This window comes from Primulina tabacum, chromosome 13, assembly GCF_025594145.1.
Source record: "Primulina tabacum isolate GXHZ01 chromosome 13, ASM2559414v2, whole genome shotgun sequence".
NCBI lineage: Eukaryota > Viridiplantae > Streptophyta > Magnoliopsida > Lamiales > Gesneriaceae > Primulina > Primulina tabacum.
Genome location: NC_134562.1, coordinates 35,207,556 through 35,351,232, shown reverse-complemented (window position 1 = coordinate 35,351,232; position 143,677 = coordinate 35,207,556). Strand labels below are relative to the sequence as shown.

The 143,677-nt window shown below is 34.5% G+C and overlaps 15 protein-coding genes, 1 long non-coding RNA gene and 3 pseudogenes across 26 annotated transcripts in view; 10 read left to right on the top strand and 9 right to left on the bottom strand.

The window, feature by feature from the left end:
• The window catches only part of LOC142521713 (protein NARROW LEAF 1-like), a 3,732-nt gene extending 6 nt beyond the window's left edge, over positions 1-3,726 (top strand). The window contains exons 1-7 of one of the 4 annotated variants that reach the window (XM_075624860.1): positions 1-272; positions 371-439; positions 1,029-1,526; positions 1,672-1,815; positions 2,047-2,287; positions 2,480-2,980; positions 3,100-3,726. The exon at positions 1-272 is cut by the window's left edge and continues 6 nt beyond it. In XM_075624860.1, coding sequence (XP_075480975.1) covers positions 1,041-1,526; positions 1,672-1,815; positions 2,047-2,287; positions 2,480-2,980; positions 3,100-3,527 — 1,800 coding nt within the window. In that variant the 5' untranslated portion in view covers positions 1-272; positions 371-439; positions 1,029-1,040 and the 3' untranslated portion in view covers positions 3,528-3,726. Of the gene's footprint in view, positions 440-735; positions 1,527-1,671; positions 1,816-2,046; positions 2,288-2,479; positions 2,981-3,099 lie in introns of all 4 variants that reach the window. The other 3 variants (XM_075624859.1, XM_075624857.1, XM_075624858.1) reach the window with 3 other exon arrangements.
• A 427-nt stretch (positions 3,727-4,153) lies between these two features.
• On the bottom strand, positions 4,154-9,348 carry LOC142522217 (lecithin-cholesterol acyltransferase-like 4). The gene is made up of 11 exons (XM_075625410.1): positions 8,885-9,348; positions 8,021-8,112; positions 7,676-7,794; positions 7,003-7,138; positions 6,800-6,851; positions 6,334-6,434; positions 5,888-6,070; positions 5,451-5,608; positions 5,298-5,352; positions 5,050-5,103; positions 4,154-4,738 (listed from the first exon to the last, which is right to left on the bottom strand). The coding sequence occupies exons 1-11, from the start codon at positions 9,132-9,134 to the stop codon at positions 4,319-4,321; spliced, it is 1,620 nt and encodes a 539-aa protein (XP_075481525.1). The 5' UTR covers positions 9,135-9,348; the 3' UTR covers positions 4,154-4,318.
• A 3,152-nt stretch (positions 9,349-12,500) lies between these two features.
• LOC142522951 (uncharacterized) lies at positions 12,501-13,547 on the top strand. 2 transcript variants are annotated; one of them, XR_012814553.1, is made up of 4 exons: positions 12,501-12,527; positions 12,634-12,763; positions 12,853-13,147; positions 13,251-13,547. It is a non-coding gene; the product is annotated as an uncharacterized LOC142522951 (long non-coding RNA). The 2 variants fall into 2 exon arrangements; XR_012814552.1 differs by lacking the exon at positions 12,501-12,527 and having other exon boundaries at positions 12,566-12,763.
• Positions 13,548-37,705: 24,158 nt separating this feature from the next.
• Positions 37,706-39,119, top strand: LOC142523267 (BOI-related E3 ubiquitin-protein ligase 1-like). The gene is made up of 3 exons (XM_075627001.1): positions 37,706-37,832; positions 37,918-38,287; positions 38,413-39,119. Exons 1-3 carry the CDS (start codon positions 37,777-37,779, stop codon positions 38,962-38,964), a joined length of 978 nt encoding a protein of 325 aa, XP_075483116.1. The 5' UTR covers positions 37,706-37,776; the 3' UTR covers positions 38,965-39,119.
• Positions 39,120-47,505: 8,386 nt separating this feature from the next.
• On the top strand, positions 47,506-48,246 carry LOC142522072 (protein argonaute 2-like). The gene has a single exon (XM_075625235.1). The coding sequence runs from the start codon at positions 47,506-47,508 to the stop codon at positions 48,244-48,246; it is 741 nt and encodes a 246-aa protein (XP_075481350.1).
• A 1,943-nt stretch (positions 48,247-50,189) lies between these two features.
• On the bottom strand, positions 50,190-54,494 carry LOC142521727 (putative E3 ubiquitin-protein ligase LIN). The gene is made up of 7 exons (XM_075624882.1): positions 52,898-54,494; positions 52,691-52,811; positions 51,625-52,601; positions 51,391-51,538; positions 51,064-51,315; positions 50,662-50,971; positions 50,190-50,548 (listed from the first exon to the last, which is right to left on the bottom strand). Exons 1-7 carry the CDS (start codon positions 53,950-53,952, stop codon positions 50,421-50,423), a joined length of 2,991 nt encoding a protein of 996 aa, XP_075480997.1. The 5' UTR covers positions 53,953-54,494; the 3' UTR covers positions 50,190-50,420.
• A 2,532-nt stretch (positions 54,495-57,026) lies between these two features.
• LOC142522474 (BTB/POZ domain and ankyrin repeat-containing protein NPR1-like) lies at positions 57,027-60,408 on the top strand. 4 transcript variants are annotated; one of them, XM_075625897.1, is made up of 6 exons: positions 57,027-57,144; positions 57,275-57,491; positions 57,715-58,323; positions 58,551-59,304; positions 59,410-59,604; positions 59,934-60,408. In XM_075625897.1, exons 3-6 carry the CDS (start codon positions 57,796-57,798, stop codon positions 60,176-60,178), a joined length of 1,722 nt encoding a protein of 573 aa, XP_075482012.1. In that variant the 5' UTR covers positions 57,027-57,144; positions 57,275-57,491; positions 57,715-57,795; the 3' UTR covers positions 60,179-60,408. The 4 variants fall into 4 exon arrangements, with proteins under 4 accessions (XP_075482012.1, XP_075482014.1, XP_075482013.1 ...); XM_075625899.1 differs by having other exon boundaries at positions 57,065-57,491; positions 57,670-58,323; XM_075625898.1 differs by having other exon boundaries at positions 57,065-57,648.
• Positions 60,409-60,507: 99 nt separating this feature from the next.
• LOC142522071 (transcription termination factor MTEF18, mitochondrial-like) lies at positions 60,508-61,770 on the bottom strand (annotated as a pseudogene).
• Positions 61,771-63,296: 1,526 nt separating this feature from the next.
• On the top strand, positions 63,297-74,991 carry LOC142522975 (uncharacterized). Of its 4 annotated transcripts, none has more exons than XM_075626593.1 (9): positions 63,311-63,853; positions 64,532-64,721; positions 64,937-65,082; positions 65,162-65,300; positions 65,876-65,950; positions 66,236-66,357; positions 66,449-66,524; positions 66,625-66,684; positions 74,559-74,991. In XM_075626593.1, the coding sequence occupies exons 2-9, from the start codon at positions 64,584-64,586 to the stop codon at positions 74,685-74,687; spliced, it is 885 nt and encodes a 294-aa protein (XP_075482708.1). In that variant the 5' UTR covers positions 63,311-63,853; positions 64,532-64,583; the 3' UTR covers positions 74,688-74,991. The 4 variants fall into 4 exon arrangements, with proteins under 4 accessions (XP_075482711.1, XP_075482708.1, XP_075482710.1 ...); XM_075626595.1 differs by having other exon boundaries at positions 63,313-64,721; positions 64,994-65,082; positions 65,162-65,191; positions 65,261-65,300; XM_075626596.1 differs by having other exon boundaries at positions 63,297-64,721; positions 66,236-66,328.
• Positions 74,992-75,061: 70 nt separating this feature from the next.
• LOC142522977 (ras-related protein RABF2a) lies at positions 75,062-78,580 on the bottom strand. Its single transcript, XM_075626597.1, has 8 exons — positions 78,493-78,580; positions 78,335-78,406; positions 77,272-77,349; positions 77,006-77,173; positions 76,504-76,552; positions 76,288-76,361; positions 75,860-75,953; positions 75,062-75,349 (listed from the first exon to the last, which is right to left on the bottom strand). Exons 2-8 carry the CDS (start codon positions 78,371-78,373, stop codon positions 75,249-75,251), a joined length of 603 nt encoding a protein of 200 aa, XP_075482712.1. The 5' UTR covers positions 78,374-78,406; positions 78,493-78,580; the 3' UTR covers positions 75,062-75,248.
• A 1,918-nt stretch (positions 78,581-80,498) lies between these two features.
• LOC142522657 (uncharacterized) lies at positions 80,499-82,516 on the bottom strand (annotated as a pseudogene).
• Positions 82,517-86,660: 4,144 nt separating this feature from the next.
• On the top strand, positions 86,661-88,965 carry LOC142522974 (U-box domain-containing protein 30-like). Its single transcript, XM_075626592.1, has one exon. It carries the CDS (start codon positions 87,320-87,322, stop codon positions 88,667-88,669), a length of 1,350 nt encoding a protein of 449 aa, XP_075482707.1. The 5' UTR covers positions 86,661-87,319; the 3' UTR covers positions 88,670-88,965.
• A 348-nt stretch (positions 88,966-89,313) lies between these two features.
• On the top strand, positions 89,314-89,871 carry LOC142522070 (pectinesterase inhibitor-like). The gene has a single exon (XM_075625234.1). The coding sequence runs from the start codon at positions 89,314-89,316 to the stop codon at positions 89,869-89,871; it is 558 nt and encodes a 185-aa protein (XP_075481349.1).
• Positions 89,872-91,838: 1,967 nt separating this feature from the next.
• Positions 91,839-94,632, top strand: LOC142522860 (pentatricopeptide repeat-containing protein At4g21300). Its single transcript, XM_075626436.1, has one exon. It carries the CDS (start codon positions 91,926-91,928, stop codon positions 94,458-94,460), a length of 2,535 nt encoding a protein of 844 aa, XP_075482551.1. The 5' UTR covers positions 91,839-91,925; the 3' UTR covers positions 94,461-94,632.
• Positions 94,633-95,291: 659 nt separating this feature from the next.
• LOC142522524 (protein LIGHT-DEPENDENT SHORT HYPOCOTYLS 5-like) lies at positions 95,292-96,336 on the bottom strand. Its single transcript, XM_075625965.1, has one exon. It carries the CDS (start codon positions 96,093-96,095, stop codon positions 95,466-95,468), a length of 630 nt encoding a protein of 209 aa, XP_075482080.1. The 5' UTR covers positions 96,096-96,336; the 3' UTR covers positions 95,292-95,465.
• A 10,259-nt stretch (positions 96,337-106,595) lies between these two features.
• LOC142523156 (protein CHUP1, chloroplastic-like) lies at positions 106,596-110,859 on the bottom strand. Its single transcript, XM_075626805.1, has 7 exons — positions 109,424-110,859; positions 108,002-108,940; positions 107,673-107,804; positions 107,376-107,557; positions 107,166-107,277; positions 106,925-107,068; positions 106,596-106,837 (listed from the first exon to the last, which is right to left on the bottom strand). Exons 1-7 carry the CDS (start codon positions 110,198-110,200, stop codon positions 106,754-106,756), a joined length of 2,370 nt encoding a protein of 789 aa, XP_075482920.1. The 5' UTR covers positions 110,201-110,859; the 3' UTR covers positions 106,596-106,753.
• Positions 110,860-112,701: 1,842 nt separating this feature from the next.
• Positions 112,702-115,914, bottom strand: LOC142523015 (coatomer subunit epsilon-1-like). Its single transcript, XM_075626652.1, has 7 exons — positions 115,635-115,914; positions 115,442-115,531; positions 114,759-114,919; positions 113,873-114,008; positions 113,637-113,792; positions 113,236-113,315; positions 112,702-113,142 (listed from the first exon to the last, which is right to left on the bottom strand). The coding sequence occupies exons 1-7, from the start codon at positions 115,806-115,808 to the stop codon at positions 113,049-113,051; spliced, it is 891 nt and encodes a 296-aa protein (XP_075482767.1). The 5' UTR covers positions 115,809-115,914; the 3' UTR covers positions 112,702-113,048.
• A 7,219-nt stretch (positions 115,915-123,133) lies between these two features.
• LOC142523168 (subtilisin-like protease SBT2.2) lies at positions 123,134-128,069 on the top strand (annotated as a pseudogene).
• A 1,528-nt stretch (positions 128,070-129,597) lies between these two features.
• Positions 129,598-141,956, bottom strand: LOC142523304 (vacuolar protein sorting-associated protein 54, chloroplastic-like). The gene is given in 20 exon segments (XM_075627052.1): positions 129,598-129,879; positions 130,471-130,712; positions 130,794-130,874; positions 131,337-131,404; positions 132,143-132,304; positions 133,307-133,386; positions 133,641-133,722; positions 134,039-134,192; positions 134,694-134,884; positions 134,886-135,107; positions 135,187-135,270; positions 135,359-135,530; positions 136,179-136,429; positions 136,952-137,040; positions 137,253-137,388; positions 138,169-138,243; positions 139,225-139,324; positions 139,758-139,837; positions 139,914-139,976; positions 140,891-141,956. Coding segments are annotated over 19 exon segments (3,033 nt in total). The 5' UTR covers positions 141,695-141,956; the 3' UTR covers positions 129,598-129,879; positions 130,471-130,573.
• Between the last annotated feature and the right edge of the window lie 1,721 nt (positions 141,957-143,677).

Sequence of the window (143,677 nt, the reverse complement as noted above, 5' to 3'; positions counted from 1 at the left end):
TCACTGATTCTAGTTTACTAAAATACCGTATAAATATTTTCAAATATCAGCCTGCTTTTACAAATAGAGAAGCAATATTTCCCTGCCATCTCTTTCACCGCAGAACATTGAAAACGAACTCTCTGGCGGAGATATTAGCTTCCTCATGATTGCCTAGAAGGATGTCCGTATTAATTTTCTGATGAGTGCTCGCTCATTCATTCTTTTAATAAATTGATTATTTTTGGCGGATTGTGCTTGTGAAGAAAATCTATGTTAAGAGTTTCTGACAGGTTAGCGTTGATCCACTTTCAGTAATGACACGGCCTTTTTTATTGGTCGAATTTCAGTTCGAGTATCGATTAACTTCAGATATACGTGTGGCTTTCAGGAGTCTAATGATGTTTCTGTGAGCGCGAAAATCCTCATTCTATGGAATATTTTCTCCTGCTGTTTTAAAGTAGGTTCTGATTCTACAGTTCTCAACGGAAAAGTTGCCCTTTTTTTTTCGTAATTTCTTTTACTGTTTCAATCTTTGCTGTTATATTTATGTTCATTGGAATTATGGGGTTTGTGAAATAACAGTTGGTTCGTGGTTTCATGAACATACCCTTTGCTTATTAGCTTCCAGTTGTTATTTCAGTCACAAAAACGAGTTCTTTAAACTGGAAGAAGTGGGAAATTGTCTGTGTGTGACTCTTAAAGTGAATCTGCTAACCCTTTTCCCGGCTTTACCGATCATCAGTTACCTTGCAGGAGGTTCTATTTGATTTCTTGAAGTGACGGGGTTGTGTAGTTCCCTCTTGGAGGAAATGGGAAACACATTTAATTGTAGCACACCACCTTCATGAACTATCAAGATCTGGGCTTGGCCAAGGGTTTTGCTATTTCTAAATTCTTGTTTTTGAAATTCTGATCATCCTGTATTCCTGTTGTTTTTCTCATTTATGGTTGGCTTCTATACTTTCTGGCATTTTTTCTGATTGATTTTTTTTTTATTTTTATTTTTTGAAAAGTTTCTGATTGAGTTTTCTGTATACCGCCGATAGGAAAGCTGAGGCATGGATCGGGCTAGAATGGTTTTGAGAGCTCATCATTCTGGTTCTGCAAAATCTGAGGAATCAGCTTTCGATTTGGAAAGGAATTACTGCAACAATCTCAATCTTACTGAAGCGAGTCCAGCTCGGTCGCAAGCCTTTGCAACAGGTTGTCAGCTATCTGAGAACAATGCTGCTTACTTTTCATGGCCGGCTCCCAATAGGTTAACCGACGCTGCTGAAGTCAGATTGCTCTACTTTGGGAATCTTCAGAAGGGAGTTCTACCTGGTCGATGGCCAACTGGCTTGCGGGCTACCACCTTGCTTGAACTGATGACAATCAGGGCATTTCATAGCAAATTTTTACGGTGCTTTAGTCTTGGAACAGCAATTGGTTTTCGGATTAGAAGGGGTGCGCTGACTGATATACCGGCTATACTTGTCTTTGTTGCCAGAAAAGTTCACAGGCAGTGGCTCAGCCCTGCCCATTGTCTACCTGCTGCTCTCGAGGTTTTACATCAACTGCTTCTTATGTTGTCAATCTTTGGTATTTCTGGATATTACATTTTCGTGAATTCGTTTGGTTGAGCACCTTGTTTAAAAACATATCCTGTTTTCATCTGTAAAAATTGTATCCGGTGAATTGAATTTGCAGGGACCTGGAGGTGTTTGGTGTGATGTTGATGTTGTTGAATTCTCTTACTATGGAGCACCAGCAGCCCCTCCAAAGGAACAACTGTACACAGAACTTGTAGATGGCTTCGGTGGAAGTGATCCATGGATTGGATCTGGTTCCCAGGCAATGAATTTTACTATCTTATTATTCTTTGTTTCTCAGATTTATTGTCAAATCTCGCATATGCCGCTGGGTTCAAATATGGTACTTTTTTGGTTCAATATCATCACATATGTGAAATTCAAAATATGTTGTATCATATTGGGTGGGCAGTCCTCTTCCTCATTAGAATTCTTGGTTTTCTTTCTCCATCTTATTTCTAGTTCTTCACAATCTATCTTGTGTGCATTTTAGGTTGCAAGCCAAGAAACTTACGGAACATTAGGTGCTATTGTCAAAAGTCGGACAGGAAATAGGGAGGTTGGTTTTCTCACTAATCGGCATGTGGCTGTTGATCTTGATTACCCAAGCCAGAAAATGTTTCATCCATTGCCACCAAGTCTTGGTCCTGGGGTGTATTTAGGTGCTGTGGAAAGGGCTACGTCATTTGTATCTGATGATCTTTGGTACGGCACTTTTGCTGGAACAAATCTAGGTATACTTATCCCAGCCTAGGATTGTAATTTCCATTTACCAATGACCCGTAATAATACCAAAGGAGCTAGTTTCTTGTTTTTCTATACCATTCTTCTGAACGGACCTCTATTCAAATAATCATGGTATTGGGGATTTCTAATCATATTCTGATCCTTGTACATCCTGAACACAACCTTGTGACCCCGTGCAGAAACATTTGTTCGAGCAGATGGGGCTTTTATTCCTTTTGCCGAGGATTTTAACATGGCAAACATTACGACACTGGTTAAAGGTGCAGGTGAAATTGCTGATGTCCACATAATAGATTTGCAGTCCCCTATAGAGAGTGTAGTTGGGAGGCAGGTGGTGAAAGTTGGAAGAAGCTCTGGCTTGACAACTGGGACTATAGTGGCTTATGCTTTAGAATACAATGATGAAAAAGAAATGTGTTTTTTCACAGATTTTCTCATTGTAGGCGAGAATCAACAGTCTTTTGACCTTGAAGGCGACAGTGGAAGCCTTATCTTATTGATAGGTCAGAATGGGGAGAAACACCAGCCTGTAGGGATCATTTGGGGCGGGACAGCCAATAGAGGCCGGTTGAAATTGAAGGCTGGCCAACCTCCGGAGAATTGGACCAGTGGAGTTGATTTAGGACGTCTTCTTGATCTTCTTGAACTTGATCTGATCACAAGCCCAGAAGGGCTTCAAGGTTCGTGTTTTGAATTGAAGTAAAATTCAATCCACTGTCATCAAAATATCTTTTATTCTGTTTCTAAAATCTTCACTGTGCTTCTTTGATATTTTGCTCCTTTTTTTCCCTTTAAATAGCTGCATTACGGAAGCAGAGAAATGCTTCTGCAACAGGATTTCATTCTGCTCTCAGAGAATCTGCATCGCTCGAGTGGATTACTGCTACCTCAAAAGATAAATCAGAAGAGAACTTTGTTCCAAGTATTGTGCAACGAGCCTCTGCCAATGTCTGTTCTGGTCTGGAGTTGCTGCCACCTTGCAGCCATGATGAGTTTCGTATCGAGGGTGGTTGTGATGTAGTTCCTCCCAGTATAGAGCACCAGTTCATGCCGAGCTTTTCATGTAAATCTTTGGCATATCCAAATCTTGGAAGTGGAAACGTGGTTGGACTGGGGAACCTTTCTGTCTTGAAAAACAAGTCCGAAGGTAAAATTTCTGCTTCTCTGAAGTTAGATGAACCAGAACCAAAGCGAAGGAAGCAATCAAATTCTGTGGGTGGGCACTAAAATTTCAAGTTAAAAACGCTTCATTCCATCTTGATATTATCCAAGTCTTTCTTTATTTCATGACGTTTTTGGAACCATGCCTCATGTTGGAAATAATGTTATTCTTTTACCCATATTTTGTTTCAAGGTTGTTACCTTACCAAGTATTATTTCTAAAAAAGATGCGGTTTGTATGAATGACAATAATGAATTTTGAACATGTTATGCATTTGTTAATCGTTTTGGTCCATATAAATATTTATCTACAATCAGTTCTAATTTTTTTTCTCTGTTTTCAGCATAAAAAATAAGCTAATAATAAGGATTATTCTGTTAGTTTATACTTTATATGAGTATTGATTATTACAGATATAATTATTTTTTGAAAAATAATAATTATTACTAGGTGTTAGAATGCATATTTAGATGCTAAAATAGATAAATGGCTACACTTAATTATAACTAATAATTATCTTAAAACTCAATTTAAATAGATAAAAAAAAGCATAATTAATTCGTAGTAAAAAATTTGCACGATTAATTTTGACTTGGGTCTGATTTCTCCCTATACAGCGACTACAACAGAACGCACATTGTTTTTTCTCGACAGTTATTGCAAAGGCCGAACAGCGATGGTAACTGAAGAGTAAATGAAAAGCCAGAGAACTATTACTGTTTCGTATTTACAATATATATACCATTCTTGTACACCATGTTATGTATGATAGCAAACAATATTAGTTTAATATACAGACAATTGGCACATGGACTGCATAAACATATTTACAGAAGCATCGATTTACACAAGGTTTTTATGCAGCATTCGTGGAGATAGAAACAGCGTTGAGCTCCACGTGCTTTTTACCACCCTCTTGATTTTGAACTATAATGGTGGCACAAGCCTCTTCCTGCAAAGATTCACCACCTCCCATTCGCGAGACGCAGACCGAACCCACCAAAGGCTTTCTCTCCGCCGACTCTTCTTTAAGATATTGGTCGTCGCCGATAATTTCCCATTCCTCTTTGAGAGAAGTGACTTGTAACCCTTTTATTTTGTGGCATTCCATGTCCAAAGCAGTTGGTAGAATTACATAATCGTTAATTGGATTGTAGAAAGGATCGTGATCTGCTTTCAGCCAATGTTTGACAATTCTGAACACATGACGGTCACAAATGATTCCTCGGTGGTCTCCATGGACTCCAATTCTTGCTTCTGCCCGAAGCCCATCTGCCTGTAAGAAGGGGAGTCACGGGCAACACCCAAGTTATCGTGACGTCGGATTTATATAGTTGAAGAAACAACAGTTAATGTCGAGCATAATCAATGGACTAATAAACCACCAAGGAAAAAGCAGAAATAAATCTCTACAGGAGGAATAACATGCATTGTTTCCTGATTATGGGCTGTCAAAATTTTGAAGTCTATGAATGACCAAATTCTGCACGCAGTTTTGCAGCAGTTCTTTGCTCAATATCGCTGATTGCGAATTTACACCATTAAGCAGTGGTTTTGAAATCAAATCTTGCATGCAAAAACTTTTACCTTCGCAGATTCCATTGGAACAGTTCCATCACCATCAACATTGATATACTTTGCCTGCAAGTTTGCAAAAATATTATTTGAATCTCTAAGAATCGGTATCTTCACAAGGGTGTTCCACACCATACATCACACGCATAGATATATATAGCTGATTTTAAATCAAGGATACTGAAGACTGAATAAATAAAATAAAAGATATCCAAGTGCTCTTCATGCTTGGTATGTCACAAGACTCGTAAGAATTTTACTTGGAGAGTAGGTAATTGCCGCAGATCAGAGACGGGGGCATCTTCACTTCCATAACTGCAACATAATGAACTATGTGAGCATAAGGTAAAATATTACATCCTATCGTGTTCAAGATAAAAAATTAGAATGAAAAAGGAAAAAGTTTCAAGTACCAAACGCTATGAGGTGTCTCATAATTTGTGCCATAAATATTGTAGAACTTAATGTGATCAGGAACCTCAGCGCAACTCAACAGTTCGCGTGTCTTATTAGCCCATTTTAGAATCTCGATGTTAAAAGTTAAAGAAATATCAGCACCATCGTAATTTATCTGCACAGAAAAATAATCAATTACGTAAAAAAATTACATAAAAAATAATGCAGTGTGAAAAAAAATGCCAAAGTAGCAGTTAGATATACTTCATCAACGATGGTAAAAGTAATCACACACAAACTATCAAGCAATTGAAGCTCTAGATTAATTCCCTAAGTCATCGATCAAATACTCATTGCATGATATATTACACACAGAAATTCACTACTTATGACTGAAGACACATTCACTATTCCTCCAGTCCCTCGTATATATAAAATAAGATTTATAGCTCACCTTGTTGCCAGAAAGAGCTTCCATAAAGACAGATGCGGCTTCTACAGGAGGAAAAGACTCCAGCTTCACAGTATAATTTCCATCACTATCACATTTCTCTCTCCATATTTGAAGAAGTGGAACGTGTTCCCATTTAAAATCTAAACAGGCCATCAATTCATATATTGATGGGCATTCAAGCAGCTGAAACAAATCAAAAGTAGTTAATCATCTGAAGAGGAAAGAATAGAAGAAAAACCTTAATAATTATGATAACAAATTCAGGCAGTCCTTTCAGTATTTCAAGCAGTGGGACCAACTTAAACATACTGAAATTATTTCTCACGTCAGATTTTAAGGGTTAGATATGGCAAGGAGGTTTCCTAACTGTCACCGAAGGGGTTGAAAGTTGGATGAGAGGAAACACGACAAACAGAAATTGATGGAGTTAGCATTGAAGAGTATACCAGTTGCTGCATACTCCATTTTGAAATAAAAAAATTCTGTTCCCATCCTTGAACAAATGAAGTTCCATTCAATAATGCGGAGCCTATGTATCCAGGCGCACCTGTTAAAATATTAAAAAGGGCATTTTATCAGAGAACTTTTATTGGGAGGTCCAATATCGAGATCAGTATCTAAAACGATCAAGTATTCTTGCTTCAAGAGTTCATATGTAGACCAAACTGGTAGAAAAATTAGACAATGCACACTATGATCTCTTTAAAACAATATAGAAATTCAATGGCTATCATCACCTTTGCCACATAAATGACATATATAGGCAACAAATAGTCGCGCATTTCTGAACTTGTTGAAAATTAAAAAGTATTCCCTTCCACAACAAAGGTTTACTTAGCATACAAGTGATAATTGCAGAAAACAAAGTTATCCCAGTGATTCACCAAAGCCATGGTTAGAGGGGAAACATACCTCGAAATGGTGCAGCTATTGCAATCCAATTTTTCACATACTTCTCAAATATCTACAACGCAGAGAACTTAGTCAGAGATTGTGTCGCAAAGAAGATAACATACAAAAAAGAACAAATACAGGTGTGCTAACTATTTGAGGTCAAGAAAATGGAAAGCAGAATGGAATAACAGATCAAGAGTTTGGGGGGGTGGGGGCATTACATCAACATGCAGGCTCATAAAACACTTTATCAAAAGACCACCCATTGAATGAGTTATTATGTTTATTTTTCTTCCACCAGATGCTGTATAAACTGACTCAAGTTTAGCTGCCAGCCGCCCCAGAGTTCCCTGAAACCTGGAACATGGAAATAGAATGAAGAAAGTTATGTCAAAGTATATAATAGGGAATTGAGATTAAATTTACATGGTTTTCGTGAGAAGGAAGTAAAAAATAAAGCTTCTCCACAAAAAATGGGGAACAGGCCAGGTAGGTTCTTAAATCGGTAGTGAGAGAAACAACATCACCCACCCATTCGCAACCAACCAACTAAATAGGTCTAAAAGGTTAAGGTCGATCAGCCAACTGGTATATGAACATCATCGCAAATTAAGAGTCTCGGACTTATCTTTCACTTATGTCCTTAGTAAATTGACTATTTCAGTGAACATTTGAGCAACAGTTACATCAAAAACAGGAAATTGGAGGTTGGAGCAGCACTTACCTCTAGCGAATTGCATGTCTACGGCTAAATGGATCTTAACTAGTGAGAAACCAAGGATTTCAGTTTGTAACACCAACAATGACTGTAAGATAGATGAAAATCTACATTTTCTTGAATACAAGAAATCCACTATCAGTCCAAAAATTTTAGCCAAAAAATCAGGTAGTTACCGATTGCTTTGGCGGAAATCATATCCAAACCCAAAAAGCGTTGTTCCCTCTTGGTAGCCCCATTTGAGCATTTCAACAATCATGTCATGAAAATAATATACACAATCACCACCAATGACCTGCAAAAGAAATGCAGAAACCAAATAGAGGTCCAACGTAACTGAATGATTGCAGAAACTTGGTACCATATTTAAATAGGAGAATCTCTGTAAATATGAATCTACCAGATAAACAAAGTTAAGGAATGACTCACTGAATGATGGCAGAAACTTGGTACAATATTCAAAAAGGAGAATTCATGTAAATATGAATCTACCGGATGAACAAAGTCAAGGCAGGACTCACCATATCGGGGTCTAACGTGTCAATTGCATAAAGCCCATATCTGTCTTCGGGAACCTCAATATGGGTGTCAGGATCCAATGTTACAGCTCTACCTGTATCGAGTATTACCTTAGCACTAAAAAATATTCCAAGGATTAAATAAAGAGCACATCTTTATTAGGCTGTGAAAAAGTATACATATATATAGAGTGGAAAATATGTTTTAGAAAAATCCATCAAGCATTCCACACAAGATTAACAGATACATGGCAGGCAAGAAATCATCTGAGTTAGCAAACAACAAATTAGAATAGTGAACAGCATAACCGATGGCTAATCTATTGTTAATTAACTTCCAATCTAAATTACCGTTTTAGCATGTCAGTAATCACTATCCAGACTCTAGTTAAATGGTCCAACGAGCTCGAGTACCAAGCCCAAAATGTTTTTTCCAGGAATTTTAAACAATTGCGTCTCAGAAGGATGAGTTCCGTATTGTTTTGGCATTTTTTAGTACAGTAAGAAGAGATCAAATACAGGCAATTAAATACAAAGACAGTTTACAACGCGCACAAGTAAGTTTTTGCTCGCAGTTGGATATTCAGGTCGTAAATGTTATTAAAAAAATAATAAACTGGGTGAAATAAAAACATACGGGACAAATGTTTCGTCCATAGAAATTATTTATCAAGCAATAGCAATAATACCAACAAATACCAAGCACTCACAGCAAGTTGAAGGAAAAACAATTAAAATCAAAACAAGCAAAGCATAGGGGAAAAAACCATAGATAACGAAAAGATAACAATCAAGTGGATATATTTCATTAAACGCGATGAATATTCAAGGGCTGCTGCAAAAGGAGCAAGTTATTGAAAAGTGGACCTGTGGCAGGATCAAATTTAGACCAGAGCTTCTCCCGAAACTCGTGATCGGCCGCCAGAATCCGAACCCAGATCCGCTCTTTTTTGCCGGTCTTATCATTGACGGAGTTGAGAATCGAACCGGCTATACCGGGAACAAGGAGAACAGGGTCGAGATTGGGGTCTACGTAGGACTGTTCCTGGCTCTTTTTACTGATCAGCTTCAAAAAATGCTCCACAGACTTCACTATGTCCTCCAACAACACCGCCATCGCCGGTCAAAATAAATCGTGATACTCCCCCCTCCCTAATTTATTCAGAACAAACCAACCTTGACTCGATTGATCATGAGATCTCGAACAGATTTTGAAGAATTACTAAAATTTAGGGAGTTTTTCCTTTAAGGTGGTTAGGTCAAGCCGCGATCGGAGAGGGATTTTGTGGCGGAGGCGAGTGGTGATTGGGGAAGCGAATTGAAGCTAAGACCAGCTGACCAATGTTTCATAATTGGTGGCATCTTCAATTACGATTTTACCCTTATTTCTGTTCGGTTACACCATTACACTTGGGCTGCATGTACCCAGTTTTCTTGGACCTAAAAGCCCAAAATCTAAATCAAAATCCCCATTTGAATATTCAAGAAATATACGCAGTCTAGCCTTAAAAACACCCATCCTGTTGATGGGCCATTTCCGGCCTGTTTTCTTTTGGGCTTCAAAATACATCTCTAACTTTAAAAAAACAAAAACAAAATCAAGGAACATAGCATACTATCAACTTATCACACGTGCATTTAAAAGTTAATTTCAACTCTTTAAGTTAATAAAAAATAGAAGCACGTGATTCATTCATCAAATTATATTATAAAAAGAAAATAAAAATAATAATTAAAAAAAAAGCTCAGCCACTGTATATAGTGGTCCTTGGTCACTACAAAAAAACAGTTGTGTTAGCGACGCCAATAGGAAAAACCGTCGTTATTATAGCGACGGTTGGTAAAAGTACCGTCGTCGAATAAATTAAGCGACGGTTTATAAAAACCATCATTGACGGTTGAAGAATAACCGTCGCCAGTTTTTGCGACAGGTTTTTTGACTGTCGCCTTTGGCGACGTTTATATTGAAGCCCGTCGCCATATTAGGCGACGGATTTTTTACCTGTCGCCAAGTTCGACAGTAAAATAGAAGGCCGTCGCAATATCGGCGACGGTTTATGTACAACCGTCGCTAAACCGTCGTTCGTGGCGACGGTTGTACATAAACCGTCGTCGATCCGCATCGGCGACAGTTTGGGAAAAACCGTCGCTATGGGCGACGGTTTTTTTTTTAAACCGTCGCTATGTTTCTATATATACCGAGGTTCGCGAAAATTTTTTTCAGCAATTTCCGGCCTTTCTTCTATGGTAGTAGCGAAACTCTATCATTATTTTCGCAGTTTCGGTTTTTTTACCTTGTACTAACACTTTTTTCGTATTAATTTAGTAGATTTGCTCTTCGGTTTGATCGTCCAGCAGCTCTCTTCCTCGGTCTTGGTTATCTTACAGGGTCGGCTAAGATCTTCGCGCACGTCGGGTTATTATGCGTTTTCTTTACAGAAAATTTAATATTTAATTTGTGCGTAGTAGTTTATTTATGAATTTTAGCGTAATATTTTCTTTAAAAATGTTAGCGTAGTGTCAGGGCCCGTGCACTTAGTTAATATTTAATTACCACACAACAAGGATTAATGGTGTAAACAGCGAAAACGAGTTTAAAACGTTCATTAGGGCCTACAGAAAATTTCGGCATGACCTCCCCGTAAGTAGGACATCCCAAAAATTTCAAAACACAACAATAACAATATACGCTCGGAAATAACATCAGTTTCACAACCAACCCAACAAACATCCTACAGCTGCATTGGCCAGGACTAGACACAATAACCACAAATAAAATCCAAAACAACATAAAAACATCATCATACAGTTACACAGAGCATCTCCCTGGGAAATGTATCAAACCAGAATAATATATATAAATATCTGGGAACTCTGACACCAACCGACTGACTACTGGGTACCACTCGCTGACGCTCCACCAGACGCGTCAAAACCCTTGGAATGACCTGCTATGGCATCAAAAACAACCACAACATCAAAAGAAAACAGGGGTCGGACCCCAGTACGACAAACCAGTAAAATCACGACGTATATAAAAGACATGTAATAATATCAAGTAAATGCAATGACATGCGATGCATGAATGGTAACAATAGAATAACGGATACCAAATGGAGTCCAAACGAATAGCATCATCAACAGTAACAGTGGCCACCCGTGCCAGGAATGCAGCATCAAATCGCTGCTCGTCCATGCACGTAGCATCGGGAATGCGAGTAGCTAAGTCGCTCGTCCCTAGCTGTCATCTGGGAATGTGGCTACTCCTAACCCACTCGTCCCTCTGATGACTCAATATATCTCAACAGAATCAACATAAATAGCCGTCAAAGGAGTCAAGGCTCAATATGTTATGCCAATACAATTTATGCATGAATGCATCAGATTAAACATTCAAAGCACATAATAGCAAACAACATTCACCGAATATTCTTACACGCCAATATAAGCGTCATAATGATATAGGTTTGAACGTACCTCAACTATAGCTTACAATACCACGGTAAATTCTTAAGGACTATCGAATGAAACTCGTCCAACGATAAAACCTACAATATAAATTCGCTATACACTTCAATACAATGCATACCAAACGACTAAAACAATTTAAATCGGCTCGGTTAAAAATCGAATTCCGGACAGCCTATTAAACCCATACAAATTCTGAAATTCCAAGCTTAATACCTCAAGAAACGAAGCTTAAACACACAATGGTGATCTCGCGAAAATGGCTCGTCGGAAAAAGTCGCCGAAAAATACTATTCACGCCGGAAACCTAGCTGGAAATTAGGGGAAAAAGCTCAATTCTTCACTTGTATAAACTAATACACCAAGAACAACCAAAATTCGAAGCCAAAAGCTTACCTAAAACCAAATCGAAGCTCATGCACAGTGCCGGAAAACAGGGCCGATCGAACTCGATAACTTCTAATTCATGGCAAGAAAGTAGCTAATATACCTGAGGAATAAGATTGCTAACCTACTACGCCAACATTCCGGCCGCTGGCGGCGTTATGCGAAGACGGCAGAAAACCGAAGAAGGCGACGAGCAAGGCTGGGGAAAAGTTCTGGATTTTTGAGCGATCTGTTATTCTGATTTCTCAAATGGGTTTGGGTATTTAATTAAATGGAAATGGGCTGGGCCTAGAATAAGTTATTGGGCCTCACACGTAGTATATAATTATTGTACAGTTTTTGATAATAGATTTTAAATAAGGCTTCAATGGCTAACACAGATAGAATTTGGATGTATCGTAGGTTGGAGAATGGGTTCTTAAGTAGTGAATTTTGTGTTGGTGTTGAGACATTTGTGTCATTTGCACTAAGTCATCCAGAATGTTTATTGGATGGGAAATTACGATGTCCATGCAACCATAAGAAGTGTCAAAACAAATGTTTTGAGGATGCCGAGACTGTAAAGTTTCATTTAGGTAGATATGGTTTCATACCGAACTATTATTGTTGGCAGTTTCATGGTGATCAGGATTGAGCTCACGATCAAGGATGGGATGTAAGTAATTTGTTTCTTAAAACATCGCGATGTTTGAAAATATTTCGTTATAATTATTGAATACTTTTAGAAAAAAGATTACAACGACATGTTTTCCTGGTTATAGATTTTTCCCACATAATAACCGTGTCTCGAGATACATATCGGCTCAGTTCTCACTGCAGACATGTGATCCCGGCTGGTCGTGGAGGTATGTGACACCTGAGCAGCGGCAGTGGTACTGGGAGCTGTTATGTGTAAGTCTTTATTAAAACAATTAATTTTTACAATAAAATGTTTAAATTTTTATGAAACGATTAACTTACTTAAATAAATAATATTGCAGACGAGGTATACATGGGCTGCTGCTATTGATGCTCAGGTACGGGACTTGTGGTTCCGTACCACTGCCACCCTATACCGTCGGACCATTCACGGTTGGAGAACCAGTGACCAACATCCAGAGACGGTCACGCCTGAGAGATGGGCTTCTTGGACTGCTGCCTGGCAGAAAGCAGGATTGGCTGGACAGAGCCGCGAAGAACAAGGCCAACAGGAGCAGCGAGCCTGTAGGTGAAGGTACAGGGACAACGAAGCACATTGCAGGTGCGAAGACGTACAGCGCTCACGGACAGGATCTGGTATTTAAGCCAATTTAATACTTTTCAGTTGTACGTTAACATATATATATGTCTCTCATTAATTATAAATGTTAATGTTTTACAAGCAATGAATTTATTTTAGCGAGCACGACATGGCAGAGATCCGACGTCATGGGAGCTATACGTTCACACACATCGACATGACGATGGATCGTTCGTTGACACGCGATCCAGCCTGATCCACGTAAGTTTATGAAATTTCGTTATTCACATTAACGTTACATTAAGAAAAATCGATTTGATTATTTTTATCAAAATCACATGAGGAAATGGAGCGATACATGGCTGAGTCGATGACTCCCACAGATGATGGATCAGATCCTGCTGTCCCCAGCCCACAGTCGGTGAACATCATGTTCAAGACTGTTGTTGGGGGGAAGAAGAAGAAGGGGAGGATGTACGGTTGTAGGGTCGATGGCCAGCACCTTATATCCAGATGAGATGGCTCCGGGTCGACGTGGTGGGTCATCGGGTGTCAGTCAGTCGTCTCAGTCCCAGCAGATGGCAGACATGCGACAGACTCTAGACTCATCGTTACGACGTAACGATGAGCTTTGCGAGAGGATGCAGGCTATAGAGACGGAGAACGCCATGCTGAGAGATCGCATGGCGTCACTAGAGGATCAGGTCCGAGTCCTTGTTGCAGGCATGTCACAGGGAGCTACTGGGCATACATCAGGTCGCACGCTGCTTGGATCAGGCACTTCTCACAGGGGTCGATCCAATGGCGCATCAGTTGCTTCTTCATCTCGTATCCACAGATTATCACAGAGTTATGTTCCTCCGACGCAGGGGTATGGGGACGACGACGATGACGACGATGACGAGACCCAGTCACCGTAGCCACATTTTTTCTGATTTTTTTATAACATTTGTACCAAACACTTGTATTATTATTTGTAGATTAATAAAATGATTACATTTCTCAAATTATTTTGTTAAGTTTTTATCAATTTTACGGGACACTATTTTTAAATATCTAAAGAAATTTTTAAAAAAAAATCTAACATAGCGACGGTTATTTCAGAAACCGTCGGTAACTAGCGACGGTTTAAGAAACCGTCACTTAATATAACGACGGATTTCACATTAACCGTCGCTCAATAAAGCGACGGTCCTATTTGTTAGAATATATATATTATTGTTAGCTCTCAAGGGTAGATTAGTCATTTATTCTTTTTATATTTACCCTAGGTATATAAACATATTCTCTTTGTATTCTTTATTCAGTTTTACAATACTACCACTTGAGCTTTCCGCTCACTCTCTATTTCTTCATGGTATCAGAGCCTCCATCTCATGGATCTGTCAATCGTAGAGAAGAACTGTTAATCTCATCCACAGCTTTCGCGGATCGAACTTTTCGTTCGTCTAGTTTCTCTTTGGTAATCGACTTCTTCTCTGCATCGTGTTTTGTTTTATTCGTTCGGTTTTGTTTGGTTTTGGCATCATGGCTACTCGTAAAGACGATTCTCTTCAGTCAATTAGTGTTCAATTGGATGGAAAAAATTATTCGTATTGGGGTTATGTTATGAAGAATTTCTTGCGGGGGAAATCGACGTGGGGCTATGTCACAGGTGTACGAGACAAGCCTACAGACCAGACGAACCCTGATTATGCTGTGTCATTGGATGTTTGGGAGGCAGATAATTCGAAGATTATTACGTGGATTAATAATTCTGTTGCGCACTCAATAGGTGCTCAATTGGCAAAATACGAGACTGCTAAGGAGGTTTGGGATCATCTGGCACGCTTGTATACACAGTCTAATTTTGCCAAACAATATCAATTGGAGACAGATAATCGTGCCCTTCAGCAGAAAGATATGAGCATCCAAGAATTTTATTCTGCCATGTCGTCACTCTGGGACCAATTGGCATTAACAGAATCTGCAGAATTGCGAGCATTCTCACCTTATATTGCTCGGAGAGAAGAACAGCGCTTGGTACAGTTTTTGATGGCACTTCGGAATGATTTTGAGGGTCTGCGTGGGACGATTCTTCATCGTAACCCTCTTCCTTCTGTTGACTCGGTTGTAAGTGAATTGTTAGCTGAAGAGATTCGTCTTAAGTCTCACGTTGACAAAGGGACAATCCCGATTACACCATCTGTCTTTGCAGCTCCTCAACGACCTCAAGCTAATCACCAAAACAGGTCAAATACGTAGGTTTCTCAAGATGAATGTGCTTTTTGTAAAGAGAAGGAGCACTGGAAAGCTCAATGCCCACTATTGTTGAGTAAAGGAAAAGTGCAGCCGCAACAGCAACAACAACGACCACACAACACTCCGTGGAAACCACAGCAGCAACATCAGCCATCTCAGAACACTCCATGGAAACCACAGCAGCAGCAGCAGCAGCCATCTCAGAACACTCCATGGAAACCTGGTAATCCATCAAACCAGTGGACATATCGACCACCTCAGTCTAACAATGCAGTTGTTGCACCGTCTTTGGATCCTTATTTGTTTGAGCAGTTTCAACAGTTCCTCGCTTCACAGCCTCATGCTATGTCAGCTTCTTCACATATAGGTTTGTCATCCTCTGGCACTTCAGGTATATCTTCGTCCATCTGGGTCTTGGATTCATGAGCATCTCATCATATGTCTCCTGATTTGTCATCTTTTGCTTCTTTGTCTCACAATTCTTCCATTGAAATTGTGACTGCTGATGGTACACCTATGCCATTAGTAGGCGTTGGTTCTCTTGTTACGTGTTGTTTATCTCTTTCCGATGTATACTATATTCCCAATCTTACACTTAATCTTGTTTCGGTCAGTCAATTATGTGAGTCTGGATACTTAGTCTACTTCTCTTCTTCAAATTGTTATGTGCAGGACCCGCGATCCTAGAGGCTGATTGGGACAGGCCGTAGACAGGGGGGACTTTATGTTTTGGATTATCTCAGAGTACCAGATGTTGCAGCATCTAGTGTGGATCTCTCTTCTTTTCGTTTGAGTCAGTCGTCTTCTGTTTTTTATTTATGGCATAATCGTCTAGGACACGTTTCCGCGTCTCGTTTGAATTTTTTAGCGTCTACAGGAGCACTAGGAACTTTGAAAAGTCATGATATTTCTGATTGTAGTGGTTGTAAACTGGCAAAATTTTCGGCATTACCTTTTTATAAAAGTCTATTTTTTTCTCCTACTCCTTTTGATCTTGTTCATTCAGATGTGTGGGGACCATCTCCTGTTCCCACGAAAGGGGGGTCGAGATATTATGTTTATTTTATTGATGATTGCACTCATTATTGTTGGATTTATCTGATGAAACATAGATCTGATTATTTTGCTATTTTCAATGATTTTAAAGCTCTTGTGAAAAATCAACATTCAGCTGTCATCAAGTGTTTTCGTTGTGATTTGGGGGGTGAATACACTTCTAATGATTTTTCGCGTTTGCTTGCTTCTGATGGTACCATACGTCAAACCTCGTGTAGAGAAACCCCTGAACAAAATGGTGTTGCCGAAAGAAAACATAGACATATTGTTGAAACATCTCGCTCTTTCTTACTGTGTTCTAATGTTCCTAGTGCATTTTGGGGTGAAGCAATTCGTACTGCTGTTCACGTGATCAATAGAATCCCAACTTCACACAATTCAGGTTTGTCACCCTTTGAAAAAATGTATGGTCATGCTCCTGATTATTCTTCATTGCGTGTTTTTGGTTGTGCCTGTTTTGTTCTCCGACCGCAGATCGAGCGCAATAAGTTGTCTCCGCGCTCTGCTCTGTGTGTTTTCCTGGGTTATGGTATTGGTCAAAAAGGGTATCGTTGCTTTGATCCAATTAGTCAAAAACTTTATGTCTCTCGTCATGTTGTGTTTCTTGAACATGTTCCATTCTTTTCTATACCTGTTAGTTCGCATAATATGACACATGCAGATCTTATTCGTATTGACCCTTTCACCTCCGACACCGACGAGACTTTGCCCACGACCACACTAGAGACTCCTGCTCCTCTAAATCCCCCTACAACAACCCAATCATCTTCTGGCATCGCGGATAATCCTCCACTCCGTCAGTCCACTCGGGTTCGTAAGTCTACTCGACTACCTGATTTTGCTTATTCGTGTTATTCTAGCTCTTTCGCTTCATTTGTTGCCTCTGTTCATCGTCTCTCTGAGCCTTTATCCTATAGCGAAGCTGTTGGTAATCCACTTTGGCAGAATGCTATGGCTGAGGAACTGACTGCTCTTCATCATACTCATACATGGGATTTGGTTATGTTGCCACCCGGAAAGCACACCATTGGCTCTCGTTGGGTCTACAAGATCAAGACCAAATCTGATGGATCTATTGAACGCTACAAAGCTCGTCTTATTGCTAAAGGTTACTCTCAGAAGCATGGCATGGATTATGAGGAAACATTTGCCCCCGTTGCTAAAATGACGACAGTTCGTACTCTAATTGTTGTTGCTTCTGTTCGTCGATGGAAAATCTCTCAGATGGATGTCAAGAATGCTTTCTTGAATGGTGATCTTCATGAAGAAGTTTTTATGGCTCCTCCTCCTGGTGTTGCTCACCAACTTGGTGAAGTTTGTAGACTTCGTAAGGCTCTTTATGGTCTCAAACAAGCTCCTCGTGCTTGGTTTGAGAAATTTTCTATAGTGATTACTTCGCTTGGGTTTATTCCTAGTCATCATGATTCCGCATTATTTGTCAAGAGTACTCCTGCAGGTCGTATACTTCTGTCTTTATATGTTGATGACATGATAATCACCGGTGATGATATTGATGGTATTGAGGCTTTGAAGTCTGAGTTAGCTCGCTGCTTTGCTATGAAGGATTTAGGTTTGCTACGTTACTTTTTAGGAATTGAGGTTGCCTATTCTCCAAAAGGTTATCTTTTATCTCAGTCAAAGTACATAGAAGATCTGTTTGAGCGTGCACGTCTAATTGATAACAGAATAGTTGATACTCCTCTTGAGACCAATGCTCGGTACTCTCTGTCAGATGGACCTCCTTTGCCAGATCCTACCTTATACCGTACTATTGTTGGCAGCTTGGTTTATCTCACTGTGACTCGTCCAGATATTGCGCATGCTGTTCATGTAGTAAGTCAGTTTGTCACTGCACCAACTACAGTTCATTGGGCTGCTGTTCTTCGCATTCTCAGGTATCTTCGGGGAACTCAGTTTCAGAGTCTTTTGTTTCCCTCTACTTCCTCCTTAGAGCTGCGTGCATACTCTGATGCTGATTGGGCTGGCGATCCCACGGATCGTAAGTCAACCACTGGCTTCTGTATTTTTCTTGGAGATTCTCTTATCTCTTGGAAAAGTAAGAAACAAGCTGTTATCTCTAGATCTTCTACCGAAGCCGAGTATCGTGCTATGGCTTCAACTACTTGCGAGATTGTTTGGTTACGTTGGTTGCTTGCGGATTTCGGTATTCTTCTTTGTCATCCTACTCCGTTATATTGTGATAATCAGAGTGCAATTCAGATTGCACGCAATTCAGTTTTTCATGAGAGGACAAAGCACATTGAGATCGATTGTCACGTCACTCGTCATCATCTCCAGCTTGGCACCATCACGTTACCTTTCGTTCCTTCTTATCTGCAGATGGCTGATATGTTTACCAAGGCACATTCCGCTCCGCGCTTCCGTTTTTTGTCTGACAAACTCTCCATGCTTTTAGCTGTAGCATCGTGAGTTTGAGGGGGATGTTAGAATATAATATATTATTGTTAGCTCTCAAGGGTAGATTAGTCATTTATTCTTTTTATGTTTACCCTAGGTATATAAACATATTCTCTTTGTATTCTTTATTCAGTTTTACAATACTACGACTTGAGCTTTCCGCTCACTCTCTATTTCTTCACTTTTATCAACCGTCGCTTAATATAGCGATGGTTATTTTTAATCACGTCGCTTTTATTCAGCGACGGTTAAGATCAACCGTTGCTTAATATAGCGATGGTTCTTTTGTTAAACACTGTCGCTTAACCTAGCGACGACAATCATGTAACCTTCGCTAAAGTAGCGACGGTGTTTATCAATAAAACCGTCGCTATGTTGTTACGGTTATTGAGAAACCGTCGTTAATACAAGGCGATGCGACCTCCGGTTACAGACCACTAAACCGTCGCTATAACCGTCGCCTGACCATTTAGGCGACGGTTTTAGCGACGGTTTAAACCTTCGCTAGCCTCTGTTTTTTTTTTTTTTTTTTTGTATTGGGTGTTAACTATGCCAGCCTGCGTTGTTTTGTCAAACATACACACAAGAACAAAATGACAAACCTAAAGCTAAAGACAGAATTATTCTCCCCCAATTTCACCAATCTTCTGTTTTCAAATATGTTTCGTTTTTCTATAAATTGTTAGTCGGCCAGTTAGATGAAGTGTAGTTACTATTATGGTCTCAGTTTTGGATCATCACCCAACGAATAAATCCGACAATTAGCAAGATTAAGGATAATCTTTGAGTGGACTAACTACAAAATACTATATATTATATATTATGCTTCTGAAATGATCAACTTTATGCACAAACAGTATTGAAAACTACATATTAGAAGGCAATATGTTTGATCAGCTCATATAAAAGGTCCCTGCAATTTGTCTTGACCAAAGACATAGCCCATGTGACGCATAGTTCCAAATACTGAGTGAGCATACGTATTTTAAGAAGAGAAGATTGTCGTATTTGTGAATTCGCTATTTTGGTCTCTATGTTTTCTTATTTAAATTTTAGTATATGATATTTTTTTAGTCATTTTTCTACGTTGATGTGTCAAATTTCATGAATGCATATTCATATAAAAATGACGAAAAAAGCAAAAAATTAAATATATAAGACTAAAACTTAATTCTAATAACACAACGAACCAAAAATAGCAAAGGGCCGTATACAGAAGACATAAAAAAAACAATTTTCTCTTTCAATTAAGTATCAATATATGACAATTGTAGTTTATACATTGATCTGGCAGAAACTTACAAGTGGGACATATAATACAATGTTTTCATAGTTTGAGCAGAGCCATACAAATTATATGTGGTTTCGAGTTCAAAAGGCGTATAAATTGGTTTGCTGGCCACTTTTTTAGGTTTAAACTTGTGGGTAGAAGATATATAGATTATTTCTCAGTTGATATTTATATAGAGCCGCAAAAAGCGCATTCTTAGTTTAATTTATGTTTTTAACTGTAGAATACATGAGCCAATGATTATCCTTAAACAAACAAAATATGACAGATAACAAAGATACTTGACGTTATGATATTGTCGGTGGTTCTATACGTAACTGATCCACACATTTCTTGCCATGAAATTAAAGGGGAAATACTAGGATTTGCGTAGACAACCAGTCAGTTTTAAAAGTAGACCAATTCCAGCATATCAGCCATTAATATTTAACTCTCAGCGAGCGCGCACAAACACACACATGCATAGAACAGCCGACAGCGTGCGTGCATGCGCGTATTATATAAACCATGACAATATATGCAAGTTCTACTAGCTACTCCATGTATGTTGTTAGTATGAGAGGCTGAAGCTGCAAGCATGATCTGGTTAGCAAAAAGAGGTCCCATTTTTTCAGTTCATGTCATTCCCACAACCCTACGACCATGCATGTTATCAACTAGCTAGCCCCGGCCCTTGATTATTTTTGTGATGCGGCATTTTCATGTTTTGACCTGGTTTTCGAGTCATGGCCTAATGTTCTCCGATTTAGCTTCGTCAAAAACATCTCACTCACACACATATATATAGATAGATCCGTTGATTATAAGTTTTAAGAATATTAGGGACTTTTTTTTATGGAGATCAGGTCATCTGGCAGCTTCTGCCATTCACCAACGGTACCCGTATGTAGGCTGAAATTATGGATATTTCGATCTCTACCGGCTGTGAGTTCTCTAATTATAATATCCCTTCAGTCATTACTCCATAACTATTCTTCAAAGTCCTTTTTTCCGCCCCGTTGATATTGTATTTGCCTGCTGATCATCTGAGTTACTTCGTTGATCTTTAAATTAACTACTATATATATATAGTTAATTTGCATTCATTTTAATATGTATAAGTACGCAAGGTTAGGGGTGGGACGGTACGGTATACCGTACCAAACTACGATACCGTATACTATATCGTAAATATCGGTATGAAATTTTTCCATACCGATACCGATACCGAAAATTCGGTATACCGCATTTCGGTATACCGAACTTTCGATATGAAAAAGTTCATACCTGATACCGTACCGACACCGAAAATTTGTCGGTATACCGACATTTTTCCGGCATACCGAAAACATTTTCGGTATACCGAAATTTTATCGGTATATCGAACTTAAATTTTAAAAAAAATAACAAAAAAAAATTATTTTCGGTATTTCGGTATTTACCGAAATACCGAAAAAAATATAATTTCGTACCGATACCGAAAATTTCGGTACAGTATCATACCGTACCGAAATTTTCGGTATCTTGATTTTTTCGGTAATTTCGGTATTTTTTCGGTACGGTATTTCGATATATTTCCCCCTACGCAAGGTGCATGTGCCCTAGCTCTGTACGTAACAAGCTCGGTGCAAGAACCAGGCATAGAGGAGAACACATCTCAATTTGTAGGAGATAGAGAGTCGTCCTCAGATGCATTTCATTATTTATGTCATGTGATTTTGACTCTGACTAAATGGCAAAAATCCTTTTTACGAAGTTGGGAAAATATTTTATAATAAATATAAAAAATACGACTTCTGAAGTATAAGCTCTATATTTTGTTGAAGAAAATTCAAATTATTTTTGGTAATCTTATTCGAGCATGGAACTGATTTTCTATTATTTTCTCTTTTTAAATTTTTTTTTTATAAGACTTTGAACATCCTAGCATCGTGCACAACTATTGCACTGCAACAATGTTCTTCTCAATCATCTCATTTCTTGCGGTTCTGATAGTAATTGTAGGATTGAGCGTTTACCGTTTAAAAGTTATAACTGATAGTAACTGTGCAATTCAAATCTTTTAAACAGTACAATGACACAAATATCACGTTTCAATTATCTACTTAGAAAAAACAAATTATTGCATCCAACACCTGTATCTAAATTGCTCTTACCCAAATTTCTTCCAACCAAATCATGGTTAGAAGCTTGGGACGTATTGAATACATTTGCATACAAAAAAAGCTTTATATATATATATCTATACTATATTATTAAGGGTGAGGACATGATAATAACTACCTAGAAAGGACACCAACTTTTCCTTCCAATTTTACCCTTATATGATACTAATATTACACTTTTGTTTTTTTCTTTTTTTTTTCAATTTCAACACACAATCTTCCAATTTTACCCTTATATGATACTAATATTACACTTTGTTTTTTGTTTTTGTTTTTTTCAATTTCAACATACACTTTTATTTATATTTTTTTTATTTCAACAATTCAAATATCAATTTAGTCTCACCATAATTTGTCAAATTTCACTTTAGTCCATCGATAATGATAAAAAAAATTATACACACGCATCGCGTGTGCAGAGTAACTAGTATATATAAAGAATTACGAGAAATGGTATTTTATTAGTTTTTTTTAAAAAAATAAAAACTAGTAATAAAGAAAATAGAAGTGAGAGGCCCAAAAAAAAATCGAGCTTCTGATTTAGAGTCCGTTTGCAATAAGAAGTATTTTTCTTCAAAAAGTGTTTTTTTAAGTTGGATTTTTAAAAGTATTAATTAAAAGTTGTGATATTTTTTTGCGTTTGGATAAACAAACAAAAAACATTTTCGTAATTTTGTTTTTGGTATTTCTAGGTTTTTATTAATAGAGAAGCATTTGAAAATCTATAAAATTGGCCTTAAAAAACACTTATTTTAGTTTAACTAAGTGCTTTTAAAATAAGTGCTTTTAAAAGCACTAAAAACCATCCAAACACATATAAAATTACAAAATCATTTAAAAAAAAATTATCCTCCTGATTTTTTAATCCAAAGGGACTCTTAGTTCTTTATCAATTTTTTTATTTTTAAAAAGTAAAATCTCATTTTGTAATCAATTTAACGCGTAAAATTTATTTTTACTCTCTTTGCCAAAACATGGCTGTTCACCTCTCCTTTGTGTCTCAGCCAGTCCTGATGAGTATCCTTCCAAAAAAAGCCCAAATTAATATATTGGGCCCGGGTACTGTTCGCGAGTTGCCCAATCGGGTCATTTCTCCAGTCAGGCTAATCATTTGTAAGCCCAATGTGTTAAGTACTGTGGAATCGTATTTTGTGAGACATATCTCTTATTTGGGTCATCCATGAAAAAATATTACTTTTTATGCTAAGAGTATTACTTTTTATTGTGAATATCGGTAGAGTTGACGCGTCTCACAGATAAAGATTCGTGAGACCATCTCACAAGAGACATCCTCCTGTAAAAAAAAAAATGGTTTATGACTGATAGTATAAAACTCTTCAATAATTCAAAAAAATGAATAAAAATATATTACGTTTCGTCGCTAAAATAACATGATCGATGACAATAGAGATTAATAATTTAAAATGTGTTATTCAAACATTCATAGAGCAAAGCGTAACACAATTTGACTTCCCCGATACGGATTTGAATTAGAACAAAACTATAATGATTTAATTTTAGTTTTTTTTAATATGACATTTATCTTCATCACCACTAACCCAAACCACACACGTTTCTTGTTCTTGACTGCAACATCTTATTATATTACCACCAAAATAAGCCAATTCGGAATCAAAATTAAACATCCACATCTTCAAACCTAAAATTTCTACCCGGGCCCATAAAAATATCATGGGTGACCACACCTTAATATGCACGAAAAATTGTCTCACCAATTTCGATTAGCAGCCCTTGACAGATAAACCTTTTTTTTATGTTAATCCTGGTCACTGTCAAGTTTGGCTCCGATTGTTGAAAACATAGGAGTCACAATCAATATAATATGGCGCACTGATTTTCTAAATTATATTTGCAAAGTTTTGGCTTTATATTGCAGCAGTTATTGAATGCCAAAAAAAGTTAAAAAGAAGACGAATAATAATCTCCTAAAAAAAAAGGGGATGAATAATAACTGAGAATCAAATTACAAGTCTAATATTTGCAAGTGAAACGATAAAGGGAGATGCCAGAGTTTGAATCCTGCTGGCTGCAAGCAAAATCCCCCACTCCTGTCGTAATAATAACTAAAAAAATATTAGAAGTCTGATTTCTTGATATTATGTGATAATTAACTGGTAGTTATCCCACATCAGTTGGATAGTATATATAGACTTAGACAATCATCGAATAATTTTTAATTAATTTGAACCATGGGAATGCGTACTAGAATTAAAGGTGATTGTAATTTGACAAAACAATAAAATTTGAATTATTCATCCACACATTAATTGCCAAAGTCAGAGATAATTATTTTTCGTTGGAGTGACGTATCAATTATATATTCGAAATGGTGATTTCAACAGAGAAGTCAGACAAATGGTACCTAATATTTAATGCATAGGATTAGATTTCTTTCTAATGTTATGTATTTAGGGTGGCGAGGTTCACGTTTCACTATCCATGTTTGACCTATTCTACCTTGTCGAATTAGAAAAAAATCTATAATGTTCGGTGTTACATACCTTTAAATGACGTGTAATAAGTGTGTTAAAATATAAATAAAAACACCCACTCTCTAATGTGAGTGGGCGTTACAGGGTGTGAGGCGTTCATACCCTGTGTCAGTTTTTTTTTTTAAAAAATTCGAAACTTAGCGACAGTTTGTATGGTTTGGTACAAACCGTCGCTATTTGCGACGGATTTTAAAAATCCGTCGCTGAACGCGGGCCCCACGCACGTGATGAATTTTTCTTATTTAATGTTAAATTTGTATGTTAAAAAAAACGGAAATTAAAATAAATTAAAAAATAATGTTAAATAAAAAACTAACGGTTGTTTTTGTTTTTAAAATTAAAAAATTGTTTTAACGGCTAATTAACGGCTAGTTAACGGCTAGTTTATTAAAAAATAACATATTCATCTATAAATATTCACACACTACACAAATTATTTTAAACATCAAAACATATTATTCTTAAGTCCAAAAATCTTCTCTCTTCTATTTTCATCATCTCAAAATCTTTTTTTTCAAAAATTTCTTAAATCCTACTTTGTTCCGAAATGGATGAAAATAAACGAGGGTTTTTTAAAAATTTCGTGAGTTATCCAAAAATCCGGAAGAAAATACTTCTTCCCAAAATTCGAAAATTCCACCAAAATATCCATATTTTCCATACCCACCAAATTATCCACATAATCCATATCCACCAAATTATCCTTACAATTCATATCCACCAAACTATCCATCTAATCCACATGCAACCAGTATGTCATTTATTTCTCCGACGGAAAATGAACCGGCCACTCCGACTTTCGTCCCAGAGACTCAATTGTCCGACCGTGAATCCCCAATTGAAGTCGTAAATTTGGAGATTGTGGATTCAAGCGCTGAGGGTAGAAAAAAACGGCCAACCTGGAGAAAGGTTGAAGACGAGGTCTTAGCGAGATCGTTTGTCACTATCAGCGATGACCAAATCATCGTCAATGATCAAAAGGCGGAAACTTTCTTGGGACGTGTTGCAAGCTACTACAATGACAATCGTCCCGCAGGTACACCCAATAGAAGTGCAAGTGTCATACGATCACACTGGCACAATATTATTCTTCACTCCAAAAATCTTCTCTCTTCTATTATTGTAATTTTCGATTATTGTAATTTTCATTCATTGTAATTTTCATTTTCGTTAATGTAACTCTCCGATCAATTAGTATTTTACATCTTCTCTTAAGTTTAATTTATTTTCTAATATTTTTATGCAAGTGTTATTTATTATTATATGTTGTACCGTTTTATTTTAGGTTTATAATAAATTTTTAATTTTAATTAAATGACACTCATAAAATTAAATTATTTTACGTACTGAATATATAAAAAAAATTTATTATTAATATAAAATAATAATAATTTAAATTTCTTAAAAAATTTGAAATTGAATTTATTTAATGTAAAATAAAAGTAAGATGAATGAGTGGACAGCAGGACCTACAAATAATGAGTGTGAATGTTAAAATGAATGTGGGAGAATAGATGTGTTAATGTAATGTGTATGTGGCATGTGGACCCCACGATTTTTGATTAGGTGGTGGGTGTTATAACACCCACCAATGCGAGTGCCCTAAAGCATGAATGAGTAATTTATAAATATTAATAATATATTGTTTGGCATGTAGGTGTAGATATACTAAAGAGTAGTCTCTTGTGAGACAGTCTCACGAATTTTTATATGTGAGACGGGTCAATCCTACCGATATTCACAATAAAAAATAATATTATTAGCATAAAAAGTAATATTTTTTCATGGATGACCCAAATAAAATATCCATCTTACAAAATACGATCTGTAAAACCGTCTCACACAAGTTTTTGCATATACTAAAACGTACCTCAGATTATAATAATAATTGGTTTTCAATAAATTAAATATAAATATATTCATCTGCGATTTTTTTTTTTAGTTTTAAAATCATCTGTAATTGTCATTATATATCGAGTCAATCAATATATCCATCGTATATCGCTTATATATAATGCCGAATATAATCGCCGCATGATGTAATTTTGTAATAAGCACAATGTTGACAACTCTATTTTCCGCTAATATATAATACGTACAGTTGAAATTTTATTGACTTAATGCACGAATACAGTCAGCTCTGGAATTTTTATTTTTGAAATCTATATATATACAAAAGCAGAGTTTTTGCCAAAAATAGTAATTTTTCGCAAAAATGTCATTTCTAAAAAATATATATATATCATGAATATTGAAATATGTGTACTGCAATAAATGATAATTTCATATATTGTTTGCATTGATTATATCAATTCATTTAGTTCAAATTTGAATTTAATTCATTTTTATATTAATTCAAATATAATTTATGTATTATATGTTTTTTTTTTGTTTTTTTACTCAAATTGAAAATGTAAACTCTATTTAAATTTGTGCATTGATTATATCAATCAATTTAATCAAAAATTGTATAAATAAATTTGAAGTACAAATGTTTGCAGTGTTCAACATCATTTATGAGGTAAATCATTCAAAAATACTTTTTTTATTTTAAGTAATTTCTGTCCAAATTATTTAATAAAAAAGAAATACAATATTTAGTTATTTTATTTAATTTTTCTAAAAATAAAATTGGTTGAGTGTTAAAAGTTATCACTACAACAAGGTTTTCCAATAGACATTAAATTACCATTTAATAATCATAGACTTTTTATCTCAAATGCGTATTTATTATTTTGAAATTACCTTAATTTGAAAGAATTAATGCATTTTGGTTTTCTTCCAAAACCATATGTATATTATATATCTTGAATTGTCTTCTTAAAAATTCAAATAAGAGAGCACAAGAAAATTAAAAGAGATAGATTCAAAAGAGTTTCAAATGGACATTAAATTACTATCAATAAACATATATTTTACCCTCAATAATCAGAAATGTTTAACACACGATGTATGCAATTCGAGATTTCCATAATTTGAAAGAGTTAATGTATGGTACAATTCTGTCAAAAGCATCCAATGTATAATTTTTGTCCATTGGGATGTCTTATTTGAATTTTAAATTATAAATAATGCAATATTGCATATTATATTAGAAATCAATTTTATTCTATTTATATTACTAAATTTATCTACTCCAAAATTGAATTCTGAAATGACTCCTCTTTTCAGCACCACATATGAGTTGAATCCTTCTAAGATGTAATGTTCGTTTAAATTTAGATTTGTTTGTTGTTATTAACTACCTACGTATAGAAACAACGATAACAACGAGACATTAAGCTTGAAATATGTTTTCCATGATCGATAAATACAAAATATTGTTCTTCTATTTGTACAAAATTTTAATTATTACGTATTATTAATGTGATAATTTTCTTCTATATTACAAAGTTCACAGATACATGATATTATAAATTGTCCCGTAATAGAAATGATTAAACCAATTCTAAATAAAGTACGCATCTTATTAGAAGACACCTTATAAAATTTATTGACACTGTTTTGGAATATACATATTAAATGTTAATAAAATAGATTTTTGATTTATACATAATTTACTTATGATCACATGTTTCATTTTTCTTTCGGAATAATAGGCTGTTGTGTATATTATGAAGTGATTTTGTAGATAAAATCACAACTCATTTGGATAACGATATTGATGAAACTATTATTGTTATCATTCAAATGTGTCAAACACGTGTCATGTCACAAAATTATTTGTGAATATGGATTTAGACGAAATTACTGAATTTTTTAAAAATTATTTCTCATTAATTTTATTGAATGTGATTTAAAAATATTGTTTAATCACATATTAAAAAATAACAACATATAGCTTCTCGAAAATGAAAGAATTAAATATGTATTAAGGTTGGTGGTCGACATCAATACACTAAACACGATAAGCATCATGACATTGACTTAGCTAACACAATCTAAAATTTTGATATATGATAGTGATTATTAGCCAAAAAAGTTAATCGATATGTGTAGCGAAAAAATATTTTTATTTATATTTTTTATAATTATATTATTTTTTTTCAATTCAAATATCTATTTATTTTTCTCTGATTTTTAATAATATCATCTCGTGCCTCGCACTGGTTAAATACTAATAATAATAATTTCGGCCATGACAGCAATTACTGAATTTAGGAATTAGTACTGGAAGATTAGGGTCACAAATAGGCATCTCTACTCTATTTATAAATTTTTATCTAGGGGCAAAAAAACTCAAATCTGAGAACTTGGTAAACTTAAAATTTCCATCTTTTATATTTTTTTATTTGCAATATCGATCGTTTTACCTTGTCGGAATTGGATTTCGGTTATGTATATTTCAATCTTTGACAACCATATTATCGATGCGATATCGCACACATTAGCGGCATATGAGGACAAAACCTGGAAAAAAGACTCAAATCATAAATGAACGGCTGACATTTAACAACATTTGCGAACTTAGAAAACGACGAAATAAGATAAAGAACATATCCGCCCAGTCAACATAATTTGATATGAAATACAAGAAATTATCTCCTAAAATTTTCGGTGCATGCATTGCACCTAAAAAACATTGTTAGATATAATAATTGTTTAACTTTGATATTTCTTTATCATTATGGAAATGGCGTAGGTGGATTGGTGAATGAGGCGGGCTTGACGTTAAGTTAACACTAGCTAGAAAAGGCCAAAACAACGTACATGCAGCCATTGTGTGAACAAAAACGTATTGGCGTTCGCAAAGTGGTACCACCCTCGCCCTCGAAATTTGTTCTTTAAGCGTCATTGTGGAGAACACGACTCTTGTCTTTCCTACTAAGCAACCAAGTAAAGGACCCTTCGTCTAGAATGGCAACCATACTTAATTTCATCCACAACTAAAAGATTGCACGAAATGAGATTGTGAGAATAAATTGATTTATATGAAATTATATGTTATTTTCTCAAGTGATTAGGATATGATCCTCTTCTTAAATCGCTCTTGATCGCAATCTACGCTTTAATTTTTCTTTTAATAGCAAACGAGACAATACGCATACTTTCAAACTTTTTAAATTGAAAATAAATAATATTATTTGGTAGAAAGTGGAAAAGAATGGGAGTCAACGTGCTTAAATGTCACGCAATTACTTTATAATAAACTCATCATCCACGCTAGGTCAGGGAAAATGACTAAGGGAGTAATAATTCACAAATTCTTTTAGGTTACGTTCACGTATTTTAAATGTATTTTTGTTGTTGAGAAAAAGTAAACTGATAAAATTCAAATTCACCACTTATATGTTTACATACTATTTCATGTGAACTACGATGAATTTCAAATTCTATCTTTTCATGTTAACAATGATGAATTTTAATTTCTTTTAATATTGATATCATTCCATCACGTCCACACTTCAACCTTTCATTAATGGTTTTAGTATTTGATACGAAATTAATTAAGTTATTCAAAGTGAGGACACGAAATATATTTTATTTGGGCAAATTATTGCTTATAAAAAGTGGGGAGAAATTGCAGAAGCCGTCACAAAAATATGGCTTTTTCAGGAAAAGTTCAACATTTAAGTCGATGTTCATACGAAGTGCAACACAATACACCGAACATCTAAATGAATATAAAATGCTTTTTCTAAAATCCAAAAATACCGTCAGGAACCGATGACAAGTTGATAAAATATTCATTTCCAAATTCAAAGTTGATAAAATAAATTTCATAAAAATATCAAAGACAACATGTTGCTGTTCTGACAAAAGTTATAGTTCTTTTATATTCTACAACAACACAAACATACGATTCGATCGTTCTCCCATCAGTGCAAGATTAAATCCTCTACAAAATACATAATTTTCTTTTCGTAGACATTTAAACTCTTTTCGTTTTAATATTCTTAAATCAACCCATGCAACATTTATCCAAATTCATAAAAATAGGTGAATGGCAATTAAAATATATATCAATGACAATATTTCTTCTTTTTTTTTTAAAAAAAGAATGAATTTTAACGTCTGATTTGGTGTGCCATTATTTTATGATGATGATATTTTAATCGGGTCAATTACAGAATCCAGGCAAACTACGCCTCAATTATTCATCCAATTCTTGCATATGATGCAAGGAATTGTCAAGGCAACAATTGAAAAAAGGCTTAATTGAAATATAATAAAATCTAATTATTTATTAGTAGAATCTGAAGCGAAAGCGTAGGACCCTGAATTAATTTTATATTTTTATTGTCTAATAAAAAAATATTGATCAATTATGAGTCGGGATCTGTGTGATAAAATATTGCCTGCCACATTAGAATCAAAGCTGCAAAAATTAGATGTACATGAACGTGTAAAGATGCGCATAACCTTATTTATTTGGCGTGTGCAAACGTACCACGATCTCTTTTTTATTATTTGAATATAAAGATAGAGATATTCTAAAATTGGAAAAATCAATGTTTAATGTTATAGTTATTGTTAATTTGTTGTTATTCGTACGAATTTCGATTCAATTTAAATATAAGTTCAGAAAGGATATAACTGTTTTTTTTAATATATGTGTTTTTGAATTTATATATCGTTTTTAATAATTATGGAATCTGTATCTGCTATTTTTCATTTGCAATTGATAAATTTTTGGAATAAAGTGATACTTTGTGAATCAAGCTAACTAAGTAAATCGCATTGGATAATCTCTATACGAAACATGATCAGTGGTCAAGTGCTCACAGTATTTCATCAACTAGGACACACTCAGGGTGCATCTAGAGAGATGGATTTGAAATCCATGAATTTTGATTATGGTTATATTGTTTATAATGAAACAACAAATAAAATCTTAAATATATTCACATTTTACTTTTTTGCAAATTAATAACGCATAGTAGAATGTGTTTCGAATGACTCAATTATTGAGTAAACTTGTAATCAGTCATAATTAAAATGAAAATAATACATAAATATGTAATACGTGGATTCGACCATCAAAATATGTTTGAAATTCATGAAATTGAAATGTAAATAAATCATTTAGTTTAAAAAGTATCGTACAAATATTTTATTTATTTCAACATGCAGGAGTTTCTATGTAAGGAATATAATTTTGCAGCGATGACAGGTTACCCTTTTGCTTAATGCATGATATAAATAATTGAATGGATCCTATATATGACCATGAAAAAAAAAAAAAATAATAATAAGGAAAAGGTGAGCCTTCAATTTGTAAATTGTTAATCAATTATGGATCGGAACACTACAAAAAAAATGACATACGACAACGGTTAAAGTTTTTAGCCCTTTTAAAACTGTTGTTAAAGTCAGTGTTGTTAAATGGTTCGCTCAAAGACAACGGTTTTTCACCGTTGTCGTAGCTACAATTTGCAACGGTTTTCAAATGAAAAAAACCGTTGTCGTAGCTACAATTTGCGATGATTTTCGGATATTTGCGACAGTTTTTAAAACCGTCGCAAATGATATGTGCGACAGAAATCATATATAAACCGTCGCTAATTAGCGACTGTTTGTTACAACGTCGCTAAATTTAGCAACGATTTACTAATAACCGTCGCTAAATGTAGCGATGGTGTTCTTGTGCAAAATCGTCGCTACTTAGCGACAGTTTGCATGTTTTCCGTCGCTAATATTTTAGGTAAAATAAAAAAAATTTAAGAATTTAATAAATCTGTGTTGTGAATTGGTACAATTGTATAAGAGATAAAAAAATTGAAATGTCGTGAAGTGATAAAATCGTGTAAGAGATAAAAATTTTAATTGTTTTGAAGTGGTAAAAAAATCGTATAAGAGATAAAAATTTTAAGTGTTGTGAAGTAGTAAAATCGTGTAAGAGATAAAAATTTTAAGTGTTGTGAAGTGAAGTGGAAGAAAATGGAACGTATTTACAAGTATTTATAGAGAGTAGTGGAAAAAAAATTAGGGAATGTTAGGCGGGATCGAATTTTTGAAATCTGCGACAGTTGGCTTTCAACCGTCGCAAATATCAGCAACGGTTTTAGCTAAACCGTCGCTAAGATTAGCGACAGTATAATCTAAACCGTCGCTAAGTTCAAATTAGCGACAGTTGTACATGATATTGTTGCTAACTTTAAATTTCAAAATAGCGACGGTTTACATAACACCATCGCTAACATTGGAGGGAATGTTCATTATTGACATTTGCGACGGTTGTATTTCAACCGTCGCAAATATCAGCAACGGTTTTAGCTAAATCGTCGCTAACATTAGCGACGACTTTATGAAAACCGTCGCTATTTTGAAATTAGCGACGGTTTGTCGCTAAATAACGTTGTGTTTTATTCTAAACAAACCCTAATCGACAACGGTTTTCTAAAACCGTTGTCGATTGTCCAAAAAAACACGCTGATAGACAACGATTCATGAAACCGTTGTCATAAACGTTCAAAGACAACGATTTTACAGAACCGTTGTTATTGACCCTAAAAACCGTTGTCTTTGACCCCCAAAAGACAACGGTTTTATAAAAACCGTTGTCTTTTGCTTAAAAAATGATCTACGACAACGGTTTTAACTAAAACCGTTGTTAAAAGTTTTTTAACAACGATTTTAACTGTGTTGTTGATTCTGAAAATTCTTGTGGTGAAAATTTATTCAGTAGGCGACTGTCGGCAATTCATGGAAAATATGTGAATATTGCGGAGAAAACCAAGATGGTGAAAACTGAAAGCCAACTTCCAATATACGTTGTCCTCCCTCCCATCTTCTTCTTCTTTTTTTTTTACAATAATTATTGAATAATAAGAAGAAAAGAAAAGGTTTTTTTTCCCTCAATATGTATATCCTATTATTAAAAATTTTAATCAGGATATTTTTGCATTTTGGGGTTCATTATAGGTCAATTTAAGCTTTTAGTCCAATAACTTACATTTTTTCGATTTTACTGATTTTTGCATCAGAATTCTAATTAAAATTGGATATGGTGATAATATTCATAACCAGAATAACAATTTTTGGTAACACTTCATTTCCCCCTTATCAGCAATTTCATGTGAAATCTCATCACTTTGCGGGGATATGTCATTATTTTTTGACGTCTATCAGCAGTCCGATAAGAAAATAAGTAAAAAAAATTATAAATTAGTAGATTAAGATTGTGAAGTGACCAACAACGATAACAAAAATAGAAAGCATACAACCAACATCACATAAACAAAAAGTGAGAGAAAATCCGTGAATCCAGAAAATTTACACGATGAGCACACAAAATATTTAAGTCTTTATAGTTTGTCAATTTTCGAAGCTAAGATTATCACCCCAAATAATATAAAGCTCTTAAGATCATTAACCCCAAAATATATATAAGTTTAATTAACAATAAATGTATTTCAAATTTATTAATTTCAAATGTATTTTTCTGTTTTTGGAGAAGTAAGATCGTAAACTTCAAAGCTTTATTTTACATGTTTATATAACATTTAATGTTCATAAATGTGGATTTCAAGTGTTTCATTTGAAATCTAGTTCTACTTTGTATTACTAAATATCAAATAACTAGTGTATGAATTTAATATTTGATACATTATTTCATTATAAAGTAATCGAAATTCATAAAATTCATATTCATCAATCTAAACACAAATTGAGTAAATTATTTGAAGCTTTGATTTGATTTTAGTCGTATGTTCATTATTAAATTTTGTCACAATTTAGCTTTCCTAGTGGGGACGGTCGTCGGCTTGTGGACAAATTAAATACCATCAGTCTTCATCAATTTATTCTCATCGCTGGATGTATAAATACACACACACACACACACACACATGTATTATTATGTATATATATATACTCCCCAAAATAAATAAGTAATATGTGAATTCAACTTGCTAGTGATCAAACTCTCATTAAAATAGGTTTAATTAATTAATCGCATGTGACGTTGTAATGATCAGTATACAATATTAAAAGTAATCTATACAACACGTAATTCATTTCTTTACTTTATCTTTTTTTTTTTTTTTATCTATTTTTTAGATTTGATTTGATCAGGTTCATCTTATGACCACTTGATATATAATTTATTATACATGCACCAATTATAATAAAATTCAGTTTCATGTTTCGATCTTCGTTCTTATAAATATATATTCAATTTCATGTTTCGATCAATGTGTTGTCAAAGTTGGATTTACATTCAACACTAATTTAGAGATTTTTATGTCTGTAATCACTAAATCCACATGATATTATGTATAACTGGTGAGGTAAAAATACTATGGATACTCTCTCACGTTGCTGTTTTCTAACCTCGACTTTTTACATTTATAAGGCTTAGTATATATACATCAGAAAAAGACAAAATTTGCATTGAATGATTTTGAATTCCCGGAGTTATCTATACGTAACACATATGGCCGTCTTACGAGAATCGGTGAAGAGGTTGAGCCTGAAGAAGTGGCTTTCCACGATTCAAAGGCTTTGTTTGTTGAAAACAAAACCTAACTTTGTTTTGATCCATAAATTACTATATAATTTATTTATGATGATGATGAATATGACTGATGGAGAGCGACCAGAGGCGTGACGCGCAGCACAAAAGGCTCACGCCATTTATTTCCTCTCTCTCTCTCTCTCAGCAGAAGAAGAAGACGAAGAAGAACCCAACAAAATCAGTGTGGACGATAATTTGTTAGCATCATCTACTTGGCTGTTTGCATGCCAAATATTAGAGTCAGAATATTATATATATTTTTACCACCTCCCGAATTAAAGGGATTATTACTATATTAATTATAATCATAAATAAAAAAGTGTATATCTCTATGTTTGTTTGGCTCCAAATTGGAAACCAACATTTCCATATTCCCAAAATAAACTCCGATAGTACTGTAATCATTTCAATCTCGTTAATTTCTAATTACCCCAGAAATATATTTATTTTCTTTCTCCAACATAATCATTACATTGGATCAACACAATCACTCGCTTTTACTTATTATAACAAAAAATATATCAACTCCAATATGCTTTGTGAGATAATACGTGAAAAATGTATGAAATTAATATTGTGTGGATAATTTATTTATTTATTTATTTATAATTCGAATATTTCGTAAAACTTGAATCATGCACTGAATGAAATAAATATATGTGTTAACTAATAGTTCATCTTCTGCACTCGCACCAACATGTAGATAAACAAATTCAACTTCATTGGATGAAATTGTCCATATATTATAAAAAAATTCAAAACTACATTTTTTTCCTTGGGACTTAAGGATGAGCATGCCACCAATATTATACTTTAAACTATCCATTGCTTGTGGATTTGCGCTTTAATGATGAACATTTCGAAATTAATTGTGTGATTTCTTTTATTAAAAATTTAAATATTATATGAAAAAACAAGTATCTGTGAATATGTGTCGTCTTTATTTGTGGGTTAATTATTATATGGACATAATTAGAAATCTTAAATGAAATTTTGGAATTAACACATTTATATGTGTTTTTGGAAAGAAACAAATCATATAGTAATAGTAGACAGTATACTTGGTAATTTAACTCAATAAAGAAATTAAATTAAGAGTTTGAAAAACTGGAAAAATTCAATTTAGAATAATTTCATTAAAAGTTTTGTAACGTAGAATGGGAAATAAATTTTGGCCGGCCAATTTTCGGTTTAATTTTTTTAAAAAAAAATAAAAAAGAAAAAGAAAAGAGGAAGACTGCAGGTAAATGATATAGAGCAGCGTAGCAGAGAATAAATGCCCATGTGGTGCGAGGTTGTCCGTTGCCAGACACACCAGTTAAGGAATGGGGACAAGGGAGCAAAACGGGAAAACCGCATATGGAAAAGACAATGAGTGGGCCCCACACATTTTGGAAAGCGGGGCCCAATTGCCTGATAAAATAATCAAGTGTCAACACATCTCACACGTGCTGCGCGTGGGTCCCTTCACGTTTTCCCAACCACAGCTCCTTACAATTATGATGGGATTGATTTTCATTTCATTTAAAAAAAAAAAAAAAAAATTATTCAAAAGGTTCCTTTGAATTGACCCAACTGTCGCGTACGGTGGGCTCCTTTACTGCTGATGCAACGTGGCCCAGACCCACCCTGTCAGTTTACTGCACGCCAAACTCCATGCCACGTCATCCGTCAGAGATAAAATTTAGTTAAATAAAGTAATTATCCTACGCGAGTAAATCCAATTTTTCACTGCTGTAGGAATAAATGTAACTGAAAAGGATTACTTGGAGCAGGGGATTTTTTTTATTTGAAATTTTTCCATGTTATTATTACAAGATTGAAATTATTATAATAGGAAAAAAAACTAAGGAGATACTTTGATAATGAAAGTGGGTTTAATTAGTTAAGAATAAAGTAGAAAATAGATTGCAAAAAAACAAATCTTACCCTCAAATCTCAGTATTCAAATTCAAAATCAATAATAGGTAATTTCGTAAAAAGGGTAAAAAAAATAATGGAAAGCCAAAAAAGATTTATTATGGATTTTATTATTCTTTTTCTCTCTTATTATTATCGACATGTAGGATGTATTTTTAATTTAATTAGATGAGTTTTCCAAATTTCTGGTAGAAGCCAGACCGTTACACAATGGGGAAACCGCGAATCGTGCTTTAATTATACTGACTTAGGTGTCATTTTATGCTGGAGGACTTGAAAATCGTGGACGAATCGTAATAAATATCAATTAAATCACCTTTTTATCTCCAGAATTTAATCGCCAAATTTACTTTCTTTGATCTACAAAATCATCCATTCGTATTTTCGATTTAATTTTCATCCATCAATCCAAAATATCCAACTCGCGTTAGACTCTGTCTTCCTTACTCGAATTTTGGTATTGATTTGACTTTACCATTTATTTATTAATTATTAAATTAAAATAAAAATAGAAAAAACGCTTGAATATATGCATATATATATATATAAACCCAATCGCCACCTCTCTATTATATAATTCTGTTCCTTTACTTGCTAACCTATTCCCCCTCCACCATATTCTGTCCTCCATCCATACATCCTAATGCCAGCTGAAGCAAGCAATCTCAAGATTTTCCCTGTGCAACTAATGCAAGACAGGTACTGGATGTTGTTCTTGCTGCTTGCAATCTCATTTCTTCGCTTGTTTTGATGCTAATTTTTTGAAAATTAATTATAATTGCAGGGATTTTGTTATGCCATGTATTAATCAATCGGGGATGGCTGCTTCTGTGTACAACGCGCAGCCGATGGGTTATTCTGGGATCCCCTTTGCCGCAACGTTGCCGATCAGTAAATCCTTTTATCAACAGCCGGTGTGTGATTCGGCGCAGGCCAAGACATCCATGAATACCGATAGTGGGCTCACCTATAATATTTCCGCCACAAGAAAGCGCTCCAGTGACCCTGTTAATCAGATGTATAGTACTACACCGCGTTTCCCGGTAGCCGTGAATAATGACAGTGCTTCTCAGTTCCCTTATTTTTTCGGAGATGATATCTTGCCTCAAATCCAGCAGTACCAGATTGAGATCGACACCATTATCTCCCAACATGTGAGTTTTTTTTTCTATTCCTTTACATGATTTATGCATGCATCCGGCAGTTGTGTTTGGAGATTTGTTTCCTTTTTTGTTTGATTTTTAAATCCTGATTTGGTTTTGTTTCGGGTGATTTGCAGACTAAGAGAATTAAGTTGGAACTAGAAGAGAGACGAAATAAACAAGCGAGATTTCTGGTGGCGGCAATTGGTGAAGGGGTGACAAAGAAGTTAAAGGAGAAGGAAGATCAAATCCAGAAAATGGGCAAATTAAATTTTTTCCTTCAAGAAAGAGTGAAGAGCCTCTACGTTGAAAACCAACTGTGGAGAGAAATGGCCCAGACGAACGAGGCCACAGCCAATTCCCTCCGCAGCGACCTGGAACAAGTCCTAGCCCACGTCGGCGGCGAGGAGCGGTTGTCCGCCGGAGCTTGTGGTGTCGCGGCCGTTGAGGACGACGTTGAGTCCTGTTGTGGCAGCAGTGATCACCACGAGAAAGATCACGCCGAAGAAACGGTGTCACAGAATAGAAATTGCAAGCGATGTGGCGAGAGGGAATCGTGCGTGCTGCTTCTTCCTTGCAGACACCTTTGCCTCTGTAACGTATGCGGGAGTGGATCGCACCAACTCCAATCATGTCCCGTCTGTAACGCCACCATGAACGCCACCCTCCATGTTAACATGTCTTCTTAATCCGTCAATAGACACAAGGTTTTTACTAGAGAGAGATCATACCAGCTGGGCCAGACAGTTTTGTTATACATTTTTTTTCTTTTTTTTTTTGCGTAAAAATTCTGTAGCTTATTGTAAATCCTTTTTATCAGCAATTCAATCGTTTATTCTTTTTAGTTCCTTTTTTTAAAAAATTATAATAAAAAAAATAAAAAACTGCCAGCTCCATATTCGGTTTATCGCCAATATCGTATCCTTTAATCCGTCACCTCTTATTAAAAATTAAACTAGTTGCCTGCCGCCTGGTAGTGGGAAAGGTATAACCATTACAATATTCTTCCCCTCTTTTCTTTTTAAAACTTTAAACTCGGACTTTTTCTTCCTGCAATAATTTGCAGTAGATGTCAACAGTAAATTGTCGGGTTCCCATCCTTTATAACATTAAAGTCGTGTCCACCGGTCAACTTTTGCGTGAAACCAATTCCAGTACTTTTTTCTTGAAATTGAATTACTCGTGGCCCTATTCATTTTAATAAGTGTTATATTGTCATACAAACAAGTGAAGTGGTCCAATAGATTTTAAAATTATTATTACTAGGCAGAGCATCCATTGATTATGAACACAACAGCATGAGCGTTTGTGCTCATTAATGAGTGATGTCGTATACAATAAAAATCAAAACAAGGTGGCCTCCCTCAAATCTTCCCCTCCCTGTTTTCATTTATTGCTGATATTATTGATTTTTGTTGGGTGGGAGACTACTGCACATAAGTTGGTGATAGGTCACAGAATATGCTCATAAAAATTTAACGATTAGAGAAGAAATCAAATTTTTTTTTAGTTTGTATCGAATTTCAAATATTTTAGAGTAGGTATCTTGTGAGACGATCTCACGGATCTTTATCTGTGGGACGGGTCAATTCTACCGATATTCACAATAAAAAGTAATACTCTTAGCACAAAAAATAATATTTTTCTATGGATGACCCAAACAAGAGATCCGTCTCACAATGAGACTGTCTCACACAAATTTTTATCAATAATTTATTAGAAAATGAGAGATAATCTCGTCTGCCGATGACTTTTCTCGAGTCTAGCCGAATTTTAAGTAAGGTCGGGGGGTTAGATTGTGCTATCTATCTAAAAATTAAATACTTCAATATTTTGTCCGCGACCTATTTGTTTGTACCGTTCGTAGGTATTGATGGTAAAATAATATTATCCTATGCATAGTTTGATGTGATTATGTGCGTAGGGTTGTAATTTATTTATTAGTGGCAGGTAACTGATAGTCACGTCACGCAGTACAAGTACCAATGAATTTCATATGTATATCTTGGAAAATTTCGGGAAATGTGGGGAAAAGTTGGTAATTTAGAGGAAGTGCGTGCCATCGATATCCACCAGATTTTCTTTATTTGTCATACAAATTTTCAACCGGATCCTCTTTATTAATTTTTGTTTTTGTTTAACTCAAAAATTATCACTTTCAATAATTCAGTAAATCTCGATATATAATTGGATCAAATCAACTAGGACAAACACCGTCTAACCACTCCAAATCCAAAGCAAGTAACAATGCTTTCCGAGCTAGTTGATGAATCGCATCATTAGCCGATGATAAAAAGAGTATATTTGATTAAAAATCAAAAATCATCGATGATAAAATTTGGTCCAAACCTAACCTCATCCTCGATATTATCTATTATTACTAGAAAAAATACATATCCATTTTCATATGTTAATGGAAAAAATAGAGTAATTTTGTTAATGATTTTTTTAATATATTTTCTTCAATTTGATGGTTTTCAAATCTTTTTATTTGACTGGAAAAATGAAATAAAATTGTATTCAACTGGTATTATATTGAAGATAATATCGAATTCAAAATCAAAATAAAATAGGGTAAAATAGGACTTTTGATTTTCATTTAACATACTAACTTCTTATTTTCGTAGTACATGTACATCTACTAATTGTACATATAATAAAATTCAGACCTCGGCTATATCAATAATCATAATATAAGTATTATCATATAATTATCAACAAAACTCATGCGAGACCGGTTTACATGTTAATTTTGTGAGATAAAAAATGAAGTAATTTGATAATAAAAAAATATTATTTTTAATTATAAATATAGACAATATTAAATTTATGAAAATATAATATGAAACTATAAATCATCTATCATTTTCGAGAAATTTTGATTGGACCAAAAGTTTTATTTAATCGAATTTATAAGTTTCATACAGATATGTACGTTACTAAGCGTTTAGTGGTGGAAAAAAATTTATAATACAAACTTGACGACTAAGGTTTTACGAATTATTTTAAAAAAATATATAAATCGTGCAAATTATTTATATAAATCGCATTGCTAGTTTTATTCCATAACAATTATTTTCTGAACCCATTTTTGCCAATACATCTTTTGTTTAATTGTTTCCGGCTCGTTGGTCCGATTTTGTGACATCAAATAGTTTTTACGAAAACAACATATTAATTGAGTGAGTAATTTTTTATATAGTTTACTTATAACTATAATATATAATTCATTTTAAAAATTCAAAAAATTAACATATTATCTCTTTAAATCACTTGTTTAATATAACTTATTATCTTTATTCAAATAATAATTATAAAACTATAATATAATTTTATAAATCAATTCGATCTATTAATAATTATAATTTATATATATAATAGTCGTTATTTTACGTACACATAAAGAGTATATCGTATTTTAGTTTTATTTTAAAATTTAAAAAAAAAAAGGGAAAATACGCGCAGAGTGGATTGTCAAATCGACAATTTGGTTTACCAATTGAATACATTATCATGTATTAAGTGAATATAAACACTACAGACGTAATCAGCATAAACAAAACCGAAGAGTGGACCAAAAAAAATTGACATAATGAGGAGGAAATAGGACATTAATTGATTTATGGTTCTATCCAAATAATGAAGACAAAAATGTCAGTAGAGATTCACATTTTCCCTTGTACTCGTTTCTTTCTTCAATTCTGGTGGCTCTCCTTTTTCCCATAAAATAATTACGACGGCAACCACAAACCCTAAAACCCTTTTTCTTCATGGGAATCAATTTCCTCTTTGTCTCGCATTCACATATTTCCTTTCAACCTCTTAATCAAATTCCTTTCTGGATTCTTCGTGCTTTTCAAATTCTCAAGACTTTTTTTGAAAAAAATTATTGGCAAAAAATCGAGGGGTGGATGTTTTCAAGAATTGGGAGGAGCCATTGTCTTCTTCTCTTTGGCCTTATCGGTTTCCTTATTCAACAAGAAAATTATTATTATGTATGTACAAAATTTATGTCGACTGTCGTAACACTTGTTGTCCAATGTGCAATGATCGCAAAGGTGGACCAACTCAAATAAAAAAGAAAAAAGAAAAATGAAAAAAGAAAGAGCTAAATTATAAATCATTTTTATTTTAAATTAAAATTTAGATAATCTAAATCACACTTTTAAATTGAATAATTTCATATATTATTATATATTAAAAAAAAAAAACCTTTGCGATTAAATGATGGTATATTTCCCGACGTTCTTAATATATGATTTTCTCTTTTTTCTATATAAAATGTGTTTCGAGGCAGTAATTAACCGTGAGATTCAACCTCTTCTTCATGCCTAAATTGATGGGGATAAGAAAGAATCCTCCTAATATAATAAACGGCATTGAAGGAGCATGGCGTGGTTCAAGATATGTAATGAGCACGAGGCGTGCATGCATGTGGCTCGCAAAATTAATGTGACATATTTATTAAATTAGCTTTCTTTCAATTAATGTATGCAATAATATCCACGTATAGCCCCCCCACAACGTGTAAGTTCAAGTACACGAGAAATTCTATTTATTAGCACTGCTAAATTTCTTCGGTAAAATTATTTATTATACCTGTATTGATATGCCATATATCAACATAGATGAGATGATATTCATATATTAGATGTAATGAAACACAAAAAAAAAATTACATATTCAAGATGAATTCTACAAACTCATCGGTGATCATATAAATATATACGTATACTTGTTTGAAAATAATAATCTCGTATTTACATATTCACAGTTAATTACATAAAGCAAAAGAGTTTTCAATCAAACTAATTTCTCAAAACTTTTCTCGACTTCACGTCAACCGTACTTCATAAAACACTCGAAATTTTACAAAATCAAAACACAAAATGCGCAAACTCGAAGAACATCCCTTTAAAAATATGAGCGACGCAGACGTACGTAGAATAATTCCCACAGAGTCGGCAACAGTTAATACAATATGTAGATGCAGATGCCTGCCTCCTACGGTGTTTTGAAAAATGGTCACTTATTGGTGGATGAAATATATAATTGTCAATTTAATTATCGTGATCTCAATTAATAAAAGTCGCCTTTTTTAATAAGGAAAATGTGGTGGAAAGTGGTATTTGGATTTGTCAAAACCCAGTGGATGGTGACTTTCTTTAATAATTTAGCTCACGTATCTCAATTTATTTCTTTTTTTAATTAACTTAAATATATTTTGGTTCCATTTCTGTGATATATACAAACTGTAAGTTTTATAAAAATAAAAATAAAAAAAAACTTTTTTTCTTTATTTTCGCGATCCGAAGAAATTTTCCTAATCATTAAATAAATTTTGTAATAACGAATCTTGATCATTATTTATAAAAATACAGTTTAGCTATATATATATATATATATATATATTATTGACACAGTTTCGGAACATAATTATTACTTTATAGGAAGATATTATACAATAAATATTTCAATGTAGGAGAGTTGGATGGGATGCACCCAAATCGTACGTATGCTTTGTGATTTCAATTCGTCGACAACGATGTAAAAGCAAATCTTGCACATTGTGGGTCCTCGTAATTATTTATAAATTAAGAATAATTTTATAGTTTCTATAAAATTTTATAAATAAATTAATAATAAACTTATTCCCCCGGTCCCTACTCATCATTTTCTGTCTACTTGATTGAGTAATTGGACCCCTACGAAATTTTTGGTTGACTTATTCATTTTGTATTCTTTTCCTCTTTTTTTTTTTTTTTTTTAATTTTGTTTCCCCACAAGAATATTAAAATCATCCCGCCACTAATTCTCGAAATTTGTATTAAATTGTCCAAGAAATCAAGCTACAACCTTCTAGGGATTATGATGTTTATACTCCCTTTACTTTTACATAGGGTTTTCTTTATATTCATAAAATTAGACTTTAATACAAGACTAATTATCTTTCTAATATCTTCTTATGGTCTGATTTCTGGTCCGATTCAGTTTGATTCGAGCTCGGATAAATCAAACTCTATCGATTTGAGTATTAATGATGTATATTCAATCACTTCATTTTTCACATCTTTGTTTAGTATTGATATTAAAAATTTCTTTTTTTGGGATTAAAAAACACTATATATCCCAAGCTCCAATAAGGCACAATAAATAGTAAAAACTTGTGTGAGGCGGTCTCACAGATCGTATTTTTGTGAGACGGATCTCTTATTTAGTTGATCGATGAAAAAATATTGATTGTCTCACATCGGTTGGATAAATAACCTGGGAGTTGTATATATGGGCTTGGACAATCCTCCCCCCTTGAGCTAGTTTTTGGGGTTGAGTTAGGTCCAAGTTCCAATCATAACATGGTATCAGAGCCCGGGTTCCACCGTTATGTGTTGGACTGCCTATAATTAGGCCACTCGTTTTGCCCATAAATGGGTCATTTGTAAACTCCACGCTCCAGATGTTCATTTATAGGCGTGAGAGGGGTGTGTTAATTGTCTCACATCGGTTGGATAAATAACTTGGAAGTTGCATATATGGGCTTGGACAATCTTCCCCCCTTGAGCTAGCTTTTTGGGGTTGAGTTAGGTTCAAGTTCCATTCTTAACAAAAAATATTAATTTTTATGCTAAGAGTATTACTTTTTATTGTGAATATCGATATGGTTAACCCGTCTCACATATAAAGATTTTTAAAACCGTCTCACAAGAGACCTACTCACAATAAATATAATCAACCTAAGAGGCATAGCCATAGCAATCAGTATCGGAGTTGAAATTTCAAAAAATTTCCATTCGAATAATCGAAATAAAGTGGATTGAAGTGGAATAATCATCCTTGATTTGTTGGAATCAATATTTCCAAAAGAAAAAGACAAATAATTGAGCTTGAGTGGTTTATAAGGCGTTAGATTTGAGACAGGATGGACAGGAGATCATTATCAAAATGCCAACCTAATAAATAAAAAAGTGTGCATAGATTATCCCCCGATGATTTTGACAGCCAAACCTCATTTATTGTACCATTATACTTATTATACGTATTCCCACTAACGGGCCCCAGGAATTGACCCGAGGAAGAATCCCATTATTTCGGCCCATATTTCTGTACTGAAAGGGGCCGTGGGCCCGTTCTTGAAAAGGAATCAAATATGGGTGTGTCACCTAAAGTAATTCACAGCTTATTCACTTCTGTTTAGACGGTTTTGGGGCAAGAATATTACTAAAAGATATATACATATATATTGGATTTTAAATTCGGGTTTTGATTTAGAAAATTAATTAGATCTTTAAATTTATCATGAAATATTAAAATTTATATTATGAACCCTCTCTTATATATGTTCCCATATTTTTTATTTAAAAAAAAAAAGAAAATAGGAAAAATTATTGGTTTCTATTGTTTAATGCAATATATTTCTGTTTTCCATGATTGATTTCGATGGATGAAAATGGACAGAGAAAGAGTGGAGAATTAAATGGAATTGATTAAACCTTTTGAATTTACGGAAATAATAAATACATAAGCTTGGTCTCTTTTTTAATGGTCGGAGTTACACATGCACATGGACGCATGGTACATCCAGATTCGAATTTCTACATATATTTCGAGTATGGGGTTCAATTTCATCGTATAATTTTTTTTATTTTTATTTTTCACACTTTGGCATCTCGTCACAAAAAGAAAAGTAACTTGAAAATTTCAACATTTCGATGATTTTACTTTCCAAAAGAGATAATAAAGTGTTATAGTACGTCGTCCATGTGGGCAATTAAAGAAAAAAAGAGACCTTACTAGATTGTTGGTTAGCTTTGTTTCCAAGAATATATATAGAATTTTGTTAATGGCTTTGCATATTATAAAAATAGATGACCCATCAAAGAGTTCTTCCACTTTTGAATCTTTGATGTATTTGGTCATTGAGTACCAAAAAGTTGATGCAACTAAAGGGAAATGAATTTGCTTTTTTGCTCCAAAGTTGAATCCAAAATTCCAACTAGGAAGCCTGAAAGAAATAACTAAAGAATAAAGCCATAATCTACAGTAGTTTCCTCATGGAAACAAATCATCTCCCACCCCACCTTTTTTTTCCTTTCGGTTGGTGCACACGTCACATTCTCTCCCCTTATAAAGAACGATATCAGATTTTAATAGTGAAATCACATAGTGTTTTAACCCTTTTTCCTAAGTGGCACAAATATCATGTTTCAAAATAAGTACCCATTCTTGATTTGTATCAGTGGATTGGGTCACTTTTTTTCTGCCCCTTTTCTTCAAACCAATTAGTGAAACCATACATTATTACACACATTTTCCCTTTGGGAGCTAAAAAGATATTCCCACGAAAAAGAGTGCCTAATGGACTCCACTCGTGTATAGTTTCATATTCTCCAATTTAGCCTGCCACATGAATATATTGAAACCTAGCTTTATCGCTCTTGTATAAAAAAAAAATTTATATGCCCGTGAATGCTCTTATTTTAGCTAGATAAAAGAACACTTATACGTTGATTGTAAATGAAATATGAGTGAAACAAAAATAGAATTTTTTAAAAAAGACAAAAACTTGTGTGAGACGGTCTCACGAGTCGTATTTTACGAGATAGATCTCTTATTTGGGTTATCAATGAAAAATTATTACTTTTTGTGTTAAGAGTATTGCTTTTTATTGTGAATATCGGTAGGGTTGACCCGTCTCACAGATAAAGATTCGTGACACCGTCTCATAAAATACCTTCTCTTTTAAAAATAATTTCAAGTTTTTTATCCTAAAAAGTCGTATGATCCTAACTTTTTGTAGATTATTGTACTGCATGGAGCTTAGAAGCTCGAGTTTAATCAATGGATTTTTTTCGAGTTTAACGTGATCAAACTTAGATTGACGATGTCTTCCCAATTTTTACTATAAGCGAAGCTTTTTATTCAAGTTCCGCTCTTTTGAACTATGATCGCATGCTCCAAATAAGTAAAACCAAAAAAAAAAAAAAAAAAAAATTCTACCAAAAATTGAATGGGCCGAACACCAGATCCTTTTACAGATTTTCTCTGGCTACATTAATTGTCGAACGCGTGTTATAGACGGCTCGAAGGTTTCAAAAGTCTCCCTCGTGGGCTCCGTCTCATTTATTACAATTTGAAGCCCATTTTTTGATATGGGCTCCTATTAGAAGATCTCATAACAGGCCTGCGTAGATGGGTTTTAGTATATTGTTGAGGCCCATGACAGCACTTCTTGTATGAGCTCCATTTCGCAAAAATACGAAACTGAGGCACATTACAAGTTTCTCGAATGGGTGACGGAGACACAGATCGGTATGGTGACACAATGCTGCTTGTCCGCTAATTTCAGCAAGGGAAACGACAAAGGACTAGCAAATCTTTGTCTCAAAATCAATGCTAAGCTCGGGGGCAATAATTTTGAACTAATGGGGAAGCTTCCCCATTTTGATGCTGAAGATCGTGTGATGTTCATAGGAGCTGATGTAAATCATCCAGCAACAATGGACTCGTCATGCCACTCAATAGCTGCAGTCGTTGGTACTGTTAACCGGCCTGCTTTGAATCGATATGCTGCTACGGTGAGCCCTCAGACTTACCGCCAGGAAAAGATTTCGAAGTTTGGAGACATTTGCCGTGATTTGGTCGATAGCTATGCTCTTCACAACAACGTTAAGCCGACCAAGCTCGTGGTCTTTTGTGATGGTGTTAGTGAGGGGCAATTTGGAATGGTGCTCGCTGAGGAGCTGTTTGATCTTAAGAAGGCCATTTATGATGACGACTACAAGCCAAATATCACTCTCATTGTTGCTCAAAAACGCCACCAGACTCGCCTTTTTCCTGAAAATGCAAGTGATGGAGCTTCTGGCAATGTCCAACCACGAACTGTGGTGGATTCGAAAATTGTTCATCCTTTTGATTTTGTTATTGAATATTACTCTGGATGTTTTGAACAAGTACAAAAACTGCAGCAACAGTAATAGCAAGTCGAGGAGAGGAATTTCCTTTCTCCGCAAGACGAAATTGCCCGTATAAAGTGCTATATGTTTCAGGCAATCGTCCCCAAGATACAACGACTTCAATTCGAGAGTTTGCAGCACTTCAAATCTTGAAACCAGCGAACAAAATTATGCATTAACTTTCAAGTATGAAAGAGAGTAAAATGCAACAATATGAGATTAGAATTTTTGAACCATTATAATGAAATATGTGAGGACTATTTATAAATGACCACCGGGTGCGAAGAAGAGACGCGTCTTTCCGGACCGGATGCGTAGAAGAGTCACAACTTTAGACAAGGAACACATTGTTTGGCACAAAAGCAGCCAAGAACAGATGCTTTGAATGCCAAGGGACACGCATGTTTCCTGAATCAGCGCAGCACGCGCAGCCGCGCGACAACACGCACAGCCACATGCAAGGTACTGTCTTTGCACGCTGCGTGCACAACAAGGCCCGCGCGTCGTGCTGCTCGGCCGCGCGCCTTGTTCTGTTCAAAGGCACTAAACCAGCAACAAGCGCGCATCAGCGCGGCATGTAGCGCACCCGCACTACTGGCTCTGTTCCAAATGCATCATTTTGCTCACTGTAGCACCAACAAATTTATTTTTCAAATAAATTTGTTCCAAAAAAATTAATATTGGTCATAGATCGAATCGGGCCGAGCGCGTGTGTGTTTCACCAAGACACAGCATATTAGCGTCTTACTCCTTCTAAAAACTTCTAGTACCTCTTGAAGCCCAAACTCCTAACTCAAACTTAGAGTTTATAAGAAAGACTCAGCTTGTCTCTTTTTCTGATTTGAGACAAATCCCACTCCCTTTTCAACACTCTTCTTTATTCAATTATCCTACAATTTCGACTTCTATCTCTGCAATCATTATGGAAGTATGGGGACGAGCAAGCCTACACACTACTATGCCGATCTTTTAGCATACAGAGGGCGTATGTTTCAAGAAGCGACAATGGAGATTCGGTTTGCTTCACCAAATCCTTCCTTTTCCGGAGAAACCTCAACTTCATCAACTACAGCTTTGTTTGACCCAGAGTTTCCATACCTGCACTCGAACTTCTGATGTATTTGTCAACTATTACATAAAATGCTCGATTTATTTGATTTCCTTACAGGTCGATTTACTAAAAAAATTCTATAACTTCCTAATCAAACCAAATCGATCCATTTTATCGATCAATTTTAAGTGTTCAATATTTTCTTGAAAAAGCAATTGGTAAATGCTATTATGCTGGTGCACATGAAGTCTAGTATTTTAATGTGATTAACTTAGAGATTAGGCTATCAAAATAGTTTAATATCTCAAATGAAGTTTTTTTAAACAAAAGTTACAAGTAACGGTTCAATTTAATTGGTATTTTTTAAAATAACCAAAATTAAATTATTCAAATAATTAAATCGAGTCTTTTGAGACGGTCTCACGGAGACGGGTCAGTCTTGCTTATTTATACAATAAAAAATAATATTTTATTATAGATAATCCAAATAGAATATTTGTATCATAAAATTGACTCATAAGACCATCTCGTAGGAGTTTTTGTGATATATACTTTAGTCACATCTGTTTACATTTTTATAATTTTGATCATCTATGTTAAATTTTTTCATACTTAGTCAACATAAAAAAAAAAAAAAAAAAAACCAAAATCACAAATAGCGACAAAGATAATATGGTACATACAAAATTGCAATCCATCCCCTCAGGTCAAGTGTTTGTTGTCTCTTGACTTATTCCTACACACTAATTGTTTCCAAGTGCTCGATCGGATCCAGCTTATAACCACACATTCTTCAATAATACAGGAAAGTTATCGTCTTTTACCAGATAACTTATTCAAAGTTGCGCACATCTTAGGACAGCAGGACCGACACATTTTAAGCAATGCATGGCACATTTTTCCTTTAAAAAACGAAGAAATACTTATTTTTTCTCGGAAATAAGACAATTAAGAAAAATACAAAGCTCCACATCGTTTCTTTATCTTCGAAATATTGCTTACAAAAATCAATTGAGGCTCAATATCAGCACAAGCTAATTGCTATACAACAAACATAAAAGCACTGCATATAAAATGACAGGGACTTTACTATATTTTATTTTACATGCAAACTAACAATATGTTAAAAAAAAGTAATCTCCATTCATGGAAATGGATCCGTTGAATTGGTGGTGATTTGTGAAATAAGCTCCTCGGCCGTCCATGTTACGTCGCAAAGCCTGCCTAGGCAGCAAAGAACCCCTTTATCCAAAGGCCATAATGCAAAATAATCTGATACAAAAAAATTCAAATCCCATTAATATGTACTCAGTCTTCAATGATCTTGTTATTTAGACCATGTGAAAAAAGAAATGGAAAGAAAAGGGATTAATGAGGAATCTAACCTGTGCCCTTTGTAAGAGTTAGCAGAGAAAATGAAGCAAGAATCCTTTCTTCAAGAGCCCTGTCGTAATTCAAGGATTGTATCAACTGTGGCACAAGGATTGAGCATGCTGCGTATTGAAGCTCTTTATCGCCAAGGAGACTGAAGCCACTGCTCATCCAGCACACTGTCACCAGGCTTGCTCTTGAAAGACATGGGATTCCGATGCATATTGAATTTGAGAGTGAAGAAACTAATCTTGTGTTCCCCCTACTAAGCAACACCAATGCTGCTTTTCTTTGCAAATTTTCCCTTGTTTTATCCTCTTCACCCTGATAATTGGAAGGATTAGATTAGATAAGACTCATTTATTAAAAAAAGAAAAGAAAAGGAAAGAACAAAGAAAATCGTTGCTGATAGATACCATGATTAGGAATCCATATATATCAGAATTCGTTCCATAACATGAATTTTCATTGTTTTCATCAAAGCCTGCTTTTCTTAACAGCCATTTCTCCACCTCTGGCACTCCGGTGTAAGAAAAGTGCCCGCCCAGAATCAACAGAGCTCTTGCTGTTTGCTCCTGCACCTTCTCGTCGAACACCCTATAATCTAGTGACTTTACTATTGCATCTATTGCCTCTTCTCTGTATATACTGCATTCCAAAGGATCACCCTGGAACCATAAAGCAGTACATATAAAGAAGTACTTTACATTCTATTCTTTTTACTAAGATGGCAGTGAGCTCACCATAAGATCTAGCAGTAGCAATATCACTGCAATGACGGGACGCTCTTGTATTCGTGCCTTTTGGAGGTGTAGTAACAATATGTGCATCGTGTTTAAGCAGTCCCACCCTTTTGTTAGCGCACTTAAGGACTCCATTCTTTCTTTTCTCCTGGTATTGCAAAAAATCATGTAAAAACTACCCACCATTAAAGAGAATAACACCAACAAAACGATTCAAGATTTTGAAAAACATACCTGCAAAGGCAAAGTGACTCTGTCAGTAACTCAAGAGCACGCTCTTGAGAGTTTGTGTGCTTCCCTAGAACTAAGAGTGATAAAATAGTTTCTTTTCTCAAGTTTTTCGCTAAATAGTGTCGACAACTGCCATCAGCTTGAATGCAATAATAAAGAACAGAAGCAGCTTCGCTTTTCTCTAAAGTGTTCCCTTCCTCCATTCTCCTTACTAACAAACCTAACCCTCCAAGTGAAATTATCTGTCTAGCATTCTCAAGATTTTTATCTTCGTTAAAACCTGTTAAGAGTTGGTCTAGGAAGTAATATGCCGCTTCATGAGGGCGGCATTTGACAGTGAATAAGGTCTGCACATGATCACCGAATTCCAAAACTCGAAGAACTAATGGAATCCACTCAGATGATATCATCTGTTTTGCCTTTGGTTTCACTAAATAAAGCAAAACCGCAGCTTTTAGGAATAGGCTGCCACTTCTCAATAGTCTTATGGAAACATCAAGCTGTGGATCCGAATTCAATATGAATTGTCTAATTGTTTTTCTCTTTGTAGCTAACTCTGCCAAAACTGATATGGCCAGTTCCAATATTTCATCTTCGTTGGAAACAAACAGAACTTCCATTATTCCTTGTATAACAGATGGCTGTGACAACGAATTTTCGATTCTTGGATCACCATGAGAATTTAACCAGCATTTGCTAATCGAGCGAATAGCGATTTCACAGTCACTCAAGCTCTCTGAAGAGCAAATACTGGCAATAGCTCGAGTTACGTCATCTGACTCGATTTGATTCATAGTTCCATCATTCTCGAATTTCTCATAATCCTTTGGCAAATTATTTCCTTTAATAAAACACTCTACTGGTTCAGTACGGCAAGCAAAAAACCGGAAATAATCTGCTTTTTGACTGTCGGACCGTAACTCAACTTTCTGCATTTGGTAACTTTGGCTCGATGACCTCAGCTGAACCATGGCTTTCTTCTGTCATTATGAACAAGATGATTATGCACCAAATAACCAACAATATCTTCCTAAAATTTAAATATTGTGAGATGATACTCGTTACTCACATCATCTTCTAGGCTACTAATATTTTCTTCCTCCGAATTCCAATTGTTTTTCAAAGCTCCGTTCCTATTGTCGAGGTCAATTGACCTCCCCTTTGGAATGGGACCAAAAACTTCTTGATAACTATAAGGATTAAACAATATGGTAAATGCATGCTAAAAGGACGAAACATTTTACTTTTAAAATGGATGTAATCGATGCAAACTCACAGTGATTTATTGCTCAAAGAGAAATGAGAATTAGCCGAATCTGCAGATCTCCTTCTTGAACGCGTATTACTCAGTTTTGGAGGCAAAGGGATAGAAGGAACAGACGGGACTTGAGCGCCAATTTTAAGCCACTCTTTGTAGTATATAGCAAACTTCATTGTCCCATCATCCATCTGATCATTGTATAGCACGTTCAAAGCTTTAATCTTTTTCTCCTTTTCGTCGTGATATGAACCGGAAAGAAACTCGAGCTCTTTAGTGTACCAAATCTTGAGATGGAGAAGGTGGGGAAGAAAGAAATGCTCCCAAAGTTCTGGAAGCAAGTGTGCTCGGGCAAGAAACGGCGAATCACAGAAAACCTGCAGCAGGTGCCGAGCTGAGATTCTATCGTTTCTTGCGGTTTTGTAGACTATCGATAAGTAAAGCTGCGCACAAGCAGAGAGATAAGAATTGGGTGTTCCACTATTTCTTGAATTCTTGGAATTCAGCGATGCTACAAAATCGAAAAGTTTGATTGATTTTTGCAAAGAATCTAAATCCATGCCCTTCTTGGTGTCGTATTTCTCAACCAATCTTTCTATGCTCTGAATTCCCAACTCCATGTGGGCAAAAATGTCATTATCCGAATGTTTCCTCCTCCTCGCAAAGCAAGAGTAACACTTTTCCCGTATGTTCTCCCGGAAATTCTTGTCTCTCAAATACTGGCCGACGTATCCATTCAAGATCGATATCATAGCTTTAATTGCAACATCATCAATGGCGGGCTCATCTCTCCTAGGAACAACCCCTTCTGATACCGTCATCGTGTAGTTCGATCTTTCGGAACCCGACCCTCCTCTTCTTGATGAAAAAACAGAAGAACCCTTGTGTGAAAGTGCCCTTTCAGCTCTCTGGAACGAGGGATCAAAGCTTCTCCTGTCATGGCAGATGTATATAGGCAGTGCAATGGACTCTTCTTGAGCATGAACATCTTTAAACTTCACCTTTTTCTGCGGTTTCCGCCATTTTTGGCGCTGAAACCCTTCTTCAGACAGAAGCTTATGGAGGGATGCCATGGTTTTGTGTGTTTGCAGTGAATATGGGCCTGACTTGAAATAGTAATCTCTTTTTAAGTTTCACTGACGCAGCACAAGAAACAAATAGATAACAAAACGACAGAGCCATAGACGAATTCCGTGAGCCGATCGAATATCGCGGATAAATAGGACAAGAATGACCGGTCGAATTCGCCACGAAAACACACGTCTCATAGCTTGGCTACTCTTTGCTACGATAAAACTTTTAACTCCAATTTGTTCCTTTTAGTTGCAGCTGCCATTTTAGTGAAAGTACCAATGATCCCAGAATTTTAATCACTTTTTCCCGTACTCCAGTGTTTGTGTTGGACATAAATGCCGCAAGTTCTTGTCTAAAACTCCCATTATTTGCGCACTCTACCTTCTCTGATATCACGGGAAAATTTTCAATTATAACAAAATGTTTTCGTTCAATTTGAATGGGAAGGTATTTTGGAATTTTTTCCCTTCGTTTATAAAAGGTATTTGACGTTCTTTCTTGGGCTAGTGGGAGTATATACATTGTACGAGGGGAGATCACCACTGAAAGAAATGACCACTCGAGACTGGCGAGGCTCAGACTATTTCATGGGAAGAATTTACACTGTAAATAAATAGATAAATGATGTTTTTACACATTTCTCGATAATGTCGAGAAGAAAATGACTTCTCAAATCATCTTCTCCATTACTTACGTTGTCAACAAAACATTAATATCATTACAAACACAAACGCGAAGGAATATGGATAGTTTCCCAAACCTCAACAAAATTGCTGATAAAACAGAAACAGATCATAACAACGTTTCATTCATACAATCCTTGGTGGAATACAAACATTTTTTTTTCAATTGGTTTTCAAACTCGATATCCATCCGAAACTTAGGACCTCGATACTAAACGAATAGAAAGAGGTGAGAAACCAAAAAAAAAGGAGTGGTGGGAGAAAGTATTTGGACAAAGTAAAGTGAATGCGTGGCTGGATATAAAGGTGTGGAGCTCTCAAACTAGTTGGCCATGAAAAAACAGTAACGCACAGGCACCAAAACCATGTTTTGTCTTCGACCATAATACCCGTGAACCACTAACTCAGTGGAGGGCCCCTCTCCTTCATTTCACAAGATTCCCCATTTCTATGGTAATCTTCCTTTTTCATGAAAAACCCAACATAATCGACTCTTCAAATTTCCATGCTTCTACAATTATTCATTTCTTTCTTTTTCAAGAAATCAATTATTCAAATCGATTGCCCCATATTGTTATCTGTGAATGTTCATTCCTTTGTAATCAATGCGTTGAATTGAAGACCAAATGCAGAGATATTTAGGAAAATAGACATGATCTGTCATTTTTTTTTAAAAAAAAGACATTTTTAAGTGTATTTGAATACACAGTAGAAAGATCATTTTTTAAAAATAATGGTTGATCAGAGTTAAATAACAAAAATACCCCAAATGTACCGTGTGTGAGTGCGTGTGTATATATATAGAGATTCAGGAAAATGGACATGATCAACTATTTTTTTTTAAAAAGACATCTTTAGGTGTATTTGAAATACACGGTATAATATTATTTTTTTAGAAATAATGATCGATTAGAGTTAGATAACAAAAATATTCTCAAATGATTAGAGTTAGACATTTTTATATTTCATCACATCCAATAGGTGAGTGACACATCATCGGTGCTTACATAGGTGTGCACGGTAGGTGTGCAGCATATCAAAACTGTATAAAATATTAAATTTTGTATTAAATATTTACAATAATACTCTTTAGAGAATGCTCGATACGAGAAAATCTTGTTATCTACGTCAATGTGGTTTGACTGACATTGGAATGGATTATTTTATTCGATATCTACCAACTTACATAAAAATATAAAAACACGCATGATCTATTGATATTGAAATATAAAAAAAACATTCTCAGTATATAATAAACTAACTCTTCTTCATTCTAATGAGAATGAACATTCTCATATTTTTTATGAGTTGGGTCAGGTCAAAAATTCGTGTAACAAAAATGAATCATTTAATAGTCTCACAAAAATTTTGTATATAAGAGCAATTTTATCTAATAATAAATTAATTAAGAAATGTTGAGTGTCTTTAATAATAGTAATACTAATATTAATAGTTTGAATGATATAATATCGACAAAAATTTGTGTGAGACGATCTCATGAGTTGTATTTTATGATACAGATCTCTTATTTGGGTCATCCATGAAAAAATATTACTTTTTATGCTAAGAGTATTATTTTTTATTGATTGACTCATCTCACAAATGAAGATTCGTGAAATCGTATCACAAAAATAAAAAAACCTTCTCATTATTATTTTCAAGATTTTCATTTTGACCCTCTTTTTCTCCTCCTCTCGTTTCTTACGGTTCTCTTATCGCTTTATTTTCATTTTCATTTTTTCTTTTTGGATTTATTGTACATTGGATAAGGTGGGTATACTGGTACCACCTATGCAGATACATCTAGTTAAGGAAACATGACGGCTAACAGTCCTAGCCTTATCCAGTAATCTACAATTGGGCTGAAATCAAGTCCAATAAATACAATTTACTGAAATCTCTAACCAGGCTCATTTCAAGAAAAGGAGACTTGCACGGCCCACTTATTTGCAAATTTGAAGATCGGTATTATGTTTCGATCACTCATCGTTATGATGAATTTCAAGTATACTCAAATCGAAAATTCATCAAATCAAATCTTTTTATCAAACGCAACCGTGGTAATATATGGTTACTATGGGATTAACTGCAAAGGTATGAATAGCAAATAGAAAAATTTATGGACATGATTGAAGAGTTCTTGGTCTCAATAAATATTGACGTACTTGGAAAATATATAATAGAAATAAACAGAAAATTTTGAGGGCCACTTTTTTGACCAAACAACAAAAGGAAGCTGTGGACCATAATTTAAATATCGATCCTAAAATATACGCAGGAAATAAAATATATAAAATGATGAGATAATCAATGACGTGAGCATAGCCAGTGTGGCATGATCTCATCGAATACGTCACCCCCAACCACTTCATCTGCTCTGCCCACCGTACCGTCACACGTTCGAAGAAATGTAATTGCTCAGAAATTGAGTGTCTGTTTCTTGATCTTAAAAAACTGAAATTATGAACATTTTAGATTCACTATGTGAAATTCTGGTACAAATTTCGTGTAAATTTAGAAAAATAGCTCTTAAATATGAACATGATTTGAAAAGAAAAAGAGATGTTTTTGTGACGTGAATAATTTAATGTGCGTATATATGTAATAGTTAAAGAACAAACTTTTTGTTTTCTTTCAGTATTGATTGATTCCCATTAAGAAACTTCAATCAAGCTAGCGTGGGACCGGACCATCTTCATTCAACTGTGTTTTTCTTTAGTTTGATGCCTCTTTTCCTCGTGGGTGGTGTTTGGATCTTGTTCGATGATCAGTTTCTGAGTCGAATTCCAGGAAATTTGTCGCGGATTTGTTCGCAAACTCAATTATGTTGATCCATGCGTTTATTCTTCATAGAGGTAGGTTGTGACGCTTGGAAAGACGTGCAGTTTCTGCAAGTTTTGGTTGCTTTTTTGTTGTCTTTATGACGTTATGCTGGAAATTTTAATGGGTTTATTACATTTTTTACAATTTGCTTTTAGAAAAAGCTTCTGCTCGATTTCTTGATAAGAAAAGGTAATTTTTTGTTGTAATTAGATGTCGACAGCTTGCTTAGCTGACCTCCATGGTGTATTTCATCAGGCCTTTGCACGCTTTCGATCTTTTTCCGGGATATGATGGTACATATAAAAGAAGACTAAACGAGAAAAAGATTTTGTCGTGATGGAGAATTTTGCTGAACCATCATCATCCATCAGTTTTACGTCATCTTCTCGTCTATCTAGTGCGTCTATAACTAATAAAGTATATACCTCCGGTGGACCGGAGACAGGGTCGAATCTCAACACCATCAGTTTGAGTAAGTTAAGTTGTAACTTGGAGCAACTATTAGGTGATTTCGGCAGCGATTACAGCGATGCATATGTTGTGGTAGAAGGCAATAGTGTTGCCATTCACAGATGTATATTAGCTGGTAGGAGTAAGTTTTTTTATGATCTTTTCAGAAAAGATGAGAAGTCCAAGTATTGCTTGACAGATTTGTTGCCTTACGGCAATGTTGGATATGATGCTTTTATAATCTTCTTGAGCTATCTGTATACGGGTAAGCTTAAGCCCTCACCATTAGAGGTATCAACTTGTGTTGAAAAGTCATGCTTGCACGATGCCTGCAGACCTGCTATCGACTTTGCTGTGGAATTGATGTACGCGTCATCTATTTTTCAGGTTTCGGAACTTGTTTCACTGTTTCAGGTATAACTGTTAGCAATATGCCTCAATTCCTCGAAATTTTTTATGTATGTATTGAAATGTGGTATCTAAACCATGGCATATTTTTGAAATATATGAGTTGCCTTATTTTCATCAGCAAATCGTTCGATCCTATATTTTTATAATTGAATTGAATTGAATGGATGGAGCACACACGAGGAATTTTCTTCATCGTGGATTATAAGATAGTTTATGAAACTTTATTGCAGCGTCGACTTCTTGGCTTGGTTGGTAAGGCTGTAGTAGAAGACGTCGTCCCAATTCTTGCGGTGGCCTTCCATTGTCAATTAAGTCAACTCCTCATCCAGTCTGTCCAAAGAGTAGCTCAATCTGACCTTGGGACTATACAAATCGAGAAACAGCTCCCATCCAAAGTTGCGGAGGATATTATATCGATGCGCGATAGTTCTCTTACAGAATTGGAAAATAACGTGGCAAAAGGGGATTCTTCACGTGAGAAGAATGTTAAGAGAATACACAAGGCATTGGACTCGGATGATATTGAACTCGTCAGACGTTTTCTTGAAGAGTCAGATATAACACTAGATGAATCTTATGCTCTCCACTATGTTGTTGCTTACTGTGATCCCAAGATAGTATCAGAGGTTCTTAGCCTTAGTCTGGCTGATGTCAACCTACGGAACGTGCATGGGAATACGGTACTCCATGTTGCTGCTAGGCGAAAAGAGCCATCAATCATAATGTCCCTTCTGAACAAGGGGGCAAGTGTATCAGACTTGACGATAGAGGGACAAGATGCTGTTAGCATTTGTAGGAGATTGACACGGCCAAAGGATTACGACATGAAAAGAGAGCAAGGACGGGAAGCGAATAAAGACTGGATGTGCATAGATATTTTGGAAAGAGAAATGCGGAGGAATCCAATGTCTGGGGATGCTTCGTTCTTCTCTCTAGAAATGGTTGATGATCTGCATGTGAAATTGCTCTGCCTTGAAGACAGAGGTAACTTTCTATATGTTATGTTTCATTCAAAACCATTGCATTAATTTGTTACGGTCCTGCTCTTTTGCTTGTATCTCACTGTATTCTTTGATTTGTACTTGACAGTGTCGTTTGCACGAATGTTTTTCCCGACAGAAGCTAAGCTAGCTATGGAAATAGCTCATGCTGAGACATCTGAGCTTGCTGGTCTCTTGTCATCAAGATGCTCGGACGGGAACTTGGTGGAAGTTGATTTGAATGAGACACCCATTAGTCAGAACAAGAGGATCCTTTCGAGAATAGATACTCTCTCCAGAACAGGTATAAATAGCTTGATTTTTTCTCATCTCGAGGTGATTTGGCATAGGCATGATATAAATTAGCTGCTGACGGTTTTGTTGAATTTGATAATATCTTTACTACGGAAAGTGCAGCAAGGTTGTTAGTTTATACAACTGCTTGAATTCATGAAGACGATTCTCTTTCCTCGACTTGCTGTACGTAACTGTAAAATCAAGTATAGTAGTATACGTTGGTCTTTTGGAACAAAGAAGCAATGCCGCTTCAACCATCTCTAGCCAAAAGTTGTATGCCAATTTTTTTTCCGCATATAAAGTTCTTGGGCTTTTGCTAACAAAGTACAGCGTCAGTTCAATTGGGCAGGCGCTATTTTCCTCATTGCTCCCAGGTACTGGATAAGTTTATGGAGGATGACTTGCCCGACATAGTCTATCTCGAAAAGGGCACCTCAGATGAACAAAGAATGAAGCGCATGCGTTTCATGGAACTAAAAGATGAGGTGCATCGAGCATTCAGCAAGGACAAAGCTAAGCTGCACCGCTCTGGCTTTTGTTCGTCATCATCTTCATCACGTTATAAAGCCCGGAAACACTAAAGGATGCCTCTTTTCCAAGCCTCCAGAGATCATTAAACTAATGCTAGGGTCTTATAGTATATATCTGTGTTCGGAACACTTTTTTGTTCCAGTGCAACGCAGCAAGAGGGGACTGCGTGCTCCTCTATCACCAACTTACAAAATTTGTACTTGAATAATTGTAATTTCTGATGTATTCTCGTTTGAATGAGGAATGAAATTCTAGAATCCTTTTGGAAATTTTTATGAAAGTTCTCTGAGAAAAGAAATTTCTCTTGTAATAAATAGATAAGTTCCGTATTTCTTTTGTTCAGCAATAACGTGAAATATGGAAGAAGGATCAAAGGCTTGATTCAAGATAAATTTTTAAAATGGAGGAATAAGTGGAGAAATTGCCCAATGGATTCTTTCAGAAGATTGTAAGGGCTTTAAAACTGGGAACAGACATCAATAATCTTAGCTAGAGGCCAAAGATTTTTTCAAATTTTCCCACATAAAAGGAACTTCTGGATGCACAATCACAAAATATCTTACAAATAGTGCCTCCGAACAAGCAAGAAGTGTGCCCACAGATAAAGTGGGCTTTGCAGCACCTTTTTACCTGAGCCATACGAACGTGGAAAATCTCAGAATAATTCTCTCCACTCATAGCACAGGTATGACGGAAAACTCGCAATAATCCAATGGGTACCCCAAGTAGTTCTTCAAACAGATCTTTTTCTCTAGAACATCTTTGGTCTGGTTTAGAAGTGCCGAGGCCTGTTTCACCATTGATCATACAGCCTTCAAGTCCAAACCAGCTTGCACCAAGCAATCAAATCTCTCTTGAAACTGGTCTCCCCTGCCTCCGAACCGTTTAAGAGCTTTCACCATCTCATCTGAATTTTCTGCATTACCAATTCTGAGTAAAAAAAATTTCTTCTCAAAATAGTTGTTTGGATTTCTGGCATCCCCTTCGTTAGCACTGGGGATCTGTGATTTAAAATCATAGTTAAAAAACGTTGAAGGGTCCTCCATTATTGAAGTTTGACATAAACTGTGCTTATCTCCATCGAAATTCCTCAACGCGGTCTTTGGTCCTTTTAGAGACTGAGAACCCAATAGTTTCATTTGCTTGGATAAAATCATGGCAATATTTTCTGGTCCCATCCCAATCTCAAAAAGGAAATGCAATGCCTTCCAGAAATTCTTGGCACACTTTCTAGACAGCAACTGATTCTTCAGGAATAAAGCATAAACCTCATTCATGTTAAGGCCTAATTTAAGCAGTGGACCAACGAATACGTAGACATGTTTCCCAGATCCTTCAACAGAGACATTTTCGAGACTGAACCACGGCTTAGTTGACAGGAAGCTTGGGACCACTTTTAAGGTAGGTTCCAAAGCATGCAATTGTTGGATTCTTGATAACTTATGAGCTAATGGGATGCACCAAAAGGAAGCACTTTTTCAGTCAAAGCAGTGGACAGGAAGCGATTATTGACAGGGAAATCATTTCTGAACAAACCCTTTTGCTACTTCTTTGAACGAACATGGATATTCCGGGACTCGGCCAGCGATACTTTGAATGATGATTGGATTAATTCAAAATATGCAGAAGAAATCCCTCGCATTAGCTGAGATACAGAAATCAGCAACTTTAAGCTCAAAAGAGACTTGTAAACATGATATGATTTTCCAAGGCACGGCCTCTGTCCCAATTTTTGGGAAAAAAAAGATGTTTGCATTTTTACCTAATTCAATATATAGAATTTTAAAAAAAATATTTCGTCATATTTTTTAATCAATTTATCTAACATACATATAAATATATGACTTCTAATTGTGAATTTTTTAATATACCCTCGTTCATTTAAGTTAGCAAATTAAATCAATGCTTTTTTTAATGGGTTCTTTTGGTAATTCATTGTACATCTTAAATCTTAATTGACTTTGGACATTAATGCATATTGAATTCATCAATTTACCAATGATTTTTCTTTGTTGCTACTAAAATTGGTTGCTAAAATGAGTTGATTTTTTCATGGTTGCTAATGAATATTTAATGTTTTTTTATCTTATATTTTCTTTTATTTTACATATAAATACATCACTTTTATAAAAAAGTTGATTTTTAAATATGAACTAAGAAGCATCGTATTTTTTAATTTAAATATGTCATTTTGTTTTTGTGATACTATTTTTTTTCTTATATATATTTTTTAATGTTTGCGGATGTTTTTGTGCTTATTATTTTTATTTAACATTGTTGGAAATATTATATGCATTTAAATCATAATATGTCTACATTGTTGTGGCTACACGCATTTGCAAATTTAAAATCAATGTTCATAATGTGTTTTCCGTGAAATTAGTAAACTCTACCCGTATTTACAATAATAATTAATATTTTTGTCATAAAAAATAATACTTTTTCATTAGTGAATCAAATAGTAGATTCGTCTCACGAAATGACTCGTGGGCCGTCTCATAAAATTTTGTATGTTATCTTATTTATATATCTATTTTATTTAGCACAATCACAATTGATATTTAATTTAATAAATGTTTAGTCGTTTTATTTTAACATTATTATGATAATTTAGTTAATTAAGATAGTTTTATTTGACTATCTTTTGTCTATATTTACTCCATTTAAATACATAGTGATTTTGGTTTTGATAAAATTCACTATTATATTATTTTTATTATTTTTCATTATGAATTATATTTGGATGAAAAATATATTTTCTAATTTAAGAGAGTTGTCGTTATGTTATAATCACGCGGATTGAAAGTATCATATGAATAATTGAATATATATGATTTATTGTCATAATATATTTTCATTTTTTATGTTTTATATATATTTAGATTGATAAAAACTCATAAACAATATGTTATTCGATTTTAAACATTATTTAAATCTCATTATTATATATTTTATTATTAATTATCTACGTGGATCGCACTTATACATTTCTAGTTTATATATATATATAAGTTCATGGAAATGGTTTTGTGCATGTGGATGCATGCACATAAAAGGCTTATTACACGTGCTTTTCTCTTTGTCTTGATATGATCGTGAAATTATTTTCTTGATATTGGGTTAAAATAAATTATCGCCACATCATTAATAGAATTTAAAATTTTAAAATCTAAAAATTGGATCCGAATGCTCCATATCAATATGAATTAATGGATAAAGGGATGTTTCGAATCCAAAAGGTGAAAGATATTACGTTAATCCAGATAAAATTCATGCGATCCGCACACCAGAACACGAGCATTGCAAACGAAGTGCACGTTAAAAGAGTTTGTTCCTCTAACAACCTCCGTACCAAGATCAGTTTTTTTTTTTTGCCCCCTTGCATTCAACGCTTGTACTGGAAAATGGGGAATTTTTTTTTTTTTGGTCAAAATACATTTAATTGCACATTTTCTGATGTTTTTCTACATTGATTCATAGAGCAGTCTAATTGTTCATTTCCCGGCTTCTTAAAATTGTACATTCCCATCTTACCTTCTTCATTGGTCGGTTCCGTTGAGGTTTTCTTGTCTTCCTAACCCAGAAAGAGCACACACAATAAACCAACATTTTCATGAGAAGAGAGCGAGAAAATCATCATCGGTATTGCCATCTGAAATGCGATTAGTGGGTTTGTTTAATTTCTTGAAATCTGCTGTTGGGTATTTTGATCTGTGGACTGATAGGTAAAGTCGACTCTTTTTATGTAACTAATTTATTGCAGTCAGTTTTAGATCTCTTGGCTTATTTGGGTATTTTACATTCGGGTGCATTTGCCTTCGTGATTTGGAGACGATGGATACGTGTTCCCACCATGATTTGGATAGAACAATTTTTGTGTGAATTCAAGATATGATTGTCCCATCAAAATATTCGACGACTTGGGATTTATAGATGTCCCATTTAAACAGAAGTTTCACCTTTGGCTTGTTCATTCTCTGGATGATAAGTGCTTTTTTCATCCCTTGCTGAGCATATGGATTTGGAGTATCATAATGATGCTTAGAATGCGTGGCACTTCATCTAGATGTACAATATTTGGGGATCTTTCTAGACGCTTGTATAATATTTGAAATGTGGTTAATTTTAAGCTTTTACAGTAATATTTAAATGCATTTTCCTGAAGCATGAACTACTCAAACTTGTCTTTTTTATGTTATAAAAAGTCATTAATAACCCAAAATTTTGCAAAGGGTAACAAGCCTGCATCTTAAAATTAACATAGTGTGTTCTTTGGCTCTTTGTTGTTCTCAACTCTTTGTAGGGCTGATTCGTGGAAAGCAAAAACTATGCTCTCCCTTCATTTTCTAATATAGTCTGGGTAACTTTAATGTATATTTTTGAACCTATTTCCCGGAAAGTAGAGAATTATTATGTCCTAGAAAAAATCAACACGTGGTCCTATAGCTTGCTATAATGGGAGTTTCTCCGAGGAAAGTTTTGGCATTTAAATCTTATCAAAATAAAGCTGAGGTGCTGGTAAAATATTACTTACTCGCCGATCCTCTTATTCCTTACACTGCTGTTCTTGGTGGCATTCTGGTGTTCAAATTGGTGAGTTTTAGATTTTTAGTTCCTTTTTAATTGCTTATAGTTGTTTGGAAAGATCATATCATTTACTTCATTAATATGGAGATACTCACCAGGGTGCCTTTTTGACCTACTGCATAGATTTTTTAATTTAGAAGTACATGTTGCAAACTTAATCAGTTAGTAGCAATAAAGTTATATTGATTCACAAAATGAATTCCATATTTTCCCAACTAAAGTGTTTCTGCTATCGGTCTTTTCTTGTGAGTTCGACAATTGGTTTGGCCCTCCAACAGGTGTATTATCTGACTCAGCTCACCAGCTCTTTTTACTTGAGGACTTATAATGGCCTCACAAAGATTCAACGAATAGATTGGAACAATCGGTGAATATACACTAGCTCTTCATCTTTATGTCGTGTTTTTATGTTCCTCCGACGCTCTTTGTACTTGACTTTCCTGCAGTGGTGTTTCCACTCTTCATGCCATTTTTATATCAACCATGTCCTTGTATTTTGTGTTCTGGTCCGATCTCTTCTCTGATCACCAATCTATTGGTCTTATTACATTCCGGAATTCAACTCTCTCAACGGTTAGTCTTGGGGTAAGGACGGCCTATAGCTTATTTTAACTTGCATAGGGATTCTGATTTGGATTATTTTCTTAAGTTGATCGCTCTTTTTGGTGATTCTGAGAACATCGCTTGGAACGGTGAGCTTTATATGCATTTCCTTATAATTAATAACTCTTATGGAGTTATTTTTTGGCATGGCTGCATCTATGAGATGTTAGAAAAGACAACTAGTAATTGACTATATCATGAGCAAAAATTTTAGCAATACCACCAAAGGCCTAAGGGAGATAAAAAGATGAAAATTTTAAATGCCAAATTTATAAAAGCAATCCTATAACCTCGACTATCAATGAACTCAGTCCGTCATATGTTTATGATTGTTGTGCAAATGAAAGGCGTTATGCATGTAGGCCATTTGTTTGATTTCCAATCTTTGAAATTTGATGTTGAAGATTTTAAAACTAAATTAGTAGTCTGTCCCTGCAACAATTTTGGAAGCCTAGAAATTGTAGGCCCTTGATTTTTATATAATTTGTTCTGGTGCTTTATTAATGAGGCGAGCTATCATATTCATCTATTTAAGCTTCGTGTGCAACTTTTTGCAGGTATCTGTTGGGTACTTCATTTCAGACCTCGGAATGATTTGTTGGCTGTATCCTTCTTTGGGTGGACTGGAGTACGTAAGTGCATTTCATTCAAGAAGAGCTATTTAATTTGTTTTATGGGTTGATAATGCTCTCTCTCTCTCTCTCTCTCTACACTAAACTAAGTATATGCTGTTTCATGCTGGCCAAATCGTAGTGGCATCTGGATTTTTCGTCTATTGTCTATAACCACCATATACATTTTGTGTTGAAAATGCACCATAGAAATTAACCCTATTTTTGTCTATAGAGCATTAACTGTGAAATTCCATACAAAATATAGTGTAGACCTTGACAGTTGTGTTGCTTTTGTGAGTTCAGATAGTCCATCACACTCTTTCAGAGATTGCTGTGGCATATTCCATGTTTACTGGAGAGGGGCAGCTTTACACGTTCATGGTGCTGCTATCCGAGGTGACAACCCCAGAGATCAACATGAGATGGCTGGTTTTTTGGATGTCGGAAAAAAACACCCTTGATATTGTGCCGGTCTGATTATTTTCTTGATGAAGTTATGGGGGCCTCTTGCTGTAGGTATCTAGATATTGCTGGGTTGAAGAAATCCAACGCGTATCTGATCAATGGCGTTGTGATATTTTTTGCTTGGTTGGTGCGTTGTCCTATCGAACCCTGCAACTGCTTATTTCTTTGCAATGGAGAGCCATTGTTTCAAGTATACTTATAAATAATCATACTTGTTTGAACTGCAGGTGGCGAGAATTGTCTTGTTTGTTTTTATGTTCTACCATGTTTACCTCCACCATGATCAGGTAGTGGTTTTCTTAGGCCATCTTCAACCCATAAATCTATTTTGGTGCAGTTTTTGCACCAAAATACTGCAGTTTCTGTATCAAATATAACATTCATCTCCAACCCATTTACTTCAAATCTTACATTAAAAAGTATATTCCTAGAATATTCTTTTTGTTTACTATTTATTTATAAATTTAACAATATAATTATAATTAATGTTAATATTAGTATTATAGTTATAATTTTATTTTTATTAATAGTTAAATTTATTTATTTGATTCTTATATATATTAACTATAATATTTATAATACGAATTAATACAAATGCTTCATTATTAAAATTGACATAATTTTAATACAAATAATTTATTTTTAGAAATTAACATGAATCCAAATTCAAACATCTGAACAACTATATTCCTCCCACAAATGATCAATTAAAGCATTTCGTAGTGCATAGTGAGCATCTTTGTCTTTTATCCTTTTATATCGAGCGAGAAATTCTTGAAGTATGATATTTCATCGACAACCATTTCTACATTCGGAGTTGGTGCTTCTCTCATATCTTCAATGGGTGCGCTAAGGTCACGTTCATCTTCGATAATCATATTGTGCATTATAATACATGCTGTCATTATATCATGTAAATGATGTTTCTTCCAAGCACGTGCTGGAGATGCCACAATCGCAAATCGAGATTGGAGATCACCAAATGCACGCTCCACGTCTTTTCTACAGGACTCTTGTTTCATTGCAAAATATTTCTTTTTTGGACCGTGTGGAACGTTGATAGATTGTACAATAGTTGACCATTTAGGATAAATACCATCAGCCAAGTAATATCCTGTATCATATTCTTTTCCTACAATTGTATAATGAGCTCGAGGGGCAATACTTTGTGCAATGTTGGAAAATAGATTAGACGATCCCAAAATATTTAAGTCATTATTGAATCTGGGCATACCAAAATATGCATGTCATATCCAAAGATCGTAGTCAGCTACTGCTTCTAAAATTATTGTTGGAGAACCACTACGACCTGCATATTGACCCGCCCAAGCCGTTGAACAATTTTTCCACTTCCAATGCATGCAATCAAGACTTCCCAACATTCCAGGGAATCCACGTTGTTTACCAATATAAAGTAACATGGCAATATCATTGGCAGTAGGAGATCTCAAGTATCGCTCAGCAAAAACTTCCACCACGGCTCGACAAAAGCGTTGCATGCATTGAATTGCAGTTGACTCTCCAATTTTGATATATTCATCCGTAGCATCCGCGGGTAATGCATAAGCTAAAATTCGCAAAACATCAGTTTTTTTTTTGAATAGTCGATAGCCCGAGACGCCCCACACTTTCACTTCTTTGTGTGCAGTAAATATCATGATTCTTTACTTCATCAAGTACTTCAATTTCGAGTTTCATCATTTCATCAAGATTTATGTAAGTTTATGTTATACGATTATATTTATGATCCTCCATTTGATTATATCATGTCGTCTGCAAAATTGAGTTTTGATTAATTTAATTTTCTTTTTTAAGATTTTCAAATAATTTGCAGACGGCATGATATAATCAAATGGAGGATCATAAATATAATCGTATTACATAAACTTACATAAATCTTGATGAAATGATGAAACTCGAAACTGAAGTACTGGAGAAAACTTTGGAACTCTTATTATCAACGAGAGTAGTAGAGAATATTTTGGTGTGTGGATCACAAAGGGAGTCCACTCCTTAAATAGAGCAATACAAACTAGCTACAGTACAATTACGAATAAAAACTTGCCACATAAAAGTAAAAATTACAAACTTTAATAATACTCTTGAATCAACATATAAATTATATGTTCATGAAACAGGAGAATAATCCTTTGAGATTCATCCTCCATTTACTACTCTACAAATTAAAAAGGGCAACAAAGAAATAGTTGCTGCTCCTATAAAATCCGAGTTAGGAAATGGTAATTTTGACCATATAATTCAGCAAAATAATTTTACCAATTTAACTTCACATTCTTTAAGAAATCAAACTACAAGAATAGAAGAGATTTTATCTAAATCTAAACAAGAAATTTCTTGCGGAGAAAGTTCAAAAACTTTGATGATAAAACCTACTCCTAATCTTAAACAAGAAAAGTTTCTTTTAAGTTCTAAAAAAGACGAAAATTTTATGGAAGGTCTAATAGACAGATTACAAAAAATAAATATAAAAGAAAAGGGTTCTATTTCGGTTATTACCAAAGATGAACAACTTGAAAATTCTTCAAGTTCCTCTGAAGATGAAATGCAGATTAATAAAATGCATAAAGTATCAATTGTAAAACTTTTTTATAAAAAGGCAACACCTATTGATCTTCAAATTGAAGAAAAGAAAGATTATGTTCAGTTTAACGGTGAGGCTATTACTGAATGAAACATAGATGGTAAATCTGAATATCAGATTAAAACTGTTATTAAACAAATGTTAATATACTCTTCTGCCGCAAAAATAAAAGGTAATAATGATAGGCAAATTGCCCAAGCCATTATTACTGGTTTTACTGACCAACTTCAAGGTTGGTGGGATTTTTATATCTCAAAAGAAGCAAAAAATAAAATTATTAACTCTTCCATAATTGATCTTAATGGACGAAAAGAGTCTGATGCAGTTAATACACTGATTTATATCATTCTATCTAATTTTATTGGAGCTAATGAACTTCAATTAGATAGATCTCAAGAACAATTAATGAATTTGAGATGTCCAACACTATCTGAATTTAGATGGTATAAAGATGTGTTTATGACAAAGATTTTAACTAGAAATGATTGCAATGCAAATTTCTGGAAAGAAAAATTTATTTCTGGACTTCCAGTTCTTTTTGCTGAAAGAGTTAAAAATAGATTAAAATCTAAATCTCCAACAAACTCTATGGATTGGAGTATTCTTACTTATGGAGATTTATCTGCAGAAATAACTGCTGAAGGAATAAATCTTTGTAATGATATCAAGCTAAAAAGGCAGCTTGATATGCAAAAAGAAGAAAATCGAAATATTATTGGTGACTTTTGTGAGCAAATAGGCTTTCAACCAATACAATATCCTAAAAGAGATAAGAAAAAAAAAAGATTTCCTTTTAAAATGAAGAAACATTATCTAAAAGATAAAGAAAAATCTAAAAAATATTCAAAGAAAAGATTTAAAAAACCTATAAAAAATGATTCTACTAAAGTTCCAGTATGCTGAAATGTGGAAAAATTGGACATAAGGCTAATAAGTGCTATGTTAACAAAAATATTAATAATCTTAATATAAATAATGATTTAAAAGAATCATTAATAAATATTCTTCCTAATAAAGAAAAAATCTAAAACAAAAAGATTTTTATATCAATATTATTGATAATGAATTCTCTGAATATTCTAACAATATTTCAGATAATAATTCTGAAATATCAGAAGAAAAAATCTGTAAACCAGATTGTGATTGTGATACATGTCTCATAAATTTTATGTGATTAGAAATAAATGTTATATCAAATGAAGAAACTTTCATTTTAGATCTTATAGATCAAATAAAAGACCCTATAGAAAAAAGAAAAGCTATAGAACATTATTTAAATATGGCAAATCATAAGCCAACTAAACTTGTACAAAATACTATACAAGAATATGAATTATATTCTTATAATAAAATATTAGAAAAAGCTAAACAAAAAGAAAGAGAACCTACAATATCCGAATTAAAAGAGAAATAGATCAGATCAAATCTGAGATCAAATATTTAAAAAAAAGAGTAAATACTCTTAGTATTAATAATAATCATATTTGGGAAAAAGATTCTACTTCTGATGAAGAAGAAGAAAATTTATCCAAAGATGACAATAATAATGAAATAAATCAAATGATTTGGATCAATAAAATTGATCAGATTATTTCTCAAAAATGGTACTCAAAAGTAACATTAATTATTAATAAAAAATTTAAAATTACGATTGAAGCATTATTAGATACATGAGCTGATGTAAATTGCATCAGTGAAGGAATTGTTCCTTCTAAATATTATAAAAAGACCACTCAGTTCATAACAGCTGCTAATAAACAACCTCTCATAGTAAATTACAAATTGTCCGATGTGGCAATATGTAATTCTGGTGTTTGTTTAAATACTACTTTTATTCTTATTAAAAATATATCTACTCCTGTTATTTTAGGAACATCATTTTTTCAAATGCCGTTTCCCATTAATAAAATTAATGAAAAAAGGTTATATACCAACATCAAAGGAAATGATTTATTTTTTCCATTTACAACAATACTAGTTACAAAATCTATCAATATTTTGCAAAAAATTGTGACTAATAAAGAAAATTTTGTTACTTCATTAAGAGATGAAGTTCTTTTTAAAAATATTAAAAAAAAATAAATTATAATAAAATCCAAGAAAAAATAAAAATTATTTCAGAAACCATATCTAAAGAGATATGTGCAGATGTTCCTAATGCTTTTTGGAATAATAAAATATTAGTCTTCCATACATATGATTTTTCTGAGGATAAAATTCCTACAAAAGCCAGGCCTATTGCAATGAGGTCTAGACTTTTAAATTATTGCAAAGAAGAAATTGATAATCTCCTTAAAAAAGAATTAATTAGACCAAGTAATAGTCCTTGGAGTTGTCCAGCTTTCTATGTAGAAAATGCAGCTGAAATAGAAAGAGGAGCTCCTAGACTTGTTATTAATTATAAACCGCTTAATAAAGCATTAAAATGGATAAAGCATCCATTACCAAATAAAAGAGATCTATTAAATAGATTATTTAAAGGAAAAATATTCTCTTCATTCGATTTAAAATCAGGTTTTTATCAAATTCTTTTAAAAGAAGAAGATAATTACAAAACAGCTTTTACTGTACCATTTGGACATTATGAATGGAATGTAATGACATTTGGATTAAAAAATGCTCCAATGGAATTTCAAAATATAATGAATGAAATTTATAATTCCTATATTGATTATATCATAGTTTACATAGATGATGTTCTTATTTATTCTGATAATATTGATCAGCATTTTAAACATCTTAATATTTTTATTCAAGTTACTAAAAAAACTGGATTAGCAGTAAATCAGAAAAAAGTAAAACTTTTCCAAACTAAGATAAAATTTTTAGGACATTATATAGAAAATGGAATAATGATTCCTATTGAAAGAGCAATTGTTTTTGCTGATAAATTTCCAGATAAAATCACTGATGTAAATCAACTACAGAGATTTCTTGGAAGTCTTAATTATATAGGAGATTTTTATAAAGATCTCGCACAAGATTGTAAATTATTATTTCAAAGGTTAAAGAAAAATTCTCAGCCATGGACTAATAGTCATACTTTGGCAATACAAAAAATAAAAGAAAGAGTTAAAGAACTCCCTTGTTTATCTATTGCTAATCCTGAAGCATTTAAAATAGTTGAAACAGGCTCCTCTGATATTAGATATGGAGGAATGCTTAAACAAAAAATAGATAATACATCTAAAGAAATTCTTGTTAGATATACCTCTGAAACCTGGAATAATACACACCAAAATATTCTCTACTACTCTCTCTGATAATAAGAGTTCCAAAGTTTTCTCCAGTACTTCAGTTTCGAGTTTCATCATTTCATCAAGATTTATGTAAGTTTATGTTATACGATTATATTTATGATCATCCATTTGATTATATCATACCATCTGCAAATTATTTAAAAATCTTAAAAAAGAAAATTAAATTAATCAAAACTCAAATTGAAGACCTTGAAAATCGACTAAAAGATCCAGAGATAAATCATGTTATAAACAGTGGTTTGTTTATCCACATTTGGAGAGATCCAAGATTACCTTAAAGGCATTCGATACAATCCAATCCAACGGCCAGATTCTATATAAGGCAGTCTCATCCAACGGTCAAGATGATGATAAGATTGTAATCTCATCTAACGGGCAAGATTAGATGTAATCTCATCCAACGGTCATAATACTGATGAGGTTGTAGATAACACAATCTAATTCAACCGACAGATTGTAGATAAGGCAATTTCATCCAAAGGTCATATTTTTTGATTAATTATTATATAATGCGACGAAATAGCCTAGATTCTCGCACCACATTCTACGCTCTCACAAACTTGAAAATGAATTCTCATTTCCAATTTCACGCATCATCCTCTAGTTCATCTTCATTGTCTGATAATGAAGATGAAACACCTATTAATTGGATGGATGATTTTGAGAATTTGGATAATACACGAATTGCAATATTGAATATTGTAGCACAAGATCAACAGTTGGTTGCTACCTACATTATCCACCAAGAGCAAGAAGTCACACACGGAGGTTCAATTCCAGGTCATATAGTAATTCACCGTGATCGGGAAATTGCCGACCGTAATCTGTTCAACGATTACTTTGCCGATAACCCAAGATATAACGAAGCAATGTTCCGACAGAGATTTCGAATGTCTCGAAATCTTTTTCTTCGTATAGTTGATGAAGTAAAGAATCATGATATTTACTTCACACAAAGAAGTGATAGTGTGGGGCGTCTCGGGCTATCGAGCCGTGGTGGAAGTTTTTGCTGAGCGATACTTGAGATCTCTTACTGCCAATGATGTTGCCAGGTTACTTTATATTGGTAAACAACGCGGATTCCCTGGAATGTTGGGAAGTCTTGATTGCATGCATTGGAAGTGGAAAAATTGTCCAACGGCTTGGGCGGGTCAATATGCAGGTCGTAGTGGTTCTCCAACAATAATTTTAGAAGCAGTATGCCCGGATTCAATAATGACTTAAATGTTTTGGGATCGTCCAATCTATTTTCCAACATCGCACAAGATATTGCCCCTCGAGCTCATTATACAATTGGAGGAAAAGAATATGATACATGATATTACTTGACTGATGGTATTTATCCTAAATGGTCAACTATTGTACAATCTATCCACGATCCACACGGTCCAAAAAAGAAATATTTTGCAATGAAACAAGAGTCCTGCAGAAAAGACGTGGAGCGTGCATTTGATATTCTCCAATCTCGATTTGCGATTGTGGCATCTCCAGCACGTGCTTGGAAGAAACATCATTTACATGATATAATGGCAGCATGTATTATAATACACAATATGATTATCGAAGATGAACGTAACCTTAGCGCACCCATTGAAGATATGAGAGAAGCACCAACTCCGGATGTAGAAATGGTTGTCGATGAGAATATCATATTTCAAGAATTTCTCGCTCGATATAAAAGGATAAAAGACAAAGATGCTCACTATGCACTACGAAATGCTTTAATTGATTATTTGTGGGAGGAACATAGTTGTTCAGATGTTTGAATTTGGATTCATGTTAAGTTCTAAAAATAAATTTATCTATATTAAAATTATGTCAATTTTAATAATGAAGCATTTGTATTAATTCGTATTATAAATATTAGAGTTAATATATATAAGAATCAAATAAATAAATTTAACTATTAATAAAAATAAAATTATAACTATAATACTAATATTAACATTAATTATAATTATATTATTAAATTTATAAATAAATAGTAAACAAAAAAATATTTTAGGAATATACTTTTTAATGTAAGATTTGAAGTAAATAAGTTGGAGATGAATATTATATTTGATGCAGAAACTGCACTATTTTGGTGCAGAAATTAAACCAAAATAGATTTATGGGTTGGAGATGACCTATGGCTCTAAATTCATACTTGCCTAATTGCATTATTTTTCTCTGTACTTTTGATGACGCATGAATTAGTCCCTCTGTAATCCGGCACGTTCTTTTCCAAGTAATTTGGTACGCATGAGCCAGTTTTTCAATTATTTTCGTAAATTGTTGAATCCATACTCTCTTGCAGGTTATGCAGATGCACATCATTGGTTTTCTTTTGGTACACGGTACACCCTCTGCACTTGCAATCATGAACTTGATGTGGTTCGGGAAGATTATCAATGGGTTGAAAAAGACTATAGCAAAGAAAACGTGACGAGTTCTCTAGAAGATATAGTGTCTTTAGATTTTCTCCATTTTTCTCGTGGACCTGGAGCATATGCAGAAAACAGGAAATGATATACAGACAGACATCCAGATTTCAACATTTGTTGGAACTCAATATACAGTAAACGGTTACGACATACCACTTTTGTTTTCTCCAACATAATATAGTTCTGTTTTTAACGTAGTTTCGTTAAGTTCATCTGCGGCATTAAATGTCTTCCCACTTCTGTACATTTTCATCCAAGGGACAACATTGAACTAGGCTAGATTTGGAAAATTCCCTCGGCAAAAATTAGATATCAAGGTGCCAAGCCATATCGAACCCCACTGACATCAACTGAAATATGGAAAAATAATGGCATGGAAAATCAAATGATATTAATATTAAAAAAATCACTTCAATAAATCTTGGAAAACGATAAACATGAAATGTCATATGGACATCAGAAGCTGAACTCATGAGCCACAACAGAACAAAATTAGGTAAAGGGAAATCTGAATTATTTATGTTCACAACTTTGACATATTTTGACTTGAATCCGAATCCATTTCATGAGCAACAAGAAGCACGGGTAGCTGTGTCTGCAGGTCGATCCACAAGAGCCATGCCTGATGGGTTTGAGGCCGGCTGCAGCAGAGGTAATCTTTTTGCTGTAGATACATGACAAGAGACTAGTTAAAATCCAAGGGAACACGAGCCACCAACATCAAACAAATAAATTACAGTAATTCTGGTGCTTTAATCTCAATGGCAACTTGGAAGCTGTTAGCTTGTTTGATTTCTCAATCTTGTCAAACGAAGATAAAAAGAGAAAACCAAGGCATATGCTTCTCATTCAGAGAAAAGAATACCAAGGTGTATGCTTCTCATTCCGAGAAATCTAATTTCCACTGTTTTTACAGAAAGATTAAAAATATACATTAACAGCCTAATTGTAACCCAACCCCCCTCACCCCCACCCCCAAAACACCACCCCCCAGGAAGAGGCAATTTTTTTGGGAACATAAGTTTAAGGAAAACAGATAAATAAACCCTCAAAACTCATGATGAATTGATGATCTAGTCTTGCCAAACAGCTAATACACAGTTTTCAAATTCTAAAATTAAATAGCGATTTTCCATTGCTTCAGCCACAAAAGTAAATGTTCAACTATTCTTACCTATTTCGTAAAACACGTCATTGACATTGTTTGCTGTCTTGGCAGAGGTTTCCATGAAAAAAAGGCCATTCTCTTGTGCGTAAGTTTGTGCTTCCTGTAATAAAGATTTAGATTCAAATACTAATGCCAAAAGCAAAAGCAGGTCTGCCGTCTGCTGCAACACCACAAATTTAGATCTCTCAAGTAATAAACTACGTCTGCAACTCTCTCTCATTCGTTTTATAGTCTCACTATTCCAGGAAAACAGATCTTGATAAGAATGATATAAAAATTATAATCATCGAACACCAGTTACTCTTTGGTGAGCAATAAAAATGGCATTGAGTTAAAGAGTACGCAAGACATTTTACAGAAGTTTTTTCCATGTAAATTATAATATTCAAAAGAGTACGGAAGATTTGCAAAAAAGGCGACAGATTTATGCTCACCTCTGCTGCCACCTTTCTTGCATCCAACATATCTGATTTATTCCCAGCAAGCGCCATAATCATATTTGGGTTCCCTTGAGCCACAGAAGCACATACAATAGTGAAAGGAATGACTAAATAAAGGTACACAAACCTCACGAATGGACATCAGAAAATTGGATAAATAAAAAGCAAATTGAAATTGCAGTGAACTTCACAGGGTAGGTTGAAATTCACCTTGTGCTCGAAGCTCTTGAACCCATTTTTTGGCCCGATCAAAGGATGTCTATAAAGTAAAGGAATTAATGACAATAATAAATCAGCATGCACAATAAGTTTCATCCTAAGTCGTCTCTCAATCATTTCATTAATCCATCAATAAATGTTAAGTTGTGCCACCTGAATATTGCTGTACCACATATTGATTCAGTGCACACCAACATTATTATTAAGCATTTTTTACGTCTCAGCTTGACAAATAGATAATCATAAAGCCTAACCAGAAAGCTGTTATTATGTTTATATACATTGTAACAAAGAAAATTGGTATGCACCATCAAATGTCATTATGAGCCCCTGGCTTGCTGCAGCACCAAAAATAACAGTTTACTGTTGGTTTTTTATGTGTAGATTAAATCACAGTGGAGTGGTTCAAATCGATCTCCCTGGCATGAAAAAGGATTATTTTGCCACTAACTTATGTCTCTTCTGGACAGCTGGTCAAACTATTAGCACTTACTTGATTAGTTATGTCATAGACAATTATGGCAGCTGCAGCTCCTCTATAATACATTGGAGCTAAGCTGTGGTATCTCTCCTGACCAGCGGTATCCCATATTTCAAATTTTACAGTGGCCTCATTTACAGCAACTGTTTGGGAAAAAAATGCAGCGCCAATAGTTGATTCCTATAACATCAAATTTTTTCAGTCAACATCAATATTCATGGGGGGACGTCTTAATCAAACATACGCCAATATCAAACCCCATGACCGTATGCACCAACCTGAAATTCAATGAATTGCCCTTTTACAAATCGCAACACTAGACTAGATTTTCCAGCTCCTACATCTCCAAGAAGAACCTAGAGACAAAGAAAACCTCATTCAAGTGTGTGAATAAAAGGGCAGGCAAAGGTCACAAACATGAGATGACATCAAAGACAGTTCTTTACTAAAAAGCCTGAAAGAAAAACAAGTTAAAATTTAGACTCTTCTCAAAGGGGAACTATGGTAAATTTCTGAATTAACGCCATCGAATATGTCAAACATTTTTACTTCATTTGCAGGAGAATAGAATCTGACTCAATGCAGTGCTCGTCTATCATGAGCACAAAATATGTATAACAAGCTTTATGTATAAGTATAAAGAACATGATATCGGATACAGACAAAATGCTGCCCAAAAAATGTAAGGCTGCTTTTGGAGAAAAATGCTTAGTTTGAGCTAAAACTTTAAATGAGTGAAACCATGATCGAATCACAACGAATATGACTCTTCTGAGTGAAATGCGTAGTAAATACTTTATAATTTTCGAAACTATTTCCAAATCGCAGAGTCAGGTTTTCCATTTGTCCTCTAATGATCTGTGTCTGTAAACTGAATAAGATACTAACGGAAAAGACAATTGAAAATACATGCAAGAAAACCGGTCAAAACCCAAATCAAAATTCGGAAACAGTGTTAATTTTTCACTACTCTTATTCGTTAACGCCTTAAGTTTAGTCTGGTTAAGGTACACAAATAAGAGAAGGTGAATAAATGCATTAAGTCAACAGCTATAGATTGCCATCTGGTAATGGAATCAACAGTCAAAATTTGCAAATTGAGAAGGACCCACGAATAATCAAATGATTAAGAACTAATCGAACCCTATGAATCAAAATCGACACACTTTTTTCCCGAAGTTATTACCATGATCAACAAACCCAATATTTCATTCGCAAGAAAACAAGCAAACCCCTGGCCATAGCGAGGAATCAAAGCAACCCACGTGAAAATTTATCAATAAAAATTCATTCTCACATCCAGATACCAAATAAACAGAAAAGATCGAGGAAAACACAGACCAGCTTAGCATTGATGTTCTTGTTCCCGCTGGATGCCATGAATCAATTTCAGGCGCAAATCAACAAATATATCTGGGGTCGACGAACAGCAAGATTGGAATCTATAGCAGAATTTATATCAAAAAACAGATTTAAAAGGAAATAATTAAGGGTCGTGCCTTCTCGAAGTTTTCTAATCGGCCTACGAGTTGACGAGAAGGAAGAAGAAAGTGTGACGCAAATGCGAGGCAAGAGCAAAATAAAACCGAACAACATCCATATTCATATTATTTAATTTATTTATTAATTATTGGAAATAAAAATAGGGTGGGGATCAGATACCAAAAATACCCCTCACCTCCCATTGATATTTACTCCAACTTCCTGTCCCATTTAGTAATTCAGGTCATATATTGTTTTTACTCTATGTTTTTATTATTATTTATTTTCGGGTAAATGTGCAACCGTGTAAGAGAGTCAAATTATTATTGAATAAGATTTCATCAAAATTCAATTCAAGTTTGTCTCACCGAACTCGAGTCAAGTTTAAGTAGCTCGAATCTTTACTTATATCGAGTTCGAATTTTAATAATCTGTACTGAGTAACTCAGAAAATATTAGAATAACTGATAAATAAGTTAGAAAGATTTTCGAATATGAGCTCGAATATCTCGACATGTACACAAACTCGAGCTATAAATTGATTACTCGATTAAGTTCGAGATTTGAGCTCGAATAATATGATATTCGGCTCGACTCGTGCACCTCTAAATTGGAGTGATGTTTGCTTATTCTCTATGGTGTAATTAAATTATTAAATAAGTTTTTTCTTCTTTTCTTTTAATTAGACTAAGAAATCTCCGTAGTCGATCATCTACATTAAAGTTTAATATAAAATATAGTTTTATATAGAGTGAATTTTTATGTGAAATATAATAATATCATAGTAACTTTAGTTAAAATCAATATTTTTATATTAATTTTATTTTAGGATAATGTTTGAATTTTCATTTTATTATACTTTTTGAATTTATTTAAAAACATTGGTATCCAAGGAAGTGATATTTTGGTTAAAATAATAGGCAAAAACTTGTGTCAGACGGTCTTACGCGTCGTATTTTGTGATACAAATATCTTATTTGGGTAATCCATGAAAAAATATTACTTTTTATGCTAAAAATATTATTTTATTGAATATCGGTAGGGTTGACCCGTCTCATAGATAAAGATTTGTGAGACCGTCTCATAAGAGACCAACTCAAAATAATTTGATATGACGACATTGGAGACCAAACCATATTTTAGTGTCATTATCATAATCTTTTTGATATAATACAGATGGTATATATTTGTGTAATATATTATAAAAAATTTATTCGATCATAAACAATAATTTAATTTATTAATGTTTGTAAATTTAATATTTTATTAACCAATATTAAGATATAAAGTTGGTTACATTTTGATAGGATAAAGTTGTTATCATTAGGTCAAAATTTATAATCGTCAGTCAATGCATAATTTTATTTTTTATACTTGTGGTAACGCATGGTGTACATACTTGGATGCTAATAAGTCGGATTGTTAGGCTCATGATTTTAGGGAGGCGTGTGTATCTATTGGTGCTGTCTCATATCCTTAGATATCGGTATTACCTTTTACTTATCATCAGTCATGTCTCCAATAGAGTCACTAAAGATTGGACTTTAATTTTTTATGTCCCACCGACTTTATTTTCTTATTATAATGAGAGTGCGCCTACTTAGTGCTAATAGTCCGAGCTGTAAGATCCATGAGTTCGAAGAGATGTGTGTCTATTTTCTGGCGATGTTTCATATCTTTTAGACATTTTTCCTACCATCAATTATGTTATTATTTATTAAAATAAATGCTTGTAAAATAATCATATACTAAAATAAAGGAAATGTCAAAATTTTAAAATATTCAATGTACCTACTATAATTAACAATTTGAAAATATTGATAATTCAGAAAATCATTATAATCAAAATTGTTATATTGAAAAAATCATTATATGTAATTATAAATATCTATTCTTAAAAATTATAAAATTTAATAAAGATTTTTGATCATTTAATATTTTAAAAATAATAAAAGAAATAAAGTTGGCACTTCCAAGTCTTCCACTTTCGGCAGGGAATTTAATGCTTCTGAAACACGAAGAATGGAGTAAATTCTGAATATCTTATCGATTCAATCATATATATAAATGCATCTACATCTACACCAGCCAATGATAATTAATTAATTGATTAAATGTAATATCAAAGTTAAGGATCAATAATCATCCTTAATTGTACGGGTTAATTTTCATAAGAATAATAATTAATTAATGGCTATGGCTCCACATTATTTGAAGCTTTCTTGATTTTTGTTATTCGCAGCCAGAGCATGGATGGAATCTGCAAGCTTGTTCATGGCTTCCACCAGATTACTCATGCCTTGTCTTTTGATCTCGGCCTTCGATTCCTCGATCTGCAGTCTCCTTTCATGAAACCCCAACACTTCTCTGTGTCTTCTTCCTTCTGCTTCATCGCGTGACTGTATCGCCTTCGCCATTATTGAAGCACTATTCGAGATTGCAGTCCCTATTTCTCCCAATGCGGCGGATCCGCTGGTGCCTTCTCCGCCACTTCCTCCTCCTCCTTTCTTCCTTCTTTTCGCCGGAGAGTCTGAATACTCACTCGTGTCTTCGGAATCTGGGCCGTTTTTATTAATTACAGTAGATTATATTTGGAACTTCTACAGAAATATATTCTTAATTCATCACAAGAAAATATCCAGCAGTAATCATGTGCGTAACCATGTAAAGCTATAGCTAGCTTTCAAATCCCTCTTTGCGTCTATAAACGAGATATCATATAGAGAGAGTACCTACTGTGGGCAATGGCTGAGAGAAGGGAATATTTGGTGGCTCAGCCGGCGGAGGGAGCGGTAGCAGCATTGTCGGAGCCTGTTGTTGCACCGGCAAAGGCATTATTGAAGGCTGACCTAAAGCCATAGCGGACGATTTTCCGAAACCAGGATAAGGCGGCACGTTAGCACTGGAACTAGCAGCGCCACCGGTTGCGGACCACCACCGTTTGATCTTTCTTGTCCACGACATCCACCAATGCTTCATATATCTGAATTAACATATTGGAAGGTAAATTGTTTTCTCTTTTCTCATTCTTCTCGATTTTCCAGTAGGATTTATCTTCTACTTCCCCCATCCCCGCATCCACTTTCCTCTCGTACTCCCTCACTTTCTTGAAATCTCTCATCAAATTATCCCACTTATCATTACACTGGTTCTGGCTCCTAAAACACCCATTTTTCCAGCAATAATCTTCCACCCATTTCCATCTCAGCTCCGCCTGTTTCGCCCTCTGATCAGCACCGCTTCTCTTCATCCTTCTTTCATCGTCCATCTTTTTAGCTTCTATCAAAACCATGGTTTCTTGAATCGTCCAGTTCCCTTTTCTATAATCCCTCCCCAAAATATCCTTACCCTCTTTTCCAGAAATCGTGAGATCCATGCAAAAACCCACAGCAGTGATGGATTCAGACAGAGACAGTTTGTGCGTGTTAAATCTTGTGTGTGGATGTGCTTGAGTGGAGCAGTGCTAGGGGTTAGTGAAACCTGAAAAGTGAAGCCACCTCGTGAGAAAGATGTTAAAATAAAGTTCCCTTTTTTATATTTATATATCGCCACTTAATTTATACACACACATATGTTCTCCCTTTAATAATTTCTGTACATTTTCGTCACAAATATGATGAGGAATTAAAAGTGTGATCAAATTTTGATGCCTTTCCACTCAACTGAATACTGCTGATATATACTTCACAATTTACTCGCAGTACTGACGATGATGATCGGAGGAATGCCACCAGTACTGATGACACATTCTGAATATAATGGATTAAATTTATATCGGATCGGGGAAAAAAACATATTTTTATTCGAGCAGTGTGGGTGATGTACTGGTGCATGTGGTTGTCAAACCTCTCTCTATCTCCATCTCACTCGGTGATGGTGTATGTCAGCGTGTATGACAATTTCATCTGGAAACTCAAATAGAAAATAATCTTGTTTTTCAAGGACAATTTGATGAAATAAACTACATCTGACGAGTTTTAGTTGAATTTTTTTTTGAAATGAAACTTGATAAACTCCATGAATTAATTTTATGTTGAATGAAATAAGCTTAGATAACTGTGTTTTCTATCTGTTTATATATATATATATATACACACATATATATTCATGCGTCCAAGTCAGGGAGCATTTAGAGCAGGTTATCCTTGTGCCACGTCATGGAACTTTTCCCCACTTTTTCAATATTGCCAGCGAGGAGAGCAGAGTGGGCCAGGGTGCTTTGACCGGCTCTGGGATTTGACCGGCGGAGGACGGTATTGGAGCAGGTGATCTATGTGCCACGTAATTGAACTTTTTCCACTTTTCATCTTGCCAGCCAGGACAGCAGAATGGGCCAGGATGCTTTGACTGATAGTGGGCTTTGACTGATTGAGGACGGTCCATTGGGCCCCTCTCACTCTTCGATGTCCTTCTTGGTTATTGGACTTTGGCCGCATCCTAATTTCGAATCAATGCAGCCATCATCATGGAATTTATTTTACCCTAGTTATAATCAACAGAAAACAAGTATTTTTTCATTATCAGTTTATAAAAATTTATTTTTTTAAAAATTTTAAATGTAATATTCTTATTTTTTTATATTGCATAAATCAGATATTATACATACATAACTACAAAAAATTTTGGAATTTAAACTTATAAACTTGTGTGAAACGGTCTTACGGGTAGTATTTTGTGAGACAGATCTCTTATTTAGGTCATTCCATGAAAAATATAAATTTTTATGCTAAGAATATTATTTTTTATGGTGAATATCCTTAGGGTTAACCCGTCTCACAGATAAAGATTCGTGAGACCGTCTCACAAGAGACCTACTATTTCAGGGCAAAAACTTGTGTGAGACGGTCTCACGTGTCGTATTTTGTGAGACATATATCTTATTTGGTTCTTATAAGAGACCTACTCATTTTTCAGTTATGTCTACATACACAAAAGTTTATATAAGACCATCTCATATATCAATTTTATGATCTACATATATAACATCTATCCTATTCATAAAAAATATTACTTTGTATGCTAAAAAATATTACTTTGCACTTTTAAATATGAATCGGGATGATCTGTCTCATGAAAAAAGATTCATCAAATAATTTCACAAAAGACATATTCATCTACATATTACCTTGTGGCATAAATGATTCATTTTTTCTTATATCTTTCCCCTAAATCACTTGAACTTTAATAATGACGTGTGGAGTTAAATTTTAACCTGGACGTGAAAGTTTAAGATCCTATTCAATGTCCAGCCCATACTGTAGCCCGACGACTTATTGTGAAGTCCTTGGGAGTTTCCGATTCCCAACAATGTTGCATATTGGGCTTTATTTCCAAAAGGACAGAGGCAGGTATACTCCAATTAAGGCCCATATCCCATGATTCCACTAAAAACGAAATACCGAATACATATATATTTAAACAAAACAAAACTCATGTGAAATGATCTCACGAATCACTTTTATGATACATATATTCTATTTGGGTTATCCATGAAAAAATACTATTTTTTTAAGCCTAAAAGAATATTTTTTATTGTAAACTTGAACATGGTTGATTCCTTTAACCGTCTGACAAGATACTTTTTTCTTTAAACCATATTCTTTGATGAAAAATATACTAAAAATATCGCTACTTACTATATCCAACACAAATATATTATTCATAAAGTGTATTTTTTTTTTATTGTAGTGTATTCAACCTTAACACCACCTCATAAGTAAATGTGACTAATAATTTGTACAAATGGATCATAATTTATTTTAGACTACATCTGAATTGATGGATTTAATAGATTCAAAGCAATGATTTTCAAATTCACAAACATATACGTAAATTTTAAATCTACTCTATATCAAGTTAAACATATTCAATTCGAGTGTCGTTTGAAACACATTCCACTAAATCTTCAAATCAAATCATTCCAACTAAATGCAGTCTCAACTAAAACGTTATTATTTTTTCAAGACAACATTATTGGTCATGAATAACCTAGTTTACACTAAATATCGATGGTAAAAATGATGGGACATTCCCATGAATTCCACACGTAGTGTGTTCGAGCATGACAAAAAGGGGGACAAACCATACAGAAAGCTAGAACCACCACGAGATCTGCCTTCTAAAAGCTTAGAAAACTATATAAACTTTGATGGGATGTTACGAATTTAATAAATCCCATTATTTAATAAGTCCTTTTATTCAGGCTGGACGCATTTATTTATGGCCAGCATTCATTGAGATGTGGTTGTTTGACTGGATCGAGAATCGCTCCTAAATGTGTCAGTCTCGTATAAATTATGTTGGTGGAATTGGTGTGTGTGTGTGTGTGTGTGTAAAAATTAAGATAAATCTAAATTATAGAGATTCGAAATGAGGAGTATTTAATCTGGGTGCAAAATTGAAAAGAAAATCAAATAATTGCATGTTTTTGGACTTTTTTTTATGGGAAGATTAGTCAAGAAAACACATATTACAATCATATTATATTGCAATAATCAACACGAAACTTAGAAATGCATCAGATTAGAAAACAGCCCACGATGATGTAATTAATTAAAGGACCACAACATTGATGAGCTGGCAGCAGATGATTGGATGAACACATTTCAGCAAAGTGATAAGGCCTCACACAGTCAAACCAAACACTGTCACGGTCCACTGAAATTGCTGTCACTTTTTTCTAAAATATTCACCTTCGATATTATAATATATTATGTATTTGTTAAATCTAATTATTTAATTGCTAAATTTAGTTGGACGCATGATATATATATATATATTTATTATTTGAGTTGAAATAGAATTTGAGATCTGAATTAAATATAAGATGAGTTACAAGTCATGTGATATATATTTTGATTTTATTGTTTATGGTTTAACAATAAATAGCATTTAATTGTTAGCTGGAAATTTATTGTTACGGCCAAAATATTATCATTTATTTTCTTACTGTTTTAAAAGTTATTGTGTTCTTGTCACTTTCATATCTCACCAGTCTTTTATGTCCAACTAAAAATTCCATATTTTTTCCAAACTACAATTATATTCTAGAACTAAAACATTTTAACATATACAATTAACACAAAAACGTATGCGAAACAGTTTCACGGATCAATTTTGTAATGACCTAGCCCACTTGTGAAATTGTCAACTTTAACCAGCTCCTTGCGAATTTAAAACGCGTCACAAGGGGTTGTTGCTACACGCACAATAAATGTCCAGCATATCTCCCGTGATTTGGAAACATGGGATTTCTCCTAAGGGTCTTCGTGGAGATATGCTGAACATTTAAATGGGTGTGCAGCAAATATTTGCGACGCGTTTTAAAACCTTGAGGTTTTGGGCCAAAGCGAACAATTTTACAAGTGGGCTGAGCCGTTATATTTGGTATCAGAGAGACTATGCGTGAGTTTGGGGTAGTGGGCAAACCTCAGCGATTACGCTGAGTCCCAAAAGGGGGTGAAAGCCTTTGGACGAAATCCAACATCGTCAAACCACGGGAGAGATGCCGAGCATTTAAATGGACGTGTAGCAACCTCTTGTGTCGCATTTTAAATCCGTGAGCCTTTGACCCAAAACGAAAAATTTTATAAGTGGGTTGGACCATTACAAATTTTGTTTTTATTAAAAATATATAAAGAAGTAAATTAAATTTTCAAATGATATGTGTTTAGGTACGTGAAATCAAAGTTCAAATGCAGTCAAAGCCACACGGGAAAAGGCAACATTGTCACGGCGGTCAAGCTGTCACTTTAACATTATTCAAAAAGTTATATATTTTAAGCTATTTCCAGACAATTTAATTTATTTATTAATTATTAAATCTAAGTGTAGATTTTATTTATTTATTTTTATTTAAAAATTATTTGTTATTATATTATGTTACATTTTAGGTTGATAAATTTAAAATACATAGATTTCAAAATATTTTATTGTTAATAGAAGTAAAACTATAAATTTTAAATACATTTTTCATATGCTTGTCGAGTATTTAATGTTAGTTCTGACGAATCTGAGTATTTAATGTTAATTATGACGAATTTCAAATTTATCAAATAATAATATTATTCAAAATTTATTATGTTTTATATATTTATTATATAAATAAATAATTTTATTATAAACAATATAATTATAATTCGATTTCAAATGTCCCGAACATAATATTTAAGACGGGTCTCTCTAATGAACAAATGGGCTGGCCCGAGAACAGCAAAGTAGAAAAAAGAGGAGTCTTTGCTGGAGCTGGAGGTGCCCTTTTCTCTCACCTCTTCAATTATTTCTTTCGTTTTCTGCTGAATAACCTCTGATGTCTCCACTTGACGGGGTTTTTTGATTTGGGTCTCGATAATTGTTGCGATTTTCTGCTCAAACATAGATCTTTTTCTCTCGCTCCTTTTCTTGAAAATATGTGTGGTTTACACTTTTAGAAGCTTGAACGGGAAGTTTGAGAGCATTGATTTTTGAGAAGAATATTGATTGTGAATGTCATATGATGTGTTGTATGATGATGTTGATGAGTCTTTTGACCAGTAAAAAGAGATAATCACAGAAAGTGAAAAGCGAGAGAGAGAGAGATATAAGGGTGTGTGGAGAGGAAAATAAAGGTGTTCCTTTTGAAAGCGATGATTGTTGCTTGTTAGTGTCAATGAAAGCGATGTACTTTGAGGATACTTTCATTCTTTGTTCATCCTTTTTCACTGAATTCATATGTAGTAGTTGTTTGTGTACTGTGCTTTCTTGAAATTTTTCCGGTGGGAAGATTATTATTGACAGTGTTTTCACACGGGGTTTTTGCCTCAAAATAAATCGGGCAATTTTTTGGTTGGGGGAAGGGTCGCCCAGATGCCTATGTTTCTGCCTTTAAAGAAGGACGGGCTTGTTGGGATTGAGGGTGGTGTAGATGGGCGTGTATTAGATCTGGATACTGCTGTTAAAGATGGAGTTTTGGGTGGAGTGGAGCAAGGGGGTTATGGCGGTGGAGTTGGGGAGAAATTGGATCTGAAAAAGATGATTGAAGAGCTTTATTTAGCAGAAATTCCATCTGTGTTTATTTGTCCTATTTCTCTTGAAACCATGCAAGATCCGGTTACTCTTTGCACTGGGCAAACTTACGAGAAAACCAACATTCTCAAATGGTTTAGCCTGGGGCATTACACTTGCCCCACCACAATGCAAGAACTCTGGGATGACACGGTCACACCGAACAGGACCCTTTACCATTTAATCTATACTTGGTTTTCTCAGAAGTACGTGCAATTGAAGAAGAGATCCGAAGATGCACAGGGTCGGGCATCAGAGCTTCTGATTACGCTGAAAAAGGTCAAGGGTCAGGTGCGAATCCAAACATTGAAGGAGCTGAGACAAGTTGTGGGGAGCCATTCAACTGCCAGGAAGACCATTATTGATGAAGGTGGGGTGGCCCTTCTCTTGTCTTTACTTGGCCCGTTTACTTCGTATGCTGTAGGCTCTGAAGTTATCGCTATTCTTGTGAATTTGAATATGAGTTCTGATTCGAAATCAAATTTGATGCAACCTGCAAAGGTGTCATTAGTTGTGGATATCTTGAATGAAGGGTCGATTGAAACAAAGGTGAATTGTATTCGGCTGATTGAAACATTGATGGAGGAGAAGGATTTCCGTGCTGAAACTATATCAAGCCATAGCCTTTTGGTTGCTTTGATGAGACTGGTGAGGGATAGGAAACAACCTAATGGACACTTACCCGCCCTTGGTCTTCTAAAACTAATTTGCAGACACAAGCAAGTCCGAAATTTGATTGTGAGCATTGGAGCTGTGCCTCAATTGGTAGAGTTGATACATTTCTTGAATCCCGAGTGCATGGAACTTGCCCTTTTCGTATTGGATGCCTTATCCTCATTGCCTGAAGGGAGAGAAGCTCTGAAAGATTGTTCAAACACTATACCAACTATGGTTAAACTTTTAATGAAAATTTCGGAAAACTGTACTCGACATGCACTCTCAATCTTGTGGTCCGTATGCAAACTATCCCCCGAGGAATGCTCCTCGGTGGCTGTGGATGCAGGTCTCGCAGCAAAGCTTCTTCTCGTTATCCAGAGTGGATGCAGTGCCGAACTTAAGCAGCGGGCAGCTGAGCTTTTGAAGCTTTGCAGTCTGAATTATTCCGACACCATCTTCATTTCCAAGTGCAAACTTACCAGAACGATTCAATAAACACCCAAGGTTGATTGATATTCTTATGCACATACATGGTTCCGGATTCGAAGACTTAAGATCTTGGACCATTTCAACAAGAATCCGAGACTGTATGATTTCAGGATTTGTGTGATTTTCTTATGTAAAGTTATAAAAGATTCAGTGGGGTGTTAGCATGTTATTTTGTGGAGCTAGCAACTGCAATTGTAATTGTTTAGCAGCTGCATTGTTCCATCAATCTCTGCTATCCTTTGCCGTTCATGGTCCAATTTTCCTTGGCAACTTTGTACAAGTTTTGTTTATTTATGCCTTAATGAGAGTGTAGAGTTTTGGCCAAGTTCATTCAGTATATTGTATTATAAGTCATTTAGGGCTTTACAAGCCGTGCGATCTTATTCTTAACTAATTTAAAAGCTATTATATATTATATTTTATTTTCTAAAAATAAATCTCTCAATATTTTTTAAAAAAATTTGTCAAAGTCAATAAAGTGGTCCAAAAATAATTATACTCCAAACAAGAAACGTACATAATGTCCAAGTAATTTAAAATGATTCAATTAATACTTACATATAAATGAGCATTAATTTTGATAACGTAACGACAATAATATTCTTATATTAATAGTTACCCGCTCAACACTTAACATACAAAATAAAAAAATGGCTAATTTAATTGGAATAATCTCAATCGCCGTAATTTTGATGTTTGCCATTCCCGCTTCATCGGCTCGCCACCACCGCAAGAAAGACAAGGATGGAGACCTGCGAGATCTTTGCTCCAAAACACATGATCCAGAATTGTGCTGGAAACTTCTTAAACCAGAGCGTAGTAGATTCCACACCGACACCACAGGTGTGGTGGAAGTCGCCATAGAATTGGCTAAAGGAAAAGCGGATGAAATCCAGGATAAAATCAGTCGCCTTGGCGAGGAGTCCAATAACGAAAAAATGAAGGAGAAATACTGGTCGTGCTCCAAGAACTACGGAGATGTGATCCGTGATCTGAATGAGGCGAAAAGGATGCTGCGTAAGCGCGAGTATAGCGCCCTTCCCGTGCTAGTCGATGATGTTATTGATGAACTGAAGAGCTGCCACAACAATTTTGATAATGGCGCGTTCGATCCCGCGCACATTCAGAACAGGAATATGGAATTCCGGGTGTACGCGGATCTACTGAAGGTGGCTGTGGATTGTTTGTTGAAGGAGGGGAGGGACTAATAAAGTAGAACTTGCTGGGGAATTGCCATGCAAGAGATTATTCGAATAAATAGATTTGTGATAAATAATTTTTCGAGAAACAATCTTCATGTTACGATTGTTGGTGTTACTTCAATCAAAATATTTGGTGGTGGGAATTGAAATTCAAGTCTGGCTGGAAAATGAAGATCACTTTTTGCATTCGAAGTTGATACAGTATACTACGTTTCTTGGATCACGTTGTGTGTGCGTCAAAATGCAAATGCAATTGATACCTACTGGACTGTATTCCCATGAACTTGAATTTCTTGTTCAAGCGCTTTAATTTCTTACATACATCAAAACATGGACCAAATTTTCAAAACCCATTGTATGCAGTGTCCTATCTATCTCATTCAATCGTGTTGGTGATCGTTAATGTCCTTATATATTCGTTTCGAATATCAATTCCCAGGTAAAATCTACACGTACCAGAGCACGTGAAGGAATAAATATTATCATTGGATTGCATTCCATGAATTTGAGTTCTTGTGGAAAGTAGCGTTAAATAAGTATGATTCCAAATTATGTTTTTTTCTTTTTTCACACGAGTCTCAAGGCATTTACCAAGAATATAGCAAAGATATTTATGTTTCAATTGGAAACGCAGTATTAGTTGGATCTTTTGAAAAGCTAACCAAACATGGATTGATGTATGATGTGATGAAGTAATTATCTTCAAAGTATCATTTTCAAACTATTGATTAATTTTCTTCTATTATATGATAATAAAAGCTGACAAGATGATATATATTGTTGATGTCCAATAATTATTTTTACTAAAAATGTAATCGATATATGATATTTGAATCGTTGTAACCATTATTACCTAGTTATAATTTTTTCTAAACTATCATTATATAAAAATAAATAAATATCATAAACATGTTATACTCTTGCAAATTGATTCTTTTAAAAGTCAATAAATCATCTCACAAAAAAATATAATATCTTAAAAAGTATATTATTTATGCATAAATATTGTTCAAGAATTTTTAATTTAAATTAAAGTAATCTATATAAAGTTATTTAGATTTTTTTAATTAGAATTAGTCGGCATACATGTTGTGTTTGTAACATAATACACAAATATTATGATTGATGGGGTCGGCTAAAAGATTTGTCTAATAAAATTGATCTGTCAGACGATATATAGAATTTTTGTGTAACAATAAATATGTAAAAAAAATATGGCTATGATACAATAAATTATTTTCATAACATTGGACTTTATATAAACCTAATCTCGCAAAACCTTAGAAGTTGCAAGATTATTTACTCATTTCTTTTTCTCGAATTTTTATTTTCTAAATCCAGTAAATGAAGGGCTTCTTGAATAAGTAATGGTTAAAATTTGAATTTAAAAATTAGAATTATTTCTTATGAAAATTTAATAGAATGAATTTGTATTTTAAAATTTTTCGACAATAAGAAATTAAGAATCTTCTAGATTTCAAGAAATCTTCCATATAATGAAAGGGTCTGTTTAGTTATGGATTTGGATCCTCTACTGTGTTGAAAATACAGCATTTGGTGCTGTGCATTTTTTACGCAAGATGATCACGTGATCATCTTATGGACATCACATCATATAAGATAAATTTAAAAAGTTGTCAAATTAAACGAGATGATCATGTGATCATCTCGTGTAAAAAATGCACAGCATTTCGTGCTGTGTTTTCAACACAACAGAGGATCCAAATCCGTTTAGTTATGTTTCAGATGATTTGCTCGAAATTTTACGAGGACATATTTCAATATATAATTATATGTTTGGTATGATTTCAGGAAAAAGTAATATAAATACAAAATTATTTTTTCAAAATATAAATATAATCAAATATTTTTTAAAAACAATACGAAATTATTTAAAAATTATAATTACACCGAGTATGAGAATAAGGAAAACAGATATTGTAAAATAATAATAATAATAATAATAACCCAGTTTGGCCGAAGCAATGGAGGCAGGTTTTAAGACGCTTGAACTGAGGTAAAATTTTTGGCAGAATGGTAATTGGAATTCAATTGCATAAATGCTCAAGAGGATTTTAGTTTCATTCGCGTCGATCCTCTTGAAAGACTTGCCTTCCAATAAACATTGTTACCACACAACCATTCGTCACCTACCAAGCGAGGTCCTTTATTTTCCTTTCACTGAGGACGTTTTGGCATCCCATCTCGCACCACTTTTACCAATAAAAGACCCTTCTTTATCTCCCTACGTTGCTCAACAAGTGCTGCAAATCCACGCCCAGATTACTGTAAATGGATTTCGTAACATGGTTATTTTGGAAGCAAGAATCTTGGGTATGTACATTCTGTGTAACAGATATTTTGATGCTAAGAAATTGTTTTTTCAGCTTCAGTTGTGCTACGCTGCCCCTTGGAATTGGATGATACGAGGATTTTCGACTATGGGTTATTTCGATATTGCAATTTTGTTTTACTTCAAGATGCTCGCTTTTGGTACTCTTCCAGATAAATATACTTTTCCTTTCGTGATAAAAGCTTGTGGTGGCTTGCACGCTGTTGATTTACTGAAATATATTCATGCGACGATTCAAGATATGGGTTTTGAATTGGATGTGTATGTGGGCAGTGCTTTGGTCAAATTCTATTCGGAGAATGATGCTTTAGACCTTGCACGTGGGTTGTTTGATAAATTGCCGGTAAGGGATATTGTTTTGTGGAATATGATGCTTAATGGTTATTTAATGTACGATGAGTTGATGCACAATGTAATTGGGTTGTTTGAAGACATGAGGAAAGGTGGAGTGAAGCCCGATTCTGTAACTTATGCTTGTGTTCTTAGCATGTGTGGTTCTAAATCGATCGAGCAGTTTGGTGCCCAGATTCACAGCTTAGTCATCAGGTGTGGCTCGGAGATGGAAGCTCCGGTGGCCAACTCTCTAGTCTCAATGTACGCAAAATCCCGTTGCTTGTCTGAGGCTAGGAAGCTGTTTGATTCTGTCATGCAACATGATCTTGTCACTTGGAATGGGATGATTGGAGGGTACGTTCAAAATGGATTTATGAATGATGCATTGGTTTTGTTTGGGAAAATGGTTTCATCTGTTGTGAAACCAGACTCAAGAACTTTTGCAACTCTGATCCCATCAGTCTGTGAACCGGGGTGCCTCGAACTAGGAAAGGAAATGCATTGTTATATTATAAGACATGGGTTGTTATTGGATTTGTTTCTGAAGAACGCTTTGATTGATATGTATTTCAAGTGCAAGGATGTTGACAACGCCTGCAAGGTCTTTGACCAAAACTCTGCAGTGGATATAGTCATATACTCTGCCATGATCTCAGGATTTGTGCTCAATGGGATGAGCATTGATGCCTTGGAAGTTTTTCGATGGTTGCTTTGTAAGAAACTCAAGCCCAATGCCATAACTTTATCAAGTGTTCTTCCTGCTTGTGCAGGTTTGGCTAGCCTTAAATTGGGTCAAGAATTGCATGGTAACATCATAAGAAAAGGGCTCGAGGGTAGGTGTTACGTTGGAAGTGCAATAACGGACATGTACGCAAAATGCGGAAGGGTAGATCTTGGTCATCTAGTTTTCAATAGGATGAACGAACGTGACTCCATATGTTGGAACTCGATCATTACTAGCTGTAGCCAGAATGGAAAACCTGAAGTGGCCATTGATCTTTTCCGACGCATGAGGATGGAAGGAGCTGAGTATGACCCTGTAACCATATCAGCTGCTCTGTCTGCCTGTTCAAACTTGTCTGCTCTGCATTACGGAAAACAGATACATAGCTTTATGATCCGAAGTCCATTCAATTCCGATATATTTGCTGATAGTGCACTAGTAGACATGTACGCTAAATGTGGCAATTTGGATCTAGCACAACATGTTTTCGACACCATGGAGTCCAAAAATGAAGTATCTTGGAATAGCATTATCGCTGCATATGGCAACCATGGCCATCTGAAGCAATGCCTAGCCTTATTTCATAGAATGGAGGATCAGGGATTTCAACCCGACCATGTCACTTTTCTTGCCATTTTATCAGCTTTTGGCCATTCCGGGGATGTTGAGGAAGGAAAACGCTACTTCAATAACATGACCCAAAATTATGGAATTTCACCAAGGATTGAACATTATGCATGCTTAATTGATATGTTTGGTCGTTATGGTCGTTTAGAAGAAGCACTTCAAGTGATTAAGGGAATGCCATTTACTCCTGACGCAGGCATATGGGGCACATTATTGGGTGCTTGCCGAGTTCATGGAAACCTCGAGCTAGCTGAAATGGCTTCCGAGCCACTATTTAATTTGGAACCACACAATTCTGGTTACTATATGCTGCTATCAAACCTGCATGCAGATTCTGGAAAATGGGAGCGGGTTAATCAAATCCGACATATTATGAAAGAACGTGGAGTGATCAAACTACCTGGTTACAGCTGGATTGAACTCAATAAGTCCTCGCATATGTTTGCCGCTGCGGATAAATATCACCCTCAATCTTGTGAAATCTATCTGTTGTTGAAAAATTTGCTTATTGAGCTCCAGAACGAAGGATATGTTCCTCTTCTGTGTCTTCCAGAATGAAGGAATTTTTCTTATGATTTTCATTTTTCCCCTTCCGAAGCCTATATATCTAGTGGTGGCCTACTATGCACGACCTTGCATATGTATCACTATTCGGCAACGTTCATTTCTATATTCTGTTTCGTGGCCACGGAGCATATTTATGAGCATTAATCTGATTATTTTTTTTCCATGTCCCCTCCTGTGCGCAAATTTTCAGCAAAAATATCAAAGTGCCAGGGATTGATCAAAGTCATCTATTAGCATCCCTTATTTTTCGCATTCGTTTCTTTTTTAATGAGCACGATCATCTTGATCTTGTCTTGTTCTATTTACTCTTGAATCATCCTAGAAATTGAGGGTTGTTTTTGTTATGAAACACGTTAAAGAAATTTTGTAATTTTCTTTTGAAGGCGATCACCATGATCAGTCGCTTTTGCAAGTCACCTTTTGGTAAAGGTGGTGTGGTCTGTCAGCGTTTAAGGTGGAGGACAAATTTGACGGTTCACAACGTACGCCTATGTGATGCAGCAAGTGATAATTATGAAGTCAGTATATCGACACTGTTTGGGACTTGAGATAAAGCTGTGTTGAGAAGAAAATTTCTTTTCGGTCCCTCTTTGTGTTGACATAAAAATCTTTTTTTAAGGAAAAAAAAATTCGGGCTTAGCTCTGTTTATTCACAACATTATTATTCACTGGAATTCCTTAGCCTTTTCCCACAAACGGCCAACTCAACACATATTGCTTCTATGTATATATACATTGCAGTGAATTAATTTATCCAGAGAAAGTAATGTGTGGTACTGACAACTTTGATAAAATAATTTAAAAGCTGCACCAATGCCAGTCTAATTCTAATATTAATTCTAATTAAAGATCCATTCTTAAACTGGTGACCAATTCGGCACAAGCCAACACATGAGTTCATCACCATCACTTATTCAGGAAACTATGAATATTACAGCAGCAGATTAGTTCTAGAAATAAAGCAATGATTATGGGTAAACACCGGTGGCTAGCTAGTTAGAAACAGGCCGGCAAAGAAATTCTATTACCGACAGAGTTCCTGTCGGCACCTGATGATCCCGCCGCCATGATCATTATGCCACCACCGTTACCATCTTCATCGTGTTCCTCTATCAACGGTGCTTCCACTTGCTTCTGTGGCTTCTTACGCTTCTTTTTCTCGTAAGCAATCCCTCTCGCCTTCGCTTGACTGTCCCGCACCTCCCTCAGATACAACCTCACTGCCCGTGCCCCAAAAGGATTAGCCTCCGGAGTCCCACCATTCTCTTCAAAGGCCGCGCGTAAGCGGCCCACGAGCGCGTCAAGGCTACCCCACGCCTGCTTCAGCGGACACGAGCATGGAGCAGGTGGGTGAGGGTGGCCGAAGAAGAGGCAGGTGGTGTTGTGAACCTTGGTTTTCCCGAACTGATCGAGGTACTTGAGGAATTCAAGTATGTGCGCCCCGCTGCAACGTGAGAGCACCAGCGGCGGCTTGTGGTTCCTTAGGTACTGCCCGAAGGTGTTCCAGTCTCTCCGCTTCTGAGACTCGTAACGGCTCAGAGACGTTTTCTGGCTGCCGATGTTATCTGATGGAGCGCCGTTAATGTCGCTGGAATTGAACTGGTTTAGAATAGTTGCCACCGACATTTTCACACTGCATGTCCTAGATAGTTATGTTTTTTCTAGAAAAAATGAAATTCTGTAATGGTCTGGTTGCAGAATAGCTGAAATTCGATTAAGTAGTAATGGAGGTGAAAGACTTGATTAATACGTAGATGATGATATAGGTAGGTAACAAAGGGGCCTGGGCCTGCATGCAGAAATCCCCCACAGAGCGGACGAGACGTGATGACAGTTTGCACATCACTTCAACCTGTCCTTTCTCATATTTTTTTTTGCGGAAAATTCCAATTTTGGTAGTACAAATCTTGCAGTGTAGGGTTATATCAGACTAATCAATCTACTTTTAAGCTCAATCAAAGGGGTGGAGTTTGTTCTCAGTCCTTTTGACCAATATAATATTCATCTTGCATGGGATCTCCTCACTTTAGGTTAGATTCAATACATACAGCAAATATATTTGCACACATACTCAAAAAAATATTTTAACTTATCAGGAACAAGCTCCTAAATAAACATAAAAACAGTTATTTTCCCAGATATATATTAAATAAAATTGTTTTTTTCCCCTATATATTTGTCTCTTTTTGATTTTATGTTGTTAGAATGTTGATATATAAGAAAACATTTTCTTATCCATAAAGTGCTTATATCTGATAATCATTCTCTTGCCACCAACTCAAATTTAGAAAAAAAACAAAGTATAAATAGTATCAGTGGGGTTTTCTAATTATTTTTTCTTAATGGCAGCAAATTTTGTGTTTGAATTAGTGAAAACCATTATTACATAATTAAATAATATATGTATAAATAGAAGCCCCAAATCAAATTTTTTGATTCCTGGTTTTCTAAAAATTCCTCTTCTTGAAAACTATTAAGATTGACACTTGGACCTAACTCAACCCCAAAAGCTAGCTCAAGAAGGGAGGATTATTCAAGCTCATATATACAACTCCCAGGAATGAACATCTGGAGCGTGGAGTTTAGAAATAACCCAATTATGGGAAGAATGGGTGGCCTAATTATAGGCAGTCCAACACATAACGGTGGAACCTGGGCTCTGATACCAAGTTAAGATTGAAACTTGAATCTAACTCAATCCCAAAAGCTAGCTCAAGGGGGGAGGATTGTCCAAGCCCATATATACAACTCCCAAGTTATTTATCCAACCGATGTGGGACAATTAACAAAAACCCATTGTAACAATATCGGTCTATATTTTGGACATAAAAATAATTTTTTCATGGATCGAATTGTATATGAGATAAGTCTCACAAAATCAAACTGTGAGAAGATTCCATAGGAATATTTGTTTATTTATTTTTAAAAAATTCCATCCAAACATGTTCAAATCATTAAATATATAAACATAATAAGCATTCAAATATATCTACTTTGATATTTTGAAACACTTTTACAATTATGAGTCCACTATGTATTATATTACTTGTGAGCTATGATAAATAATAACTGGACATTTAAAGGTGTATTATCCACTATCGTTCGTAGTTCTTTTTGTAGGATATAAAATTCACTAGGCTTTGATGGCAAAACCATTATATATATTAATTAATGCATATGTTATATATGTATATATGAACGTATGTTTGTGGGTGTGATCCAATGAGTTTAACATAATTTGTCCTCGGAAAGAAGTGGTTTAAAAAAATACTTTTATATATATATATATAAATTAAAAAATAAAAATTTCGAATTTAAAACAAATTAAATTTTTCAAAAGATCAATGGAAAATAATATATTGAGATTTTTGTCTAAACTTATATTTAGTCTGGATATTCAAATAGAAAAAAAACAGAAAAATTATAATTTTTGTACAAATAGTCGAAATAAAAAAATGAAATATATAATTTTCATCCATAGGCTATTTAAATTGTTTCAAAATAATAATATCACATTATCACCTTTTAACTCTCTAAGCCGCAAATTCACAAAATACCATTACTTTTGAAAGTAACAAAAATGATCCAAACTTAAATAATTATTACAATAAATATCCTAGACTAACTTATAAGTCATTATTATACAGATAAAAAATGTGTGTGTGTGTGTGTGTGTGTGTGTGTATATATAAATAAATATATTTATTTATATATTTGTTCCCATAATAAATCATGTTGATTAGCATGATTGAAGCAACATTGTGAATAATTTCGGATAATTTCCAACCACACTGATTTTGAAATAAATTAAAATTAGTAAAAATGAATTAAATTTAGGTAAGGAAACATCTTGTCGAGTCGTCAAATCAAGCAGTCTGGTGTTTTTGGCCGAAACGAATGGAGATAAAGGAAGGGGAGGTGCCTCTGATTTGACTCATATTAGTCCCTCAAAGTCGTAGGTGGGCTCTCTTTCAATAATTTCACGAACGGCTTCTTCTTTTTTCAATTTTTTTTTTATAGTTCGCTTCTTTCGCTCTGTACCTCTCAATCCTTTTACGGTGGTAGAAACGAAGGTAAATTGTTCTACGTTATAAATATTAATAATTTTTTTAAAATTTTATATTTTGTATCAGATCTAAAACAATTAACACATATTATATATTAGTATTATATTTTTAATATTTTTATATCAATTTTCATTCGAAAAGGCATGTCATTAATATTGATGTTTTTATATATGTTTGGTAACATCATATGTTAATATCGTATTTTTAATGTTTTGTACTGAATTTCATACGAGAAATATGACGGAAAATTTATGTCTAGATTTAGAGAGATCAGCAGCGCAATTATGATGGTCCGTCTGGAGACATGCTAAAAATGGTGGGTTGAGTTACGCATTTTGACTGCCGTTTGGAGTCATGCTAAAACAATTATTATATTACTGATGAATTTTTAAATGTTTATATTATTTGAAATTGTTGTTAATTTTTGAAGATTTATATTATTTTATAATACTTTGATTGATTTTGAAATATTATATTATATATAATTATTTATGTATGGTTGAAAACTTTTGAAATATTTATACTGATTTATGTATGATTTTTCTCAATACGCCAAGTTTGGTAGCCGCCGGCTTGTTTGACAATTTTATAATCAACTAGAAAAATGCACGTGCGTTGCACGTAAAAACTTAAACTGTTGAAAATATATGTACGAAATTTTGGTAATATTTAAATGAATTAAAACATGGCTAATAACATTTATCAACTGAAACAAACTAAGCCATAAAAAATAAAAAAATCATGACCATAGACGGTATATGAATAAGAGAAATTATCTTATCCACTCGAAACACTTTCCAATATGCTTCTTGGTTGATTTTGAGAACTCAACAACTCTTTGTCGTAGTTTGTTATAATATGCATATAACTATTTTGGTATGCTCAGCAAGTATCTGATCGTCTTTAACATATATTATGTTATTTACAATCCTTATCCGGGATCTGACATGCTCATAGTTTGCTTCTTTATCACGACATTTTTTCGGTTTTCTACATTGTTTTTATCTGATAATCTTATTTTTCCGACTATCTTTTTTGTTGTTAAATGATTTTTCAGCTTTTGACAATCATCAACTATAAATCCTAAGAAAAATGCTTTTACTCGCGATAAGCTTTCACTGTGACTAAAAGTATGTATAACTTATATATTCTTCAACAACAAAATCAATGAATGATGTTGCACCTTCTTCAAATATTGTGATATTTGTGATATCAATTTTATATATTTAGTATCAATATTATAAACATATAGCTACAAGGTTAATAAATTTTTAACAACTATTTCTCAATCATTGTGAGAAAAATACTTGAAATCTCTTCAAATGGCTATATTTTAAAATTGTGTCCTCATTTAATTTGACGCAATTCAAGAAAGTCATATTGATCGTCATTTTTTGAAAGCTTTGAAATAATGATTGCGTGCATCATGTCATAAGGATGATATAGTTTCAATCTCATTTGTTGCGTTTAGAACATAATATTGTATTATTCATTGAAACAAAACAAATTTTCTTCTATCGAGTTTATATTTTGTTTTATAATATTTTATATCTTGTGGAACGATATACAAAATTAATTATTGTATTTTAAAAATCTTGAGAAGAGATATGAATAATGTAATTAAGATATGCATATGAGATATCATTCAAATATATGTCAAAGTATTTGTCTTATTCAATATCACATCTAATAATATAACCATTTAGATTTCATGAGCATTTTATGATAGTCAAAATTAATTTGATGAAATATTGTAGAATTTTATTTGAATTTCATTAGTTGACTAAGTGAATTTATTTGACGAGGAGTTTTCTATGCTACCATCATATATGTTATGAATTAGCTGGTTAGACACTTTGACTAAAAAAAGAGACAAAAACAATCTCGTAATCACATCGAAATATATCGAGATAATATTGGAGGAAATAAAGTGAAACTGGCTTAATGTCTCAATAAAATGCACAAAATTGATCTATTATATTGTGTCAACAAAGCTTTAGAATTGTTCTCATACCTATTATAAATAGAATGAGAATTATGCACAATTTGTTTTTTATGTATCTATTTTTCTGAATGAAGAATTTTTTCTTTTTGAAAACTATTTTATTGAGAAATATTGACATTTTATATGACATCCATATGTCGCACAACCATGAAGTAACAACATAATCAATATATAACACTTAACGTACACATACAATTCTTCAATTTCTTCTTCATTGTGCTTCGTTTAAATTTAAATCTGAATCATTCTTGATCTTAATATTTCGCTTTAAATATGATTTAATATATATGTATATGTTTCATGTTACTTAGTTGGACTTAATTTCAAATATCTATAAAAAAATGTGCTTGAATTATATCATACAGAAATTAGGACATAGTATATAGGACCGCGCTTGCCGCTTTACCAAAATCTATAGATAGTAGTATTGGTGCAACTCAAATCTTTTGAACCGCACAGCAGCTCAAGCACCACGGTTCGGCCGCTCTACCAAGCAGGGACAATTATTGCACCCGACAATATCCCTCCCAATAATTGCACTCCTTGCAATCAATGGGAATCGAACCAGTGATCTTGACTCTGATACCAATTGTAGGGCCGAGCGCTTGCCGCTTTACCAAAGTTATAGCTAGTAGTAATGGTGCAACTCAAATCTTTTAAACCGCACAGCAACTCAAGCACCACGGTTCGACGGCTCTACCAAGCAGGGACAATTATTGCACCCAACATAGTAATACACAACATTATTTTTTTTATTTAACATGTCTTTTTTTTTCATACACTATGTTTGTCTTAACTTTTTTGTTCAAAATTTGACGCATTTCGTAGACTATATGTATGAAAACCCAAGAAATTATATAATTTACAGAAACCATTTATTATTCTCTTCGTAGAACAGAAGACCCAAAATACGTGGCTTTGATTGGTATACTTTCATACTTATTTTTATATAAACAACAAGACACATCATATAATATCAGAAAAATCAATTACCGCCAACAATACTAACCAAAACGAATAAAAATATCATAACACAAACAACCTCGATAAAAAAAAAATGATAACTCAAAGTTTAAAAATAATTTATTTAGTACAATAACAAAGAAATTGAAGTATATACGAGCAATAAAAAGCATACATCACTCTCAAATTAAATATTTACTCATATTATTCACAATTTGTATAAATTTTCCAATATTTTTTTCAAATAAAGAGAAGACACCTTATTAATGTCATTGTTTTATAGATATTCATTCCACTTCTTTAAAAAAACACAAATGAAAAATGGTGCCTTGAAATCATAATAAAACCATTTAGAAAAGCAGCCGTAAAAATATAATTCAAAGTCACACAATTTTTCTTAAACCATAGAAAAATATTATACTATTGACAAAATATATATAGCAACAACAAAGCATGCGTTAACTTGTGATATAATTAAAATTTAGAATCATGCATAATCATTGAATTAGAACAAAATCGTATGCCAAAAATCTACTGGATATTATATATTTTAATAATTTATCCATATTTGTCGTTCATCAGAGGACTCTTAGACCTACCAAATTTTGTAGTTCACCTATTATTTTCATAATAAATAATATTACAAAAATAATATAAGCAAGAAAATAAAACCTCAAATTAAAATGCCTTCTATCAATCTAAGTAAAAAAAATTGATTAGAGAATATAATAATGTCGTAAAAAAATTAAATATTGATTTATAGACAGAAATTTGAAAATACATTTGCCCCAATAAATAAAAAATATTATCTCTTGATATTCTGAGACATAAGGTAAAAACGAAGAAATATTTCAATTTTTTTAATATTTTGTAAGTCACTTCAAACTAAGTAATCTAAGCAAACAGAAAACATGCATTATGTGTTTAAAAATTAACAAAATATCTCAACAATAAAAAATTGAAAAATAACCATTTTTGTTGGATATTTGATTTTGTTTCTCTTTTCTTTGTGCAAACAAACAAATCACATAAACAATCCAAACACAATTACATGATCAATACAAATGACATATAACAATCAAACATGTTAACGCTAGGGTAAAAAAACTTCTCTCATTGCAAGAACAAAAAATGATCAAATGGAGCATATTATTTAGTAATATTTATTTAGCAGTATTTATAAAAAAATTGACTAAATAACTTAAAAACAGTGTTTGAAATCACTTACAGACAAACATTTCTCTCAATCACATATCTCTATTGACACATAAAGAGTCTGGAAATATTTTTATTCTAAATGGGAGAAAGAAATTTTGTATGACATTAATATTTATTAATAATTTATTTTTATTCAGTCCGACTCATCTCCCTTTGTCTTCATATTATTATTTGACGACAATATATAAATTTAAGTAATTAAAATTAAATTTAAAAGTAAATTAATATAATAATTAGTTTGATTGAGTTAAATACACTATTAATGATCTTATTAAACTAAGATAAAAAAATGACTTAAATAACATCATTAACATGACAAATTGTAAAACAAAAAAATAATAATAATATAATAGTAAGATCACAAATGAAAGTCATATATTTAATAGATTAATTAATAGATAATATATTATTTAGTAATATGTTTTTAGCATCATATATTGAAAATTGATTAAATAACTTAAATGTTTGCAATGAAATCACTTACATATAAACATTTTCTCTCAATCACGTATTTTTGTTGATACATAAGTAATCTATATATATCTACCTTCTAAATGGGAAAAAAATGTTTTATATGACCTTAATATTTATTAATAATTTAATTTTATTTAATCACACTCATCTCTATTCGTTTTCCCATTATTACCTTAATGTTCGTAATATTAACAATTTATTTAAATTTATAACATTATGATATTGATTTTCTGTGAATTTGATGTCAATGTAAATATTAAAGTAAATAGTTTTAAATTTAAAAATAAAAATATATTAATGATTATTATTAAATGAACAGATGAAAAAACAAAAAAATAAATATGTATTTATGATAGTGATTTTATGTGAATTTGATGTCAATGTAAATATTAAAGTAATTAATTTTAAATTTAAAAATAAAAATATATTAATGATTATTATTAAATGAATAGATGAAAAACAAACAAAAAATAAACATGTATTTATGATAGTGATTTTATGTGAATTTGATGTCAATGTAAATATTAAAGTAATTAATTTTAAATTTAAAAATAAAAATGTATTAATGATTATTATTAAAAGAATATATGAAAAAGAAAACACGTAGTAATTAATTTTAAATTTAAAAATAAAAATATATTAATGATTATTATTAAATGAGTAGATGAATAAAAAAAATAAACATGTATTTATGATAGTGATTTTCTGTGAATTTGGTGTCAATGTAAATATTAAAGTAATTAATTTTAAATTTAAAAATATATAGATTATTAGTATATAAATATAGATATAGATATAGATTAAATCTCGACATATAAATTTATAATTTCTTATTTTCTGTTTTCTTAAATATAAATTTTTTGTATTATTTATTTTAATAAAAGAATGTTTCTGTTTTGTTAAATATAAATTTTTTGTATTATTTATTTTAATAAAAGAATGTATAACACTATTACTATTATTTGTAAGGTATTTTCACAAAACCAATTAATTTTATAAACAATATTATTATATATTGAAATTTTTTGTATTATTTATTTTAATAAAAGAATGTATAACACTATTACTATTATTTGTAAGGTATTTTCACAAAATCAATTAATTTTATAAATAATATTATTACATATTGATTATTTTAATAAAATAATGTATAACACTATTACTATTATTTGTAAGTTATTTTCACAAAACCAATTAAATTTATAAATAATATTATTACATATTGATTCGAATCATTAGTTGTTGAACAAATACTTTGATATTATTTGTAGTCATAGCCATGAAATTGAGTGAAAGAGTAATAAATAATAATTAGTGAATGGATTAATAATAATTAACTAATTACATAAAAGGAAGACAAAGTGTCATTAGAGTACAATTTTAATGAGGATAATAAAGGAAATTCACAATTCAATCTGTATATTTATATAGATATAGATAGATATAGATTAATGATTAATTGATGTAAGATAAAAAAATTTAACATATAAATTACAAGGAATGGATGACTGATCCTATGAATTCAACAAAACAAAACGCAACCTTAAATTAGGTGTTCGTGATCAAAGTTGTCCTTTCATCATATACCCAAACATGCTATTGAATTATCAATTAATCGACTAAATGAAAGAAGTTATATATCCTCCGAGGTGAATGCCTTGTTTTTTTTAAAAAAACTATAAAAAAATATATGTTTCTAGGTCCATTCTTCTAATAATTAATAATGCATTGACCCTCAATCAATATCTCAATTATTTATCAATTGATGTATTCAAGTTGATGCAATAGCTAAGTGCTTCACCAATCACTGAGTTCGATTTACCGTATCGACAAACAATTTGTTGGACGGATGCGAGCCTTTGGTTTTAAGCTTCATAAAAAAAATACATCTATAATATTTTGATTAAAAATAAAAGTTATGAAACACTACAAATATTTCCGTATTAAATTTTTTAAGCAAAAACTTGTGTGAGATGGTTTCACGGGTCGTATTTTGTGAGACTGATCTCTTGTTTGAGTCATCCATGAAAAATTATTGCTTTTTATGCTAAGAGTAATATTTTTTATTGTGAATATCGATAGCGTTGACTCGTCTCATAGATAGAGATTCGTGACACTGTCTTACCAGACCAACTCTTTTCTTTTTGTGGAAAGGTCCATATTAATATCACTATTTAATTCAACGTGCAAGTTTTATTCAGCAAGTATATAAATGTACACAATGATCCCGCAGCTTTGTAATTCATTTGTTGAAAATGAAATCAAACTCCTACAAAATATCATTAGTTAATAAAATAGAATGATATCTCTATTGGTATGAGGTATTTCGGGTAAAGTCCATAAGTAAATTTATGATAGCTTAGACTCAAGTAGATAATATCGTACCATTGTGGACTTATGTGACTTCCAGATCGTAACAAATGATATCGGAGTAATTTTCTAGATGAGTCATGTAAATAAAATCTTTAGATACTTAAACGAATGAGGTGAAAGCCGTCGATAAAAATCCTCATTATTATTTTATGTAAGACGTGCGTCTCAACACATTGAATAGGAGTGACCTCCTATCGAGGATGGATAAAACTTGAAGAGAGACCAAGACTATGAAAATAACGGTGAAACTTTGTTTGAGGGATTGTTGGGAATGGGATGCTTTGCTCGTTTCTGGAGAAATTGGTCGGATCAAACTCAGTCTTGACAACCGCCAATCTTCTGAAAATATTCTTGAAATATTTCGACCCTCAAAGGCTTGCTTCTGCGCAGCTTGTGTTTCCCGCAGGATTATTCATCCCAATATCAAGATCCCGATAGTTGAAACACGCGGGCCCTCGGGGAATTTGAAACATGCGGCTCCATGTAACTAACTGTAAAGCTTCCGGATCCACGAATATGGTGCCTGATCTGTGGGGAAATGGAGTTTCAGATTCGGAGAAATCATTCAATCTTCCTCCATATGGACTCAATTGCAGCTTAGCTTTATATTCATCTTATTCCCTAAGAAATTCACATATTCGGAAATGGGCTTTCTCACAAAGTAGGATTTGGCTTTATTATGGCCCTTTCTTGATCCCTGTCAACTGAATTATTTCGAAAACCTGCGAAAAAGAATGCGGGTTCTAACCAGCTCATTTCACTACAATCTTTCTCCACCAAACCCAGTGCTGTGTTATCTTTAGCATGTTAAATTTATTTTTAATTTTCAGTCAAGCGAGAAAATGAGGAAAATTTGTTTTTGACTAACCCGTTTGATAAAACTCGCGTGCATGTGTTTTGTTTTGTAAATGTTTAAAATCAATTAGTCTTATTATTTATAGATATACAATATTACTGCATATAAGGCTCTAGTTCATTTTCGTTGGTTATCATCATTTATTTGTTAAGATCATAGCAAATGTCATGGGTTGAGAACAAGCATGATTGCATTTTAAAACGACGATATCTTTACAAGGAAACTCACGTTTCTTCACAGATATCAATTAATCCAATGTCGTTGCACAAAAATTTAAATGCTTCGGAATTATGTTCGATGCTTACTGAGATGATAAGCCAAATAGGACCTAATTTTTTGTGTTCAAAACGACAGCCAAGTCCCGTAGTTCCTCGAATGCGTGCATTGTTTCTGCATCAAATCCTCCAGCAAACTGCACATCATGCCAAAACAAGAAAATTTTATCAGCAGGGATGATCAAGAAATTAAAGAATGGCTATTCCTTGAAGAGTGAACAAACCTGATGAATTCGGAAGGCGAATCTCACTCCCTGGAGCAACATATAATCCAAGGAAGAATCTTTATCTGATGTTGCCTTGGTTTGGATTTCCATGGCAACCCTCTTCATGTACATCTTGGCCAGTTTGACAGATCCAAACTTTATCTGAAACGAAGAAAAGAAAATGAAAATATCTGTGTACTCGTACGTACGAAGAAATAAATTTTCCTCTAAAAGTTGTGAAAATGGCAAGAGACAAAACCTTGCTCACGATTCCCACGTCTAGTAGCCAGTCATTAGGAATGTGGAACTCCTTGCAGTGTCTGATCAATGAGTCTCTAGTTCGGAGAATGTTATGTACAGTGCGCTCCATCCTAATGAAAGAGAGTCTATATCAAAGTCTGGATTCTTACAGGAGGAATCTTAGGCAAAGTCGAAAACTTATGTTTTGAAGGCAACTACAACTACTTACCTCTCAGATAGAGCAGCAAATTTTTTCAATGCAACATCACAGGGCAAACGAGGGTCATCCTTATAGTTCGAAACTTCATGCTCCAATTTCTTCAAGTCTCTGTAAACGAATGCTGCTTCTCTTATCGTGTCAGCTTTCTTTTCTGGCCATTCGAAGTGCTTCAGAACTGCCCTTTCGTCAACCTTGGGGATGAATCAAACAGGAAAAATTAAACCACAGGAATTGCCGACTAACTCCTTTAATGAAAATTTGAAAGGAACATGATAATGAATTCTGCATTATAATTTAGAAACTTACAAGAAAGCATAGTTCATCATCAAGCCACTTCACAAATGCCACTACATCTTCAATGTTCTGATAAACTGCACTATTTACCTCTCGAATTAGGAAGTTCACAAATTCTCCTTGAGTCTCAACATCCGCCTTTATCTGCTCACAAGAAGGTGAAATGTAAGGATATTTTAGAACTGATTGATGAAAAGAACACATTGAAGGCTGGTATCTTCAGAGATAATTTATTTGCAAGCATTATATCGTCATCCAGAATGCATATAAAAGAATCGCTACTTGTGCATCTACTTGTGTAACAACTACAGAGAAGGATGACGAGTGAAACAATCACTTACAGCAAGCAAATGAGATGACCGGTTCTCGATTTCACCAATCATGCTACTCCGAACGTTTGTGACATCTGGTGCATCTGTTGCCCCTGAATTTAAGCACTCTTTCCTAGAATCCCTCTTCATGAGTGAGTGATAAAATTCGACTACTTGGGGAGAACGCTTCACTATTCCGATCATGCTTCTACCCATTAACTTCGGAGGTGGGGGCAGAGGTGGTGGTGGTGGTGGGAGAGCTGGTGCAAGATTTTGAGAAGATTTTTCTTCTTTTATTTCATTTACACCAGAACATGAAGGCCTAGGAGGAGGATTTGGTATTCGTAAGGCCCGTTTTTCAACATCAAATGAAGCAGATAGCTTGCTAATTTCTTGGCAGTTGGTATAAACATGAGACCTATTGCCTACTTCCAAGTCGTATTTTTGCGAAACTAGTACCTCCATCCCCTTATCCACCTCCTTGGAGCATATAAAACCATCAGACTGCCTTCTCTTATTAACTATCAAATCCTCAGAACAGAAATTTGATCCGCCAATAGAGTGCCTACGTGCTGAACCTTGGAAATCACTCCAATTAGTATCGATAAGGTCATCCGTGTCTTTCATTTGTAGCAAGTCTTCATCAGTAATAGGCCATTTCTTGAATTTCTTGATCAGATGTAACCTCGTTGTGGCATTTTTTTCGGAACCTTCATCTGTCTGAAGGGATAATGAGCCTTTAGACTCTTTGCTCTTCTCAACAGAGTTAAGGCCTGATGGCTTGTCACAACTTGTCGTTGAGACTTTGTGCAACTCATGTCTCAAACATGAATTAACCCATCTCAGGTAAACTAACTCCTCCACTTCATTCATTCGGCTCATTTGAAGGTGTTCCACTTGTTTACATAGATCTTCGTTGGTATGCCGTAGCAAAGAAATCTCTGATTTAATCTTCTCAATAGTATCATTCTGCCCATAAAGAGTTCAAAATGAAATAAATAAGATATCAAGATATCCTTAATTCTATTTTCGGTTCCCAAGGCTGCCATAAAAGTTGATGTTCACCACCGTTTTCGTTCTTTTAAAACTCCTTCTAAACTTACAATATGTTTTCAATATAATTAAATTCGAAAATATTGAAAATGAATGAAAACAGGATAGTCGATAAAAACAATTTTTTTCAAACATTTCATTAGCTTTCCTTTAACCAAACATAGAAAAGTGTTTTCTTGATGAATCCTTAGATTAGAATTTCAAGTATAGCACAGACATAGAATTTGATGAAATTAAAATTCCTCCTGACATACAATTTCCCTACATTGCAAATTACAAACTCTGACCGGATCAACCTGCTCTATGACAAATAACTTTAGCAGTTGCAGAAATTGATAAGTAGACAGTGAAAAACATCAATAGCAAGAGCTTTGATTTCAGTAAGTGGTAATAATATACCTCAGAGACTTGATAAAGGTTATTTAACTGAGATTCCAAGGAAGAAATCCTGCAAGCGAGGTTCCTCTTCTGAAGCTGCAGCTCCTTGTTCAAACGCCTCAATTCCACAACCTCTATCTCCACCGCACTCAAATTTGCATGTCCTCTGCTTTCCAACATTTCGTCCTGCTTCCCAACTAAAGCAGCTAAGGACGCCAACTGTGCAGAAAGGCCCTCCTTCTCGCTTTCAAGCAATCCCACTTTCTTGACAAGGCCATCAACTTCACTCTCATTTAATTCAAGCTCCAACACCGTGGGATTTTTCTTCGACTCTGATAACTCAGCTTGTAACTTAAGCTCTCTATCTTTTGATTCCTGAAGCATATTCCGCAGATGGTCAATTTCAAGAAACAAATCCTCGGATGAGCCTATAGAGTTTTTCTTCTTTTGGATCTCGACAGCCTGTGGATGCACCTGCGTTGGATATATTGAACATGAGAGGTCACCTATAAGGGACCTCTTGATTCTTGAATTCGGAACCGGTGGCTGATTCTTCTGGTTTGTGGCATCGTCGAATGGTAATTTATTGATGTTAGCTGTGGTTTGCAGTACTCTAGTTTTGGTTTTCTTATCTGCAGCTGAGAATCCTTTCACTATGTGAGAACCCCATGAAGATTTCATCCTTGAAAAATTTCCGTCGGCCTTCACATTGCTAGGCTTAGCACCCTTTGAGACCTGATTTTGATCAGCAAATTTTGAAGTTTTCACTCTGTTCCCAGATGGAATTTCTTCTCTCATTTTGAACAAACTAATAAAATATGAACCTTTTATCACTTGGAGATGCAATGCATAAATTCAGTACTTGGATATAGTGGCAAGAGAAAGCAAACAACCTCAAGAAATTTTAAAAAAATCCCAATCCAAACAAAAATATATCTGACGACAAATGAACCGCCAAGAAAAACATCAAGAACCCCAATAAGATAGCAAATGGGATCGGTCAAGAACAAGAGAACATCTCAAAAACCCCACAAAAAACAAATGTGGGTTTAATCAGTGATGTCAATAAACTCAGCTGAATTGAATTTAACTGCAAAGGACATTTAATTTTTCAGCTCACATCACATGTCAAATGAGAGGGTTCTATTTCCAACTCCCCTTTTAGCAGGCTAGCTAAAAACTGAACTCAACCAATTACAGTTTGCGAAAAAATAGCCCTTCTCATTTTCAAAAAAAAGAAAAGGAAAAAGCCTCCTCCTCCTCTTCCTCCTCCTTCAACTAGTTACACCCTCGTCATCGTTAATTGTTATTGATAATGACACATGATACATATTCTCTCAGGAAGGTTGGGCAATGGAGAAAGAGTCCACAGCTGAATCAGTTCTGTTTTAATATCCTCAAACTAGCAACAGCGAAAGGTGGTACCCTGATGGTGCTTTCCTGTTCGCCTTTCACTTTGAATTTGAAATTTGAATCACTCTTCATAATAAACTTCATTTTTTAAATATCATATAATATATAACATAATACACACACATTTCCTAAAAAGAACAATTTTTTATCATTCAAAAACCATATAATTTTTTAGTTTATACATATTTTTTTTTTAAAAAAAGCGCTTATAAAGGGGCAATGGCAAATCACGATATTTTAATTTATGTTTTGAATTTTTTATAGAAATAAAAAATGGTTGGCATAAAAACCTTATATGACAGGTTTTTTTTAAAATTACAATCTGACAAAGAATTAACATTAAATCAAACACATGTTTATTCTCTATTGAGAGAGGTTTATGTCGTTGGTTTATATCATTACACCAACGAGGGTGTTGACACAAATCCTATTTTTAGTTTCAACGTTTTTATGTCCAAGATCCAAATCGAATATTTCAATTTCATCTCTGATTATTTATGATATATGTACAATAAAAAATATACATATGATTATATATTATTTTTGAAATTATAAAACTATCTCAAATGTAGTTTAATAGAAAAACAATTTTAAAAATACATGTAAGATAGCTTTATAATTTCAAAAATAATGGATAATATCACCATAAACTTTTGTATCAATTGTCACATTTTGTTTTGAGAACTTAAATGATATGCCAAATTAAGGAGAAAGAACATGGTGGGGGTACTGTATATTCTTCTGAACCCGCCATTGAAGTTGTTTATTTAATCAATCAGACCCGCAAATTCAATTCGTTATCCCGTTCAAGCGGCAGAACCCCAGAATGGTATTAGCTCCGAGAAGAAAGAAACATAGTAGAATTACGTCAAGAAGCTCTTTAATTGATGGGGGCGGTATTGTTCTGGAAAAAGAGTTCGAATTCAAACCATCCTTTGATGAATATTTGAAGGCCTTGAAATCTGTCAAGACGGACAGAGATATGGTTCAAATATTAGTAGTCCAACGGAAATGAAGATTATCAAGAAAACAGTACAAGAAGAAAAGAGTGATGATGCACGGGCTAATGCTCAAGAGGAGTCCAGAAAGGGGGCTTCTCGAAAGAAAAATGTATTTGTTCAAGAACATTCAAGAAAGGGTCTGAAAAAAGTCACCGGAAGTCATTAAGAGGACGCAGAATGTCAATGCTGAGAATCTTCGATGCCGTCTAGCAATTTTGGCCATGTTTGTTTTGGATACTCACTGAGAAGGTTGAGGAGTTTTTTGTCACTGACGTTTTTGGAAATAAATCATCTCATGTTAAAATGCGTTGAATCTGGGATGCAAGAATAAAAACCTTGTACAAAGATAAAGACCTATTAACGAGTTGAAATCAGTAGAAAATTGAACTGAAGCAAGCAAATTGATAATCTATTTTTTTCCTTGATCAAATGCAAATCATTATATTTTTGCAGGAAACATACAGCGATCCTACCAAGATGAAGAATGGATCAAACTAGACGGCTAAATACACTCAACTTCGAGAAAGTTTGCAGACTGCGTAGAGATAGCGGGAGGAACATGTTAATGGATATGAAACCATCCCTCAGGTTCAGTGTAAACACAAGCTCACACATGAAACACATTCATTCAAAGGAACTAACATGAGACCACCCTATTTATTTTATTTTATTTAAGAGTCTTTAATATCATTTTTTGTTGCAGTGTTGCATGCGGCCCTTGTGTTCGATGCACCATATTATTCAGTGCGTAACACTTTGGATGCTGAGAGCTTCTGACGTAAGCGAGCGATAGACCATATTTTTTAGCTTACAATTCTTTATCATCAGCAGAAATGCGCCGTTGTTTTTGAAAGTCAGACTTCATTATAATTCTGAACACAGTCTCAAACGGCATCTTGACATCGGTATTGTTCCGCGATTTGAAGCAAGTTTGACAGCTTATCCGTGAAAAAGAACCCAAAGGAGAAAGGAGAACAAAACAGGACACTCGGAACAATTTCAAGGGTGTGGGGGCTCTAGTGACGCTATATACTTATTAATCAACTACAACATTTAAGCCCCCTAAAAAATGTGTGTTTTACTGAATCCGATATAAGATATAGAAAAGTCGAACTGGAAAACAAAAGGTTAACAATAGCAAATTCCGCGAAGGCAGTAGGTTTCTTGAATATGGATGCATAACATAATTCTCATATGGTTGGACTTGACAAACAAGCATGCCGGTCTACTCTTCAAGCAACATTTTGAACTGCTCTATCAAACTTCTCTTCCGCTGTTGATGCACATTTAACGAGCATGTGGTCTGGGTGTGACAATTTCAACTGGCTGCAAAATATCACGGAAGCATACAATTGCATAAAATAAGTAGAAGCTCTACGAAGTACAAATCAAATAGCGTATAATAAGTACAAATCGTACTTCAAATAGCGGGAGGATGGCTTCCCGTTGTGAAGACTGCAGACTACAAGATTGGCAAGAGTCTCTGGGTCCTTCGCATCCTGTGTAAATAATGTCATATGGATAAAAGAATGTTGATTCTTCCTTACAGCATCTAACACACAATAAAAACTCTCAAGTCAAAAGTCAGACAAGATATGAGACATAGTTTATATGCCCTGCAGATCAAATTTTGGAAGTGATCCGAATGCCATGTAGTCAATTCACAGCATACTTTTACTCGTGGCAATAGACTTTCATGTTTGTAATGAAAGCAACAAACATATCCATGATACAAAACCCTGAAAAAATCTTTCAATAAACATCACACTAGATAATGGTGTCGGGGATATCAATTAAAGCAAAAGGCTAGAATGGTATACAATGTTTAGGGCCTCAAGCAGAAGTCTTTCAGCGTCAGCAAATTCACCCTTGTGCATGCAGCATAGTGCCTTCCCATTAAGAATCAAGCTGGTCACTTGATACTTTTCCGCGAAGTCCTGGAAAATCAGATATGCTTCCTGTATCTTTGAACCACCCTTGTACAAAGAAAAATAGGTAGGTCAATAGAACTTCAATTCCTGATTAAACAGAATGTATTGCAAGAAAAAATGCATACCACAGCCAAGTTTAGCCACGCATTTGCAAGTTGAGTTAGAGGATGATCCTCATCTACTTGTTGCATGATTTTCAGTTGTTTCTCAGCATAATCTGATCTATACATTTTGAGAAAAATTTGGACATTTAAAGCATGCCTGCAAAATGTATACAGGTGTCAGCCTTAAATCTTCATATAAAAACATTAATATATATTATGCAAGAAAAGTTGCATGTAATGCAACCATTTACAGTGTGGAACTCATCACGAACACCTTGTGCTTTGCCACAATGCAAAACTCAAACATATGTAGCAAAAATTGGCAGACATTCATTCATAATCACGCATATTATACATTTTGCAAGCATGCTGACAGTTAAAGAGAGGTTAAAAAAAGTACTCACACTCATTGAGGTCAACAAAAGACAGGTGCAAAAACAATACTAACAGTATGATGAGTAAGATCAAGGCTACATCAATATATAGCATGCAGCACCAACATGTTCCAGAATGAAAAACACAAAAATATGTAGCAAAAAAGGGCAGACATCCATTCATAATCACACACATTATACATTTAGCAAGCATGCTGACAGTTACAGAGAGGTTAATAAAAGTACTCACCCTCAATTGAGGTCGACAAAAGACAGGTGAAAAACAATAGTAAGTATGATAAGAGTAAGATCAGTGCTACATCAATATGTAGCACGCGGCACCAACATGTTTCCAGAAATGACAACAATGAACAAGATTTAACATGTAAATGTATGATGGAATTTGAACATACAAATAGAACACAGCACCGACATGTTTCAAGAAATTGTGAGTATTAGCAACACTTGGCATATAAATATAGAATGGATACAAAGCATTTTGCAAAGCTGTATCAAATCCAGAAACAACTCACAACTCCATGGTTCCCTCAGTTCCCCCAACATTTGTGTGCTTCAAGGCTTCATTATAATCCTGCTCGTGCATGAATATAATTCCAGCTATAAGCCTCAGCATAGGGTTGTTTCCAATGACTGCATCTCCTAACCACTCGCGAAGACTAGAAATTGCCACTTCCTACACATCACAGATGAACTCATTGATTAATCACGACCAACATCTTGCACCAATAATTACTACCTGCTTCATCACTTTTTGTGTGACATCTCATCAGCATTGTTTCAAATTTCATGTATTTTCTAGTTTCAGATGATCACTTTTGTTTTCGTGATGGTCGTGATTTACTCTAAGTCGTCGTCTCGAATAAAAAAGAGCAAAGTAGAACAATAATTACTCAACTTTCTCACAAATTTTGTTTACCTTCATTTCATTGTCTTCCTACTAGGCATTAATTCTCTCACTAAGGATGGAGGCTTATACTCCGCACGAGACTGGTAGAATTCTGAGAACACTAAATGAACTAAAAATCCTCTACGCTAATTGTGCATGAATTATTATATACAATTACCAACCGAACAAGATTAGTAGATTACCAAAACAAAAAATAGTACAACCAAGGTCTACATCCAGCATTCCGACTCGAGGTTCAAAGTAAAAAAATGCAGATCAGTTGCATTGATTTTGTTTTCTAGAAATTACCTTGTTATCCGGGCACGAGAGGTATAAAGCCAGCAATTTCACGGCCTGAAGTGGCGTAGCTGCTGATGGATCAATCTCATTTATCACAAGCTACATCACCAAACAGAACCGAGAAAAACAATCAATACACAACAATCCCAAATTTAATCAAAAATGGAAACTAGATCGGATTTTGAAAATAATTTGATTGTACCTGATGACTACCGAGGGCAATGTAAGAACGGTAAACAAGGCAGTCTCTGTCAACGATGTCCCCTGGAGAGAGATTGGGGATTTCGCTGTTGTTGATCGCAGCCTGGTACGCCCCCAAGTAAAAGTTGTTCCTCAACCCAAACAGCGGGTCGGGTCCTCCGGCATCCGCAGCCATTCCCGATCTTCTAAGCTTTCTATTCCTTTACTATCAACGGATCGAAGAGTTCAGATCTCGAATCCAACCTTTGGTAAGAAATTGTAGAGCTGAAGAATAATGCAACTAATAAGTGGCCCGAAGTTGTGTCATACTGCACGTTGAGGAACTCGGCCCATGATTTTTGGTATTGGGCCAACCGGTCGTCCTGGGCCCCATCGTTTTTTCTTAGTACGCCATCACCAGTATTTCAATTTCAAGCCCAACCCGAAATATGTCTCTCCCCATTTTGTGAAATTTCGTTTCTTTCAGTGAAGAAACTAACGGTTGAAAAATATATTTAAAATGTGTGTATTGAATATTTGAATGTTGAATATTTGAATGTTGAAAATAAGAGTTGTAAATATTGAAAATTAGTGTGTGATGATGTAGGTAATGATGTATTTTATTTTTGGATTATTTGCAAGTTTCAGTATCCGACCATTGGAATACTCAACAATATTAAACAAGTGCTCGATATCCTTCAGCCAGGCCTCAGCTCTTTCAGCACTCTCAGTACCAAAGAACTTCGGTGGTTTCAGATCCTGGAATCGAGCCATTACAACATCCATGGACAATCCTTCAAATTGCCCAACAATCTTCTCAGTACTGCTACTCGCAGTTTCATTTGTGTGATCCATCTACAAATCAAAAGATGAATATCACAATATCATATCAATTTCACAATCTCATCATCTCATATCATCAATCTCATCAGATACTTACTCAAATCAAATCACATAAGAGCAAGTAATTCAAATAAGTCAAACACGTACGCACAATTCATTTGTGCCTATTCAAGTGTACACAAGACTCAATAGAGCATTCCCAGCTATGCTCTGATACCACTCTGTGTGGGGCCCTTAGCTCCTAATCGTTAATACAATGCAATCTGATTAGGGTTAATTAATTACAGCGGAAAACGAGTTTAAATTTTCTTTACAATGAGCCCAAATCATTTTATTTGAATACTAAAAATAGTATTTAATCTCACGTCATAAACATGCCCACACGAAATCAAAATCTATCATATACAAACAACTCACATTCTCGGGACATGCCCCGGTATATAGATACATATACATATATACTGGGAACAAGACAAAACATAAAACCTCAGCCCAAGCTGTGGCTCCCTCCAGAAGTACCCTCTCCGGTCTCCTGATATCCTGGAGTACCTGCCATTGTCCACACACAAAGACAACAACAGCCCCCCTTGGGGGTGAGCAAAGCTCCGTATGGAACAACCAATCATATATACCACAGATATCTAAGCAATGATATATGGTATGCAATGTATGTATGTCGTGGAGGTATCGGGTCAAATGCCCATCCACTGAGCACATGTCAGAATCAATCGAATCGCTATCAAGTCAATGCTCGAGCTGGCACACCGGCCAATATGGGATACTTGTATGATAGCGTCGGCAAAGCGCCATCAAATCCCAAATCTCATATCCAATCATATGAGGCCACAATTGTCTATGCTTTACGGGTCATATAATACCGGCATAGCGATTGTGTTCACAAACCCCGGAATCCAATCCAATCATATCAGGGTATCCAAGGATCATAGCTCAACGTGCATGTCATGTATCGATGTATGCATAAAATGATGTGTGTTAACAAAACATTTATTTTATACATCGATATCTCAATCTCAATGTCATGTATGCCACATGAATCAACAAATAAGGCATATAGACACATAATCTCATTCCAATCAATCAAATCAATCCGACATATATCATATAATACAGATACCTGTCGTATGTTACCCGATCGCAACATACCTCAATTCTTCGTTTCCAGTTGATGTAGCCTGAAGATATTGATATTACACTTTATCTACATCAATAACATACTCATTCCAATCAATAACATACTCCAAAATCATTAATATGAGTTTCAAATATCATTTGAAACTTCAAAAATTCATATCAAATCAAATTCATATCATAATTCAATTCCGACTTTGAATACAAGTTTCTTGTCGGTTATTCTACTACATATAAGAAATTAAACTTCAAATACATGCTATTCCAGCACTTTGATCTTTCAAGCTGCTGGAACTAGAAGAAAATTACCTCAGTTTGAAGCCCTCGACGCGAAGATCACAAATATATAATTTGTTTCGCGTTTAGACAGCGTTTCGAAGTCGATTCGGACGAAAGAAATCGAATTCTCTAACTTTCCCTCGAAGTTGCTGAAATGAAATGACGAAGGAAAAGAAGAAAGAAAGCATTCTTATCTTCCACCGCTTCGGCGCTCGGGCGGTAGAATTCTCGCGCCCGAGCGCGAGACATTCTGCCCCCGACTTTCAAATGCACCGCGCTCGGGCGCGGCATGTTCTGTCCGAAGACTCAAAATTTCTACATTGGCGCTCGGGCGGTCATTTTCTACCGTCCGGGCGCCACTCGTTCTGTACAATTATTTATTTTTGTACTATATTGGCGTCCGGCCTTTCCAATCGAGCTCTTACAACGTCAATTCATATACAATATTCATTTCTCAATTTCATTATTATAATATACATCAAATGTATAATCACATATCAAATTCATAAATTATCGATAATCACTTAAGATTTACGATAACACGATACACGGTCCTTACACGACGTGTTCACAGCACGTTTTGCTGATTGTCATTTTAATGAGGAAATCTTCCCAATGTTAGGGGGAGAACAGAAACATACCGAAAAGGAAATTACATGGAATGTATCATCATTGTTACATCTGGATCCAAGAACAAAACAATGTGAAAAAGATGTACAACAAATTGTACACTTGCAAAGAATAGCCAATCAAATACCAGATGCATTTGCTGACACAAAAGGGGTAACTAAATCATATATACATGCTGCAAATGCCCCTGCTCGAATTGAAATTCCAAAGAAACAAATTGAAGATACTCATGATGTCATTAAACGACTGAAGCGTGGAAGGCCAGTCGGTTCCAAGGATAAAAATCCTCGAAAAAGAAAATTTATAGAGAAACACGATGATCACAAAATAAAGAATGATGTTCCTGAAGAAACACATGATGATCACAAAATAGAGAATAGTGTTCCTGAAGAAACACATGATGATGAAAATATTCTGTCAAAACCACAAACTGACGAGAATCATGAAATCTCTATCAATTACATTAATACTGGAAAAATATGGAACCGAAAAGATATAGAAGAAATTGATGATATATTTTCTTATAATGTGGCAATCGACATCATAAATGATAATGAAGATCATGAACCAAAATCTTTTGGTGAATGTAAAAATCGGCAGGATTGGATAAAAAATCATCCAGGTTGAATTGGATTCGCTAAATAAACGTAATGATTTTGGACCTATAGTCCTTACACCTGAAGGTGTAAAACCTGTTGGATACAAATGAGTTTTTATTCGAAAGCGAAATGAGAAAAATGAAATAGTGAGATATAAAGCTCGACTTGTTGCACAAGATTTTTCTCAAAGGCCTGGAATTGATTATGAAGAAACGTATTCTCCCGTGATGGATGCAATTACGTTTCGGTATTTGATTAGCTTGGCGGTATCTGAAAATTTAGAAATGCGTCTTATGGATGTTGTTACAGCTTACTTATATGGATCACTTGATAGTAATATATATATGAAAATCCCTGAAGGATTTAAGATGCCTGAAGCACAAAGTTCAAAACCCAGAGAATGTTATTATGTGAAATTACAAAGATCATTATATGAGTTAAAGCAATCTGGTCGAATGTGGTATAATCGACTAAGTGATCACTTGATGAAAAAGGGATATGTAAATAATTCAATATGCCCTTGTGTTTTCATTAAGAAAACAACATCCGGATGCGTAATTATTGCTGTATATGTTGATGATTTAAACATCATTGGAACGAATAAGGAAATTCAAGAAGTTGTGTCATACTTGAAGGAAGAATTTGAAATGAAGGATCTTGGAAAAACCAAGTATTGTCTGGGTTTACAAATTGAACAAAAAGAATGTGGAATGTTTGTTCACCAGACAAATTATACAGAAAAGATCCTTAAACGTTTTAATATGGATAAATCAAATCCTTTAAGTACTCCAATGATTGTTAGATCATTAAACATAGAAAAGGATCCATTCCGACCATGTGAAGAAGATGAAGATATTCTTGGTCCAGAAGTACCATATCTAAGTGCTATCGGTGCCCTTATGTATCTTACAAATTGTACAAGGCCTGATATATCTTTTGCCGTAAATTTGTTGGCAAGATTTAGCACATATCCAACAAAGAGACACTGGAACGGAATTAAACATATATTCCGTTATCTACGAGGAACGACAGACTTGGGACTTTTGTATTCAAAAGATGCTAATCCAAGTATAATTGGTTATGCCGATGCTGGATACTTATCTGATCCACACAAGGCACGTTCCCAAACTGGATATGTTTTTACTCGTGGAGGCACTGCAATTTCTTGGCGTTCACATAAACAAACGCTCGTAACAACTTCATCAAATCATGCCGAGATTATTGCACTACATGAAGCAAGTCGTGAATGTGTGTGGTTAAAATCAATGACCAACATATCCAAATCTCATGCGGATTATCATTCGACGAGAAGCCTGTGATACTATATGAAGATAATGCTGCATGTGTTGCTCAAATGAAAGAATGATACATAAAAAGCGACAGAACTAAACATATTCCTCCTAAGTTCTTCGCATTCACCAAGGAGCTTGAGAAGAATAAATGTATTGATGTTCGTCACATTCAATCAAGTGAAAATTCATCATATCTCTTCACAAAGGCGCTTCCTACGTCAATATTCAGAAAGCATATAAATAATATTGGGATGCGCAATCTACGAAACTTGTGAAGAATTGTTCGTGTCAACATGAGGGGGAGATTACGTGACTGCACTCTTTTTCCCTTGCTATGGTTTTTATCCCAATGGGTTTTTTCTAGTAAGGTTTTTAACGAGTCAGTATAAAAACACGTAATGAAGACAATCATTATGATCATCATCACAAGGGAGAGTGTTGAAAAATATATTTAAAATGTGTGTATTGAATATTTGAATGTTGAAAATAAGAGTTGTAAATATTGAAAATTAGTGTGTGATGATGTAGGTAATGATGTATTTTATTTTTGGATTATTTGTAAAGATTTCCTATAAATAGATCTCTCATTTGTGAAGAAAATCACAATTGAGTAGAGAGAAAAATATTATAAAGTGTGTAGTTTGGTAAATTTTGAGAGTTTGAGATTTTTACTTTTTACCATAAATTTTTACTTTTTCACAGCACTAACGACTTTTTCATTATGTTTTAAATTCTAAGCTGTAGGATTTTTCTTGGTTTTTGTAGTTTTCACTGGAATAATTTAAGGCACTATTGGAAATATGAAATAAGACAACTGACATAAGAAAAATAAACTTTTATGATATGAAGAAAAAAAGAATTCAAGAATAATAAATTTATTTTAGCTCAATTGACATTATTATATAATAACATTTTTTAAAAATTATAAACTCAAAAAAAAAAAAAATGAATCGAACTACTCTTTTGTCTCGAAATAAAAACGACATACCGTCAGTTCTATCGCAAAAACAATAATAATTTATATTATATTACTAAGTTGTGACTTAAAGTAGCTAATTTTTGGTATCATAATATGTTTTAATAATTATAATATCAATAAAATGTTTAAATTTTAATAAATTGTACAAACATATATAATGTGTGCGTTGGTACACTTGTGCTTCGCCAAAGAAAATGATTTCGAAAGCAGCACAAAAGCGGTACTCATGGCTCTAAAAATCTGGTTCTCTTCCTTGATAAACTCAACATTGATTGCGAAATTTAAGGACATCCAACGGCTCATATTTACTAAAATGTTGATTTAGTTGATAAGATCATAATTAACATGGCCCTCCTCGCCTCCCCTCTCACATAGAAAGAGCTATGGAACATGAAATCATTATTACCCGCATGTTCTCCAAATCATACAATTATATCTCCCTTTTCAATCTGATTTATATTTAGGTGGTCTCATGTAAAAGGAGTCGATCTGATATATATCTAGAGTAAAAAATTTCAGTTTTCATTAACTAAGTCGGATATGAGATATGTCACATAAAATCATCATTGAGACAGTCGCATAAATTTTTTGTGATGAATTTATTGTCATGATAAACCATACACCATGAGAAACATAAAAATATATAAGTTTCTATTCGATAGTCTTGCGATGAATTTATACGAAAACATACATACATAGGCGTAACAATAATTTTTACAATGTGTGCTAACTTAAACATAGATCATAAATTTTATTTGACCAATAATTTTTTTTTAATAAAATTTGATAACATTTTAAACAAAAACCTACATATATTTTTATTAACAAAATTAATTAATGACAAGCAATGATTTAATCAAAATTAATTTACTTTTTATAATATGAATGCTTTGAAAATTATATAATATTAATAAAAATAAGAAAACAAAAGACAAAATTTGTAAAAATGCACAAAATATGAAACCAAAATACTGAAAATGAAAATGATAAAAAATACAAAATATTTTGTAAAAAGTAAATGCTTCTAATAAAATATGATTTGAGATCTCCAAAAACAATTACAAAATTGAGGAAAATTGCGGAATATCATAAGTTTTTTAAGAATAAAAATGACAAATCTTAACTTTAAACAATTAATAAACAAAAAAACATCTCAATCTTATTTCTAAATAAAAAAATTACAAAAGTTAAAATCAGAGAGATATATCCACAAACATTCCAAAACACTTCCGCACCAAACTCCAGAAAGTGATTTCATACAAATTGTTCAAAATACTCTTTAAACTTTCTATTTAGAATATAAAGTTTGAAGAAAACAGTTCGACAAATACTGACAGAGGGAGAATGAATACAACGAAAAGGATTCACTTCTCACATGACACTTTGTTTTTTGAAGTTTTCGCAGTAACAACAAAAGAATTAGAACCGTGGGAGCGACTCCCCATCACCCACCCCCACTATTCTCTTAATCATGGTAAAAACAAAAAAGGACCAAAAAGAATGACTGGGTCCGTCCCAAAAGGTACTTCCTTCATTCTTGTGTTCCCATTCATGTCACCAATCACACTATCTTATGAAAAATTTCATAAATTCTAGGCATGGAGAAAGAGGTTTGATTTTATCGTATGCAAACACTACATGAAAATCCTATGCTATATGGGAAGAATCTCTCTTCATGAATTTATTAACCACCATTAGATTGTGACTTGTCTCGCCTATCTTGATAGGATCGACCCCAATCCAATGGCAAGAGAGTTATTCCAATGTAGCATACAAGAAACCGACACTGCATATTAATATAAAATCTTTAATATCTTAATCCTACTTCATTATTTCGATTTAAGAGTAGGCTAGGGGGGCTTGTTTTTGTTTCATTTGGCATGTTTCTTTGACAGTCATGCGTGTCCACGACAGTGCATAAAACCCAGTACCAGAAGAAGTCAAAAATGAATAATAGTACCAAAATAACGTTCCTAATTCTCTCCATCTTGATTCATTCAACACGCCCGTTATAAACAAAACCTTCCTGTTCTCACCACCCAAGAAAGTTGCAGGATATCTTCTTTTTTCTTTTTAACTTACACACACATACATATGCATGAATAGGACATGTGCTTCTTGGTTCATGATTTGCAGAAGTACTGGTAATGTACAGTAAAAAGGGAAGCAAAAAACTTTCTTCATGGTGAGAAGACCTGTGATGAATTTTTTCCTTGTAAACAAGGAACGTTAGGTATATGGAGAGAAGTTAATGGGGGGTTTGGAGCTTCTTTCTACAGTCGAGTGTAGTTACTTCAAAGGGCTTATTGCTTTGCGAGTGTCCTCCACTCTGTTGCAATTAATTTCTTTTCCTGGGGACCTGAAAAAGAAGCAGAAGATTGTGGTCCATTTCATAGAAGCAACTCTTGTACCTCCTCAGAAGAAATAATAGTTAGTTTACTCTAGCCTGAGAGTGAAGCATGTTCTGAAACCCGAGTTGTGGTGGATATGGATGGTTGAACTTCGTGAAGAAAAGCTTGTACCTTCTGCTGGTGGAAAGACCCCGTTTTTTTTTACCTGTAATTCTTGAAAATGTTGGTTTCCAGTAAGATGAGGTGTGTTTGCGGAAGTGGAGTGATGTTGGTAATGTCTTGTTTGGTGATCCTCTGTAAGCTGCAATTATGCTCAAAACAGTGGAGATTCAATTCCCGCTGTGTATATTGTTACTCTGAAACTTGCCCCCACCTCTCATTACTGTAGTGAGCTTGGAGTGAATCAGGGTCCGCATATTAAAAGCAAAGGATCTCAGAGAACGAATAGATTGGATAAGCCAAGGTTCGCTCTTTTTTTTTCAATCCTCTGTACTAGGAATTGGCTTATTTGGTTTTTTAAGATAATGACAAGTGTGAGCAGTTAATTTCTTGTTTGGAACTTTTTCTGCCTGCCCGTATACTTGTATACGATGTATCTTTCACTTGTTTTTATTCCTTGCCCTTGGTTTCTAGAAAAATTTGCCGTATTATTATTACATTAGGAAATTGTTACTGAATCCCATTTCTCGAATTTACTTTCTGGTTCAGTCTGCAAGTTGAAACCAGTGAGGTGTTCTTTGTTTGTTTGTTCTTTTTTTAAAAAAATTCTCGAGAAGAGAATGGAATGTAAACTGTGCATTTAGTTACGATTCTTGTTTGTGATGTTGAAGGCTGATGTGATATTTTAGAATCTTGTAACTGAGTATTGTATTCAGGCCTTTTTGATTGGAATAAAACTCTATAATTTTTTGTCCTAGTAAAGCCAAGTATGATGTGGGGGAGGGAATTATTGAGAAAAATGGACTGTTATGTTTGTTTAATGATCATATACATTTGTCGCATCTCTATGTCTTGCCAAATTAACATGTTAGTATTTTGCCGGCATCAGCATTACGACGAGAATAAATTGGTACAATGGATCATACATAGCGGGGCTACACGATTCTCTATTGAAAAAAACATTAAGGGGGGAAAGGTATCTAAAAGTGTCCACCTACCATTATCTAATCAATGGATTTGCAGTGCTTGTCACTCCACATCAGGTTAGCATCAGTGACTTTGAATTTTCATTGCTTCTATTGTCGAATATTTTCGGGAAGTGTATATTGTTTTCCGATACTATGACAATTCTTTCTCCCTTTTTATTTTCTTGATTCTTACATTCTCAAACCGGTTTTGAAGGCTGACAAAATTTCAAGGAGAAGAGAAGTGTTGAATGTGGTTATGGATTTTTCAGTTAGAACTGCTACCACTCACACACCACAGTTTCTGGGTCTGCCACAAGGAGCATGGGCTCAAGAAGGTGGTTTTGAAAGGGCAGGGGAAGGACTTGTGATTGGATTAATCGACACTGGAATTGATCCCACACACCCCAGCTTCTCGGATGATACACCTTCGAAGCCATATCCGATTCCCAAGCATTTTTCTGGAATTTGTGAAGTCACACGGGACTTCCCATCTGGATCTTGCAACAGGAAACTGATCGGCGCTCGTCATTTTGCAGCATCCGCCATTACCAGAGGGATATTTAATGCCACTCAGGACTATGCATCACCCTATGATGGTGACGGCCATGGGACGTGAGTGTTACCGACTTAGTAAAAAACTGGCATTATGGATTAAGGAAATATTTTAGCACATAATAAAGAAATTTCTTACAGGCACACGGCTGCTATTGCATCAGGAAATCATGGGATTCCTGTTGTGGTAGCTGGGCATCACTTTGGAAATGCCAGTGGCATGGCTCCTCGTTCGCAGTAAGGATTCTAAAGCAACTTTTTACCCGTTTTGCATCATGAGAATTATCAATATTCTTTTTGAGTTATATATAGATTGAACATACTAATTGATTTACCATCATGTTCTGTTCTCAAGTTTCTCATTTATGGAGCAGCAGCTTTAACAAACTATCATAAATTTCTTGTCCCAACCTGCTTAGACTTAATTTCCCAGTCCTTTACAATCTGCTTTATTTATTAATTTTGTAGTATTGCTGTCTATAAAGCTTTGTACAAAAGGTTTGGAGGCTTTGCTGCAGATGTGGTTGCTGCCATAGATCAGGTAGGGCCCAAGTGTTTTAATAAAGAATATTCTCGAGGCACATATCAAGTATGACGTGAGTATCCCGTATTGAATTTATTTTTAGTGAAAAGTAATAATAGCTGTCATACGGGAATACGAAGCCAACTTTCTTGTTTCTAGTTTCTTTTTCTGGCACATATCGAGTAAGATGCGAGTATCCCAGTTTAAATAAATTTAATGAAAATAAAAATTGGCATTCTGGAACACGAAGCCTGAGTTTCTTGTTTGTTGTTTCGTTTTATCTTCCCCTTCGATATTTTATTCCATTCACCTCTATGTAACTTCAGGTACATAACCACTCGCTTACAAGTTGATAGTTCGTCATGATGTCTCATGTTTGTAGGCTGCACAAGATGGAGTGGATATAATAAGCTTGTCAATAACTCCAAATAGGCGGCCCCCTGGCATTGCCACTTTCTTTAATCCTATAGATATGGCTTTATTGTCTGCTATCAAGGCTGGTATCTTCGTAGTACAAGCAGCAGGGAACACTGGACCCTCACCCAAGAGCATATCATCCTTTAGTCCATGGATCTTCACTGTTGGCGCTGCAGCCCATGATAGGGTATACAGTAACTCTATAGTCCTGGGCAACAATATCACAATTCCTGGAGTTGGACTGGCTCGTAAGTCAGAATTCTTCGGTTCTTGATAGACTCTCCTATGCTTACAATTTTAGAAGAAACATGTGTTTTTATAGCACATAGCACAAAATTAAATTTCGCCACCCCGAAATCTCGAAATTTTATAGTTTATTTTAAAATTTTACTACCTTTAATCCATTATTTGGATCCACCACTGACATGATATTATGACGCTTGAATTGGTTTGTCCAGCTGGAACCGATAAAAATGTCATGTATACGATGGTTTCTGCTATCGATGCGCTGAAAGACTCGACGGCTGCGAAGGATATGTATGCTGGTGAATGCCAAGATGCCAGTAATTTTAACCTTGAACTCTGTTCAGGGGAATCTCTTGATATGTAGCTACTCGATTCGCTTTGTTCTTGGGCTTGCCACCGTCAAACAAGCTTTAGAAACCGCAAAAAACCTCAGTGCAGCTGGTGTTGTGTTCTACCTGGATCCCTACGTGATTGGCTTCCAGCTCAATCCAATTCCAATGAGAATTCCTGGCATTGTAATTCCATCTCCAGATGACTCCAAAGTGAGTATTTATCTTTCCATGCATTCCATGCTATTATGATACCCACCCATCAAATTGAAATGTATACATACTCCTTTATATTCATGAATAAAATGGCTTGAAATGGTGACTCAAAGTAATATTTATGTGGCAGGCCTTTCTTCACTACTATAACTCTTCTTTGAAAAGAGATGAAACTACGAACAAAATTGTTAAATTCGGGGGCGTGGCTCGGATCTCTGGTGGAATAAAAGCTAATTTTAGCCACTCTGCTCCAAAGATTATGTACTATTCTGCTAGAGGGCCAGATCCAGAGGACAATTTCCTCGAGAACGCTGACATTCTGAAACCAAACATTGTTGCACCTGGAAATTTTATATGGGCTGCTTGGAGTTCAGGTGGCACAGATTCTGTTGAATTTCAAGGTATTTTTCTGTTTCGAGAGATAATATTATATCTGTCAAACAACAATTAAACAGGAATTGACGGTGAAATGTTTTAGGCGAAAGCTTTGCTATGATATCTGGAACAAGCATGGCAGCTCCTCATGTTGCTGGACTTGCAGCAACAATCAAGCAACAGTTTCCCTTTTTCAGTCCCGCAGCCATTGGATCCGCCCTTTCAACAACAGCTTCTCTTTACGACAGAAATGGGGGTCCCATAATGGCGCAGCGGGCTTATGCTAATCCAGATTTGAATCTATCTCCTGCCACTCCTTTTGAACCAATCTGCTGTAATGCAACGAACTGTAACCAATGTTGACGGGAACGAGACATACAGAGTTGGTTGGACCGCTCCTTTTGGAGTTTCTGTAAAGGTTATACCCTCATATTTTGTCATTTTAAGTGGGGAGAAACAAGTTTTAACTGTAGTGCTTAACGCGACTATAAACAGCTCGATTTCGAGTTATGGAAGAATCATATTCTTTGGTAGCAACGGTCATGTGGTGAAAATCCCTATCTCAGTTATTGTCAAAATTTCATTATTCACAACTGGTGGATAATCCAGCACTCTGATTGATAACTACATTGTAATATTTTGGATAATCTCTGATTGATAACTACATTGTAATATTCACTAACTTGTCTGATTTTTTCATTGTTTGCTTTGTAAATGTTCTTGAAATGTAGGTAACTTGGGTGTTTGTTGAAAGACTTGAGCCTTTCTTGTCTACGTTTTTACTCCTTTCCTTTTCTCTCATATAATTGTCAAGTAATTTGGTCTAAAAAATTCGTGTCTCTCAAAAAAAAAAAAAAAAGCTACAAAACTCATCGAAGAACCACTACAAAATTCAGTTAATTATATTAATTGCATCAAATAATGAATGAAGAATTCAAACATTGTGATTGTTAACCAGGGTCTAGATGGATTGACACATAAAAAATATATGGTTTCACCAATATTCATATTCTAGTGAGATACATAGTGTAACAAACTCGTCATATACTGGGAAATTATTTTTTATCATTCCAAAAATATAATTTACCTATATAACTTAATGTTCCAGATTTATATTTATATTTTATTTTCTCATACCATTTTAATTTTAAAAAATTGATATCTTTCGTTTTAATTTTTTTATTTAAAAAAGCTACTTTCTTCTTCTTTTTTTTGGAATCAAACATTTAGACTAACTAATTTGTTTTGATAAAGCTCTTTTCAAAATCGCAACACTATTCCTTACTTTTTTTACATTTTTTTAGTAATTTATTACTATTCAATATCCCTCTTCCACACTTGTAATATCAGCTCGCAATTTTTACTTGGTAAGGGAGTGTTGGTGTCACCAGTGCTACAATCTGGAGCAGTTTCTGTTGATGAATATTTTCCAGCAGGAAACTGGTTTGACCTCTTGGGCTATTCGCATTCAAGCTCGATGCACCCGCTGACTATATCAACGTGCGTGCTCATTAAGGAAATATAATTCATATGCAAGGCGAAGCAATGACAACTGTGGCTGCAAGAAGCACACCGTTCCAGTTACTCTGGATGTGATCGACAGCTTCTTGGATAGTGGAGAAGAATTAGAAATGGGTGGAAAGGGGAGAAATTGGAGCTTGGTAAAATTTTACAGTGTAATTGTGGGGAATAACCTGATTATCTCATCAGAGGTTTCGAGTCAAGATTTTGTCTTGAATCACAAGTGGATCATAGTCAAGTTGACTTTTTTGGGATTGCCCAGAAAAAGTCAAAATGACGGATAGATTCAGATTGGTTACTGGTTTGGTATCGGAACTAAAAAAAAACGGCTTTGAAAGTAGAGAATTATTGCGATGGATTTGTCACAGTTGAAATATTTACTATTAAATTGCTGATAGGGTAAGATTTCTTATTCGAGCTTCCGCTAATATAGAAGATTTAAAACACGCCTTCTGTCCTAATGAGGACAACGGAATGTCCATTTGCAGTTGCAGATGAAGCTTGTTGCACATTCTGTTCAAAGAATCACTGTATTTGGCATCAAATAAAATTTGAAATCCATGAAAACTTCAGTTTCAAATTCCAGTATCCTGCCTCACTACATGTTGCTAATTTACAGGCTTACAAAGTCTACAAAATGTTGCAGTAAATGAAATATAAGAGAAGAAAACTTGAGGCAAATCTAGGTCAAGCAGCTTTTTTTTGTTCTTTGAATAACAAAATTGAAATAAAATAGTACAGAACCTATTACAAAAGAATACATTCACTTGTTCCTCCACAAACAGACATCCAATTCATGCAAACTTTGCATCCGGAACCATAAGCAGAGTATGGTACCCCTGGAAATTTCAAAAAATGGACACTCAACAGAGCATCAAGAAAAGTAGAACAGTATAAGCTTTAATAAATTAGCACATGGTAGTCGTGTAAGATACAAGTCAAGTATGTTTTTACAAAAAAGTTATTCAATCATAAAGTAATTTGGAAAACATCGCCAACTACATAATGATAATAAATTTACTGTGCCTTTAAAATTCCAAGGACACCAATGGCAAACGGTAAAATAAAGATATTTGTGTTTCAAGGATCTAAAATCCGTACATAGAGATGTAAACAAAGTACAGCAAGTGAAAGAAAGGTGATGAAGAAGGAAAAACTATTGGGTAAAGGCAACTGAAAGCAGCATACAATCAACATGGCAGTAGTTGGGCTGCGACAACGGTGCAGTAGTTTGGTTATTAAGAAGAAGAAAGAGAAATGAATCTCTAATGTCTAGTAACAGTATGAAGTCAATCTCACACAACACGTCGCCGAGGCGAACTCTCCAAATGGCAAGAAATGGTGATTTACTAAATAATCAAAAATGTGAACTGATAACCCCACCCCCCCGAAAATTTTACCAAGCCAGATCTGTGAACGAAAACTCTTACCTCTTCTAAAGGGCCACCCTGGCTAAGAATCTTCTAGATCGAAAACCAATAATAGGAGTAAATCCTTAAGCAACTATAACAATTAACTTCCTCGCCAAAAAGTCTATTCGCCAGACTCGGACCCAAAGTGTTGTGCCAGGAATTCGTCAAGAAGGCCCCAGTTTGGGGGATCCGATTTACTCAAATTATCAGAAGGTAAAGATCTGATACATCCAAGTATATGCTGGACGTCATAATGAAGTCTGCCACAGGATAATGCAAATTATTAGTATCAATATAAACTCAGAAACATCTCATATGAAGTACAAAAATGATACCAATACCTGTTTTTCGCCTGCGGAGTACTTATCTCTAGGTGAGAAAATACTTCAAATATCTGGGAGTGCAAGATTACCACCACTTGCCTGTTATAAAATGCAACGGGAGCGTTAATATAACAGAGACAGATTCCAAATGTCAACAAGCATATAATTTTCTCCAACAATACAAACAGCCTTGGAACAGATACTTTCATTATTTTAGTTATTTTTCAATTAAATTAGTTGAGTGAATGGCGACTGACTGATTGATAATCATGTCATATTGAGGAGAAGCTTCCAGACAAGATCATGTCATGGTGGTGCGAAAAGTTTGGTTATTGATGTCAGATATAGATCAATGTGTGTTGCAAATCAATCTAAAATTTTATAGCAGTGTATGCAAACCCCTCAGCTTTCGTACCCTACAGTTTAAAGATGATCTCAAGTTAAAGCTGCATGTGCAAGCTAAGCATGCTTGTGGATCATAGAATACACAATAGAAAACCAAAGTAAAGAAAATAAGCAAACAATGAAAATCCCATTGCACTATTGGTGATCGATACTTGCCCAAAAATAGCTTGAACATCCTCTTCAAGCAGATGTTTACATAATGTACGTAATAGCTGGCCGACCTCCTGTGACAAATGTAACATATTCAGTTGATGATTCGAACATGCAGAACAGCAAACACAAACATCCCAACGGAAAATAAGTGCATATTTTTTTATTTATTTGCACCTTAAAATTAAACTAAAACATGGAAAATCCTTATTAGCCTTCTCGCACTAAGAAAAAAATAAATCAACCAGCCTGAAGCATACTTAGTCCAAGCTTTCTAGTGGTCTTTTTCTCATCCCACTTTAAGATTTTTTTGATCTGATCAAAGTCATAAGCAGTGGCTATTGCAAGATATGAAAGGGGGCCGCAAATATTATGAAATCTTCATTATGACGACACATCTGGTTGGACTGATCCGAATGAGCAAGATCCATATTTGATGAATTTTATTATGCGTCTAGATGATTCAGCTCTCAACAATTCTTCTTTGAGAACAAATAAATACTAAAAATGGAACTGTCATGAAACTAGTTTGTGGAACTACTCATGCCAAAATTGGTAATGCTAAAAGCTTCAGGTACTAAGCAGGTCATAGAAGTTTCCACATGAGAAAATTGTAAGTATACCACCAAACCAAGCTCAAATGAAGTTGAAAAATAAAACTCATAAGCTGAAAACAAACTCCTAAAGGTAAAATTGAAATATAGCCCGATGAAACTATTGTAGCATCCCATGAACTTGACTCACATGGTCAATATAGCAGATGAGACATTTTCAACAATAATATATATAAAAATTGGAGCTCTGCTTCGTACCTTAGTAAGAGAACGCGCAAACTGACTAGGTTGTAACTCGATATCCACAGACCTATTCCAACCTTCAACAATTTGTGGCATGCTCCTCAGATGAAGAAGCAACCTTTCTCTCATTATTTGAACCAGTTTGGAGTGAATCTCATCACGATGATTTTTGTAATCCTAAAGTAAAGAAATAAACACAACTATCATGAAGCACGCTCAGAAACAGAGAAGACAGACAAACTGTCAGGTGACTTACGAAAACTGGAGTTTCCCTAGGAAAAGTTTGCAGAGGTTCAAATCTTAAGTTTCATTACATGGATTGAGGAAACAATATCTATGAGGGCATAAATGTAATGATAATTTTCACCATAATCACATTGTTATAATTACTCTTCCCAAAAATGGTTCTCTTGTCACCATAGACAAAGCAATCACATCAGATAACTGTTTTGACAATCAAAAGATACCAGTGAACCCTCTTGGAGGAGAAAAACTAGTAGACTTAACAATAGCACATAGAAACTCAAGTTTTAACATTCTAACCCTGATCCAATGCCATCAGATCACTCACGTATGAAACAGATGACATCCCAAGATTTTCTGAATCTTACGTCAGAGACTGCAATCACTCTTTATGCTCAAGCCTTAACCTTCTGCAACTGATTTCTCACATGGTAGTTGAATCCAATAGTGACAAAGGTATGATTGTGTTTTCAATGATACGACTCTGTACTAACTAGTAATGACATAAACTCCCAACACAAATTCTTTAGTATGTCAAGTATCTAAAGTTACGGTTGAATCGCAGAATTTGATTTGGTGGATGGGGTTTGATATCAAGAACGATTTGAAGAATGTATTTCAAATTACACTCGTCTTGGGTTAATTTTAAATCTATTACAATTATTGTTGTTATTGAAATCAATATGATACATAGTTGGATTTGATATTCAATTGAATTTTGTTCATCCAAATAAGTCAAAGAATTTCAAATTCATCGATCCAATCAGAACTTAAGGGAATGCATGGGGATTCACAGATATGACATCCATGTCATGGTGATTTTTGTGGTATCGACATCGTACAAAGATAATGCATACTGCTTTATGAGTAGGCATTTTAGTGAAGTGGTAGAAAAACACTGTACTAAAGATAAAATACAATTACGGCTTCTCTTACAGTTGCTACACGGCCAATCTCTAACTGCAATAGCCCCTTGTAGGTGTCGGGCACTTTGAGCAAGAGAATCCTCCTAATTTCTTGACAAGCAATGAAAAACATCAGCCATTAAATGTTATTTGATTACAAGGGAAAGGAATACAAGAGAAAAATTGCAAGCACAAATGGACTCTCTCTCGCAATTTGGCTAAGAAATGATGAGGGTGCCAATGAAATTTTTTGATGGCATATAAATCATTATGCTTACAATTAAAAACAATAATCAAATGATGATGGTGTTTATTTGATGTCATAGCATAATATTATTACCTAGCAGCACATAATAACCACCTACCAGGGATGATGGCGTATGTGAAGCTGATAACCTGACTAGCCATAGCCAAGTGTCTAGCGGTAATAGATTTCAAACCAGAAACCTGGAACAAAACAAAATAAAAGTTGAATAAAAATCAGATCAAAGTATATCATCTACTCATCAACTAAATATGGATCAGAGTCAAGTACTTAAAAGACCAAATAAAAACCCCTCATGTTGATTAAAGCGAAAATAATATTTGATATATGTTTCGAAACCTCCCCAAGAGACACGCTCAACATAAAAAGAAATATATAATCAACCACATACAGCATGAAACCCTCACTTGTGATGTATAAAGACCAATAATCAAATACTCTAAAAGTTTTTTTTTTAAAAGACTACATCCAGCTTAAAATAATACTCCTGACTGGTACCTGTAAGGCATTCGCTCCAAGCACAAGATGAGCAGTCCTTGAATTGAAAAATTTCAAGATCTCAACAACCCGATGAACTACTTCCGCAGATAGAGTCGGCAAACAATCGTTCATATCTATGTACTCTGACATCATCTTCACTAAATATAATCCACTGAAGCAGCCAAGGAAAAAAACATCTAATTAAAGCCAATCAATATAAGTACCAAAACAATGTAACAATCAAGTTAAAAAATCATATAGGATATGTTCATAGAATATGATTTGACTATTCGGTCAGAGTTGGAGACATGGACAACATGAAAATGTAGGCATGACCAATACCCAACCAGGAATCATAAGCTAGAACTGAAATATTAGCAAGGCATGATACACATAAAACTTTGATAAAATGGAAGAAACAAAGGCACCCAAGACGATGAGCCACCATTCAAATTAACCATTCACATTAGCCACAACTCCAGTAAAAGTTGAAGTGCATCAAAGTTTGTAGCATTTCAACGACATTTGGCAGTAACATCAGGAAGATGAAGGTATTCTTTGTTAGGGGTGGGTGTGCAATGGTGAAGTGTATTTTAGCCAAGCCTTTCATTAAAATAATGTTTAACCAAGGAAGATAAGCTACACAATGGCTTATGTGATCATGATAGCTCACCAGTTCACCATGTGATATCCAACACCTTTAAAATAAAGCATTCGAAGGGAAGATTTTCCACGTTCCTTAATGCTGGTACTGTTACCATGAGCGGAAGTACTAACATCAGAATTGCTGGCCCCACTCAATCGTGATGATTCGGTATTTGGCATATGATCCAGATATTTCCCATTAGAAGTAGGCTCCTCAATAATGTGGAGATGAATTTGATGGTCCAGCATCCATTGTGGAGGCATAATCATGGCTTGATACCAAGTCACTAGAGCTTGAAGTAAGATCACCGGGAGTTGCACCATTATTTCCAGAAGGTTCGGGTTCAGTACAAGAGAACAATGTGACAATGGTCTGAAATTCATCCGGCGCATCTATCTCAGCCCAATTTTCTTGGTCAAGTAAAGCCCTCATCTTAGCCATCTGCGTTACCAGCAAAAAAGTCACGTTACTTGAGCAGGATTAAGGTAAAGACAACAATACTGGTCGGAAGGGAACTAACTCGAGATTCATGTTGAAAATCAATAAAGGATTTAGCTTGTGATTGTAGCGTTCCACGAATGCTATATCCCAACCTTCCACCAATCTGTTTATGTTAGCATAATATGGTATCATAATCGCAATGATACAAAACTCTATCATAGGCAGCATCAAAACAAAAGGAAAATACATACCTTCTCTGTTGAACTTATAAATTCCTGGCTGATGTTATAAACACCAAGGAAGTCCTGCAATCTAAGCTTTGGGTGAATTTGAGAACGGATCCCCACAATCTTTGCCCATCTACCATGAGCAGCATCACAAGCTGCAAATAGAGCTTCTGCATTCTCCCTTAAAACATCAGCTCTGTCCAGCCAAAAAAAATTCTTAAATATCTTCACAGGGCATGCGGTGAAATGTTTCCAGAATTATGATCACGTTTAGCTCAAGCTTTGCGACACAAAATTGTTATTTTAAAGACAGTAATATAAATTAAACCGCTGATTATGTGCGTGAGAATAAACTTCATATAAACAGTCCTTTATGGGAAAGGAAGGTTTGATATCCATCTCATTAGTCCATTTCTTGAATCTGGGATGGTATCGCAACTCTGACAAAAAATGTCATCCTATTTTACCATTTCTACAGCAATAAGATATTTTGCATCCAAGAATATGTGGCATGTCTAACTCCAACTACAAAGCAAAATCAATAAATCCGATGGGCTGACAATTCTAGAGATGCTAATGACAATATTTGATATCATTCTGTCACGTCCTAGACCTAAGGGCCCGCACATTAACGCACAATAGACTCCTACAGCAACTACTTTGTATTAATCATTACTTTACGAAAATGAGTAACAAGTTGTCATATGAGTCCATTGTAAGCCATTATAAACTATTTTGAACTCATTTTCAACCAATGCGGAGATAAGGTATCACATTCTGAATCACCCCAAATACAGGAAAAACCGATGCTAACAACAATCAAGACAAAAGAAAGAGTTTTCACCGAAAATCTCTTGAGAGATTTGGACTTGCAGTATCATATCCCCTTCCTTGGATTGATGAAACCCTTGTGGCATTCTGGGAATAATGAGGTACAAAGGAACTGACATGACCATCAGAGTCCGGAGCTGCTTCTGGAACTGCTGCACCATGTGCAATTGCAGCAGCAACTGAAGCAGCAGCATAGTGGCCATCAAGATTTCCCATAATCCATTCAATTGCTCTTTTGACTTCAGAAGCTCGCATTAGGCGTGTCTGCATTCACTAAATCAAAGGAATGTAAGATAAGATTGTAAAATACGTTAACCAATAAATATTTGGGATACAGACACACACTATCTATTCCTGAACAAATATGTCAAAATGCAAAATCATGTATATCCTCATGAAAAGCTTGGGGAAAAAGTTGCAGGGCGTATTAATGATCCGAATGAAAAATTACACAGAAACTAAAAAATGTATTAAACACTGGCAAAAGCTTGGGGAAAAAGTTGCAGGGCGTATTAATGATCCAAATGAAAAATTACACAGAAACTAAAAAATGTATTAAACACTGGGCCTAGACTTCTTTCCAGATCAAAAAGATTTCCAAATCTTCCCCGGGATTTAGTTTCCATGAAGTGCTGATTAGTGTGACCCTTCAAGAGAAACTAATCTTGTTCGAGTAAAGAAAAGGCAAATACTTGATATGTCCTCGAAAAAAAGATTTATATGCTTTGGTAGACACAGAAATATAATCTAGAAAAAAGTAATGAAAAATTGGCAAGCATACGTTACCTGCACTGTCTTAAAAATTTCCTCCAAAAGTTTGAGAAAGCTCTCAGGTGATAGGCTCTTCAACTTACTTCCAAGCGACGACCCTACACCTGAATCAGTACGAAGGAATGAAGACAAAGAAAAGGATCTCAAACTAAGGGACTTTGAAGGAAAATGTCTCACAGATGTCCATTTCGATTTTTATTTGTCAATCAAAAAGGAGAAAAAAAGTGGACTAGCCATATCATGTGCACATAATTATCGTAAAACAAATGCAGTTTTTGAAAGGAACGGAATATCATTATAGTGCGTGTGAACTCACCATCTGCATCCACCATCCCCTCTCCAGATATGGTATCTGACTCCAATGGCCTATTCTCAACCATTATTTTGACAGAGGTCTTTATATCAGAAGCAAGTGTATCACAATAGATTCTCAACACTGCCGGTAATTTTCCCTGAAAAATTTAAATGCCAGGAAACAATTTATAACTTCCAGAAGGAGAGTAGTGAATAAACAATTAGGGCACACCAATAAGACTACCCTCTTTTTGTTTAAATGAGTAAAATACGGAGCACAAGCAATGAAAGTAACCATCTAAAAATGTTTAGCAAACAATAAACATCATTCACCGTGCAACAAACAAATGAAAATATATATTTCCTTATGAACATACCACCAACCACAAGAATTGCCGATAAAATGTGACAGTAAGACAGTAAGGTGATGATTTATTTGTTACAGTTCAACGGGTTATCTTACAACTTACTAGAAAGTAGGAATAGAATGTACTGAAGCACATACAAGGAAGATAATAAAAGAAGTTCGCTCTCGTAGATGAATCAATTTAAGATCTAAGCAGGTAATGTATATGATGCAACTAGTTAGTGGGTTGGTAATACAACCAATTTGCAACTGAATGAAGTGGAAAGACTTTCCTGATGTGAAAGTTCGAGATAACCAGTTACCATGCAAAGAAAACGACACAAGCATTTTCCCATAATGTTTTTCTTTTGCATTTGAGGTTTAGTAAGTGTATGTGTTATTGCAGTTTACAATGACATGCCGCTATGCTGTTCTATCGAACATGAAAATACACAAGTAAAATCAGTAACCACTCCACATACCACTGAAAATAAGAAAAATAATGCTGGAAGTAGGAAACACACAAGAAGCCATCATTTATGACAGATTTTAGTAACAGATAATAAGGATGCAAAATAAAATGATGCCTCACCGTCCTAAGCAATCCAATGATGAGAGGGAGAAGCTGGTCTTGAAAATGTGAGGCCCGTTCCTCCATCAGTTTAACCTGAAAATTAGTACAGTCCTCAGTAAAGATTTGCAATCAAAATATCAGATCATGTAAAAAAAAATCTAGCAAGCAACTAATTATTTGTTTGATCCAAATAGCACAATCTAACTGAGAAATCAACTAAAAACAACATTAGTATACAGTAATCAGAAGGTAGGCAACAAAGTCATGGGTAGAAAAGATTGGTCAAATCAAGTCCAACAACGTGGATAGCAAAAAGACATAAAAATATGCATAGCTCAGCTCACGTAGATTAACAAGTCAAATAAAACATGAGACATATAGATTTTAAGGACAATTTCAAAACTAGTTAACAAGTTGAAATATATGGCCAACGCAAAGTTTCAATCATAATCAAACCCTAAACAAGCCAAGTCTTTATGGAGCATTGGAGTCGAGTCAATTAGAAATTTACTAAAAAAGTTATACACAACCTAAGAAATTTTAAAACAAGGACGATTTATATATCATTTTTAATATGGAAACTCAGGACAAATAAAATAATACCACTATATACACGCATGAATAAAAACCGTACATATGTGTATATGCTGAACCATTTAAAAAACAATGCAGGCTAAGAGTAAATAAATAGGGAAGAAGGAAACTTAAGGGAAAGCAAATGGCCCATGCCTTTCAAAGCCTTATTCCACCTCTACTTTACAAAGATTCCACTAACACAGAATCAGTACTCATTTAAATGCTCAAACTATAATGATGGAATTACCATAGACTTGCTTTACAAGAAATGCCATGGAATCGAAATATTGATTAGAATATTAATAGACAAAAGCAACATAGAAATTGTCAATCAAACTACTGCAAATCTGCACTTTGTCTTATGTCCCCTATGTAAACCTCCAAGAACACGATCCGAATGACCAAAGAACCTTCGAGGAAAAAAACAGAAGATGTAATTGACCACAAATGATATGTGTGTGAGTCAACATATCAATATATACATAACACTGATCTTACTTCATCGTCTGTTCCATCAACGGCTAAGGTAGATGTAGTGACTGATAGATCATTGTCAGAACCACGCAATGATGCACGGACAAACTCTGCTGAAAGAATGCTACAAGAATGAATCTGATGAGTCAAACATCAACTTACTATACATCACAAGTTCGTTACAAAAATACATTTATTGGAACTTATTCCACGGAATATACAGTTGTGTTTGGCAGCCAGAAAACAAAAACTTGGTCAATAAACCGTAAGACGACAAGCACCAAAGTCACTGCTCCTCGTGCAATAATCAACTCATCAGAAGGGCCAAAACATTTACCATTGCAAACATAGATTACAAGGAAAATATTTGCCAATAACAGGTTAGAGTAGAATGATCCGCTGGTTTAAGGCCGTAGATCAAACAACACAAGACCAAATCGTCCGTCCTAAATATTGATCATGCCTTGCAGGCATTTTCACAATCTAAAATGTAGGAGACATGTGAAGAAATATTAAGAACCTCAAAATTCTCGTCATCTAAGCATGAATAGGCAAACCTGTTAATAGTATCAATTGAAGCTGCTACATGATCGTGAAGATGGCGGAAGCAGTGGAGACCAATCAGCTCGTCTCCATTCTATTAAAAAATTCAAAAATTTGCAAGGTTCATCGTATGGAGGAATAAGAAAAAATCTCTCACAATTTGGACTTACCAATAGATGCTGTAGATCATCGATAATATCTAAAGCTCCAACACAATCTGCAGATGCGACAAGCTGCAAAAACAATAGGTAACAAAAATTGTAAGTTGATACAATATTGTCACCCTCCTAGCTATAAATGAGAATACTCCATGATCTCAATTACTGAAATCATTATGCAACAAGAAAAAGCTAAAACATAGAATCTTGTATCTTCTCATATAAACTATATTGCAAGGCGCATGCAGAGCAGCACACGCTATACTGCATCAGATCTAGTGCTAACATAAGCTTTCAATAGCTTATAAATTCCATTACTTCAAAATTGTGAAGATGAATTGAGCAGCATAATCAACTTCCAAAAGATAGTCAATGTGATCTTGCTGCAACTATATCAAAGTAAATTATATAAATGCCAAAAAATGGACTGAAATCATTATTAAAACCAGATTCAAAGTTCCCAAATTAAGGTCAGCTATCAAATACTTCAAAATTAAGGTCAGCTATCAAATATTTCAAACAATAATACCTTAGATAAGTCATCTAAAACTTGAAAGATCAGCAGAGCAAAATCCTTGAAACTAAAATTCATAGAGTAGCAGACAATATATAAAATGGAAATCATGTACAATAGGATGAATCGATTTGGGAGCTCACAATATCCACTGATTGTATTTCTATAAAATTTGTATCTTATGCCACTGACAGAGCTATGAATTCTACTTCGTTGGAGGAATGTGCAATAGAACCCATTTCAGGAAGGTAAACCTACAAAAATATTTGAGGAAAATTCTAATCTTCAAATAACGCAATCCAGAGACAAAATATATTTGGCGTGGGGTGGTAATTGGCATTAAAATAACATGTGGATCTGGAAGTTATTATCATTGTCATCCATAATCATGTTGCCATGCAAATGGGTTTCATAAAATACAATGTGCCAACAGTAATATCATCTGAAGTATATACTCCATGGAAGGAGAACTCACTAACTGTAGGGTGGAGAGAGCCTGATTGACTGACATCACCAGCCTGAGCTTATTCTGCAATGCAATCGAATCTCCACGCTTCATACTGAGCTCCTGGACCCTCCTAGCTGAACCCACTAAATCGGAATCCAGCAGTCTGATTGTCTCCTTAAGCTCCCTAACCCTCCTACATCCTTCTACGATCTTCGCATTCAAATCTTCCAACTGCCCCTGTGCCTCAAAAAATGAGCTCGAACGCAATGAAATCTCCCTCACCAAATGTAGCTCCACCACATCCAAATATTGCGACAGCCTCTCCTGCAATGCAACATTTTCCGATGTTGTTCTGAACGGGCAAGCTGTCTTAAAAGTTGCGCCATCCTCCAACTCAAAATCTTCTTTGAAATACAGCGCCGGGACTTCCCTCAGGCATGCCACCAAAGCCTCACCCGCAGCACTGGGGGTTAAATTACCGTCGAGTCCTAGGTCATCCCTGTCATGCTGCTTAAGAATGTCGACAAATCGAGAATGAGATTCATATACAGACGATAGGTAAGGGGTGAAATCGGATCTGCTAAGTTCGGATCCGGGCTTCGGTGCGGTTGGCAGAGGGGCGAATTCGGGGGCGGGGACAGACGTGGATGAAGACCACCAACCAACGACGGATGAAGAAGGATTAGGATTATTGAGAATGGAGGAGAAGTTTTGGCTACTGGAATCAGCGATTGATTTCGACAATGATGAGACCGTGAGATTGAATGGTTTCCCAGCGTTTGCAATCGCGGATTCCGAACTTCCCGAAGACCGAGAAGACGGCAAATCCATTTCCGTCAATAGATTTGATATACAAACCTATGCACTAGCCCCAATAACACAAACAGTGGATTTATTCGAAAAAACTCACCAAGAATCGAATTGTCTTGAAAAATTTACATGCGATCTTGATCTTCTAGCGGCCACAGATCGAAAAGAATGGTGAAACACGGCGGTTCTTGGAGAAGTAAACACTAGCTGGATCTCAAATGAGTAGGGCGTGTGGGTCTGTGTGTGAGAACCGAGTTGAAGATGTTGTGTTGGATCGATATACTGGACCACCGGTTGGTGGACTTTTACGACATCACAATTCACAATGACCGAGGGTGGATAAATTCACATTTGGTCCTTTTCAGGATTTTGCTAGAAGTTTCCAAAAGCAAAATTATAACCTCAAACCAAATAGATTGCCATGTATAATTATAACTAGTTAATTTGCACATGCGATGCGTGTGTGTATAGTTTTTTTTATCATTATTGATTGATTAAAGTGAAATTTGACAATTTATTGAGGGACTAAATTGATATTTGAATGGTTGAAATAGAAAAAAATAAATAAAAGTGTAATATTAGTATTATATAAAGATAAAATTGGAAGAAAAAGTTGGTGTCTCCAATGTGGTTATTATCATGTCATCACCCTTAATAAAATAGAATAGATAAAATAGATATTATTTATTTAACATTTATACTAACTACACTGTATGATAACACTCAATATTATTATAAGGGAGTGTTTGGTTTGGGTGATAAGGTGGGTTTATTTTTTTAACACACCTTATCACTCGTTTGGTACGCGTGATTATTTAACCAAGTCAATACCTCCTATGAATGATTAGGTTATATTAGGTGGGTTAAAATAATACCTACTCACCCCATATGATTATTTATCCAACTCTTAATCCTTCATATTTTTCTAATTTTACCCTTCTCCTATATGCAAACTCACCACCACTTTCCTCCACGACCGCCGCCACCGACCGCCATCTCCGGCCGACAACCGCCGCCGAATGCCGACCGATCGCCGCCGGCAGACGCCGGACCACCGACCTTCGCCGCCGACCGATAACTTCCGGCCGGCCGGCAGTCGTCGACGCCGTTGACTCCCTGGCCGCACCGACGTTGCCGAAACGTCGCCGTCTCTGCCGTCGTCGTCGCCGGAGTGGAAGAAGAAAAAAAAAAAAGAAATGGCAATTTTGTTTTTTCATCAAAAAATTCAAAATTATCCTACACTTAAAAATCATACCAAACATAACACCATATATTACATTTCTACAACAATCATTTTCTTTATCATTTACTTACTAATCATTAGTTCATGTTATCCTCCAAATCAAAAGCAGCCTCACTGCTTTGGTATGACCTTCTTAATTTTTAAGTTTCATATGGGTCTCAGAACAATTAGATGATACAAATATCTGATTCAATTTGTTACGTCTATTTTTGCTCACGGATCAACATTTCTCCTTCCCCGCCAAGCACATATGTATGGGGCAGGGATGCAAATTAAATATATTGAATCTAATCAAATAAGGTTAAAATTTATTGTTATGTATATTTTAAAAAATTAAATAAATAAATAAATATACATTGAATGATTTTAATAACTGAGGTATAATTGCAATAAATTTAGTACTAACTTGTTATTGTCTTTTACAAATTAAATCAATATGTAAAAAATATTTATATCGATAGATAAAAATATTTTAGATAAAAATTATTCACGTTCAACGGTTAGTTCAAAAAAATAAAAAAATCACAATAAAAATTACAAAATCCATAAAGTTATATGAAAAGTTTATACATGTCAATAAAATTCATGCAAAATAAATAATCAAGATTATGTGAAAATCTTTAAAAACGTGTGAGATCATGCAAAATTAAGTAAAAATTTATCAATTGCATAAAAGTCGTGTCATTTTTTTTAAAAAATAGTAAATCTCTGCAACAATTAGACTCATTTGATTTTTGTGTTTCTTGTTTTCGATCAATCAT

Bases quoted from the DNA above. Each gene is read 5' to 3' on its own strand.
- LOC142522217 (XM_075625410.1), bottom strand. From the start codon at position 9,134: ATGGCGGTGTTGTTGGAGGACATAGTGAAGTCTGTGGAGCATTTTTTG. The intron at 6,071-6,333 runs GTATACTCTTCA...GATTTGTTTCAG, and splicing joins AATGGAGTATGCAGCAACTG to CTGCTTGAATGCCCATCAAT. The intron at 4,739-5,049 runs GTAAAAGTTTTT...CCCTTCTTACAG, and splicing joins TTCCAATGGAATCTGCGAAG to GCAGATGGGCTTCGGGCAGA.
- LOC142523267 (XM_075627001.1), top strand. From the start codon at position 37,777: ATGCCAGCTGAAGCAAGCAATCTCAAGATTTTCCCTGTGCAACTAATG. The intron at 37,833-37,917 runs GTACTGGATGTT...TTATAATTGCAG, and splicing joins GTGCAACTAATGCAAGACAG to GGATTTTGTTATGCCATGTA. The intron at 38,288-38,412 runs GTGAGTTTTTTT...GGTGATTTGCAG, and splicing joins ACACCATTATCTCCCAACAT to ACTAAGAGAATTAAGTTGGA.
- LOC142522072 (XM_075625235.1), top strand. From the start codon at position 47,506: ATGAGCTCCATTTCGCAAAAATACGAAACTGAGGCACATTACAAGTTT.
- LOC142521727 (XM_075624882.1), bottom strand. From the start codon at position 53,952: ATGGCATCCCTCCATAAGCTTCTGTCTGAAGAAGGGTTTCAGCGCCAA. The intron at 51,539-51,624 runs GTATGTTTTTCA...TTGCAATACCAG, and splicing joins GAGTCACTTTGCCTTTGCAG to GAGAAAAGAAAGAATGGAGT. The intron at 50,972-51,063 runs GTATCTATCAGC...TCCAATTATCAG, and splicing joins TATATGGATTCCTAATCATG to GGTGAAGAGGATAAAACAAG.
- LOC142522474 (XM_075625897.1), top strand. From the start codon at position 57,796: ATGGAGAATTTTGCTGAACCATCATCATCCATCAGTTTTACGTCATCT. The intron at 58,324-58,550 runs GTATAACTGTTA...ACTTTATTGCAG, and splicing joins AACTTGTTTCACTGTTTCAG to CGTCGACTTCTTGGCTTGGT. The intron at 59,605-59,933 runs GTATAAATAGCT...GTACAGCGTCAG, and splicing joins AGATACTCTCTCCAGAACAG to TTCAATTGGGCAGGCGCTAT.
- LOC142522975 (XM_075626593.1), top strand. From the start codon at position 64,584: ATGGGAGTTTCTCCGAGGAAAGTTTTGGCATTTAAATCTTATCAAAAT. The intron at 64,722-64,936 runs GTGAGTTTTAGA...TCCCAACTAAAG, and splicing joins GCATTCTGGTGTTCAAATTG to TGTTTCTGCTATCGGTCTTT. The intron at 65,301-65,875 runs GTAAGGACGGCC...AACTTTTTGCAG, and splicing joins TCTCAACGGTTAGTCTTGGG to GTATCTGTTGGGTACTTCAT.
- LOC142522977 (XM_075626597.1), bottom strand. From the start codon at position 78,373: ATGGCATCCAGCGGGAACAAGAACATCAATGCTAAGCTG. The intron at 76,362-76,503 runs GTGAATTTCAAC...CTGTGGCTCAAG, and splicing joins TCAAGAGCTTCGAGCACAAG to GGAACCCAAATATGATTATG. The intron at 75,954-76,287 runs GTGAGCATAAAT...TCTTTATTACAG, and splicing joins CAAGAAAGGTGGCAGCAGAG to GAAGCACAAACTTACGCACA.
- LOC142522974 (XM_075626592.1), top strand. From the start codon at position 87,320: ATGCCTATGTTTCTGCCTTTAAAGAAGGACGGGCTTGTTGGGATTGAG.
- LOC142522070 (XM_075625234.1), top strand. From the start codon at position 89,314: ATGGCTAATTTAATTGGAATAATCTCAATCGCCGTAATTTTGATGTTT.
- LOC142522860 (XM_075626436.1), top strand. From the start codon at position 91,926: ATGCTCAAGAGGATTTTAGTTTCATTCGCGTCGATCCTCTTGAAAGAC.
- LOC142522524 (XM_075625965.1), bottom strand. From the start codon at position 96,095: ATGTCGGTGGCAACTATTCTAAACCAGTTCAATTCCAGCGACATTAAC.
- LOC142523156 (XM_075626805.1), bottom strand. From the start codon at position 110,200: ATGAGAGAAGAAATTCCATCTGGGAACAGAGTGAAAACTTCAAAATTT. The intron at 107,805-108,001 runs GTAAGTGATTGT...TCTTGTGAGCAG, and splicing joins GGTCATCTCATTTGCTTGCT to ATAAAGGCGGATGTTGAGAC. The intron at 107,069-107,165 runs GTTTTGTCTCTT...TCTTCGTTTCAG, and splicing joins ACGTGGGAATCGTGAGCAAG to ATAAAGTTTGGATCTGTCAA.
- LOC142523015 (XM_075626652.1), bottom strand. From the start codon at position 115,808: ATGGCTGCGGATGCCGGAGGACCCGACCCGCTGTTTGGGTTGAGGAAC. The intron at 114,009-114,758 runs GTGAGTTGTTTC...TACATTTTGCAG, and splicing joins ACTGAGGGAACCATGGAGTT to GCATGCTTTAAATGTCCAAA. The intron at 113,316-113,636 runs GTATACCATTCT...TTATTTACACAG, and splicing joins TGCTTGAGGCCCTAAACATT to GATGCGAAGGACCCAGAGAC.